Consider the following 139,065-nt stretch of genomic DNA (forward strand, 5'->3'; position numbering starts at 1 on the left):
GCCACCGGGGTGGCAGTGCCGGGACAATCCCCCATTGTCCTCGGTGTCACTGCGCAACCTTGCTCCCAGTCGGGAGGGGAGAACTGGCCAGGACCCCACGGCTTTCTGGTCCTCTTGGGGAGGAGATAAGCGCTGTGGGATTCGTGGGGGGAGCGTGGGTTTGGTGCGGGTGCCTTTTTGGCATTCAGGGCAGAAATGCTATGCCCAGATGGGATGTGCCCAGGCAGCCACGGTGCCCTGGGGTGCCAGAGCCCACGTCCTGGGGAAGGGCAGCAGCTTCCCTGGGGGCAGGCGGCACACAGCCAGGGCAGCAGCTTGTCCTGGCTTAGCTGGAGCCAAACTGGAGCCAGATGCTGGTGGGTGCAAATTCACCTGGCTGCCTGCCCCCAAAGCAGGCAGGAGAGCAGCTGGCTGAGCACCTCCAAACACAGCCCACCGGGAAACTGAGCCAACACTCCTGCATGTTAGAGCCCCAACGTGCAGAGGGAGCAGGTGCCCATGGCCTCACTGCTGAAAAAACCCAGCATTTAGGCACTCCAAGCAGCACACTGGCGTGTGTCCTCGCTTTCCCTGCCCACACACAGGTCCTGGAGGACAGAACCTATTACACAAGGGCTGTCATTTGTGGAACTTACACAGCTCCTTCCTATAAGCACATCTGCCTGCATAAAGGGGCGGCTGCAGCCCGAGCTGCCTGTGGGTGCCAGGCAAGGGACGAGTGCCCAGGGTGCCACCTGGAAGTCCAGAGTGCTTGGGTCCTGCTGTGCTGCCCCAAGCAGGGCCACCTTGCTGGATCTTCCCTGGGGTTTGTCTCTGTGGAGGTGCTGGGTTCCCCCCCATCTTCGAAGGCAAAATAAAGCTGCAGGCAGCCGGGCTGTGGTGGCAGTGGGGAGCCCATTAGCAGCTTGTTTGCCAGCTCCCACTGGCATTACGCTACATCACGCTCTATTTCCATCTGTTTGTCACGGGTCAGCATGGCTGGCTCGACTCAGCTCCTCACAGCCCCTGTGCCCCACCCTGCCACCGTCTCTGAGCACCCTTGGGTGGCCTCCTGTGAGGCTGCTTAGAGAGCTCTCTGGGAAGCTGCTGGGTTTGGCTCTCCAGCACTGCAATGGGTCATTTCTGGGGTTTTCCTTCAACCTGTTTCCCTCCTCCTGCTGGGTACCTTTCTCCTACTGCGCTTGTGCTCCTGAGCTGGGGACTCCAAGCAATCCTCGTCCTGGCAATCTCGTCCCACCTCACCTCTCTTCTCCTTAGGTTTACTCGAGTGCTGTGCCAGATGTCTCATCGGGGCACCCTTTGCTTCCTTGGTTGCCACTGGCCTGTGCTTCTTTGGGGTAGCGCTGTTTTGTGGCTGTGGGCACGAAGCCCTCACAGGCACCGAGCAGCTCATCGAGACCTACTTCTCCAAAAACTACCAGGACTATGAGTTTCTCATCGATGTGTAAGTACCCCGCTGCAGAGCATCACCCTCACAGCTTCATCCTGCTCTGTGCCAGGCTGAGGTGTCTGGCTGGGCTGGCCAGGGCCAGGCTCTCACCCGGGCACCAGGGAGACTCCAAGCTACCTTTGCCCATGGCTCTGTGGCAGGGTCTAAGTGGCCACTTGTTTTCATTTCACACCAGTTTTTATCTGACCCTTGCTAGGTGTCCTGGGTAGAGCTGGACCTCCGCACTGGGTAGGTATGGAGGATATGGGGGAATCAGTGGCAGCCTTGCTCACCACAGCTTTGCCCCATCTTGCTCTTCTTGTGGCTTCACCCTCTGTTTTGGTCCCCTTGGGACAGTGTGGGGAGGGAAAGTGGCAGCAGCCGGGCTGCCACACACTGGGCTGAGCTCTCCAGCACCGCCCTGGCACCTGAGCATCCCTGCCCCCTCCTCTCCCCCCACAGCATCCACGGTTTTCAGTACTTCATCTATGGCACAGCTGCCTTCTTCTTCCTCTATGGAGCCCTGCTGTTGGCCGAAGGTTTCTACACCACCGGCGCCGTCCGGCAAATCTTTGGGGACTACAGGACCACCATCTGCGGCAAGGGCCTCAGCGCAACGGTAACTGGGGGCCCGAAAGGGAGGGGAGCGCGAGGCCCCCAGCGAGCTCACTCGTGGCAGCGGGTGTGTCATTGTTTGGGAAAGTGGCTAGGACATCCTGACAAGGTGATCTTAACCGGGGTTTGGCACCCCTGCGCGCGCCCCAGCGGGTTCACCACGCTCGGTGTGGCCAAAGGGCAGGAGACTGTGGCCGTCCGGGTTTTGGGATATCCCAAAGGGAAGCACAGCCTGGCTGCCCTCCCCCAGGCCCGCCATGGTCCCTGGCGACCAAAGCAGCCCACATGGCTACGTGTAACAAAACTTCTTCATGTTTAAATGGAGGCAGGGAGAATCTGAGCGTCCCTGCAGTGCTGGCAGCTCGAAGCTCTATGGCACCCGGTACCCCTGGGGTCATCCTCTCTGCTGGGCTTGGGAACCATGACAAAGTGCTGGCAAAGGGGTCCTGTGGCCTGGGGGAGCAGAGGGGCATGGCTGTGGTTCCCTCAGGGGCTGGTTGGGGTGGCACCATGGAGGGAGGGCAGGAGAGCCATGTTGACATGCCAAGGCAGCTTTTGCAGCTGTCCTCCCGCAGAGACCAAACCCTGCTTGGCTGTGGGCACGGTTATCCCCCTCTCAAACGTGGCAGCCGTCCTGCTGCTGCTGGTCACCCCCACGTGCACACAGCTGGGTGTGAATCTGGGACTGGCACTGGCTCTGTGAGCTGCAGGAGCTCCCAGCTCGGGCTGCTGTCCTGTGCCGCCTGCCTGGGGACAGGCTGGGTCTGGCAGGCGGCGCAGAGCTGGGTGCAGGCAGCATCGCAGTCCCCCACCTGCCCCACGCCCTCCCCTGCCTGGGGAACCTCGCGCTCCCCTGTCCATGTCCTCGGCCACTTGGTAACCACGGCTCTGCCCGGGTTTGTCCTGCCCCTTGCAGTTTGTGGGCATTACCTACGTCCTGACCATCATCTGGCTCCTGGTGTTCGCCTGCTCTGCGGTGCCCGTCTACATCTATTTTAACACTTGGACCACCTGCCAGTCCATTGCCAACCCCACCAAGACCTCGGCCAGCATTGGCACCCTGTGTGCGGATGCCAGGATGTACGGTGAGTGCTGGGTTCACCACCCAGGAGCCAGGGCTCAGGGCAGAGGAGAGGGGATGGAGGACAGGGCCCAGGCACATTGGGCTGGGATAAAGCAGGGCAAGTGCTGAAGAGCCCCAAAATGCTGGGGTGTGTGTGACACGCATGGCTGCAGGAAGCTGAGCAAGGAAGTCAGCTGTCAGCCGTGCCCCGCTCACCTGGCTCCCACATCTCCACAGGTGTCCTGCCCTGGAATGCTTTCCCTGGCAAGGTGTGTGGCTCCAACCTGCTCTCCATCTGCAAGACCAGTGAGGTGAGTAACTCCTGCCACCCCACATGTGCTCCCCTCAGTGGATCACCTCAGCACTGGCCTCCCCAGGCAGCACATGAGACCCTGTGAGATCACCCTCCTCTTCCCTTGCAGTTCCAGATGACTTTCCACCTCTTCATCGCAGCCTTTGTGGGGGCAGCTGCCACGCTGGTCTCGCTGGTGAGTCAGTGCTCCCCCTGCCCAGCCGTTCTTCTCTGCCTGGCAAAGATGTGGGGGAAAAGGACAGCGAAGGTGGTGGGCATGGATGGGACAGAGCCTGTGCTCGTGTCATTTTCTGGCACGTAAGTGCAGATGGTGAATCCAGGCCATAAGGTAGAGGTGGCAGCAGGAGGGGATCTGGAGAGGCTTTAGGAGACCGCCAGGGAGAGATCCTGATGCCAATGCACTGAGCCCCCCGCCTTTCCCCGCCTCTCCTCTTGCTTTACACCAGTGACCCGGCACCGCGGTGTCCCGACGGTGCAGCGGGGCCGTGGGGCTCTGCAGGGCACTGCTCTGTTGGGGTGTGGGGCTGGGGGCTGCCCCCTCGCTCACTCTCTTCCCACCCACAGCTCACCTTCATCATTGCCGCCACCTACAACTTCGCAGTCCTCAAGCTGATGGGCCGAGGCACCAAGTTCTAGCCCGTGCGCGGCGGAGCCCAGCCAGACCAAACGCCCTTCTTTTGTCTAACCCCGAGGCTTTAACACTGCAGCCACCCGACACCAGGCCTCCTGCGTTAACTCTGCCTTCGCTGATGACTCCCCTCCTCTTCCTCCCTCGCATCCATTGTGCTGAGCATGACCAGGAAGGAGAGCTTCCCACCAGTGGACACCTCTTCATGCACTTTTCTCTCGTTGCTCATCCGTAACTGGTTCGCTCTAGAGCCAAGCCCATCAAAACCAGCCAGAGAAGAGGAGGGACTTATTCCAGTGTCCCAATGTTGCCTAGGGATGAGCAAAGGCCTTCAAGCCCCTGGGAGGAGGAAATCCATGTAGGTTGCTCCATGAGTAGCAAGAGGCTACCTAGAGAGAAAAGGAAGTTGGCCCAGTCCTGGTACCATTGCTAGAGACTCTCCTGGAGCTGTCTGCTGTCACCACCCATGGATGGAGAATAAGAGAAGGATTTTTTTTCCCTTAGCAGAGAAAGATGATTTTAACCTAAATTGCCTGCTGCAGCCACGGCAAAGGGAGTTCAGGGCAAGGATCTTCCCAGTGTGGAGAAGAGAGTGCTGACCCCAATGCTGATAAAGCCCTAACCCAGCTGCCCCTATTAAAGCCTAAAGGAGTTTGGTGTCTCTGTAGACAAGGGGGACTCTTGGCTTTACCTTCCAGGCAGCAGAGAGGCAGCAAATAGGTTTGACTGAGGAGGGGACATCTCTGCACCAAGCCCTGGGAGCGTAAAGCCAGAGCCATCCCTCCGTAGGCAGGGGATAACCCTCAGGACCGCGTGCCTTCTCCTGCCCTGCCAGTGCCCTTCACAATGGTGCTCTTCTCTGGGGTGACGTCTGCTTCTCTAACCTCCGCTGTGCTGGAGAGCTCGGCTCGCTTCTCACCCGTGTCAAATGTAACCGCCCCTCCTTCTGTCCCCCTCGTCCCCTCACTTTTTTTCCTGCAAGTCAGGACAACTGTCTTGTGCCTGCCGGGGTGGGAGGGACTGGCAGCATCTCGCTTCCAGGTGAAACCCGTGAAGAAAGAGAGGAGGGAAGGAAAGGTGGCGGTTTGGGGGTCACAGGGTGCAAACACAGCCCATCTCTGCAATCCAGACCCTTTCTGGTGCCAGTTTTTTCCCGTGGAGAGGGGTAGGGGGACAAGGGGTTGGGTGGAGACCTCTCCTCCATGACTGTTCTCCAGCTGGAGGAAAGCCCTCTGGCTGGGTAGCATGGGTCCAGCCAGACCTGCAGAAGTGCTGTTTCTAGTCCTCCCTGACAACTGGTGATTTGTTTTGCTCTCTCTGCCTCTCTTCTTAATGCTAATCTTTGTGTTTATTTATTGGAGAAACTACTTTCAGTGGCAGACTGTAGCTCCATCTTGCATGGATTTCTTTTCTTTTTTTGTGTCTGTATTATTGTTATATATATTTTTAAGTGCTGGTTTCAGCAGGGGCAAGGATAAGGAGGCAGATCTGCTGAGCAGTGCATTTGAAGGATCCTTGCCACCGGGAATGCTGAAATAGGTTGGCCAGGCTACCAACGCACACGGGATGGGGAAGGGGGGGAGATGCCAGGAGGGATGGCAGGGTGGGGAGAAACCAGTCAAGATCTGGAAATTCACATCAATGCTATCTCTCTTGGGGGTTTGCTGGGGTTTTTTTTCATATCCATTTAACAAAAAATAACCAGGTCCTCCTTCCCACCCTTGTCCCCAGACCCCACACACGCGCACACACACACACACACACACACACACACAAAGAGAGTTAATCGACTGAAAGTGTTTCCTTCATTTCTGATCTAGAATTTCAACTTGTTAACCAGCAATAAAAAGGAGCAAGTTTTTAAAGACTTATCTTACAGGATGTATTTTATAAAAATTAAAGAAAATACATTAAAATTAAGAACATTCTGAACAAGATGTACGTCTGCCTGTCCATTTGTTGTGCTGCTTTTCCCAACCCTGGACCCACCGACAAAAAAGAAAGGGGAGGCTGTCCAGGAAAGGGGAGGCTGCAGAGGAGAATGTCTCAGAGGAGCAGCACTTGCAGACCCATGTGTGGGCCAGCAGCCCCTGCAGGGCTCTGCCCACTCCAGCCACGAGGTTCATAACTCTGACTTCAAAATCATTGTTCCCAGCTGGGGGGCCCTTAAAACCTCTATTTTTCCTCCAGCCACCCTGAGGAAAGCTGGGGTCTTGTAGCAGCTGCTTGCTTGTGTTTGGTGGTGCTGCTGCCCTTTAACACTCAGCCCACGTGGTGACAGCCTCTGCTATGTCTCCTCATGTAGCACAACAAAACCACAACAAAACTAACAGGACAGCTCAAGCCAAGCTGGCTGGCACTAGGCAGCATGTGTGGGATGAACATGTCCAGAGCCATGCAGGGTGGGCGATTCTTTTTCTTGCAGAGAGCCCTGTGTGGAAAAGGACGGTCTTGCTTAAGCACACGGGCATGCTGGACTGTCCCAGAGCCCTACATGTCCTGTCTGTGGCTCTGTGGTGGCCACGTGCCATTTGCTGCAGGATCGTTAACAGTGTGCATGGAGGGCATCAGCTGCTGCCTTTCTGCCCCAGAAACCCTTAGGTGCATCTTTCCAGCAGCTGCTCAAAAATTATTGATTCAAATGTTGTTTCTCTTGGAAATCTCCCCAGTTGCTGTGCTTGGGGGCCTCCAGGGAGTGAGGCCACAGAGGGATACTCCCAGCCCTACGCTGCTCTTAGCAGATTTCAGGCACAGCCACATGCCCAGGAGTGGCAGGGTGGAACCATCACTGCTCTTCCTAAATGGGAGTCTAGCCCAAATCCCACTGCCCCCTCTCTTCCCTGGCTTCAGCCCCCTCCAAACAGGCAGCAAAGCTGCCCATGCACAATGGCCAGGGGAGGTTTAGCTCATGCACTGCTGCTGCCCCAGCTCAGTGGCACAGCTCGGCCTTGCCCTGGCTGACAGAAACCCCTGGGGCTGCAGCCAGCATCAAAAGGGCCTTTTGTTCCCTGCGTTCCCAGATGCCATCACCCTCCTCTCCCCATGCTGAAAGGGTCCTGTGTGTGCACAATCGGCCGCTGGGCAGCAGCGAGCTGGGGAACAAAACACCATCTCTTTCCCCTGGCAGAGACTGGTGCCCCCCCGGCCGGGGTGAGGGCTGGGGACAGCAAGTGCAAGGTGGTGTGTGAGAGCAGCCAGCAAGGCCAGGGTGCCGGGCAAGTCCGAGGGCCAAAGGACACATGTAGCCTCATCAGGTGTGCCCTTGGCCGCGTCCCGCTGTCACCCCAGCTGGGGACATGGGACCTGCCCTCACATCTCCTTTCCTGGGCACCCAGCGCCCTCCAGGAACTGGCTGAGAAAAGACAGGGAATAAGCTCAGCCTCGTACCAAACCGCATCTCTGTAAACTGGCCCATCAGGAGAGCTCCGAGCAGGGGAGCCGTTGCAATCACCTGTTTTCCCTTGTCTAGCAGCTAAAATGTGGCTGTACTTTGCTCCCACAAAGGCTGGACCAGAGAAAGGCACTCTGGAGCAAGTCCCATGGACTGGCTTGCTGGCAAGAAGGCGACTCCCATCCCTCCATCCCGTGCCCTGCCGCCCCGGGAGACGGCCCTGTGTGCCTTGGGGAGAGCAAAAGAGAGAGGAGAGGGTGGCGGCACCCAAGGGCGTTGGTGATGACCACGGTTCCCCAGCAAGGGCGAAGGGCCGCCGGGCTGATGCTGCTCCCGGCCGCCTCCGCATCCCCGGTGCTGCGGCTCCTCCCCGCGGCCGTCGGACGCAGCGCCGGCTCCTCGGGCAGCGAGGCAAGCGAGCCCCGGTTCCCCCCGCAGCCCCGGTCCCCGTCCCTGCGGCTGACGGTGCTCCTTCCCCGAGCCTCCGTAACTCAGAGAGCCCACCGGGACACACGAGAAACACCACCAAAGTCTCACTTCTCTTAGTACGGATTCGGACTCAGCCCTGGAAAGGCTGGGTAGGATGATGTGCTGGTTTCAGCTGGGGTAGAGCTCATTTTCTTCACAGTGGCTAGTACAGAGCTATGTTTTGGATAAGCCATGCTCGGCAAGCAGCGCTGCCTGCCAGGGCCAGGGCACGGTACTAGCACCCACCTGACCTGGCTAAAGTCCTCACCTGCACCCCATCAGGCAGCCAGCTGCTTTCTCTCCATCTCTGCACAGTCCAGTTCTGCCAGGAGGATGTGTGAAGAGGAGGAGGGAATAGCAACTGGAAAGTCACAGAATTATAGAATGGCCTGGGTTCAAAGGGACCTTAACAATCATCCAGGTCCAGCCCCCTGCCATGAGCAGGGACAGCTTCCACTAGACCAGGTTGCTGAGAGCTCCATTCAGCCTGGACCTGAACACTTCCAGGGATGGGGCATCCACAGCTTCTCCAAGCAACCTGTTCCAGGAGTCCTGTACCTGCACGTGGCCACGAGCAGCAGCCCCCAAAGGACTCCATGAAGCCACGAGGAAAGAGCTGCTGCACCAGCCAGGCAAGCACTGGGGCCAGGGGATATCTCTGTCCATTTCTGATTGCTTTTGCAGGAGCAATCACCTCAGCAGGTTATCCACCGTTTCACAGATTAGCCCAATCTCCCTGTCAAGGGACTCTGACTCACCTGTGGCCTTCAAACAACCACGGAGGAAGCTGCAATCACCTCCCACCTGGGCAGTGCGGAGTGTTCCTCAGTCCAGAGCACAACATGCCAGTGCCCCAGTGTCAGAGCTGCCCCCAAGCCCCTGTATGGAACTGGAGCCTGGAGTAGGGTTCAGAGGCTCCTAAAAAAGCATTTTTTAACTCATTATTCTTTCTGCTCAACCTCAAACCCTGCAACGCTCCAAGGCCAGAGCCATCTCCCGCCAGGCCGTGATGACTGTGTGTTTTCAGCTGCCTTTTGAAACGGCTGAAGTAAGATGTTGGAGGACCCCAGATATTCCAGCCCACATTTAAAATGCACGGTTTCCAAGGACTTTGGACCCTAAACTGCCTCCTGGAATCATGGATAGGGCAAACAGACCTGGGAGGAAAATAAACTAAAATGTTCTGCCAAAAGAAACAGCAGGCACAGGCTCTGCAAACACAGAGAAAGCCTCCCAAAATAAGCAGCCATCCTGGCAGGACAGCAAAACAGAACAGCTCCCATATGCTGATTTCCTTCTCGGCATCCTATGGAAATCATGCCTGGTTAAAACCCCCTGGAGCCTGAGGAACCAGTTCCAAGATCACCGGAAGAATTCACAGGAAAGTACCGGACTTGCTGCTGAGAACCCAGGCTGGGAATTTAAGCTGTAGTGACAGAAGGAAGCAATGTGCAATATTTCTGTTTGGAAACTGTTTTCTGATACTCTTGAAAAGACAAAACTGGTCACTGGATTCAGCTGCTGAGTTCTGATCCTTCAGCTCCTGGTCCAGGTAGGTACACAAAGGAATAATCAATCCCTCTGATCCCTTAGTGACTCCTCTCCACCAGATGCTGTAACTAACCAGTCCTCAGAAAGAACAAAAGCTGACTTGAACATTGATAAACTATGAAGGCAGCCACTTCCCAAACTCACTTGAATACATCCATGTTTTATTTGTTTAAATAAAGGTAGAATCTTGGTTTTACAATTCCAGTTCTGTAGCAATAGCAACAACCGCAGCAGCACGAGTGGACACAAGGAAGGGATGGCTGTTGGCACCAAACTTCCAACAGAGTTCAAAATCCTGGCTTATTTGGGAATTGTGCGTTTCATTTAAAATAAATTTAACAACTGAAATATATTATACTATACCTTTTTTAAAAAAACATGTAAGCCTAATATAATAGGGGGCTTTAATATTAAAAAAGTCAACGATACAATGTCTGTTAGAAATAAAAAGGTGCTGTGTAACACGTGCACAACGAGGCTCTTGAGCTTTAGCTACCAGCATTGACATGCACAGTGTGCTGCAAACAGCTGCACATGTGCCTCCTGCACCGTGGCATGCTGAATCTCTGCCCTCTTCCACAGGATGTGCCAGTCCTCACACAGATCCCAGGAGATCCATGGGGAAGTGGCAGTTTCACCTGCAGGGAGCTCCCTCAGCAGGCTCCCTGGCAGGGCCAGCCAGCACATGAGGGCTTGAGTCTGTTCTGACCCCGAGCCCATGTGCAAACCAGCTCTAGGAATGAGGCTGTTCAGTGATGGAAACTGGAACCACAGGTCACAGAGCCTGGGACCTTGAAGGAAATATCAAGCAGTATTAAAGAAGAAAAATCTAGAGGCCTCAGGAGGTCAGCCAGGTAAATAAACAGGAACAATAACATCCTGTAAAATCTTGCACCTACAGAGGCAGAACCTTAAGGGACCTGTTTTTCCAGAGGCTGCTAGAGCTGCCTGGATAGCATTCACTCCCCATGAACACAACTGTTCAGGCCTGTTTGGAAATCAGACCCCCCTAAAGCATTAATATTCCAGTGCCTTCCACACACAGTTGCCCTGCAGAGGACAAGATCTCCCTGGATTACCCCAGAGGAAATGGGGGAATGTTCATGCTCCGCATGCTCAGAGACTATGCTGTGATGGAGACAAGCTGCAGAGACTGCCCTGCTCTAAAGCACAGCTTAATGAAGGGCTGCTTGATTTGAGCTACAAGATTTACCATCCAGCAGCTGATCACAGTGGGAATCACACCCAGCAGCCAGTGGATACGTGCTCGAGGCAGGCTCCTACGTGCCTGTGGGCAAATGCTTGCACGGCACGAGGTTTGAATGGCAAAGACAGCAGTCAGCAAACTCATCCCTGCTACACAGACAGCCTGGGACTAACACCTAGCAGGGAGCAGGAGATGGGAGCAAAGCCTGGCATCCCTTCTAGAAGGTTCCTTGGGGCCCCCATGCCTATTTTTCAGCCATCTTGAACAGAGGAAGTGGTGCAGCTTTCTCCCCGCTGGACTGAACACAGCAGTCAGCTAACGGAGCAGACACTCATGACCAGTCTCTCATAGGAATTACAGATAAAACATCCTGGATTTCCCACGAGGGATCAAGGGCCAGGCCAATGGCATGGGTTAACTGTGTTCAGCAGACAGGTGCCTGACACAACAGGTGAATGGTGCCATGCTGCAGCATTCCCATGCCAGAGACACTGAAGGCATGGATCTGCCAGTTAACGAGGCACAGTGGCCACCAGTGCCAGACAGCAAGTGGGCTTAACAGCTGACCACACAGGAGTCCCCCAACCACCTGCACACCTAGGAGACAGCCCACCCACCCGCCATCTGGTCTGCTAGAGCACATCACCTGAACACAGTGATTACTTGTGACAGAAACCAGCTGAAGTTTCACACTCCAGATCTCCTGAGTAATCCTTTGACATGACCCAGTGAGTGTCCACATCAGTGTTTTTCACAGAGGGCTTCAAGGCTGAGCCTCCACAAGACACAAGGAAACATGTATTAAACAAGAAGCAGACAGTCTCTCCAAAAAATAACACTCACACAAGACAAAGTCAGAGGTGAGGAAAAACAGACCAGAAATAGGCAGCTATGAAGAAACAATGCTGTCACATTTGAACACAGGCCCATCTCTCCTTCATATGTCGCTTCAGGTCAGAGCTCTAACAATTCTCATCACAATTCAGCCTCAGGACACAATGCACTTATCCCAAACAACAGATACACACATCCCAGCCACTCCAATATTTGGCTTTCTCACAGTCATATGGGCCAGAGTCTTTACAACAGGTTTTGTTCAGTATGCTGAGTGGGATTTCCTTTGGCAGTATGGTCATGAGTGGGTCTAGTATTTTTTTTAATTCAGGACTAAAATACTTCAGTGTCTAGGATGCTCTCAGCTTTGCTCTGCAGGCAGTTCTTGGTACAGAACAAATCCCTATTGTCTTTAGTGAATTTAAAGGACTTTAACCCAGCCCTTCAAACCTGCTAAAACAGAGATAGAAGCAAGACTATGCTCACATGCTCTGTTAACAGCTCCCTCCTGCAGATACATGCTCTGTGCCTGAAAACTCCAGGCAGGATTCAGATGGTGAGGCTGCAGCTCCCCAGTGAGCAAACCACCTCTTGTCCTTGTGGCCACTCTTCTAAGAGTGCCCCAGGGCTGCCCAGGTGTGTTCCAATCCAGCCGCTGGCTCGAGAGTTCCTGAAGCAGAAGCCACTCTCAACAACAGGAAGACCCCGATTTGGAGCTGGAGTGCAGGTCAACGGTGTGGCCCAGCATGCAGTGCTCCAGCTGCTCCTCCACCGCCAGCACCTGTCTCACGGCTTCCTCAAAAGCCACTGTCACATTGGTGTCATCCTTGGCACTAGTCTCCAGGTACGGATAGTTACCGTTTTCCATGCACCAGGCCCGGGCCTCCTCTGTGCTCACCTGTCTCTCCAGTTTGTCTATCTTGTTGCCCAGGACTACAAATGGGAAGTGTTCAGGGTCCTTCACATCAGCGTAATAGATAAACTCCTTCTGCCAGTTACTGAGGTTCTCAAAGCTCTGCCGGTCATCCACGCTGAAGGTCAGCAGGCAGCAGTCTGCTCCCCGGTAAAAGGGGGTCCGCAGGCTCTTGAACCTCTCCTGTCCCGCAGTGTCCCAAATCTGGAGGGTCACAAAACGCCCGTCCACCTCCAGGTCTCGGTTCAAGAACTCCACCCCAATCGTGTGGAACGCCTGCGAGTCAAACTTGTTGGTGACGTACCGATTCATGAGGGAGCTCTTCCCAACTCCACCATCTCCGAGGAGAATGACCTTTAGGAGCAAGGACTTCCCACTCATTGCAGCAGGACGGAGGGGCGGGGTAGCAAGGCAATCTGCAGGGTTCAGAAATAGCACAAAACAGCCATTTGACTTGTGGGTTCTGCAGAAAGACACACAGAAGAACAGACTATGGTGTTTCCATCCCCATTTCTGAAGTTTCGTATATAGGAGGTGATATCTCTTTTTAGCGAGATCTTATTATCCTAATCTCTCTTACTAGAGAGTTTAGAACCAGGAACTGGACAAGCTTTCAGGCACTCAAGTCCTCCACCAGGTCCAAAATGGATACAGCAGGTGACCCCTTTTAAGTGCAAGGTGAAAACAACTGTTGAGAGTTTAGTATCAATTACACCACTTGTGGTGAAAACTCTTGTATCAGAAAGCTTGCTCAGTTTTTCCAAACACATCATCACTACTTAAACATCTCTCCGGGCCTGCATCCTGAGGCTATCACAGAAACAGCAAAATCACTGCCACCAGGCCTTCCTTTCCACTGTATCATCACCAGCTAAATAATTTCTCCCCTCTGACTTGCTCTACTGAAAGGATATAATAGATGTGCAGGTCTAATATCGATACAAGTCATTTGTCAAGCCAGTTCTTAATCACCCCGAGGATGCTGACTCACCTTGCCAGCGGAGCTGCACGTGATCTCCATGGCACAGAAGGGGTTTCCCAGGCACCCAGCTGCTCTTTGCTGGCAATGCCTGTCACAGCCCCGTTTGCTTGGGCTCAGCTGCAAGTTCACATTGCAAGAACCCAGACACCACAGGTTTCTTAGTCAGCACCCTCAAGGCCAAGTGCTGATGCATCCTACCCCTCCCAGGGACACTCTGCAGGCGAAGGTAAAGGCCTGACATGGAATAAGGTGTTTGTTTGGCTGTTGTACTGTACCTGCTCTGTCTCCAGGACTGTCCAGGGAACACCTTCCTCCAGTGTAACAGTCACTAAAAAACAAACATCAGTCATCAAGGTTACCAGAGCTGCCCTCGTTGTCTTTCAGTTTGTGATGTGGATCCAGGATGGAAGGACAACAGCAGAGCTCTAGGAACCTGCACACGCAGTACTGATAGCTGGAGTAAAACAGCAAGAACAAAGCACTGAGGAGTTTCCCTTGCCCTGAATGAAATGGAACACAGCCCATTTCTGGCCAGGGCAGAGGCAGTACAATGTGCATGCTGAACCCCAGATAAGAACAGAACAAAGCGAAGGAGCTCTGACATGAGTGCACAGGATGTGCACCCTGTGCCTCCCCTCAATCCAGGGGATGGTAACAACTGTGATCTGCTTGTCCTGCCTACTCACACACCCTGGAATCTGATTTGAGGATTGAACATGCACCTGAATCTGCTAATCAGGAGTGTAAGCCAGCTGGCAAGAGCCTGGTATGAAGAGATGGAGCTTGCTTACACCTGCTACCAACATTCCTGGGAAGGGTGTGGATGAGTAGTGCTGCTTGGTGATGACATCTCCAACCCATTGAAGCAGGATTTTGTGGCACTGCTCAGATCAGCACTCCTACTCCTTCCAGGCCAAACCCTGCTTTCTGCCTTAACCTCGAGGGGCCCTGTTCAATCTTGATTCTGCTCTTTTTGCAGCCCTTTCAAACAGAGCTTACAGCAAAGCCAAAAGCAGAAACTTCTGCTTTAAGTGAGTTTCTGCACTTTGTGCACAAAAGGCTCACAAATTTCACTTCCCTGGACAGAAACGCCTCAAACCAAGCACAGCTGAGCTAACCTGATGGGCTATTTGAGGAGCAGTGTGTGACCCAGTAGTTCTAAAGAAAAGACCAAAATGCAAATGTCAGAAGAGACAAACAGGAACTGCAGCACAGGTGCCCATGGCCCATGGCTCAAGGGAACTCTCGCCCCGTGAGCAGGAGAGCTGTTCAATACCCTTGTTCCTTTCCCAAACCTTCCTGAGGGATGTTTAAGACAGTCGCTGTCACCAAAGCCCCTCCTGGCACAGGCCATCAGCCCCGAGCAGAGTTTCTGTTTAGAAATGGTCAGTTAGCAAGTGATTCGTTTAAAAAATTACTAATAGGTTACATCGGGCTGCTCCAGGGCCTGCAGGTCAGCACGCTGTCGGCAGCCGTGACACAGCCGTGATACCGCTGGCCCCGTTGCGAGCTGTTCCGGAGGCTGAACCCCACCGCAGCAGGGCCGACCCGCTCTCGCAGGGCGCCAGCACCTGTGTGCAGGTACCAACAGAGGGGTGGGCACGCCGGGCCCGACTCCCCCCCGCTCCCCAGGCCCCGATTCGGCGGAGGCGAGACCCTCCGGCAGGTCCCCTCCCGCCCCACGGGAGCTGCCAAGGAGGTGCCCGCACCCGAGGAGCGGCACCCGCGAGGGGCCCCTCGCCAGGAGCCGGGGCCAAGGGGCGGCTCTTCAGCCCCCCCTCTGCGGGAGCCCGGGCCGGGGGCGGCGGCGCCGGACCCGCCCTTACCTCGCCCGCACCGCCCTCACCTCGCCCTCACCGCCCTCCGGCCGCTGCCGCCGCCGCCGCCCGGCCCGCGGGGCGCAGGTGCCGCTCAGCCTCGCGCCTGCGCCGCGCACGCGCCTCCCGCCGGCCGGCAGGGCCCGCCCTCGGCCGGCAGGACCCGCCCCGCAGCCCCTCACGGTCCCGCCGTCACTCGTCACTCGCCCCGCTGCGCCCTCGTTCCTGCTGTCGGTCCCGCGTGTTCCCGCTGTGCCTCCTCAGCCCCCTCACACTCCCTCCTCGTAGTCCCACCTGTGCCCCCTCGCTGTCCTCGAGATCCCGTCCCCTCAGTGTCCCCCTGTGCTCCGAGGCCCCTCACTGCCCGCCCTGTCGTTCCCCCAAACAGTCCGGCATGTCGCCCCGCAGCCCCCCACAGTACCCCCCGTCACTCCCCTCCACACTCGCTGCGTGTCCCCACTGTGCCCTGCAGCCCCGCACTGCTCGTCCCCGGCACTCCCCTCACAGTCCCCTCTGTCACTCCCCTCACAGTCCCCTCTGTCACTCTCCTCACAGTCCCGCCTGTGCCCCCTCACAGTCCCCTCTGTCACTCTCCTCACAGTCCCCTCTGTCACTCCCCTCACAGTCCCCTCTGTCACTCTCCTCACAGTCCCGCCTGTGCCCCCTCACAGTCCCCTCTGTCACTCTCCTCACAGTCCCCTCTGCACTCCCCTCACAGTTCCCGCATGTCCCCTGCCCCCCGCAGCCCCCTCAGTGCCAGGCCCTGTCACTCCCCGATCTCTCGTCTCCTCACAGTCGCCCATGTCGCACCGCAGCCCGTCACCGCCCTTCGCTGTCACTCCCCTCACAGTCCCCCCTGTGCCCCCTCGCTGCCTGCCCCTGTCACTCCTCTCATAGTCCCCCCGTCCCCACTTTGTCACTTCAGTGACAGCTGCCCGAAAGAGCAAGACTCCCCTACCCTCACAGTAGCCCACGGGCTCAGGATCAAGAATATCTTTAAGGAGGTTTCTGGGGAAGAACGGCTAATACGAACATTACAGAGAGTTGAAGGGGAAAATAGTGGCAAGGTCATGCCGGCCTCGCCCAGACAGTGAGGGCAGAGGGAGGGGAAAACCAGACCCCCAGATGGCTGCAGAGGGGTTTTGGGGAGCAGGAGGCACTTGTGTGTTCCCCTATGGTTGGCATCATCAACTCTTCTTCCTATTAGTGCCTGCTGCTCACTAAGATACACCTTTGAAAATTGGGGACACATCCCACTGAGGCTGCAACATGCCCTGGACACCTTCCCTGGGGTGGGGGGAACAGCAGGGACCCTTTGCATGGACGGCTGGGGCTTTTGGCCCTCTGGATCCTGCATCAGCTCCAGGGCTGAGTGGGTGCCACAAAAGTGCACCAATTTCCTTCTCCCCCTGGAAAAGCATGAGATGGGAGGAGGATTTAAATTAAGCCAGGGATTATATTAATACCGACCTCGGTGATCTGTCAGAAGAGATGGGGAACAAGGGAAGCCTAGGGGGGTGAGGAGGGGGTGGGCAGCACAAGGGCCCAAGGTCGAGGGTGTTGGCAGTCGGGGACCAGGGGAGCCTGGGGAAAATGGGGGAGCTCTGGGGGTTTGCATTTGGGGCACCATTGAAAACAGCAGCTCCAGGGCAGAAGCTCAGGATTGCTGCTGGTACCAGTGGCAGACCCAGCCAGCACCATCCGCTGGGAGATCCCTCCAAACCAGTCTAGGTCCCCATGGCAGCTCTGTCAGGACCGTGCATTGCTGGAGCGAGCCTCTGAGCATGGCACTCTTGCCCCTGCCAAGTTCCCTTTGCCTGGCAACCATTCAATCCTGTTATATGCCAGTATTTATTGATTAGGGATCTGATTTAGCATGTAAGGGGTGAGCCCTGATCCTGAACAAGAAAGAGCCACCACGTCAGATCCTGCCAAGGCAACAGGGGCATGGTGCTCTGCTGCAGCACTGTGTCATGCTCTGCCTTCCTGCACTGCCCTTGTCAGGCCTGGCAGACACCTAATCCTCAGGGGATGCTGCCTGCAGGGTTTAGGGAGGGCAGCACGTCCCTGCAGCTCAGCCAAAGACACTACATGGCCAGTGACCCCAGCTGACCGTGCTCATGGTGGAGGGGCCCCCATGTACCTCCAGGGTAATCCATGGGTGCTGGCAGCTGTTGGAGTTGCTTTCCCACCTGAGCAGGGATATGCCTGGTCTAGTTTGGCTACCAGTGGCTGTGCAGTCTGGTTGTCTTGCTGAGCTGGACAACAACCTGTTTGGCATCTGTGGTGGACACCAGGTATCCACCAAGCTGCTCTATCATTCTCCTTCTCAGCAGGATATGGCAGGGAGAAAGTAAGATGGAAAAAACTTGTGGGTCAATATAAAGGCAGATTAATAAAGCAAAAGCTGCATGCAGAAGCTAAGGAAAGGATTTATTCTCTACTTCCCATCAGCAGGTGATGTTCAGCTGCTTTCTGGGAAGTAGGGCTTAAGCATTCATAGTAGTTGCTGTGAAAGATGGTTGCCTTCTTGTGTCTCTACAGCAATTACATTGGCAGCTTCCTTGGGATTTCTTCCTCTTAACAGCTCTCTTCCCTCTCACGTCTCATACATGGGCTTCCAGCTTAAAGCTGGGTTCACCATCCCACTGCTTGTTGTGCTCCCGTGGTCAGCCAAGAGGAACCAGAGTGCACCACATGCACCTGGGGCTCACTCTCCCTCTGACCAGGGCAGGAGGGGACTGACTTGTCGGGGTGGCCCTGACAGCCAAGGCACTGGCTTCTAGGGATGAGGAAGGACAGATATTTCTTCAAAGTTCTGGAGCGAAGATGATGTGTTCTTCACAGATGGTGTTTCATATCTGGACAATACGTTGCTGCCAAGCTGTCAGAATGACACTGGGGCACTCTGAATCACCTTCCTCCACACAGTCGGTGTGCACAGGACACCCTCTGGATCTTTGGTGATGTCATCATTGTCCAGATCACTGTAGATGACCTCCAGCACCACTTAATTCTCTCAGGTGCTGGATACCTTCACCTGTGCTGGTCCACTTTCCTGAGTAGTTCACAAGATCTTCCCTGGATAGATATCTTGCCCTCACGCTTGAGAGGAGCTTCCTGCAGAGACTGTAAATTGCTGCCACAAACACCCGGTTGTTAATTAGTAGTTTTAAACAGCCCATGTAAGGGTGAGCAGGGACCTCATGAGCCTGCACAGTAATGCCACCCACATCAGTCCTGGGTAAGCAGAGGGAGATGTATTCCCTGATCCTCTCCACAAGGCAGCTCCCCCAGTGGAGCAAGGCCAGCAGCGCCTGGGCAAAGCACAGAGCTATGGTCTGTACCAGCATGTTCCCAAAGCCCAGCAAAGTAAAGAGATAAGTAATGCAGCCAACAAACACTGTGACCCAACAGGAGCTGCCTACTTAGTAACTACTATGACTAAAGCACACTTAGCACAAGTTAAGGAACGGGCTTATCTAGACATGACCTTGTGCTGGTGGGAACCCGCTGAGAGCAGCACTGTTGGGCAGGATGGGACCTTGCCTGTGGGTTCTGGGCACCAGGGGGATTTGTTTGGAGATGGGGACATGGCCCAGGAGCCATGTGCTGGGTGAGCAGTACCAGGGCTGCAGGAGCTGCACTGGGGCAGCAGGGCAGGGACTCTGCACGGTGCAGGGCTCCTTCAGCATGAGAGGTTTAACTCCCCTGGCTCAGCTGCATCCCTGCCCAGAGAGGCTGCAGCATGTGTGCGGCTATTTGGCTCTCACTGCCAGCTCTGGAAGTTATGGCAAACAACAGGAAGCCGGTGCCAAGGTGAGGAGCTCTGATCCAGCTTCGACCCCCTGCCAGCCTGTGGTCACACAATGCTGCCAGCACATGCCCCGATTAATTCATCACACGTCCCGTGCTGCAGCTGGGGCTTGGGCCTCTGCCTTTGTTCCAGCCCCGGTGCACGGCTCTGCAGCTGCTTCTCCAAGGCGTGTACCCGGCAGCAGCTCCAGCCCATGGCATCTGCTCTGAAGCACTTTCCAGCACAGGAACCTCCTGAGCAGTCCTGGCACCCGTAGCCTTGGCCACCCCCACTTGCCCTGAGCCTACAGCTCTGAGCAGTGATTGCCAGGTACCCCATCATCCATTTACCTCCCTAGGAAGGAGCTCCATAGCTGGAGCAAAGCTGGGGAAGACCCCATCATTCATCCTCCTCTACCCCACACAGCTCAACCTGCCCTAAAGAAGTGGCCTGGGTTGTTTTTTGTGAGCAGGTCTGAGGCAGCAGGGAGGGGGACATGCCTGGGCTGTGGAGCTGCCTCTCAGACACAGCACTGCAGGCAGGGGCTTGTCCCAGCCTCAGTGCAACCACAGACCTGGCAGTGGCTGAGCCACACACCACTGCCCTCACCTCCCTGCCCATCCCCAGCTCTTCCCCAGAACCCCTTGGCTGGTTTTTAGGGACATGTTAAATGACAAGGTGACAGAGCAGGTAGCACCGTAGGAGGCAGCACCAGACATAGTTCTGCCCTGACGTAGGTGCACAGACAGGATGGGCCTTCTGGAGACAGCACAAGGCATCTGTTGCAACATGCTTATCTGCTGCCCATAGCTCCGGAGCTGGTTCCTGGAAAACCACAGAGGAGTCTGTCAGGCACTGGCTTGCAGCCGGGGGGAGGGGAGTTCAGCCTGTGCTGCCACGGACTCTGCTCTGGGACCCACAGGAAAGGCACACGGCAGCAAGGACAGAGGAAGGGGACAGGGGGCACATGGTACCCTGGCTGTCACTTGGCAAGGAAAGCGTCTGGTCAGAGGGACAGCGAGAAGCTGCTCCTGCTGTGGCTCTGGAGGTGCCTCTACCCTGCTTGATGGTGATGCTGGGGGGAGTGGCAAAGGATCATGTTCCCAAGCTGACCTCCCAATTTGTACCCTGCCTCCCACCCACTGTGCCCACCTTGCACCCTGCACCATGCTGTGCCCAGTCTGGCCCCAGGTTCCCCGTGGGGAGCAGGACACTCCCATACACGTTCATCCAAGCAGGTTTGGGGCTGTCACACCACAGGATGCCAGCAGCACGGGCAGTGGGGCACACAGGCTTGGGGACAGCAGTGTCCGACATTGTCTTACAGGTGACACCCACCGAGGAAAGGCTTTGATTTTGTTTTTCCACCCCTCACATCATGAAGGTGCATGAGCAGTCTCAGGCACCCCCGGCAAACTCCTGCCTGCTGTGCCATGACTGGGGCACTGGGTACATCCCTGCTGCCATCACTGCCATGGATTCGAGCCCCCACCTTATTTCCCCCCCCCTCCACTTCCTGGGATGTCATACCCCAGCTGTTGCCTGTGGAGAGGAATAAATCGTGGAGAGGGGGCTATGCATTGGGAACAGGGGAACAAAATGGCTTTTCATGCCATAATCCTTTGTAATAAAACACCAGAGGCAAGAAAGATGATAAACAATGTCTCCTGTGTGAGCCAGCTGCTTCCTAAAATAAAGCGCTCCTCTGCTCCGTCAGCTGCCCCGGCTCGGGTGCAAGTGCGGGCGCTGCCGCAGACACCGGAGCCGCGTTCCCGCAGGAGCACATGCTGCCGCAGCCCCGGGCACGGCCCCTCGGGCCCGCGGGAATCTGCAGAATGCAACCGGGGGGGAGGCCCGAAGTGAGCTCTGAGTTCCGGCCGCGGTCAGGAGCGGGCTGGGAGCCCCCGCTGGGCTCGGCATCCGCGGCGCCGGCAGCGCGCAGGTCGCCCGGCCAAGGCACGCAGCCAGGCTGCTGCCACCTGCGCCTCGAGCCCGCGACAGCCCCGGCAAATGCGGGCAGCGCGGGGCTGCAGGGGGGCTCAGTGCGTGACTTCCCGGCTTTGTTTAGGGCCAGGTGCTGGCGGGAGCAGGAAGCTCTGCGTGCTCCCGGTTCATCACTACTCATGCTGAGCCCTCGCTGGCAGGGGATAAATAAGCTCCTGCTGGTAAACCTGACCTCCAGGGCGTTATTTCAAGAGCAGCAATAACTTTTGCGCTGCTGAGGAAGGTGTTGGGTTGTGCTGAGTGTGTGCAGCCCACAGGTCAGTTTGCCAGTGCAGGTGTCCAAAGGTTCCTGGCTTGCTGTGTGGGTGCCTTTGCACCCACTGGTCAGGGATGGTGGCTTTCCCTCCCCATGGCCATGGGGGTTCTCCAGCACAGTGCTGCTCCCCACCACAGGATGGGGACAGTTTGTCTATCCATCCTTCCCCTGTGTCACCAAGTGGCCCCATCACACAACTCTTGCACATCATGGTGGCCTACTATCAACTCCTTTGCCAAAGGACCGTGGTCACTAAACCATACAACACTTTCATTTCCCCACTATTGCTCCTTCCCTTCTTCTTTCCTCTTTTACAGCCACATGGTTTCCTCTTTAACTATCCCCATGCACGCATGCACAGATCCTCCCCAAGCACTCCCAACAGAGGTTTTCCCCTGCCAGCTCATGCTTGCTGCCCCTTGCTTCCCCTCTCAACCCCTGCCACCATGGGATGGTTTGAGCTCTGTGCTTGGCAATGTGTCCATGCAGGCAGCAGAGACCTGGCATGGAAAGGCCAACCCAAGCGACATAGAGGTGGTGATGTGTTTTCCCCAGGGATGCGGGGAGGTGGGGGTAGGCAGGATCCACCCACTGGGGAGCTGCAGCATCCACCTGTCTGTGCAGCCTGGCTTCACCTTATCCTGTTAGCTCTGGTGCCAAACACACACCTTCCAAGGGTGGTTTTCTTGGACCAGCTGCGGTTCAGGTTGAGGTTGGCAATTTCCTGCTGCTCAGGGGCTGTCACAGGCCTTGATCGCTGACACCTCTTGGCTCTCACCACTTTCTTCCACAGCTCTGAGGGCTGCTGGGTGACGAGAGGCAAAGGGAAAACCCCGGCTGTCAGAGTGCAAAAGCCTCCCTTGCCCTGGGTGAGTGGTGCTACAAACCAACGTGGTGCTGAGGGACATGAAGAAGGTGCCGCAGACTGGCAGGGAGCAGTGGGGCACAGGGGAGCCCAGTGCAGGGCCATGTACAGGCTGACTCAGGCACCTCCTGCCAGAAATGGGGTTGTTATGATCCTCCACACATGTGTGTGTTGGGCCAAATCCTCTCCTGTCTGAGTCAGAGGGGATGGAGCAGTGGCAGGGGCAGACACCCATCCCAGCCACAAGCCCTGATCTGAATTCACCTCATGCTGCTGGTCACCAGGTATTTTCCCAAATTCCTCCTGATGGTGACTCAGCCTTCTCCTCCCTCCTCTGCAGTGAGGCCACAGCTCACCATCTCACTGAGCATGGGAGGAAACCACCCAGAAGCAGTGGGATAGGCCCCAGATGGGAGAGGCACGGATTATATTCTCCTGGCATTGCCAAGAGGGGCTGACATGAGTAACTCACCTGGTACCCAGCGAGGGAAGGGTCATAGAGCCCTGCCCGGAAGGCCCAGCTCCTGGGATAGCATCTTCTGTGCGTGGGTGGTTGCTGGGGCAGCCCATGCTGCTGAAGCCACCACGTTTCTAGAGGACATCAGTCTGGCACGTGTCCTGGCCTCCCACACCACTGGCAGCTGTGTGCCAGGGTGAAAAGGGGAAGGTCTGGGATGGGGAGAGAAAGTGTTGATATAAAAAGCTTTTCTGTAATGGTTCTCCCCTTGCTGGCTCACACTCTGCTGGCAGCAGGGACATTTTGGACACTGGTTAGCAGAATAGGTAACCCTTTACCCTCAGTATTGAGGATAGGGCATTTAGGCAACTTGTTCTGGTACTTCCTGTGCACCATTCTGGCAGGAATGTGGTTGGGAAAAGCACCTGGACTGCCCTCATTTTAGGTGAACACAGCCACATTGGCCATAAAACACATGGAGATGTGTTTGCTGGGCAGCTGCTCCCAGCTCCAGCTGATGCCCCTGGGTCCAGGCTGGGACTGCCAGCCCCTGGGGTGGCTTCCTTGGGGCACAGACCTGGCTGTGCCAGCACTTAACCCCATGTCTGAATCTGTATCACTACATGCTTGGGTTGGCTGCAGTGAAAAAGCAACCCAAACCCATATGCATCAACACCCCTACAGCTCCCCAGGATGCATGGGGGTCCCATGGGCCGCTTCCACCGACTCAGGGTCAACGCTGGAGCGTCACCGGCTTCTGGCACCAGCCACCCTGCCATGTGGAGCAACCCAGAGCCCTGGTCCTGGCTGGCAAACCAGCTGGCTCTGTAGGATTGGGGTGCCCAGCACCCCTGGCAGGCTCTGTTGCCTGTGCGCAGAGCACAGGGTGAGGGGAAAGTTACTGTAAGCACAGCGATGCCAGGGAGGGGACACTCCTGCTGTGGCCTTGCAGACGTCCATGTGACTCAGGGAGAGATAAGTACCCTGGTGCTTTACCCTGGTGCTTTTCCATGCCGGCAGAGGGGCCCGTTGCAGCACGTAGCAGGGAGAGGCAGCGAGGCGGTGTCAGGAGGAGCCAAGGTGCTCTGGGCAGCGACTGGGACCTCCCTATCCCCAAAAGCAGCACTGAGGAGGGCAGATCAGCACTGCCTCTTTGTGTTTCCATCCCAAAAGCTTCACTTGGTTCAACTCAGGCTCTGAAGGATCCAGAAAGGGTTCAGGCTGGCTTTACCTGCCTGCCCCTGCTCCATGAGAAAAAACACCCCTGAGCAGGGACACATTGTCACCCTGACAAACCACCTGCCAAGTGGCACTGGGAAAAGATTCCCACATCCAGGACAGGGTTCTGTCCTGGGGACATCAGGATGCTGAAGGGGCACAGCCACCCTGGCATGTGCTGGGCTTCCCAATGCTCAGCCCAACATAGCAGCAGCCCCATCTGGGCCTCTGCCTTGCTCCCCACTGCCCTCACCCCACGGAAAACCCCACACACTGCCCCGACAGCGCACAAACACCAAATCTTACCTGCAGCTCTTTCAATTCTGCTTTTTAAGGGGTGGAGGCAAGGGCAACCACACAGGCAGTGTTATTTGCAGTCCTTGGCAGGCAGTGTGGGTGGAGGCAGCAGGCAGATAGGCACCATGTCCAGACTGGCACAACAGCCCCATGTTTGCTCCCAGCTGACCAGGCTCATTAGGAACACTGACCAAAACTGTTAGCTGGCAAGTTTTGGCTAATCTGCCTCCACCTCCTCCATAAGTGGCCTGGTCTGTTCAGTGGCCCTGCAGGCCAGGTGCAGGTGAGGAAATCCTGGCAGTAGCCAGGAAGCCTCAGCATAGACCTGGAGGCACTGTCAGAGCTCACCCACACTGTGCTGGTGGCCAACTGCAGGACCCAGGGATCTCCACCCCTGCAAGGCAGGACTGGGATCACCCCAGAGAGTATCCAAGGGATTTACTGCATTAGAACCCATCCTTACAGGGCTGCAAAAACCACCTTCAGTCAAGGGTAGGGGCAGAGGTTGGCTCAAGGGGAACAGAAGGGCACTGCCAGGCAGTGATGGGAGAACTGTGCTCCAAGAACTGGGTGGGCAGAGCTGGCCTGGCCAGCACAGCAGCAGGACCCAGGCCAGCATCTCCACTGCCAGCACCTCCAGCCATGCTGACAAGGCACCAGCTCAGCTCCACAAGGTTTTAGGCAGGGGATACCAAGGCAGGAGGCTCTGCCTTCACACGGGCAGCAAGGACTACATTAGCCTCTACTTTTAAGATACACCAAGAAACTGCAATGGTGGTGGAGCACAGTGGCCATGGTCACGCCAGCAATGCTCCCAGTTCCTCCAGGAACTGATCCCCAGGCAAAAACCAACCTGGATTCACCCTGCAGGGAACCATCCCACATCACCCTCTGAGCAATGCTGAACAACCAGCACTGCTGCAGCACCAGGCAGAGACCTCCCCACCCTCCAAGGCAAGCTACAGCCAGAACCTTTGCCAGTGAAGAAGCCATGAGCCATAGGTAGATCATTACAATTTTTTATTTTATAATAAACTTCTCATTTTTCCCCCAAGGAAGACAAAAAACTGTGAGTGAGGCTACAGAACACTGTCAGTGAAGAATATGCAAGACAGACCCAAGCCGGAGGTGAGGCCAGAAAGGTTCTCCACTCCCCCAGGCAGAAGGGGTCCATCCCCAGAAGCCTCCATGGCCCTTGCTCATCTCCCCACTGCATCAGAGCAAGATCAGTGCTGTCACAGGAGGCAGCTGGGCAGCAGAGATGGCATCAGGTCAGGCTACTGATGGACTGAGAGGACCACGCTTTGTCCCCCCACCTGCCAAAGCTGCCAGCAAAATGGGACAGTGTGTTAGGTGATACAGCTGTTTTCTATACATGTACGTGATGTAAATTTAAAAAAACCCACATGATTCATTTCAAAGCAAAATAATTGAGTAGTCGCTCTTCCTGCCAGGCAATCTCTCTCTAGGAAGACTTCACACATTCCTTCTCCTGCTCAATAGCTGCAAAAGAATAGAGGCCCATTAGTCTATAGTGCTTTTTCTTTTGTGGAAGCACCCACCGGAGAAGGTTTCAGAGGATTCACTCAGGCCCTGGTGCCCAGTTTTGTGATTTGACCCCAAATGGGGTGGTTTTACAGTCAAGTTAGAAAATGGCAAGCCACACGCGTGCGTGGCAGCAAGTCGGGCACCTGTCTGCGTCCGTCCGCAGGAAAGCGATGCCCTGAGGCATCAGTTTGGCGCAACAGCCCTCTCCGAGTGCCCATGCCCGCTCCCCCGGGCTGCACACACCTCTGCCCGTGGCTTTCTCGGGGCCACAGCCGTGCCGCCCCAAATTGCCCCTCTCCCCCGGATGCCTCGGCGGCGAGACCGGCCCCCGAGGGCACTGCCCCGCCGGTCGTGCCTCCCGCCCCGCCCCGCCAGCCCCCGGCCCCGCACTCACTCTCCTTGGAGGGCAGCGTGTTCTTCTCCTCCGTGTTGGTTTTCTTCAGCTTCTTCTTGTCGAATTTCTCCACCTCCGAGAGGTCTGGTTTGTCGCACATTTTGCCTGCGAGACCCCCGCCGCAGTCAGCCGAAGGATGGGGACGGGAAGACAAAGGCGGCCCCGGCCCCCCCCGGCCCCCGCCGCGGACAATAGCGCAGGGCGGGGCGCGCCGCCGCCCCGGGCACCGCGCCGCTCCCCGGGCCCGGCCAGCCGTGCGGGGCGGCTCCCCGGTGCCCGCACACGCCGGGGGAGCCCTCCCCGCATCAGGCAGCCATGTCCCCCCCGGGACCCGCCGCGCCCGCAGCCCCCACCCCGGGGCGCCCCGGCGAGTTCCTCCTCGCAGCAGCGCTGCGCGGGGTCCCCCCGCCTCCGCGGCCCAGCCCGTACCTGCGGCGCTGTGCGGTGCGATGTGCGGCGGATGCGGCGTGCGGCGGATGCGGTGCGCAATCGGTGCCGGTCCCGCTCCCTGCGTGTCCAGGTGAGTCTGGAGCGCGCGCCGCGCGGGGCGGAGCCTTTTATACCCCGGCCGCCGCCCAGCCCGCGCGCCCATTGGCTGTCCGCCCGCCGCGCCTGCCGGGAAGCGCGTGGCCCGCCAGGGGGCGGCCGCTGCCGCCGCGCCGCGCGACGGGGGCGCGAGCGGGACCGAGCGTGAGGGGCGTGAGGGAGACGGGGAGAGAGCGGACAACGGGGAAGGGAGAGGCCGAATGAGGGGGGCACCGGGGACACGGGTCACGCACCTCCTCACAACACACACGGACAGGGGCCGCACAGCCCCTCACTCGCGCGGGGACACAGCTCCTGCTGCCCCCACATACGGGCATGGTTCCCACTGCCCCTCCTGTGCGCACACGCGCCTAGGTGCCGGGTGTGAGGGGCAGCAGGCCGGCTCCCATGAGACCAGATGACTCCAAAGCCACTGTCCCAGCCCCACCCTCCCTCCCGCCAGCAGCAGGTTCCCTACAGCAACGGAGGCAGCTGTGGGCCGTGTGTGTGCCCAGGGATGCTCCCGCTGCTGAAGCAGAACCTGAATAAAGGAAGCCTTGGGCTAAACCCAGCGCCCTATTCTCACACCTGTGAGAGGTGCTTGGCCACTGTGGCCAGCTCATGTCTAGCCTGTCTTTGACCACAGCACTTCCTGGGGAGATCTGGTCACTAAAGAAGCAGCACGGGTGGGCAAGAACCTGACCAGACTCACAGGCTCTTGCTTGGCTGCAGCAAGCCTGGGGAGCAGCCCAAACTGTGCAAATGGGCTGGTGTGCAATTGGAAGAAACACCTTTGGTGGGAAAAAGCCAAGGGGCAGTGCAGGCAGCCTATCTGATCCCAGCAGGAAGGACAGTGGCAGTATGGGGGGCACCTGCATGCTGGCCACCAGAATAGAGAGGGGGTAGAGGGCCAGGAGGGTCCTGCAGGTGCTGAAGGGAATGAGGGGAAGGGGAGGAGGCAAAAGAAAAAGTATCCTGACTGCAGATGAGGCTTGCCAAAATCTTTCCGCAGACATCTTGGTGCCATGGTGAGCAGGAACCTGTTAGAGAGCACGAGGGGTAGCAGCTGTGCTGCAGCAGCTCTCACCTCCACCTCCTCCTGGCCTGCCAGCCTCTGGGTTTCGCTCAGGGCTTATTGGAGATTTTGCAGAGAAAATCCCCAGCAATCCGGAGGAAACACTTGCTTTGTTCTTTAACAAGACGACTGCCGTCTTGGCAGGCGGGACTGGTGCTATCCAGCGACAGCAGGTCATGGCCGGAGGTGGCCCTTTGCCACACGCCCTGAGGCACCTTCTCACTCCAGCCAGAATATGGGCTCTGAACTCAAGCAGCGCCAAGAGCTGGCAAATGCTGAAAAGGCAAAGGCCAAGATCTAAGGCCAGGTTGCTCCCCCGAGAGGAGTCGGGATAGCAAACAGCCTCCCATCCCTGTGCCTGGGGGAGGGAGGAAAAGGCTGCAGGCAAAGCTCCAGGCCAGGCTGCTCCCAGAGCAGCTCTGATTTGGTGGTGCAGCCCCCGGCAGGGCCAGGTTTGGAGAGTGCCACAGAGCCAGGAGCTGCAAGCCCAGGCAGGGCCACCTTCACGAGCATCCTTCAAACCCACCCTGCAGAGCCTGCATCATACAGCCCAGCCCCAGTGAGAAAAGGCTCATCTTTCCTGCACAGCCAGCAGGAACCAAAACATCCATGCAGTTTCAAAATGAATGCAGGAAATCCTTTTTGCCTTCATGCAAATAGTCAGACAAGTGTTTTACCATGTGTTTACTCTCTGGCTGTGCTCACCTTCCCCTCAGCTTCCCCCTTTGCTTGCCTGTTCTCCACATGCTTCTCTCCTTTGTGGATGCTGCAGTCTGACGTAGCTTTTGTCCCTGGCAGGCAGTGAGTGTGAAAGAACCCAATCCCCACCCTGCCTGTGCACAGCCCCTTGCCAGCACCAGCTGCACCCAAAAACCTGGTCACCATCCTCCCAGCCCCTCAGCAGAACCAGCTGCACCCGCCACAGGCAAGGCACAGCCCCTGGGCAATGTGTTGCATCTCCTAATGCTGCAACTCCCGGGTCTTTGTCTGGGCACAAAGCCACCACGGTGGCCACGCAGGCAGGGGAAGGGGAGCTCCCCCTTCCTCAAGCCACACAGGCACCACCATGCTCGCACAAACCACGGCCAGAGCACTTTAAAGCCAACCCTGTGCGCTGCCAGCAGGGGAGAGGTGGGGCTGCTGCCGGGGAGCTGCTAAAACCCATCTTGCACAAAGAACAAGAAAGGAGCTTATATCCCAGCAAGAGCTTTTCCCCCTGACAAATTAGCAAAGCCTCCCGTAACTGCACAACCAGCTTCTTTCTTACGTCTTTTGGCATTTCTGCTTTCAATAATTTATAACAAAAGAACTGAGACATCAACAGATAGGGAGAAAACAAAAACAGCCCTGACCTGAAATAGCACAGACTGACTGCCAGCCATTTTAGATGGGTTTTAAATCTCGCACAGAACAAGGCTGCCAAGGCTGATACAGCCTCCTTGATGGCCACTTCCAGGAATGCTTTATTCTCCTGTACAGGAAGGAGGCAGGAAGTTTTCTCTGATCAGACGTTTTTCTCAGCCTCCTGACCCATCTGCCTGCAGGGCACCACCATGACAGCTGCCAGGCTGAGCCATTCCACAGGGCCAGAGCACCTTCTCCCGTTTTTACCCCAGCCTCCTGTCACAACCCTTCACATCCATTAGGACAGGAGCAGAGAGCCCCAGGAAGGCAGCAACATACCGGGGCTGTTGTGCCTTACAGGGCTCATTCCTCCTGTGGATGTTGCTGCAGTTTACAGAAGGGCTTGCTAACACCATTTTCCCCTTGCCCAACACCAGCAAGACAAGGTGCTGCTTTCTTTAGATCACAGAAACACCAGCTCCAGGAGACCTCCTTGTATCAGTAAGGTAGGAGGGAGCTGCCAGCAAATTATTTTGAGATGTGTCTCATTTTGCTTTAAACAGTGGACACATCCTGCTACCTGCAAGGCACACCTGGTAAGCTCAGCTCCCACCCTGTGCATTAGTTTCAGGTACCCAGGCAGGTGAGCAGGGCTGATACAGGACTAGTGACTGATGTGTTCCTTGTTCCCGCTGAATTAACAGCGGGCAGCAGACAGGCACGAGATGGCTACTGGCACCAATACCACCATCCTCACACCTGCAGCCACACTCCTGTACCTGTGGCAGAGGGAGCTGCTGGAGCTCTGTCCTGCTCTTCCAGACCTCCAACTGCAGGAGCATAGCAAATGACTCTGTTGAGATTTTCTCCTGGTGAATAACTTGTTTTCTATAGTAGTAACTCAGGCAGCTGTGAGGAAAGCCTAAGGCACCCCACAGCTCACCTCCAGACTTCGGTAAAGACTCCATCCTTTCCTATCTGAAGGTTTCAGAGCAGAGTAACTTCACACAGGTATGAGAACAGTCCCAAGGAGGTATCTCCCATCCTTTCTAAGAGCTACAATGTCATACAGCATATTAAGCCTGTGCCCTCTCCCAACCGGAACCCCTGGTTCTATTAAAGTAACTAAGAAAACATTGTATACACTAATAGCAATGGTCTCCTGTGTACAAATGGCTGTGAAGCTCTGCTCTGTTTTGCTGCCAGAGAGGGTGAAATCTGCTACATCATCCTGACAAGACCCACAGCACCCACCCTGCTATTTGGGGGAAAAAACTCCCATTTTTTCCACTTACTCACTGGCCAGTACTGCAAGACATTTTAACAGATGGATGACAATTGTGATCCTCAGCAAATGTCTGCCTGAGGCCATGGTCATGTTCAGTCTAGACCTGGAAGTCTATTTGTAATACCAAAGACCTTTCTCTAGACCTGCCATCTCATCCTTCTGACTTCATTTCCCATCTGCCACACAAAATGAGAAAGAATCAGGGTTTAGTCAGAACAAGTGCTTCTCAGGACATAATCTTGCTGTCTCTGATCATCAGCTTTGTGCAAGACACTTACAAATTCTTCATTTGTACTTGTTAAAATATTCAAGCTTCCCCCACCTGAACATTATGTGAACAAATCTGCTCAGATACATAAGTGAACAGTACAAGAGAAGCTGCACTACCACCTCTGACAATTAAGTCCAGGAAATCAAATATGCACAAAAGCAATTGCTCAGTGCTTGGTCCCACGCTTTTCTTTCCATGCAATGTGAGCAGAGCCAAGCTGAACCTCACAGCTGGCCACACGCACAAGGGTTAAACCAGATGACCTTCCAAGGCCCCTTCCAAACAAAATTACTTCATGATCTGCCCTTAAAATGACCCAACTCGGAAGATTCATGTCACTTAAGATATTTAGAAGCACTTACAGGCAGAGGCCGTGGTTTTTAAATAAAAGTTTAATTCCTTCATCAGGTCTTAACTTTAAACACAAATGCTGCTGAAAATCCTCCCAGTGCTGCTCTGATGTCCTGGCTTTTGGCTCTCAGAGCAGCAGCAGGATGGCAGCAGGGGCTCCCATACAGGAGGTGGGATCACAGACTCTCAGGAGAGCTCAGTGCAGGATGCAAAGCAAAGAAGCAAGAGATGCACAGTTTCCAGACAAACATCAATTCTTATACAAAAAGAAAAGCTCTACACTAATAGAAGTGTTAACGTTGCCACAGGACAGGAGTTTAGGAAGGGAGAGAAGTCTTCAGTAAAAGGCACAGCTAAAGAAGTACTTCCCTAGATTTTAACCACATCTTTCAGTTAGTTCCACTTACACCCCAGCCCCTCAAAGTCATGCTGGTTACTCTAGAAAGTAATTTCAAGTTCCTTCTTTTCCCTTTTTCCCTTCCTCCAGCTCAAAAACAAATAAAAGAGGAGTGCTTATTAAAAAAAAAAAACAAACAAAAAAACCAACCCAAAAACCAAAACAAAACCAGAACAAAACAGTTTGGTCTATAAACCATAAGAGTTCAAGAGAGACTTAGCAGTTTACCTTACGATTGTCTGGTACATTTTCTAAGTATTCAAGTTTCAGATGATACTTCTTACATCCAAGAGCCTCAGCCAGCTCTAGTTTTGGTATTTTTTTCAGGCACTTTGTGGCCTGTCAGGTTGGTGTTAGATCTGCTGTTTTCCCTGTACTATGGATCACCAGCCTCTTCAACCCATTGCCATAAACACTCCTGAGACGCATCAGACCCACTCCAAGGGTTCCTTCAGGTTTTGTTGTCCTGCAACCTGCCATGCTCCTTAGCTTAAGGTATTTTGCAAGAAGCAATGCTTTCAAGGAAAGGCAGACAATTGAGCAGGACAAATGATGTGTCAGTAACTTATAGGATAACAGGACTGTTAACAGGCAATGAATGAGAGGCTAAGCCAGCTGGACACAAAGCTGTTGTGTTTCAGGTCACCCCAGCATCTGAGCAGGCACTTGCTAGATGCAACAATCCTGCTGCTGTTGGATAAAGAGGCTCTGTTTACTACTGTACTGGTAAAAAAAAAAAAGGGTCAGGGGGTTGCACAGCAGGTCAAGGTGCAGCTGCAGTACATGACAGCAGTCCTCTAGTTAGCTAGCAAGGCTAACAGGAAGCTGTGAAATTGAGAAGCTGGTTTTAGCCTGCACTAAGAAACCAAAGCACACAACCATCCCAAGTTCCCTACGTCAAAGAGTTTTTGGAAAACAACACTTGCCCAGGATGCACCTTCCTCCCTAAGCTAACACAGCACTGCACAGACGCTGCGCTCATCCTCACTTTGCTGTGTAGCACACTAAAGGGCATTTAATTTCATCAACAATTACAAGGAATTCAAGTTTGCAAGCTACACTGATCTCCTTTCATGGGAGGAAGTCGTAGCGGAACCACCTCCTAGGTGTCCCCTAGGGCTTCACCAAGGGTCAAGCCTGGCCAAGACACAAGCCTTCCCCACCACTCTCCAAGGGCTCTGTCAGGTACAGAGTGGTAAGACAGCCAGCAGTCTCTTGGGCTCTTGCTGTAGATCCAGATCAACATGTCCTAGAGAGCTCTACTTCCCAAACAATTTAGGGTGTGCATGCCAGATCATCTAACCCTGCCCACAGACAAACCCTCTCCCTCCCCCCCTCAAAATAATTGTGGCAATTAGCCATGTGTCAGTCCTGCTCTCCACAGACCTGCAGAATTGAGTCAGTGCTACTGATCAGCTCCATGCACAGGGTGCTGGTGGAGTTGGCTGTTACAGAGAAGAGCTTTCCCCCTCCAGCCTCCCAGTGTTGGGAACAGAGCCAGTAAGCCTGACTTAAGCAGGAGCTGTGGAGAACTGCACTGGAACAAGCAGAGTCTTCTACTGAACTTTACAACAAGCTGAACAACTTTTGGTTTTAAAAAAAAAAGCCATACAAGCAGCAGCTGACATCTGTTGTTATAAAGGGACATGGCTGAATAGGTAGGAAACGGATTCCCCATTATGAGTCCTCCTGATGGCCTCCGCAAGGATCATTGAGATGTCAATCACCTGGAAGGGAAGAAAGATGCATCAGTGCCATTGAGAAAAGGCATCAAGCTTGAAAGACTGCCTGGGAAGTCAGGGAGAACCTAAAGAATAAACTCATCACCCACATTTGTAACATGCCAGATGCAGACAAATTACTTCTACACAGGATTAGGATTTAATTACATATAAGCCTGAAGATACTCTACAAATAGCACTACAAATACTGTAGTTGGTCTGTCAGAGTTACGGTCTACCATCGCCTTGCTTTGCTCAGACTCCCTAGGCTCAGCCTGTTTACCACACAACTCGTATTCACTTTGTGCAGAGAAGTTAGGGCAGTCTAGATCAAGATGAAATCACTTCCCTTGAGCCAAGAGGTTTTACCACTGCTGCCAGCAGCCTGAGAGATGAAGCTGCTGTGCTGCAGCTCAGCTCCCAGACGCTGTGCTGGCTCCATCTGGTGGGGTCACACAGGTACCAGGAGGGAAAGTCAAGTCTCAGCCAAATCCAGCTCTGAATCCCCACAGCTAAAGCACTTCAATATATGTAGTCTAGTAAGAACCACCATATTCATGCTGCATTAAGGAAACCAAGTGAAAGCGATACTTAATATTTTTTATCTTCTGGTTAAGTTCTCTGAAGGGAAGAAAAAAACAACAAGCTGCAGAGTAAAGCCTGTGACTTGTGACAAATCCTTTAGCTCTGTGCTCCTCAACATCAAACATCAGTGTGTAAAAGTGAGGTATTTAAGGAGAGCCTGGAAAACTGCTCCACTGCAATCTTTGGCTACAGCTATTTACACAGAGGTTGCCAGTTTAACATTTTTGCCTACACCAGCTGCAGTGTGGAGCTTGGAAACAACGTAAAGCACCAGACATGTTTTAGATGTTGCAGGAGTATCATCCAGATACTGAAAGAAATACAACCCAACAGCAGCTTGAAATCAGCTTATAACATATTTCCAAAAGCAGCTTAAAATTGACGGCAGCTTCAATCAGCTCAGCTTCCCTTTCACCAGCAGCCCAGTAGTGAGGAAGCTTCTACACTCACACCACAGTACTGGTTGAGTCTGAGTAGTGCCAGAACTTCTCCAAATGCCTGTGTCCTAGGTATTTGTGCTGTGAAGCCAAGGCCCACCTGGAATTAAATCTGGCCAAGGATGTCAGGGAAAACAAGAATGTTTTCCTCTTGTTATTGATGTATTTGGAAAAATCTAATAATAATGTGGGCCTGTTACTAAAGGGAAGGGGGACCCTGGTGACCAAGGATGCAGAGAAAGCAGTTAGTGAGCACCTTCTTTGTATCAGTCTGCACTGACAAACAGGAGACATGGGTAAGGGAATGTTGGAAGGAGAACTTTTCCTTAGTCAAGGAGGATTGGGTTAGAGGACACTTGGAAAGACTTGATACCCACAAGTCCATGGGCCCTGACAGGATACATCCGTGAGTACTGAGAGAGCTGGCAGACATTACAGCCAGGCACTCATGATCAACTTTGAAAGGTTCTGGAGATCAGCAAAGGTGCCTGAGGACTGGAAGAAAGCAAAGCCAACCCAGAATTACTGGCCAGACAGCCTCACCCCAATCCCTCAAAAGGTGATGGAGCACTGTTCTGGAAGCCATCTCTATGCACGTGGATGACACGAACATGATCAGGAAGAGTCAGCATGGACTCACCAAAGGTAAATCAGGCTTGAACCAACCTAATCACCTTCTATGATGAAGCAACTGCCTGGATGGGCGAGGGGGGAGCCATGGATATTGTTGAGTTCAGCAAGGTTTTTGACACTGTCTCTTGTGAAATCCTCACAGGCAAACTCAAGAAGAGTACACTGGATGAGCGGATTGACAACTGGCTGAACAGCAGCTTCTGGGACTCATGATCAGCTTTTAGCTTTCATATGGATGGCAAAGGCTGGGCATGAAGTGACAGATATACAACAAAGCTGTCAGCACCAGCATCAGAAGTCCCTGTCTACCTCTGTTTCAGCATTGCACATCATCAGCACATCACTCCTCCAAAGGGCACACATCCAACTACTTGCCTACATTGTAGCCCCATTAAATCAGACACCTGATCTAGGTAAAACAAGCCCTGAAAAAAAAGATCTTTTAGTGAACTGTTTGAGACAGTGTGGAACAGAAGCCGTTTTATATCAGTGTAACACATCTGTTACCCCTCAGCAATAGGGCCAAGAGAACTAGCAAACACTGATGGCAGTACCAACAGAACCACAGTTGGCACTACACAGTATTTATTGTGGGGTTTTCCCCCCCAACAGGTGCACAGACGAGGCTACTGCCCACCAGGTGTGACAGAAAATAGATGCTCACCTGGATTTTAGGGCACTGCTTCATCTTGTCCTCCTGGGGTATTGTGTTTGTGACTACAACTGCCTCAAAACAGGCATTGTTGATCCGGGAAATTGCTGGCCCAGAAAAGATCCCATGAGTTAAGATGGCATAAACTTTGGTGGCTCCAGCTGACACAAGCCTGCAAGGGAGTAGTAAAGGAGAAGGATGAGTAATTCTCAGCAAGTATTAAGCTGACGTTAGTGTAGGGCACATGGTAAGAATGACAGGACACACCACCATGTGCTTACGGGACAGGCTACCTTTGATTCCCCCCTCTATTGACTTGGGGGAAGAAAACAGTTTTACAGGTCCCATGAAATCCACCACAGGCAAAGCACACACTGAAAAAACCCCTTTGTTCTTAGCTCTGGAATATTTGGACCAGATCATACAAATCACCTCCTGTAATTTTTGCCTACACAAGGCAGCAGATATTTAATAGTGTGTTAATACTTGAATACTGTATTTAATACAGTATGAAATATTTAATATGCAATATTAAATATTATAGCTAATATTTGTCGCTAATAATAATTGTAGCTAATATTTAATACTGTATTTCATAGTTAACAGTCTCACATATATTGGTGTTTCTAGTGTAAAGGGCATGAACAATATCAAAGTTTGCAAAGCTTATTTCTAATACAAAATCAGCTGATGGACCAGACAACACTTAGTTCTACCTGGCATGGTCAGTGACAGTCCATTTTCAACAGAGACATTTTTCAAATTAAAAAAAAAGACAACCATGGTCTTCTGCCTATTCCCACTGCAAGAACTTTAACTGGGTTTTCTTCCTTTATTTTGTATGACACGAATAATCAAGAAACTGCAGGAGACCTTGTGAAACTCAACATGCAAATAATCTGCTTAACTCATTCCACAGTGTTCAGTACGAGCAGGTTCCTGAATTAGGAAGGCAGCAGTCAGCCCCACTCACTTGTCTGCAGCGTGGCAGATGGTGCCACACGTGTCTGCCATGTCATCTACCAGGATGGCCACTCTGTCCTTGACGTCCCCCACCAGCACCATGCGATCGACCTCGTTGGCCTTCTTGCGCTCCTTGTGAATGAGGGCAAAGTCTACATTCAACCGATCTGCAATGGAGGTCACTCTGAAGAGAGAACAGTTTCCAAACAACACTTAACTCCACACAGCAGCTTCCATCAAAGCTCTTTCAATATCAAGCACACTGCACTAAGAGGAGCTGTCACCACATCAGCTACTGCTCCCAAGCAATTAATAAAAGGCACTCTGCCACCTTAGTTTCCCTTCAAGCAGCTAAACTGCAATCTCTGATCTAATCTCTCTCAGTGACAGCATATAGATCTCATCTTTCATCATGACCACTGTAAACTAGGTTGCATTTAAGATAAACAAACCTTAACCAGCAAGGTCAGCAAACCTGAAGTGATCCAAACACTTGGACAGTTGTCATCTTTGTAACACTACACTGGAAAGGCTTAAGTAGTGCTATGACAGGGCTCTACTTTCACTCTTGTAAGCACTCAATCATCATGCACACAAGTGCTGGCACAGATTATGGCAGGATTACACATCCAGCAAATGCAAATACACCACCTCAAATTTATTTCCACTCAAGTGACTGCAGAACAACCTTACTAGAGGGATCTTAACTTTATATATTGATACTGATGAGTAATAGAGTTTAAAAGCATTAAGAGTGGAAGGAATAAAACACACATGCCCCCAGGAAATTCTGCACTTTAGATAAGCAAACTCTTAGCCCCACTAGATCAGACTTATCATCCTGGGGGTCCTACACAAGACTATTAAACTAAACTGAAGTATTTAGCTTTGCATATCTCCATAAAATACTGCACCAGCCAAGATCGACACATTTCAGTATAAGAGGCTTTTGAGCAGATTTTTTCATGAGTCAGATTATATCTGGCTGGTTTGTTATTTCATATACTGTGTTATGCAACCAGCCACAGAAATAGCTAAATATACAGAAGGTCCTGCCCAACACACAGACCACAGCAAAGCTACAGAAGACATACAGTGACTACAGTGTGTCTCTTGGCTGCTTGTAACACACCACTTAAAACATTCTGAGGCACACGAATCAGATCAGCACACACCAACATTTTGGTGTGATGGTCCTCAATTAAAGAGCACATCTGTGTCCCTTTACTGTCCACATGTAGCCCTCAGACAGAAGCATCAAGGAACAGCCTAGTTTCTCCTAAAAAGCACCTGAGAACACTCTGAACTGCCCAAAAACTGGTATGTCTGTCGGCAGGGAGATGGGAGATTGTCAGGCTTTCAAAATAGAAACGTGCTATAACATATGCTGCATATAGAACCATCTATCTTCCTCACTCTCAGGGAAGATGAAGAGCAGCAGCAGACTTAAATCACAGCTAGATAGTCAAATCCAGAGTAATAAAGTAAGAAAATGCCTCAACAGATTAAGCTTAATTCTGCAAAGAAAGCAGCCTGGATAAGAATGTATCATTAATCAGCAGCAGTAACCTTTCCTTAGCATAAGGGTGTAAGCTACACTATTTCCTCCTTCAACTGGCATAAATACTCCTGTACAAATTGGTTTAGTCCACGAGATGTAGCTGTTGTGCAATTCCTACCTATGCAGCTGTGATTCCAGAAGCTATTTAATCCTCCATGCAGCCCAAGAAACCTTCTAAACACTCCCTAGGAAGAATATCTGACCACTCTTCACCAGCTGTCCCAGACTGTCTGAGAGAAGGCAGACTAGCAGAAAGAACATGTTTTAAAAATAGGGTCTCAAGTATTCTTAGGAACCAAAGTAGACACAGAAGCAGCATCCCAAGCTACCTGTCTGACAGCTCACCTCTTGGCTCCACCAGCATCTGGTGAAACAATGGTGCAGTTCTTCCACTCTGGAATATTCTCTTTGATCCATTTCAGTACAGCAGGCTCGGCATATAAATTATCAACAGGGATATCAAAAAAACCCTGCAAGGAAGACAACAGGAACAGATGTAACTGAAAGTCACACTCCAGAAACAATTGCAAGAAGCCTTCTATATGATCAGGCATGCAGTCATCACCTTTCCACAGCTTTCAGCTTTCCTTTTTACTTCCCTTGATGTAAGGGCAGTAGTCTTTGGGATACACAGAATAGTAATGTAAGAAGTCTTCAGAGCCAGAAATAGTTCAGCAGCATAAAATAACACTTTACATCTAACACCTCCACAAAATGAAACTAGTTCTGTCCTAAGGGGTGCAGAAAGCCTGCATCAAATGCACTCATTTCCAGAGCAGCTGGCTGCTTGTTTACAGTCAGTCTTTAAAGCTCATTACCCAAACTGTTCCCATCTACAAAATAGGCTTGAGCAACATCTGTCTTTAAACTAAGGCAGCTGGTTCCATAACTTTACAGTGACCCTGCAGACTTCTCCAGGCAAACCTCAAAGGTCACTGAATGCCCGAAGCTAACCCTGGAGTAGCAAGCAGGAGAGTGGAGGGCAGCTACTTTTGAGGAATGCTTCAAGGTACAGGGATAACAGACCCTTCTAGCCTTCATTCCGATGCTGGAAGCACGTATGCACAAATGATCCCATTAAATCTCACCGCTGCTGCTGCAAGGTCAGCCCCATGGCACTCATCAACTCCAAGCTCTTAAGGAAGAGGGGGACCCCCTTGGGCTCAGTTATTTCATGCTCTTTCTGAGACTCCTCTCAGCTGTGCCCCCATAGGTTTTTTTTTTTTTTCATCTGAGACAGTATTTCTGGGCAAATCATACTGAAGTGTGAATGACTGCACTTCCAACTGTCACAATGACAGCCAGCCACCAGGCAGTAGCTACCTTACCCTTTGCAACAATACAAGAGACAGTCTTCCCTCTGTCACACCCCTCTCAGTTGCACTGAGTTGGGTTTCTTGGTCTTGAGCACTTGCTCAAGGTGGACACAAACAAAACCAAATACAGCTTGCAGCCCCTCCTCTCCCTGGCAAATACTCTTGCCATTTTTCTTACACAGCCCAGGTCAAGACTTAAGTTGCTCTGCGAGATATTCTGTTCATAAGCCAACAAAGTCTATGAATGACTTTCAATTCACCACCAGCACAGCAGAGAACCAAACCCAGCTTATCTGAGAGGGTGGCACTGAATGGATACAAGTGGGATTGCCCGTCTTGCCAGAGGCAAGCTATCAGATCATCGTCCTGGTCAGCTAAACCCACAAAAGCAGCTGTGCCAGGACACCCGAGGGCAGAACTAACTGCTCACTTCTCCAAGACAACACACTAAGTATCAGAAATCTCCACTCAGAATTTAAGGACACTCCCTGCCTCACATTCCTCAAAGGTCTAGTGAAGAATACACAGTGGCACTGTGTGGCAACAAAGCTGTAGTGATCATTTCCTAGTTCATTTACGTAAGACTCAATACACTCAGTCTGATCATGAACAACTATACTTTCATTTACAGGTTAACCTGTTATCCACCTCCCCATCCGGTCCCAAATTCCCCAGTCTTGATCACTGCTGTGCCTCAAAAAAGCAGATGACTGGAAAGCTTGTAAAGCAGTCAAAAGGCTCAGAGTGGAAGCGGTTAAATCCTTTCCTGATTTCTGCTCCTACCTGAATCTGAGATGCATGCAGGTCCATGGTGATTATATGATCTGCACCTGCCACAGAGAGCATGTTTGCAACCAACTTGGCAGAGATTGGAGCTCGACTCTAGTACAGGAAAAAAAAGACAGTATAAGACAAGTTCAACTCCTTCATCAAGATGTCAGCCTTCTGCTTCCAGGCAGTGATTCACAAGCAGTTACTAAAAGGAGCACTCATTAACATTGCATCTTTGCATCAGCTAGTGATTAGACTTTAGTATATTTTCATGAAGAACTAGATCTTTATGAAAAGATCATTTTGCAGTCCAGTATCCTGAAGTTTAAAGAACTGAAAAGAAGTTGCATATGCAGAGGAGGCAACAAAACTGCATTTAAATCTTCTCCAGCAGTCAGGACTTTCAAGGTGTGTATTTAACTTCCCTGTAGAAACCTATACCCCATGCCTTACCTTGTCCTTTTTGTCCTGCCGAGCGTACGGGAAGCAGGGGATGACAGCTGTGACTCTGCTGGCTGAGGCAATCTTACAGGCATTTATCATGATGAGGAGCTCCATCAGATTGTCATTGATCTCCCCACAGCCGCTCTGCACAATGTAGACATCCTCCCCACGAACACTCTCGCCTATTTCCACGCTGGAAACAGATGAGAACAGAGTTGTAGCCAAACACAAATTATAGCACAGCCATCACCCGTGCCTGCAGAGCAACCAAGGCACTGCACTCCCAAGGGTCTGTGGGTGACAGTGCCACATAATCAAGGCTGTTGAGCAGGAACACTGTTGTTTATTTGCTCAGTGGCTATTTTACAGCGCTCACTGATCAGATTTAATGGTCCAGCCAGTAAAGCTAAAAGCACTCAGCCTGTACTCTCGATCTCAATGCAAGCTGAGCATGTAAACACCCCAGAGCAGGCCCTGTTCCCCTGGACTCACAAGCACAGCTACCTCTAAAAGCAGCAGTGTACAAAGGAGCAAGGACCACAGCCAATTACCAGACAGAGTGGTGTCAAACTGCTACCAAAGCAACACCACAGCCAGTTATCAGATTGAGAGTCATAACAGCCATTCACTGGCTCCAGCAGAGAAGCACTCCAGCACTTCACTCTGGAAAGGCTTTTGGGGTTAATTTCCTCCTGGATGCAATGCACACTAATCCCTGAATACAAGCCAAAGGTCCTGTTTGCCAGCAGCAAAATGCCAGCTCCAGTGCACGTATGGAGACACCTGCACCAGAAACGGTGGAAAAGAAACCACTTCACTTGTATAAGCCCTCAGGGTAAGTTCTGATTTTATTATTTCCTTCTCTGACCTTTCTGATCTCTTCTTCCAACTTTTTTTGATGACTGTTATCTATTTATAGCCTTACTGCTCAACATCCATCAGCGAGCTGCTGTCATCTTTACTGCACACTGACTTACAGGATGCATCCATCTCTCATGGAGAGTTTCAGTCAATGAGAACTCTCTGCTGGGTAAGTGTCTGATTAACAGCAGTTAGCCCCCAAGTGTCATCTCCAATATTCGGGTGATTTAAGACATTTATGGTACAAAAATGGCTATGAATTATTCTGTTAAAACAGTCTTACTCTTTCGGGGAAGCACCTGGTGTCAGTTTATTGGGGTAAATAAGATGTCTTTTAAGTCTTCAAGTCAAATTACTGACTGACATAGGAACCTGCCAGCCAGCCAACTAGATGGGTAAGAGCAGTTAATAAAGAACAATGGGAACAGTGCAAGGGCTGTAAATCAAACGGAACTTTTTTTAACTCCTTTACAACTCTTCGTACTACCACTGAGGTTTTACAATCAATGCCCCTGCAAGAGAAACATGATATTGTACGTCACACGTACATCCTGGATTTTCGTGGAAAAAAAAAATTACTGTTTGCAAAAGGAGTGGGTTGAAGCAACCAAGGTTCTTCATATTATACTCTGTGGTGTATACACGGTTAGTGTACTCACTAAAACAAGCTTCAGGAGCCCTGAACAACTTTAAATCTCCTTTTTAACTTTACGTAGGATGGCAGCAAGATTTTTAAAGCACAGATACATAACACAAGGCAAATGTTAGGTTTCAGAGCTTGAGCGAAACAGACTGCGTGACTGCAAATGCGTCGTGGGATGCACGGAGGTGTGAGCCTCTTCTCTTTCCTCAAGAATTCTATCAATACTTTTTAAGACTCTGAAAGTCTTCAGAGTAGCTTAAAGATACCAGCTACATACTAAGCACAAAAATATCAAGCTTCAAGCCATCACGGTTTAGCTCTAGGCAGGAAAAAGCCCAATCAGTGTATGTGTAACTCCGAGAGGTGCCATCCCATCAGCTCGCGTCTTTGGGGTGGAAGAGGTAAGCTCCAGGTGGGGAATTCCACCGCTCCAACACTTGCCACAGCGGCCAGGTCACACAAATCCTCCAAGTTCAGGAAGCCCGCGTGCGGGGGAAGCCCCAAACGCGGCGGTGGGAGCCCGCGCGGGGCCGGCGCCTTGCGGCGGGGGCCGCTGGAGACACGGCCCGGGCCGCACATGGCTCCCGGGGCGTACCGCGGCCCGGCGGAGCCCCGCACCGATACCCGGCTCTGCCCGCGGGGGCCGTGCGCGATGCACCCGAGGGCTCTGGGCCAGCAGGGGCCCGGCGGGAGCGCTCCGGGGGTGTCTCTGAGCGCGGCTCCGCTGCTGGGCCCGACCGCACGGCCCCCGAACTACAACCCCCATCAACCCCCGCGCGGAGGCCGCGCCGTGCCCAGCACCGCAGCGCCGCGCGGCCCGCCGGGAGCTATAGTGCGGCCGCGCCCCGCCCCGACTCACCATGTCTCCTGGTTGCTGAACTTCTTGGTGACCACCTTGCCCAGCTCCAGGCCCAGACGGTCGGCGATCTTCTGGGACAGGTCCTGGTGTGAGCTCCCGCTGAAGATCTTGATGTTGGGCATGGCGGCGGCTGCGGCAGCGGCGCCCTTTTTCCCCTCCTCCTCGTCGCTCCGCCACGCAGTGCCCGCGGCTGCCGCGCGGGGACCCGCCCGCCTCCTGCGAGGACGCGGCACGGTGGGTACAGGTCACGCCAGTCACCCCTACGCCGCCATCTTACCCGTTCCCGCCTGCCGCACCAACCCTTTATAGCCTCTCTGCCCGAGGACACGCCCCCGCTCGCTTCCCATTGGCTCCGCCGCTGCAGGGGGCGGGGTCCCGCTCGCCCGCACAGCAGTGGTGGGCGTGGCTTGGGGCACCGCCCTCTCCTTGAGGGCGAGGGAAGGTGCGCGCGGCCGCCCGCTGGGGGCGGGGCCTAGCGCAGGAGGTGGCCTGCGATTGGTCCCTGCCTGGCAGCCTGGGCTGCGATTGGCCAGGACGGCCTCGGCCGGAGCGCGCGACCGGCCCTGCCCCACGTGGCCGCGGCGGCGGCAGCCGCCCCCCGGCGGCCATGATGGCTGCCAGCGCACCGGGGGGAAGGCGGCGGGCAATGGCCGCGCTGCCGCCTCAGAGCGCCGCGCCCGCGCCCCCCGCCCGCCTCTCACCGCCGGACCCGCCGGCTGCGAGCCCCGCGGCGCCGCGGCGTTTGTTACCTCAGCATGCCGGCGTGCCCGCGCCCGCCGCGTCCGTCCCCCGCCGCCCTGCGCGGCGCTGCGCTGAGCTGGCGTCACCCGGCGGCCCCGTGTGAGGCGGTACCGGGTGACACCGGGTGGCACCGGGCCCGCTGCGGCACCGCCGTGCCCCGGGACGGGCCGTGCGGGCAGCGCTGCGGAGGCCCCGGCCGTGCCCTTCAAAGGTTGTTTTGGTTTTGGATCCGCGCTGCAACCCGCGTGGGGGCTGTTTTAACAGGGCGATTCACTTCTGAGGGGTTCTTAGGTTTATAGTTGGGATTTTTGTACCCAATTCCATACCAAATTATATATTGATACATATACATAGATACATATACAGATGTGTGTGTATATATTTATCTGTCTTACATATATATGTAACTAACTGTAGACTAATACCAAATTAGTCTTCTGTGACCTGTCAGCTATATGTTACTGCATTATGCCCATTAATTTATCTTTAGCGAAAATAAGCATAGTGCTTAAGGGTTTTTAACCTTTAAACCTGGATTGTTAACCTTTAAACCTGTATATCATTGAATCGTAGAATATCCTGGGTTGGAAGGGAATCACAAGGGTTGTCAAAGTCCCGCCTCCTGGCCCTGCACAGGACACCCCCAAAAATCCCGCCAATGTGATTTTTATAGTGGTTTATTCTCGTTCTAAATTTCTGATCCAGTCTCTATTCATTGTTAATAGGCCAATATAGTCCTGTCCTTTTTTAAGGACTTAATTACCTGAAATTACTCTTCACTATTTTGAAGGAAATGATACTCAAATTTTAGCTTGTATGTATGTATTATTATAAACCCTTCAAAAAAAGGCCCTGTGGTTCAACACAGAAAATGCAGGAATTGATAATTGCTCACGTTTCTGTGTTTCTGTCAGACACACAACAACCAGCAAGTCCAGTGTAATGATGACACCAAGTCAGTGACTCTGCACTCCCTGTCTGTGCTTGTTATTTTCCCCACACAGTGAAGGAGGAAGATTGACACATATATATAAATATACAAAAGAAATATAGAAAATAAGCCACAGCCAGCTTCTTGAGAGTTTTCATGCAGTTGTGTAATTCCTATTCTTGTTATCTGACTGACTGAGAGACAGTAAACTTCTGCAGTGAATTTGACATTGATTTGCTTCGAGTCCTTGAGAATTCAACCGGAAGAAATCATCCTCAATCAAGGGGGGGGCTGGCCATGTTTTCTTTATTTCACCTTACAACTGTCCTGGCCCCAGATGCTGCTGCCATTATCCCCAAGGACCCATAAATTAATGACTACAAAACCATACTTTGAGGAAGTTTTTCTATAACAGTTTGTACAGTGTCATTAAACTTGGGATTCATCTGGATTAAAATAGATGCTGATTCCCATACTTTGGGAACTGGAATATCAGTATATGGTAATTTTGATTATTTTCTGGTGTAGCTGTAGCAGTTGTGAGATGCTGTGGCACACAACAAATCCAGGCAATGAGGAAGGAAGAATAAAGCCCTTCTAATTTGTTGCTAATCATTGCTCATCTTAACAAACAAAATTAATCTTAGCCGTGAAGAAAACTTCACTGGTGGGTGGCTACCTGATGGTTCAAGTGATGGGATTTATGGATACCTCCCAAATATCCAGCAGCCACATTCTTGCCCCAAATCCACATCACTGCAGCCATTCACCACTGACTCCTGGACTTTGGTCTGGGGCACACCTTGGTTTTGAAGTATTTGCTTCACTCTTGTTTTAAATTCCATTTTTTTCTCCCCCATTCTTGAATACAGAATGAGAGTCCTCTGTTCCCCAACATCCCAGGCTCCCCTCAGTTTATTTGTGAAGCAGGCACTGGGATCCTGAGCCTGAAGGCAGCTGAGGGTGTATTTAAACATGCAAATTATGCCTCTCATTGATGAGCCCTTCCTGGCTTTCCCTACCCAGGGCTTTGGAAGTAGCTTTCCTATCAGGTTCTTCCTGGCATCACAGAGATGCGACTTGCAGGAGTGAAAAATCTGACAAAAAAAAAAAAAAAAAAAAAAAAAAGGAATTAATTCCTGAATCCTAAAACCAGGAACGGGCAACCTGTTACGTGTAAAATCAAAGCTATTTTTTCCCCTTTCTGAGCTGGCGGCCAGGTGTGTTTTCACACCCACCTGCTTCCCTCAGTCTTTCAGCCTTTGTAGATTAGACAGCGCTTTGTTCCTGAGGACAAAAGTCCACCTCCACTAACGACTCACAAAGCTCTTGGAACAGGATAACCTCAGGGATTTGATTAAGGAGAAGCTCTTAATGCACCAAAGTCTAAGTTAAACAAAGCCAAAAACTCGCTCAGGAGGTTCCTCAGCCACAGCTTGTCTACGAGCAGTTTGCTTTGCCATGCAGGGACAAGGAGAAGCAGCTTTGAAGAGTGAGAGGTTTATCTGGTTCTTGGGATGAAAGGAGACTGTGTGGTTGCATCCATTGAAAACCAAACTCGCACTGGCTTGGAAGTCAGATTTTCTGTCAAAGGATGCTCAGGGAAATGATCACAGATCATGAAAGTGCATTGGAGTATCTGAACTCCTGTGTGGATGCCCTTATTCAGAATTAAAGCACCTCATTCCAGCTGGCTTGCTTCATTCTGAAAGCAAAATGCAATAAATTGAATTACTTACTTTCAATCTAAAGAATTTTATTTAATTTTCCTTTTGTTTACAGTACGGACAAGCACAAGCTGGCCTGGACAAGCGGAAAGGACAAGCTCATAGCCTGAGGTGCTGTGTTCCCTCAAGTTCTGTAAACTGAATTAAATTACCGTCCAACTGAGAACCTGAAAACACACAAACAGCAAAAAAATCGTTTTTACTTACCTGATTCTAAGGAGATGCAATTAATCAGAAATACCTTCGTGTGTCGCAAGATGGGAATGCATTTTCCAGGAAGTTTTAAGCAGCACATTAATAGCATCGAATTTCATGGCCATGTCAATCAAGACAAGTAGCCCATGTTCCCCTCTTGGCACTTTCCTGCATACAATTGCCACTCAATTACCACCAGCCATTAATCAAGAGCACATTTTCATGCAAAAAGCCGGTGGCTGAGGGCTGTTATTTCTTTCTGTTGCCTTGTGACTTCAATGCTTCACAGCCGATTCTGTTAATGAATGGCACTCGATGGAAATAACACCGGGCTCTGCCCTTTTGCCTTGGTGGCTGAAAGTCGGAGCCGGAGAAGAGTGGAGGTCAAAAAAAGGTAATGAAAAGTAGAGGCAGAGATAGGGTGGGAGGATGGATAGGAAAGTAGAGGCTGAGAACAAAATTAATGCCAAAAAAGTTTGGAAGGCTGAGAAATAGAGGCCAAAAAGGGGTGAGACACCGGCATGAGGGCAGAAGAAGAGGCTGGCGGAGAGGGGGAAAGTGTTTAGGAATGGTGCCCACCCTTAGCACTGTAAATATTACCAGAGTTGCACAGGACATCGCTGGACCACACCCACCAAGGAAAAGCACACCATTTGTCAGGAAAAGGCGAAAACGCTGGGAAATAAATGGTACTGTCAAATCTCCACTAGACAACAATACAGACGTAGAGATCTGAGAGATCGTTTTTAAAGGATGCTGACTGGTTCCCTTTGTGCTCCTGATCTTTCCACTCGGCGTTTTTACTGTGCCTTTCTAAGGAGCCCAGGTAAAAGTTTGAGGACTTAGCTGTCTTGCTTTAGGAAGAGGTGAATATTCATTAGATTTAGGAGTATTTCCCAGGTGCTTTTTGAAAGTGGGATTTAGTAAAGCATTGTAAAATGTCCTGACCTGGTGCATGTTCCCAGCCCTTTCATCTTCTCACCAGCCCTTGGTATGGGCAACAAACCTTAGAGGGGCAGCACTGGAATTTCTGCCACTTCGGGCATGGTGTGTTTGCTTTTTAATAACTTTAATATTCCCGCTGCAGAAAGCCCCCTCCATCCATTCTGTATGTGGGGGACAAGTGACAGCAAGGGGCACCCTCTCAGCCAGCCTGGGAGGCTGTGCAGCAGCTGGAGTGGGATGAGGTGTCTGCTCATGCCCTGACATGGAATTACATGGCCTGACACAAAAACCTTTGGAAAAATTTCCTATCAAGTGTACAGGCTGTTTTCATGTATATTAGATATGTTTGGGTACTGTAAATAGGCTGAGATACCTGTGTTTCCAGGCAGACTTCTCCTATGTCCACATAAAGCCATAGGTGTCCTGCCCAGCCCCACTGTGACTGGCCATGTGAGGAATTTGTTAGGATATTTCACACAGGAATCCAGACACTGTGCTTTAAATGAGGATAAAATTTAGACATTACTCATTTCCATTTGACTGTCAGCTCCCTTGGGCATGATGAAAGCAGCAGTGGGTCCCAGCTATTCAGCTCACTCTGCTGTTGTATCTGGGGCTCCTGCAAGTCCTGTGTAGTGTTGCCAAGACCTTGGAGAGGATGTAAATCCCGACAGGAGAATGCATCTGCTCCGCCATGGGGATTAGAGTTCAAAGTGCTCTCAACCACGGTGCCCAGTTGTTGTCTCCAGCTGACAGTGACCAGCAAAGTCCATGGAGACACAAAACCTATCTTGGGACTGCTGCTTGAGGCCTGCTGATTTTCCAGCCTCTGCCTTTGACACTTTAACCCCTGACAGCCAGGTAGTGAGGTTAAACCTCAGCTGGCAAAGCAGCACCACACAGCTGAACAGATAAAGCAAAAGCTGCACAAGCAAGCAAAGCAAAACAAGGATTTCATACCCTGCCTCCCATGGCAGGCAGGTGCTCCAGGAAGGCAGGGCTCCATCATGTGGAACAGTGACTTGGGAAGACAAACTCAGAATGTCTTCCCTTCCTCCTTCTCCCCAGCTTCATGTGCTGAGGGTGGTGCTGTATGGTCTGGGATATCCCTGGGCTCAGCTGGGCTCAGCTGTCCTGGCTGTGTCCCCCCCCAGCTCCTTGTGCCCCCCAACCTCCTCACGGGTGAGGGTGAGGAGCAGGAAAGGCCCTGGCTGTGTGTAATCCCTGCTCAGAGATAACTCAAACATCCCTGTGTTATCAGCCCTGTTTCCAGCACAGAGCCAAAACCCAGCCCCACAGCAGCTGCTGTGAAGGAAATTAACTCTACCCCAGCCAAAACCAGCACACCAGGTCTTCTGTTGGTTTCCTGAGCATTAGAGGGACCAGCAGAGGCCCAAATTCTGTTCCTTTCCTATCCATCATCACTGATAGAGCCTTTGTGAGAACTCCATGAGAGGAGATTAAGGGAGGGAGTTGACTATGGGGGTGCAGGGACATCAGATGCCCAGGAGTGCATGCTGTGGCTGAGCCATGCTCCTGGGAGCTGGGCAGGTCCTGGAGGAAATCTGCACCGGCTGTGAGGCTACAGCAAAACGTGGGGTGAAGGCAGTGTGAGAAGGGCAGGTACTGTTGGTGCTGCTCTGAGAAGGTGCTGAAGGGCAGCAAACACAACCTGCCACTCTCAGACAGATTGCTCTGGTGGGAGGGGATGCAGAAAAATTGGTTTATCTTTGTGCAGACACACCTGGAAACAACACAGCATTTAGACTTGCTTTGACTTCCTGGGGCACAGTGGCTTTGAAGTGAGGAACTGCTGATGCTAAATGAGAACCAGGCAGTCTGTGGGGAGATAAACTAGATGGGCAGTGAAATGGAAACTAGATTTGGGGGGGAAAAACCACTTTTAATTCTCTCTGCTGTGTTACTGAGGTGCAGTTTTTTGAAATATCCGTGATTCAGAACCATTAACAAGAATGTTTTACCTGGACTATTTCCTTGAGAGTATTTACAAGTCCCCAATAAGTTCAGGGAGTGCACCTAAGAGACGAGTACAGCAACATCATCCTTCGGGGTATGCACCAGTCCAGCTGCTCTGTTCACATAGGGACATTTGGCTGCTCCTGGATAATATCCCTGTACAAATAACAACATTCTGATGTTGTGCTTCTTGCCCTCTAGATGGTACTAAGCACCGAGTCTGAAATCACTGATTAAACCGCCTGCTTTCAATAACATTTTTGGGCTCTGGGGGTTGTTATCAAACCTCTTGGCTTTTCCATGTTTTTGATCCATATCCAGCTTTATAAATAGGTGGGTTTTGTCCCATTCAGTGTCATCGTTAGTTCAGCATGGGAAATGGTGTGATGAAGATTAAAATAACGAGCCTGGAGGCATAGAGAATGTGTGTGAGTCTCAAGTGCTGCCGCCTTTGCTTTAGACAACACATTCAACCCCCGTACAGAGAATGACCCAGTTCCTATAGGGTTTTTTTTTTTGTGTTGGATCCTTATTAGACTTGGTTTTTATAATTCCTGCAGGCTTTGGGATGTATAGAGAGAACACACATCAACTCCTTCCTCCCTGATAAACAGAGAGCAGTTCGTGGTGCCAGGCAAAAAGGTGTACATTGGATATCATCTGTAGCTAGGAAATTGTTTGCCTGGCTCAGATTTCTCCCCAGGTGTGGCATTCTGCTTTGCTGGGCTTTCCCCTGCAGACACGCCTGCCCACAGGGCAGCAAAACCATCAGGCAACTGATGGCAGGTCCACACTGTCACCTCTTCCCAGGCAGGAGAGCCAGGGAAAGGCTTGGGTGAAAACACAGACTGGAGCTGGTTAGTGGGTGCTCACCTTGGCTCAGCTGAAAGGGATCAGGCAGGGCTTTGTTAAAGCACCCCTTTCTCCCCAGCTTTAGGGCAGGAGGGTGTCCCAGCGTGGCCACAGTGCCAGCGCTGAAGGGGTGACTGCTCCTGCCTTCCCCTTCTGGGGGAGAATTAAGCCAAAACAACCATTAACAAAACAAAAGTGACCTTGGCAAGTCAAACAGTTCGTTTCAAACCTGTGTGAGATAATCTGCATTTCCACAGCAACAAAAATAGGTTTTGCTTACAAACAGTGTCTTGTACATCTAAGAATAGCTACATTTCCACAGAGTTCTTTAAAAAAGACACAAATGCTAGTTTGGATATTAAGATTAATATATTTAATCTTTCTTGTTTGTAAAACAAGACATAAATTTGCGTATAGATATAATTTATATATTTTTTTATTTATATATACTATATACAGACAATAAAAAAATTTTCCTCTGTATTAGACTGAGAGATTTATGGAGGAATGATATAGGCATAACGGGGAGCTTTGAAGAAACTCAGAGTTTCGTAGTAGGTAATTCTTAGGGAAAAGGAAAACACGTCTCCCTGTCAGCCTTCAGCACTGTAACAGGCCTTGCCCACCATGGACTGAAGTTCCAATTGGCTCTTCCATTGGATATTTGCTACATGGTTCTTGAAATCCCACAGCAGGATCCTCTGTGCCTTGCTGACAGCCACGGCCCCAGTCCAGGACTGCCATGGGCCAGGGGAGGTTATTGCACTCCAAGGATGCGCACATTAAAAGCACATTTGTGCATTTCCATAGCTCCTATGGAAGAACAAGACATTTCCAATGTGCATATTTATCAAAAATAATAGAGATGGGAAGCGACTGCTTGCACGGAGATCCCTGATCATCCCCAGGGGCTGGGGCGAGCTGGCTGCGTTGGACAACTGCCCTCGCTCCCGTGAGGCCGAAGCTGTGACCTCCTGCCCAGCTGGAGGGGGTGTGACGGGGACAGGCACCGGGATCCCGGCAGGATGTGAAGTGCAGTGGGTGGCAGAGGGAGGGCAATGCAATGTGTGACCTTGCATTTCTCTCCTTGCTCTGTTTTGGAGGGCAGGTGGCTGCAGGGAAACACCAGTTAAGGCCGTCTCATTGATTGCGTCTATTACCAGACTGGGAGGAGGAGGGGAACACAAATAGGAATAATTTTACCGTTCACCTAGAAATTAAAAAAATAACCAAACCCCAAAACAATCAAAAAATCCCCAACTCCAAGTAAATAACCACCTCACAGAATTAAATAATGCTTCTTATGGCAGTCAGCCTGGTGAGGACAGAAAAAGAACCCCAACACCCTGGCAAGGAGGACAGCCCCTGCCTGGCTCACAGTCAGAGCTGATCTGGGGCTCCTCTCTGATGGTCACAGTGAGAGGAAATAGGAGAAGGTTTGGGCTGAGCCTTGGGGGCATGAACCTGACCTCTGAAGAATGGTGTGAAAGTGGTCTCCCCATAGCTGCTAGCCCAGCTTCTGGCTCGCAGTGGTCAAAGATCAACCAATCTGGGTTCCTTGCAGGGTCTCTAGCATGGATTCAGCCATCCAGAAGGGGAACATAGAATTATTTAGGTTGGAAAAGATCTCTAAGATTATTGAGTCCAACCATTCCCCCAGCACTGCCAAGCCCACCACTAAACCATGTCCCCAAATGCCACAACTAAATGGCTTTTAAACACCTCCAGGGATGGTGACTCCACCACTTCCCTGAGCAGCCTGTTCCAAAGCCTGACCACCTGCAGTGAAGAAATTTTTCTTACATCCAATCTAAACCTCCCCTGGCACAACTTGAAGCCTTTTCCTCTCATCCTGTTACCTGGGGGAAGAGACCAATCCCCACCTGGCTGCACCCTCCTGTCAGGGAGTTATAGAGTGCTAAGGTCCCTTGAGCCTCCTTTTCTCCAGGCTGAGCCCCCCCAGCTCCTCAGCTGCTCCCCATCAGACATGCTCCGGACTCTTCCCCAGCTCCATTCCCTTCTCTGGACACGCTCCAGCCCCTCAATGTCTTTCTTGTCATGAGGGGCCCAGAGCTGGACACAGGATTTGAGGAGTGGCCTCACCAGTGCCCAGTCAGGGGGACGGTCACTGTCCTGGTGCTGCTGGTCACACCATGGCTGGGACAGGCCAGGTGCCACTGGCCCCTTGCCCACCTTGACCAGCACCCCCAGGGCCTTTCCCACTGGACACTTTCCAGCCCCTCTGCCCCAGCCTGGAGCTGCAGGGGGTTGTTGTGACCCAGGGGCAGGACTCGGCACTTGGCCTGGTTGACCCTCGTACAACTGGCCTCAGCCCATGGACCCAGCCTGTCCAGATCCCTCTGCAGAGCCTTCCTGCTGTCCAGCAGATCAACACCCCCACCCAAACTGGTGTCATCTGCACTCTGACTGAGGGTGCCCTCGAAAGATACTAAACAGGACTAGCCCCAGTACTGAGGAACACCACTGGTGATGGCCCCAGCTGGATTTAACTCCATTCCCCACCACTCTCTGGGCCCGTCCATCCATCCAGTTTCTCCAGGAGAATGCTGTGGGACACAGTGTCAAAGGCTTTACTAAAGTCTAGGCAGACAAGATCCCCAGCCTTTCCTTCACCCACTGAATCACCCTTGTCACAGAAGGAGACCAGGCTGGTGAAGCAGCACCTGCCTTTCCCCTGTGCTGGCTGGGCCTGATCCCCTTGTCCTGTATGTGTGATGGCACTCAAGATCATCTGCTCCATGACTTTCTCGGCACCAAGGTCAGACTGACAGGCCTGCAGTTCCCTGGATCCTCCCTGCCTGCAGGCATTAAGCCCTTGCCTTTGGCAAAGGCAGTGCCTGTGCTCAGGACTAGAGCACTGGTGCCTAAGAAGAGAGAGTAGGGCCCAGTAGGGTGCCCTAGCTCTGTCTCAGGATTATGGCAACCTGCCCATGCTAGGACTACTTCCCAAGCCCTAGCATAGCAGCTGCACCCCAGAGATCCCTTCTGCTGCTAATTACGTTGTGTTTGTGGGCCAGGGAGATCCTGGAGGCAGAAGAGTTGTTTACGTGGCAAGACACAGGTTTGGCTCCAGACTGCCCAAGAGAAGCCAGGAGATCTCAGCTCAGCTCCTGGTAGCTCACTGGCCCACCACAAACTGTGCCAAAGGTCTTTGCACGAGCGAGGCCCAGAACCCCATGGAACCAAACTAGTGTGGAGGTGGGGTGCCTGTGCCCCCCAAGTACCATCACCAACAAGCCAGAGTGGGAGAACAAGCAGAGAAGCTGCTTGAGCCCCTTGACCAGCTGATTGCACAGCTTTAGGCCACGGATTCACCCTTCAAACCCATCACCAACACAACCATCCGTTCTGCAGAGATCAAAGAGCGTCTTGGCTACCGCAAACCCCAGTAAACGTGGGCCTGCAGACATCGCATCCTCACCAGACCTGTGAGATTTGAGAGCATGGCAGGGCACACACTGGCTTGTTGGTCTTCACAGCTGGCTTTACTTATTGATCAACGTCTTTAGGGAGCGTGTGAGAGTGCTCATGACAGTGGCGACCGTGGCTGACTGGCGGGCGAGCTGCTCCACAGTCTGCTGGTGGCTCAGCATCCTGGCCGTGGACTCCTCAGCAGCCTTCAGGAGGAAGGTGTAGTTTCTCACCACCTCCTCCACCTTCGTCAGCAGCTCTTGGCGCTGGGACTCCGAGCGCACGACGTACACCAGCCTCACAAAGGTCTCGATGAGGCTGCTTAGCACCTGGAAGCTGCTCGTGATGGCGGAGAGCATGTGGGTGGGACTCTTGTCGACGGCGGCCACGCGGCGGCAGGACGCCCGGAACTCCTTGAACTTGAGGGCCAGCTCCTGCTTGTACTCAGCCAGCTGGGAGATGTAGGGTTTGCAGTCCCGGACCTCAGGGCTCAGCACACACTGCCTCAGGATGGTCAGGAGCTCGTTGGTGTCCAGCTGCACTTGCAGAAACCCATTGGGGAAGCTGTAGGCATGGCCTCGAAGGGTGTTGATCTTTGCCAAGCTCCCCTCAAAACTGGAGGTCCTTAAATCTATTTCCTGGGTCTGGCTTTCATTGGGACTGCTGCAGGCTGTTGCGTCTAGGACCTGAAGAGTCCTGCTCATGACTGGGACCATCTGATTGTCCAGCTTCATTCCCGGGAGTATCTGCATGGGGATGGAATAGGACAGCTCATCCTTCTCACTCCCATCATCTGCAACATCGCATTTTCTGTAGTAGAAGCAGTACCGGATGGAGCAGCACTTCTCATCCTCCATGTCTTCATCCCGCAGCTCAGCAGGACTTGGGTACATCTCCTCCTGGACAGAGAACACTGCTGGACCCTTGTGGTTCTTTTTGTCCTGTGCTATCTGGACATAGGAGGGGTCAGCCACTCCAGCGGCTTCCTGGATTTTGCTCTTCAGAACAGGACAGAGGATGCTGGGCTCAGGCTCTTTCTGGGGACCTTTCTGCTTGGTTGTGTAGATGTTCTGGTAGATGTCAGAGGACAAGGATGTCCTATCAGTCTTATCTATTTCACTGACACTGTAGCGACGCAAGAGCTTCCTGTAGTGGGGTGCACCCATGCACTCCCCTCGGGAGGTGCACGTTGCCAAACAGGACATGCCGTTCTCTGGATCTGACCGGTAGTCTCTGGACTCTAAACTTGTGGATCGTATCCGTTTGCCTTTGGAAGGGCTGCTCATGCTTGTCAGCCTAATGGCTTCTACCTGCTTCTGGTCATCTGCAACTTTATCCCTGCCTCGCCTCTCCAGTTCTGGCATCACCAGCTGGTTGGGGGGTGGCCTCATTCCCCTGCAAATCCGCTTGCAGTCACAGCTGCGCCTTTGCTCCCTGGACATCCCTGGGACTTTTTGTACGGGACTGCTCCTCAGCTGGCAGCTGCAGCGCCCAGGGGCAGGGGGGTGCAGATATTCCTGTGGCGGGAGGTCACCTTTGCTCTTTGGCTTGAGCAGCTCTTCAAGGAATTCCAGCTCATACTGCTTCACCTTCTGCAGCTGGGCCTGCCGCTCGTCCGTCTCCTTCTTCAGACGGGTGGGAAATGTTGCAGAGAACAGGTTCCTAAGCCTGAAGGGAGCTTTTGGGGCTTTGGGTTTAGCTGGGACATCAGCATCTTGTTGGGTCACCTCCAGGACTTTTTCTACTTTTTTGGAAGGCACAGTGCTAATCTGCAGGCTCTCGGATCTGGGCATCAGCTGGATTGGCCCTTTGGCTTCCTCACTGGTGCTCCTGAAAGTGCTACCAGGTGCTGGAGGGTGCACATTGCTGCTCTCAGCTTTTAAGATTTTGGCCGAGCTTTCCTGTTGTATTTTCTGTCCTTGGTTTGAAGGAGCTGTGTGTTTCTGCAAGACGAGGCTTGTGGCTTCCCCACCTGCCTTCTGACCTGTCTCTCCACTTGCAGCTTTTCCTGGAGCATCTCTACTCACTTTTTGCTGGTAGCTTTTAGAGGCAAAAGTCTTACTGGACATAATTTCCTCACCTGCTGAGGTGAGGTGGAACGCTTCAGCCTGACTGCCAGGAGCTTCTTTAGGACTTGGAGAAACTTCACAGTGCTGCTGCGGAGAGAGCTGCTGCTGCTGCTGACAGTTGCATAATGTCTCTGCAGTTTGTGGACCTCCTTTATGTGTCAAAGGCTTGCTGCTGGCTGGTGCACAGCTGCTGGTACCATTCATGTTCTGGTCTTCTTTTAAGGCTGATACCACTTGGGGAGCTGAGGCTTTTGCATTTGCCACCTGCTGCAGAGCAGCTGAAACGATGGCTGGAGTTACACCGCTTTTCTGATCCAGGAGGAGCTTGGAGCTCGGCTGCACGTCTTTGGGCATCTTCTCTTGCAGATCCTGTGTCTGCTCCTTGCTTGGGGCTGCTGTGGCATGCAGAGATACCTCAAAGGAAGCTTTTGTGTGACCTGCACCTTTGCACTCAGAGCTTGGCACTGAAGCCCCCTTGCTCTGCTCACTCAGCTGGGGGGTCAGCCCTGGCTGGGCAGCTGAGGTGCAGCTCCGCTCCCCGTGCTGCTGCTCCTGTTTGCTCTTGCAGTTGGTAAGGCTGGGACTTTGGGTAGAGAAGGCTGCCTTCAGTGAAGGGCTCGGGTCCTGGCGGCTCAGGGGGTGGGGTGAGGTGAGAACAGCCTGGGCAGCGCAGCTCTGGATTCGGAAAGGCAAGTCCTTCCTGGCCAGGAGGTTTTCTTTGTTGATGTGTTGAGTGAGGAAGTAGGCTGCGTTCTGATGCTGCTTCATAGCAGAGACCATCTCTGAGACATCAGTCAGCTCTGAGGAGTTCGTTTCGTGGCCAGAGTCCAAGGATGACTCAGGAGTGATGGCAGCCAGGACAATAAGACCTGAGGAGGGACACAAAGAAAACCCCACAACAACCCTCACACCACAGTGCTGTGTGGAGGAGAGGGAAGCTCCTTGCAGCAGGAGGGTCCCAGGAATGCAGGGCACATTGGAGAAACTTCTGTGACTTCTCACAACTAAGAGTTAAGGCTTGTAAGGGAGATCACTTGTCAGCATTGAGCTGGCTTGATAGCTCAATTCAGCAAGAGCTTCTGGCCCAGGAAAAGATCCTGTGAAGCTTTCCATTGTTGGTGGTAGCAGAGCTATAGGGACGTGTCTGGCACAGGAAGGAAAACTGGGCAACAGGTACTCTGCCATAGTGAGTAGGGCAACCAAGGAGGGAAGAGGGACAAAGGACAGTGCTGCCAGCAGGCTGGTCCCAGAGTCACCCATCTGGCAGCTGGTTTGCCTTGTGAAGGGCTCACACACTGCAAAACCTGGGTGGGAACCTGCAAAGACTGATGGCCAAAGGCCCCAGCACAGTGGGGTCACAGTGGGGAGGAACTCATGCTCACAGTACTGGTTTGTTAGTGACTCGCCCCAGCATCGTGGCATGCGGACTGTGGCAGATATGGGATAACCACGAGACTCCCTCAGCCACTGTCAGGGAGAGGAGTCCCACCTCAGCTTCTTAGAAATCTTCTGAGCAGCAACTTGGCTGCTCCTGCTAGAGCCTGTTGCCACAACATAGTTTTTACCAGAAGCTGCTTCACAGTCACTTACAGGATGGGAGGAGACTAAAGGGAAGGATGTACAATAGGAAAGAAAGCCTATAGGGAAAAAAGGGAGTCACAGCCACTGAAATACCTGCTGTCTGCTGTGGTGGGGGATGTGGACAATCCTCTGAAGCAGCCAGGGCTTCCAGCGCTTGCAGGGTGGACACCAGGGCATCATCCAGCTCTTGGGCATGGTCTCGGACCGTCCGTGGCTGCACGTTGTCAATCAGCGTGACCGGGATCTCGTCGTAGAGGATGCCACAGAGCTGCCGGCCCTGCTCCTGGCTCTGGGCAGCTGCCCGGCGCTTGGGGTCATCCTCGTCGGAGCTGTTGTCTCGGAAGCCAGGAGGGGGGGCGGCGATGGCGGGGAGCAGGGACGTTGTCTCGTCTTCTTCCTCGTCGTTCCCGGGAGGGGGAAGCGACATCAAGTCCACCATGTTGTCGCGGGTGCTGCCAGGCTTGCCCGCCGTGCCCGAGGCCAGCCGGCTCTTGATCTTGGCCTGGCAGGACTCGCAGTAGAAGTGGGAGGTGTCGCTGCGCAGGTGGGTGTCGATGGTGTGTGCCCTGGCCCTGCTCGCCTGCCTGTCTTGCTCAAGGCCATCCGGGTCGTACTCCTTGGCGGCCCCATTGTAGCCTTGGCCAGAGCTTTTGGAAGTGGGGTCAGATTTGGTCCTGGGACGAGTTTCCTCAAAAAAAATCAGGTTTTCATTGATATCCGTCCCGTTCTCTCTTTCCTTCCTCTGCTCTCGCATGTGCAGGTAGCAGAAGCGGATGAGCTCCGAGTCCGAAGCCCTGGTGGCCGAAGCGCCGGCTGCTCCGGTGACAGTGGCAGAGCCACCCACCAGCCCATTCTCTTTCTTTCCCATGTGCCCTGCTGTGGCAGGCCGGTGGAAGTTGTGTGCGTTGATGTAATCTAAACCAAAACCACAACAGGTACGTTAGCAGCAGCACCCGGATGAAGGGAAAACAGCCTGGGGAAGCTCCTGCTCAGCCTGGAGAAGCACCCGTGTGCTCTCTGCCCTCCAGCCCTCAGCATGCTGGACTGCAGTGGGACACCCGTGTTCCCTGCAGCACAGTCAGGCCACGTGGCTGGTCCTTTGGAAAACCTGCTGGGCCTGTCTGCCAGGAATGAGCATAGGAGAAATGTCCTGCACCACGAAAGGGGTTGGAAGGGATGTTTAAAGGCCATTTGGTCCAATCCCCCTGCAGTGAGCAGGGACATCTTCAACTAGATCAGGTTGCTCAGAGTCCTGTCCAACATACAAGGAAACCTTGAATATTTCCAGGGGTGGGAGCCTGTGCCGATACCTCACCACCCTCATCATAAAACCCTTCCTCCTTGTATCTAATCTGAATCTTTCAATTTAAAACCATTCAATTTAAAACCATTGCCCCTTGTCCTACAGCTACAAGCCCTATTAAAAAGCCTCCCTAGAGCCCTCTCTTCTCAAGACTAAAACCTCCAACTCTCTCACCTAGGAGAGGTGCTCCAGCTCTCTGATCATCTTCATGGCCTCCTCTGGACTCACTCCAACAGGTCCATGTCCTTCCTGTGCTGGGGACCCCAGAGCTGGAGGCAGCACTGCAGGTGGGGTCTCTCCAGGGTGGAGCAGAGGGGCAGAATCCCCTCCCTCCCCTGCTGCCCACAGGGCTTTTGCTGCAGCCCAGGACACACTTGGCTTTCTGGGCTGTGAGTGCACATGGCTGGCTCATGTCCAGCCTCTCCTCCACCAGCACCCCCAAGTCCTTCTCTGCAGGGCTGCTCTCCAGCTGTTCATCCCCCATCCTGGATTGGTACTGGGGTTGCCCTGCCCTGGGTGCAGCAGCTTGTACTTGGCCTTGTTGAACCTCGTGGGATTCCCATGGGCCGCTGCTCAAGCTTGTCCAGGTCCCTCTGGATGTCACTCTGTCCCTCAGTGTAGGAACCCAGAGTGCCAAGAATATTTCTCTGCCTGTTTTTAAGGGTTCTTACCCCCCCTGAACAACACTGTTTTAGCCTCCAACCTTGGAAAAAATTACCAACGATCAGACAAGAACTAGAAAATACGGTGGTGTGAATTAGGGGATAGACTACTATGTAAGATTGTCACAGGGTGAAAAATTCAGAGGTTTTGGGCTTCTCTATGTAGTAAATAGGTAAGAGTAAAAAATATCAAAATGGAGGATTGTTGTTGTTCTCTAGACCTTCTCCTTCTTCTACTACTCCATGTTCTGCAGTAGAAGTAGTTTGGAATGATTGGATAGAGAATTCCACAGTTCCTGCCCGTGTTACTGAATAATTGGTAGGAAAGTGAAAATAATGTACATTTTTAGTAGCTATTGGTTAAAATATCTTTAAAAGGCTGCGTAAATCTTGATAGAGAGCCTTCACTCCTGCTCTTCTGTGCTCTGTGCTGTACCTGGGTCACGCTAGTGGCTCTGTTCCTCTGATAAGACTTAATAAACAACTATCTAGAAGCATTGAAACTCAAGGAAAAGTCTCGGTTTATCTTTGAAACTCCTTGCAAGGACTTTTAGGAAATTCTCTCCCATCAGGAGAGACTTGATTTATGGCACGGTTCAGTGTCACCTCAGGCATTTCAACTGCACAACTCAGCCTGGTATCATCCGAAAACTTGTTGAGGCTGCTCTCGATCCGCTGTGTCCTTGATGAAGATGTTAAACAATCCTGGTCCCAGGACAGGCCCCTGAGCTTGATCCCTCTGCTGGGGGCAGAGCCAGAGCAGGGCTGGCCAGCCCAGCTGACACTGAGACACAGGGATGTGGGTGCTGCATCAGTGATCCACCAGCTGTATCCAGAGGGCAGCAGGAGCAAGGACCTCCAGCCTCAGCCTGCCAGCTCACACGTTACATGGCAAGAAGGAATTGCCATTTTTGGGTAATGTTAGCCACACCAAGCAGTGTTCTTCAGGAGACTACTAAAAGTGAAGCAATATTGCTGTTTGGGGAGACATCCATGGTAGTTTGGCTGTGTTCAAGTGACAGACACCCCCCAGCCCCTTGTCCCTCGCTGCCCATGATCCATCCATGTGTTATTTCTCTCTGGCTGACAGCTATTGGATCGGACAAGAGCCTGTTAAGCATCTCCCAGTGACAGCCTCCCCTTGTTCCCTTGTGCAAGGAAAGTGGCTGAAATACTGCTTGGATTTCTGGCCAGTGGTCCATCCCTCAGGAGGGGCATCTGTCTGCATTGTGGGTTGGATCGTGCAGCTGTGCTAAGAGTGGCTGCCAGGGGATGCAGGTTCTGCCTTACCAAGGATAAATTAAGTCAAATAAATCCTAATTAAATTCATTAGCTCAACAAATTGGACAATTTGTCTCCCCAAACACATGTTTGTATTATACTGTTCATCACCTGCAATGCTAAAATCCCAATAAAAACAAAATCTCTTTCATTCCTGGCCATGGCAGCGCTCAGAAATGACAGCTGTGTGAGGGACCACAAGGCTGCCCAAGCTGGGCATGTGTGGGCTGTAGCAGGGTGGCAAGGGCTGAGGCAGAGGCTTGCTGGCTGCCCACACCAAGCCAAGGCCTGCTGCTGAATGGGGCCAAACCCCTAAAATCCAAAATCCAGCTGCTGGACGCTCTGGGAGAAAACTTCCTGACAAGGAGCTGAGAGAGCAACTAAGGGCACAGAGCTGCTGATGGCTGATGGTGGGAGTGGGGAGAAGAAGGGACAGGGAGGTGAATTGCCTGTGTAGCTCCAGCATGGCACAATGGAGGGCAAAGCTCTGGCATATGGCTCTGCAGGGAAATGCAGAGGGAGATGGATCTAACTGACAACATTCGGACGGCGTGTGCATTTCTAAAAATGTCTGCTGTTCAGCAGGAGGCTCTAATGGGCCTCAGGGAAGATGGATGTGCTCCTCTTCTAGGTAAAAGCATGGGCCAAGGCTGCATTTCACATTTAAAATTCTGGCACAGTCTGCCTGCAGCCTGGGAAGCCTGGGCTAACTTAATTCATCCCAGTGGGGCTTTCTCCAGCAAGGATGTGCTAATGATCAGCAGTCGCTGCTCCCTGTGATCCGCCCAGCTCCTGACAGCTCAGCCTGCAACCCTGTGGAGACCAGAACTGGGAGCAGACTGTTTTCTCAATACACTCTAAATTCACTCCTTCTGAAGGGTGCCCGAGCGGCTGGGCTGAGTGCACTGGGCCTGCAGGAAACTGCTCCACTCCACTGGTCACAGAGGTTTTCATTGCACCCAGGAGGACAGACAGGCCATCCAGAGAGGGGCTGGCACAAATCCATTGCTCCACTGCTGTCCTACCCACACTGTAACTCACACTCACTCCTGCCCCTGCAGAGCTACATTGGTTTCATCAGATGTCAAGAACAGGGCAAGACCTACAATCCCTTTTTTTGGTAGAGGTTTGGACCACGGCCCTGAAGCAAAATCTCAGGAAAAAAATTCTGGCTATTGTCACAGTAGCTGGAGTGTGGGAAAACACCACTTGCACATGCTGAGACATCCCCTGAGGGGCCAGGAACTGTGGGTGCTGCCGGCCTCCTTCCAAGCCCCTGGGTATGGGATGCTCTCCACTTCTCTGACTCCCCACAGCCCCATGTGTCCCTGTAGCCCATGTCGGGGTGACACAGCCACGGAAGGACCACTCTGATGACAGTCAAACCAGTTAAGTTGCAAACACGCTCTGCTGACAGCAAAGTGTGATGAAATACATTTCCACAGGGCACCCAGGGCAGAGCGCAGCGACAGCTGTCAGTCAGAGGCACAGGGGGAGAAGGGAGAGCAAACTGCTCATACTTACACCAAAATCACCTGCCCAGCCTTTCCTGGATTCACTGAGGCTGCTGCAGATGCTTTCCTGATCCCTCTTGTGAGTGCGTCCTCCCACATGTGCCAAATCCACGTTCGGGTGCATTCCTCAAAGGCAGCAAGTGCTTTCCCAAGGACCCTGCGAGCTCTCTGCACTCCTCCCACCTCCCCAAGCCAGGCCCATCTTGAGAAGGGAGCTTTAACACTGCCAGCTAAACTGTGGACTTGTCACAGCTCTCTGGAGCTGCAGTGTCACTTGGGAGGTCTGGGAATGACCTTCCAGAGGTGGCTGGGTTGGTATTTTGCCCATCTCCAGTCACTGAGCCTGTATTTTATATTTCCCTATACAAAATATATTGGATGTGAACACCTGCATGGAACAGCAGCATGTAGCTCATGGTTGGCTCTTGTTTGAAATCACTCTTGAGAATCATTGCTCTTTTTGGAAGTTGACTCACACCTGCAATCCATCCTCAAGGAACAGCATTGGTGCCTGTTGGGATGGAAGCTCCTGCTGTGTCCAGACCAGCCTTCTGCTCCCTGAAAAGCCGGGACAGCAAAGTTGCCTTCCTGATTTAGGAAATCAGCAGAGCAGCCACACTCACAGGGCTGCCTGTGAGGCTCAGAGCCCCAGGACAGAGGCAGCAGTGTCCAGAGGCAGCAGGAATGCACTCCCCTGAGTTCACACACTCACTCATGTCGGTCTCTGGAGCGGGATGCCAGCCAGGGAATGTGTGCTGCATCCCTGCAGCAGTGCACAGGCTGTTCTGTGAGGGCCCAGCGCTCGGCTGGCAGCTTTTTGTCTTCTCAAACAAGGCCTCGGGGAGCTGCCACAACAACACTTGCGGTGAGGGTTTAGGGCCTGAACTGATACCACAAGTCATTTTGGCTGATCCAAAATGAGGACCTCTCTCCCTGCTCCTTGCTTTCTGGTTAAAGAGGGAGTCTGCTGCTTCTCAGGGTGAATGGGAGCAGAGGGGAGACGTCAGAGAAACCCTTCACCTTCCTAATGCTGCAGAGCCCTGAGCGGAGGGAGGGGAGGGAGGCTGGGGAAGGGGCTGGCACAGAAAGCAGAGGCTGAAACGTACCTGCCTTGATAATCTGAGGTGGGGGCGGCTGGCTGGGGGCCCTGGACAGGATCATCTTCTTGGAGTCCACCAGGAGACGGCAGTAGCCTGCGATGAGGCAGGCGAAGTTGGTGGCTTCAGGCCACTCCATCAGCAACACCAGCGGCTGGAAGGCAAGAGAGGTAAAGCTCGTGAGGGCTGCTGGCTCAGCTGATGGGGACCAGAGCTCCACGGGGGCTGCACTGGGCCCTGCACTGGTGGAACTGGTGAGCTGCTGGCACTCCCAGCACGCCCACATGAAAAACCAGCCAGGTGCACAGCCTTGCACAGGAGAGTGCCTGGCTGCACCTGTGATTGCTGCTTGCTGACTGCCCCAAGGATGAGGGAAGAGCTGCAGCCCTGCCAGGCACAGGCTGCGCATGGCAGGGCCCCACACAACATCCTTCTGATCCTTTGTCTGCACGTCAGGGCTCTGAGCCCACCTGCAAGCACCTGTTCAACCATCAGGGCCTCGGGAGGACCGCAGGGAGTTTGGGGAGTCTCCAGCTGCCAGAATCCTTCTTTCATTGCAGGCACCGTGTCTCCCTCCCGTAAATGAAAACATTTGCTTCCAGCAAGATGCCAAAGGGACCAAACCCCATCGCAGGTTCCCCCAGCTACCACTCTGAGACTGTGGATCTTATTTAAACCTAACCCTTTGGAAAATTAAATTTGTGCTTAGGAGCAGATGGTGCCTTCCCTTTTAGGAGAGCATTTATTTGCATGCTAAAAAAGATCTTTGCTTTAAAGAGAGATAAAACTCAGACATGGTCTGTGTGACACATATAACCTCACAGCACAATCTAGCACCAGACAGTGCAACTCTCAGTTCCCACATTGTCCCAAGGAGAAGGTTAGCTAGCTCAGGGAAGCTGTTGGGGTGGGATTCACTCTTACCCACCCAGTGAGGTCCTGTGCACTGCTAGGACCAGGCGGGGCAGAGCAGCACAGCTCAGCTGAGAGGTCCATGCTTGGTCTGAGCCCCCAGCACTGCTCAAGACAGACCCATGAGATGGAAAAAGAATTGACAGTGCCTTCAATAGTTATGGCAAAGGCAGCTCCTCCTCACCTACCCCTTGCACAAAGCACCTCTACCTAAAGGACCTTTGTACCTCGCTACAGGGTGTATCTGAGCCAACTGGGGGATGCTGACCTGCTGCTGTCTCGGGCTGCCTGTCCTGCCACGCTCAGCCTCTTGCACACTGAGAGCCCTCCAGGACTCAGGAGAACTCATTTACCACATTCAGGGAACACCAAGGCTGTTTAAAAAAACCACGTAAGCCTACACAGTGTGGAAAGCATTAAAGCTATTTTGGTTTTCTTGTTTTATAACCACAAGAGGTTCCTGGTACCCACTGGCCAGTTTTGTGCTCTGCTTAATATTTGCTGTTGTAAGCCACCAAGCCAATTCTGGCAAAGGAAGGCCCAGCTTAGGCTAGAGTGTCATGCTCTGGACCATACAAGACACTTGGGTGTGAAGCCATCAGCCCTGGGCAGAGCTGCACGCGATCCCCAAGCCATACCAGCCCCTGGCAGGGGCAGATTTCTCCCAGGGCCAGGGTAAAGAAGTTCCCTCTTTGGCTGCTGTTCAGTAAGATAAAGGAAAAGAAATAAGTTGATGTGGAAGAGAAATAGCCTGACAAGTGAACGTCCTCTGCTGAGAGGCTCTGCCCCTGCCCACTTGACAAGGCTCCTTCTGCATCTTGGAAAATAAACCTGAGATGACACAGATCAAAGGGGAAGTGTCAAGCCAGAAAGAGAGAGGAGTGAAGAGATTCTCAACACAGCTCGAAGGAGGCAGGCATGCAGTGGGGAGGGGGGTGACATCTCTTAGCCCAGCTCCAGTCTTGACATAAGTGATGAAAGGAAACCATGTATTCTGTGTATGAAGCGTCCTTAAAACAAGGGCCTTCTACACAGGGCTAAGCCCTCCTGGGTTTTTCAAGCCATCTGTTGAATGAGGACATTTTTGTGCATTTTCCCTGCTCTGTTCTGCAGGGTTTGCAGTGTCAGCAGCAAACCCCAAAGAGAGGTAATGGCTGATAAACACCCGCTGCTGGGAGATCAAACCAAGAGGCCAAGGTGGGCTGAGAATCCCCTTCCAGAAGGGAAACTAGGGGACAGTTTCCACCATGTGTGAATCCCACCAAGGCAGAGTGGCACAGGGTTGTGAACCTTCACTGCCTCCCTGTCAGCGCTCACCGTGCAGTCCTCAGGGCAGCCCCAGTGGCCCAGATGGGGACCAGCATCTCCAAGACCCATTTCTATCTTTGCTCAGCTACCTCTGCCTCAGGATGCTCCCATCCATCCATCCAGAGATGGGACTGGAGGTTCTTGCTGGCAAGAGGCAGCCCCTGGTTCAGTCCTGAAGGGTGACAGGACTGAGATACAAGAACCCTGACTGATGTTTCTCGACTACAAATGAAACACCAGGGTGCTGTGAGCTCCCCACCAGGTCTCTGAGCCTCCAGAATGGCTTCCAGCAATAGATGCATGGCAGGCTGGGGTTAACTGTGGCATTTTGCTCTGAAAAAGAGGAATCTTAAACCTGATTAATATTACAGCTTAGAGAAGATTACCCTGATATACTGACAGGGAAGCTGTGTGAGAGTTCTTCAATTGTCAAGCGTTCAAATATTGTTATTAGGGATTAAATCACTTCAGGTGCAGCTTGGAGCCATCCACTCGTGCTGTCAGCAGCACTCTGGTGATCTCCCCATGGCCTGGGAGCCCACAGTGCCATGGGGCTCTGTCCTGCTCATAGATTATGAGCTGTGATTGTGAGCAAAGCTGCTGCACTCAGGCTGTGCATCTCCCTTGCCCTTGGAGGCTTCTCTGCTGTGCACTAACAGAGGTCTGGCACAGGATCTGAGCCTTTCCCACATGGGATTACAAGACTGACTCTCCCTCTTCCACTCCACTGGGTAGTTTTACTGAGATTGCAACAGCTCAGCTGCCTTTGAGATGTCCACCCTGCTGCCACATTCCCCTGAAAGTGGCCAGCTGATCTGAAAGTGATTTATGGGTTCAAGAGGCAAAGAGACAACATGATTGCAGCAGCCCTGTTCTGTTGGGAAATCGTTCCACAAAGAGGAGGTATCGGGGTGGCAGCTAACGGAGGTGTTATTTTTAGGCACTGGCAACCTTGGTCACCCTGTTCCATGTGGGCAAGGCAAATGAGATGGTGTGGAGACAGCCAGGCATGGGCGAGCTGAGCAAATAATGACTTTGCGAAGAGGTGCATGAAACATTTCCAACTCATGGTGCTGAGGGATGGCAAATTCAGGGCGGCTTTGCACGGAGCTGCTCTAAATAAGAACAACTCATGACTGCAGCCTGAGCTTTGGGCTTCCTTGCAACACCCATGGCTTCTGGCAAATGGGATTCACCTCCTTTTCCCTGGAAACATCCTGCAAGTGGCAATGAGGGCTCGTGCCTGTGGTCAGGAGTGGCCTGCTCCCCACAGGGCTGGGGCTCATTGCGACATCCCTGTGTCTCCCTGCAGTTTTTCCAACTCGCTGCTCAATCTCAACCCAACCTGACAAAAAGAGCATGAATCTTCCCAAGTTTTCTAAACCCAGTGGTGCAGTAGGGCAGAGACTCCCGTGGGCAGCCAGAAGGCAGGGAGGGATGCAGCAGGGGCAAAAGCAGTGCTGTTCCTCCAAGCCCTGCTGCCTGCCCTGGCAGCTCTGTGGCCACAAGGTGCAGAACCCTCTTTCCCAGCTGCTAATCAGGAGATGATGTTGATCACTGGTGGGGAACAAGTTATCAACCTGGATAACCCCTGGCTGTCCTCCCACCACATGCCTCTGGCCTGTCTTATGCCCACCAGGCCATCCTCTTCCTCATTCTCACGGGCACATTCTTGCTGCTACAGCACCTTGGTGGCCTCCAGGGCTCTGCTTCCTTGGGAGGGCAAAGCAGAAATGCCTGTCTGTGTTCTGTCAGGGCAGCAGCACCATTCCCAGGGGGATGCCCAGGTAAAGGTTCATCTCTGATCTGTAATGTGCCAACATGTAAAGAAGCAATTTTTAACAAGGATGCTCTTTCTACATCTAAATGTGTAATATTAGCCTGAAGTTATTGGTGGTTTGATCTTTCACTCATAACGGTTTCCTAGATTTTCTAACCCTCAAGAGGAAAGGCCACCTTTTCATTCAAAGTTTCCTGCTTGGCAACCAGTCTCTCTGGAAAGTAAAACAAAATACATTTACACCGGATAGAAGAAATGACTTTTGCATTTGCTTATTAATGATAAAGTGATTTTTCTATTATGCCCTGCCTTTAAATCAGACCTCAGTGTCCTTCTGGAGGGTATCTTCTTGTTCAGACAAAGGTCTGGAGGAAATTTGCTGGCCAGGGTTATGCTAGATGATTTTAACAGTCCTCATATTGAAATTAATTTATGACCCAATCTATTCATACTACAACCTCTAAGCTTATATGCATTTCCTTTTAATCTCCCCCCTTTATCATGTACTTTGGGTCTTACCCTGCTTCCTTTAATGCGGTGCAGCAAAAAGATGGGAGATGAATTTACATAATTTATGTTCCTTGGTTTACTTGAGGTGCACTGCCAAGTTTTTATTTAATAATACAGGCACCCGGGCCTAACGAGGCAGCAGTCAATTTTTCACTTCTACATTGACCTTTCCTTCTCTCCGCTTAAGCATCATTAACTCAGCTCTATCAATACCAGGCTGCTTGTGACTAGCACCACTGTTTCCCACTAGTTGATCAATAAGGGCCTTGCCTTGGTTAGACCTGCAGGTCTCTCCTTCCTTAGAGGGCTGCTTTTTTTGGTTGGGTTTGGGGTTTCTTCTCCTCTTTTTCCTTTTTAAAATATTTTAACTTTTTTTTTTTTTTTTTTTTTTAATGAACAAATAAAATTCGGCTCTGCAGGCTTGGAAACTCATCCTCTGCACATGTTGTCTGCCTCTCAGGTTCTGGCTGGCTGCTGTCCTGGGTGCCTGCAGGCAGCGCTTTGGGTGGCACTGGAGAGGGGAAGTGCTTTGCTTTGCACCCCAGTGCTTTGCTTGGCATCCCATTCCCTCGCTTTACATCCCATTCCCTCGCTTTACATCCCACTGCAAGCAGGGATCTGCCTCTGTCCCTCCCACCCAGGTACTGAGCCAAAGGAATTCTCCATCCCTCCCTCTCTCCCATGAGATGACAGCGTTTCAGAATGGCTTAATGCAAATAAAGGTTAATTTGGTATAAGGAAACCAGAGCCTGTGGGCCCATCGTCACTCCCAAGACTCGCTCTTCCTGTAGGAGAAATCTCAGGGGCTTCAGTCAGTGCTTGCAGGAGCAGGAGGAATGTCAGCCTCGCCTGCCCTTGTGACTTTGATGGGGCTCCCCATTGTTTTCAGACTAGAATTTGGCAAATCCGCATGGGGCCCTGGCCTCAGCACCACGGCACATCCCTGCCACGATCAGCTCAGGGGAGCACAGCCAGGCTTGGGGCTGGCTCCAGCAGGCAAGGCTCAGAGGGGTCACCATCCCATCACCCGTGAGAGGAAGGGGCTCCTTGGCTCCTTCCTTGGGGAGAGGAGAGGGCTGAGCCTCAGCTGTGCATGGTGTGCATTTTTTCCTTGGCAGGCTGGCAGCACGCCGGGGGCCCTGGGACACCAACATCAGCGCCCAGATTCCAGGCACAGCAGCAGCCAGGGACCTTTCTGAATTAATTTTCCCTTTGCTTTCCTCTGTCAAGTCTTGATCTCGGCTTAAGCGCCGGCTGGCTGCAGGCACTGCTGGGAGACCAAAGGCAATTAGCCCGATGCCTTTGACTGAATTGCGGCTGGCAAGCAGCCAGCGCCGTGGGCTCCTGCCCGGCAGAGGGACAGGGCACAGCCTGGGACAGCTCCTCTGTCCAGGCTCAGGTGATGCGGCTGTCCCGCAAGCGTTCTTCTTTCATTCGCATTCAGAGTGCTTCGGCAGCCTTTTCTTCCAATGTCAAGGCTGTTAATAACAAAAAGCCCAGGGGTGTGCAGCTGTGTAAATCAGAAAGGAGAAATGCTCCATTGGAAAAGGCATTTCGGGAAGAACTAACCCTTGGCTCCTGGGGGAGCTGCGGAGCCGCAGAGCCAGGGGAGCCTGGAGCTGAGCAGCTCCCCCCACACCTCCTGCACTGGGGAACCCGGGGGAGCAGTCACCTCCCTGTGCCACATCGGGGCTGCCAGGCTTGTCCAGGTGCCAGGCAGGAGATGCTGACATTGTCCTTCCTGGGATACTGGGAGGTAGAAGAGGACTTTGCAGTGCTGCGCTGGGGAGGAAGGGAGATGCACGCCTGAAGCTCGATTCTCTGAATGCTCAGAAGCATTGGCCACTCTCAAATGCTGGTGCCAGCAGGAGGGGGAAGCCCCTGGGAGATGCAGGGCCCCCAAACCTGGTGAGCTGCACTTAAAGCATAAAGATCACAGGAAACACCTTGTGCCACCTCCCTGCCCCCAGCAAATCTATGAGCTCCAGAATCAGTGCCCCAACATGAGGAGGAAGAATGGAGAAGCAACAGCCCCAGCAGAAAGGAGACTTTGTCAGGTGAGAATGACCACCAAAACCTGCAGAATGACCACCTGCACCACTGCAGTGCAGCTGGGGACATGTGGTCCTGCCCCCAGCCGTGGGCTGGGAACTTTCTCAGCATTCCCAAGCAAAACCGCCTCACTCCCTCGGTGACTGTTGAGACAAAACCTGCTCCTGTCCTCCCAGAAGCTCTCACAGACCTTGCAGGGAACAAAAATCCTTGGAACCAGCAGCAAAAGCCTGGAGGTTTTTGTTCTTCTGTCCCGAGGTTGTGCAGCTCCTCTATGAGGGGTTCTGTCAGCATTTGCCCTGCTCTTGCCACACTCAGAGTGGCAAAAAGCTAAAGAAGGCAAAGCAGAGCTATGAGCCCTGGGTTTGCATCCCAAATGGGCTGTTTTAAACAGAAATTGAAGCCCAGGATGGAAAAGCTCCAAAACAAACCAGTTAAATACCTAGTGAATAATTCATAAGACAAACAGTATTTATTTTCCGCCTGAAATAAATGCAAATGGTTTACGATCTCCTCAAGCCTGTTTGTTACCTGAAGATCTCCCCCAGCTCCTTCCTGGCAGGTGAGTCTGGGCTGTGGCTGCAGGTCAGCAGCAGATAAGGATGTCTGGACTGTGCTGGCTGCTTTGGTCAGGGTGTTCAGACCTCCCAGCCCAGGGTTGCTCCATGACCTGACCCCTTTTTTAACCCATCACTTTAACTAAACTTGGAAATTCAAGATGGTCTTTCTGCACAAACCCCTAAACCATCACTGACCATCTGTGTTTCCACAGTAACTCCGCACGTACCTCCTACAGATTCAGGCTGGGAGCTGCCCCAGCACCAGCATCCCATGACAGCAGCAGTGCCAGGCACCAGGGTGAAATAGCCCGGGGGAACATCCCCTCCTACACTGCAGCCCATGGAGCTCTGACAGGCTCCCAAGGGTGACTTGGATTTGACAGGTCCCCAGAGCAGTCAGGACACCACTTTGAGCCCTCTAATGGTTTGCAGCTCACAGCAGAAACAGATTGATTTGCAATCTAGGGCTTTAGCCAGTGAAACGTTCAGTGCAATAGAATAATTGCAGAGAGCAGATTAGCACTGTGAGGTAATGATCTCTTTGACTGCTTTTCTTAGCCTGCCTCATCCATCGCTGTCCTGCGTAGGATTAGCATATGCCTCATTTTGGAGCAGACATTCTGGCTTTAAAACCCAGCCCTCTGGATAATGGCTAAATGAAGACAGGTAACAACAGCCTCTGCCCTGGCATGGTGCTGTTGAGCCTGCTGAGATCCACAAATGGGGTGCTTGCTCCACTCCAGGCAGGCAAAGGGGCTTGTGGTGGCCAGAGGCAGCTGCCTGGAATTTCTCATGGAGATAAAGCCATCGTGCATGCAGATGTGCTCGCAGGAAGTATGTGAGCTGGCTTACTCCAGTGAGCTGGCTCTTCTCCAGCATTTGGGGGGCTGGATAGCAGGGTCACAGGAGAAAGTCTACCCCTGCAGCAGGAAAGGGCTGCTGGTGCTACGGAGTGGATTTGTGCTGCGGAGAATGGCTGTGGGGAGCAGCACTGCAGGATCTGTGGACAAGCTGCGTGGGAATTGCCACCTAATTTAGAGCAGATGGATGCCAGCATCACCTAAGCCTCCAGAGCATCTGTCCCTCCTGTGGCTGGGGGGAACAGTGCCCTCTTCCACGCCAGGGAGAGGACAGCAGCACCCCAAGAGCTCAGTGCCATGAAGCTAGGTGACAGTGGGGACAGCCATGCTCAGAGCACTCACAGTGAGCCACGAGCAGTAACAAGGTCATGACCAGCCTATTATTAATGCATTAATATGGTGATTTTATACATACAAATCCAAGGGGCGTGGGCAGCAGGAGGAACCAGCAGGGTTACTCATGGTGCAGGCAATATCCCTTGGTTATTCCTGCTCTGTAAGGAGTAAATCGCTGGATTCCTGGACAGCCCAGGCAGCTGGAGGGGCAAGGAGGGCTTCCACCTGCCCAGGCTGCAGAAGGGGAAGGTGAGGGCTTTGGAGGGTTGGGACAGGCACAGCAGAACACCAAGGCTTTAACTGACCTCGGTGGGATGCAGAAAAGGGAATGTTAAAAATGTTACAGTTGACCAAATACCCACTGAATGATGAATGCAAAAAAAGGGCTTCATCGATGAGGCTGTTGGAGGGGAGAGCTGAAGCAGAGGGGATGAGGATTAGCACGGCTCTGGCAGAGGCTACTGGGGTGTTACTGCAGGTTAGCAGAGCTACAGGACCAGGCACAGCAGCAGCAGGAAAACAGACTTGGAGCAGTTAATGAGCCTGGTGGGAGAACGTGCTAAAATCCACCGGGACAGGAGGCAGCAGGAGAATCCTAAACAAATCCACCATGGCTACATCTGTGAGACTACGACTGAAACAGAGCAAGGAAAGGATTGCAGGGAGGGCTGAGGCTTAGAGACCTTACAGGAGATGAGAAAACACAGAGACAGCTGGCAAAGCAGCTCAGCTCCATCAGTCTCACAGGAAAAAGGGATGAATGCAGGGGCAGGAAAGCTGACCCACAGCCAAAGGCTCAGAGAGCTTGTGCAGATACACCCGTGTGGCTCCACTGTGCCAGACAGTCTGCCAAGTACTGCTCCTGACTAATTTACCCAAACTCAATCCTAACTCTGTCCTGTTGAATTCAAAGTGGGAGGAGAGGAGGCTTGGCATTTTATCTGTGAGATCTCTGCCTCCCAGCTGTCCTTCCCCATGGGGCAGGGGAGAGCTGGCTGCAGGGACAAAGTGACAGCGAGGATGCCCTGGAGCAAGCACACAGCTACCTGCCTTTGAGTCTGCCAGGGACATGTCCCAGCTTGTTAAAAACTTGAGCAAAGGCCAGTGCAAGATGTCCTTAGGATCCTGTGGCTGCTGGGCCAGGCACCAAAGAAGTAAATAAAGATCTTACTGTACTGCTGACAGTTTTCCTGGAGGGTTTGGGACCCATGAGGGGTGAGGAGGAGTGGCAGGGCCTGACCATGGGATTGACTATCAGAACCAGCACTACACCACACAACAACCAGCAGGGGATGTGGGATGATAACACACAGGGCTCAGGAGGGCGTGTATGCCAAGGAGTGCCTCCAAAGCGTCCTGCTACCTGCCTGGCCTGTGTCACCCCCATCTGCCCTGAGGACCCTGCTTGAATGATTAGATAGGTGTTTGGGTCATGGCCAGAATGCCACCATGCCTGCCCTGTGGCCCTCAGCAGCAATCCTGCCTGTGTGGAACAAGGAGTCAGACCAGCAGGGGAGATGCTGCAGTGCCAGCGTGAGAGGGGCTTCGGAGTCTCTAGGAATCCCCAAGCAGATTCTCCAACACACACTCATGACATGAATCCCCTCAAAGACTGGCCCCAAACCCCCAACCTCATCTCCACCCCTCTCTCCGGTGTCTGCCTCCACGGCACCCATGCCTACCTTGGCATCCAGGATGCTTGTCTCCACCCGGGCCACCCCCTGGTTCTCCCTGAACAGCTGGATCTTGCTGACCTTGCTGAACTCTGACAGCACCGTGGTGAGGTTGGTCTTCAGGTCGATGACGTGGCTGATGCCGTGCCGGGGTCCCACCAGCAGGGTGGTGGCTGGCTGCTTCTCGTCCTGGTGGCACAGGCACATGGAGAGAGAGAAGACAAGGGTGAACAAACACACCCCGGGGCTGCAAAGGCTGCACCCGGCTCTCTCCATGGAGCCCAGCCTCAATGCTGGCAGCTTGGTCAGGTCCAGGATGGCTTTTGCAGAGCAGTAGGTAAGGCTGGTGCCATCAACCTGCCTCCCTGGGCCCCTGTGCAGAGCTGGGAGTGGTGTGCAGGATGCCAAGGCTATTTAAAAGGAAAGCTCTGAACTGACTGTTCACATGAAATATTCAGGCTCACTGGTGTCACTACACTAACGAAAGAGCATGTTACAAACCTGTCTGATCTCACATTGCCTCCGAGAGGAGGAAGCAAAGGAGGGAGTGAATGTATTTCAGGAAAGAAGAAGGACCAAAGCCTTGACTGGAAATTGGGATGTTTCTTGCTCTGGTCTAAAAGGATGCTTCAAGCCAGGAGTGGAGGAGAAGAGGAGCTGGGCAGACCATCACAGAAGATAATAAGGGAATACTTTTACCACTTCAGCACAGTTCAGCTCACAGGCTGGGTCACAGGCATTGCTTTGGTGTCAGAGATTAAAAAAAATGCTGTTACTCAGTGTCAGGAGCAGGCTCTGACTGCTCTGCCATGGCACCAACCAGGCACCACGAGGTTGTGCCTGCACTGATCTCCTGCAGGCAGCCCTTAGAGCTGTGAGGTGAGGGGGCAGAGCAGACCGAAGGCTGCCAGAGATGGAACCCAGTAGGCAAAGCATGGGAAGCCAGGGAAGTGCTGAGACCATGAGCAGGGGTAAAGGGAAGGATGGCAGAGAGGTGACACCTACATGGGGACCCCTGGATGGGAGGTGGAGTGAGAGGGATGAAGGGGTGAGCCAGGCAGTGGGGAGCCTTTGTGGGTCCTGTTTGGGCTGGTGGCTTTCCTCCTGCTGTGCAGAAAGTGAGGTGGCTTGGGTGAGCAGTGGAGATGGAGGGTCAGTGTGGCAGTGATCAGGCTGGACCACCTGTGACAGAGGCAGCAAGCCCAGCCAGGGCTCTGTGGGCAAGCGGGAACACGGTGGCATTTGCCAGGAGTGGCCCTCCTTTGGGACAGATGGCAGGATGTCCCAGGGCACGATGGATTACAAACACATGCCTGAAACTACTCCAACTTCTCTGAGCAGGTCATCTCGTTGCCCACCAGGCTGGCAAGAACAGAGCAGATCCTGACCCTGCAGAGCTGAAAATCCGACCTACTGACAGCAGAGGCTCCAAAGGCTTTTCTGGGTGGGCTTGGAGCTCATCAGGGCAGAGCAAGAGACTGAGGGAAGTCATTTCTGTGGGAGCCACATGCCCCCTGGCTCCCCCCCAGCACACACTCAGGAGCAGGCACCTCCCAGCCCAGCCTGAATTACCGTACCAGTCCCACTGTGTTGAAGAGAACCCCAGCAAAGGTCGGCAGCTCGTTCAGGATCCTCAGGTACTGCAGCTTTGCCTGGGCTGTGGAGACCTGACAAAACACATCACAGGGGTGATCACCGTGAGCACAGGGGGAAGAGCTGCAAGAGGCTGGGGTGGACGTGGGGGCTCTCAAGTAGGGGTGCACAGCAAGCTCTCAGACAGCTCTGGGTGTGGGCTGTGCTGGCAGCGAGTCTGAGTCGTGAGTGAGGGGGATCTCCACTCCCCTGCCATCCTGGGCAGCTGCTGGGAGGTAACTCAGAGCAGAGGAACAGCCAGGAAGGAGCCCCAGTGCTTGATGTATAATTCCCCTGAGATGTACAACCTTCCCTCACTCCCTGTGAAGGCTGCAGGGACCAAGGCAGTGGCTCAGCAGCCGCCTCCAGAGCTTTCCGAGCCCAGAAGCAGAGATAACAATGAACTGATGTGTGCCACTTCAGCCGAGCTTCAGCTGATCTCAGCCCTGATCCTCGCTGCACTCCCTGCAATCCAGATCAGTTCTTGAAAGCAGATTCAGGAGAGAGAGTGTCTACTTGGCTCCCTGGGATTGATCTCCCATCCCAGGGGATTTAATGACAAGAGTTCTCGAGCAGCTGGGGGCAACAGGCTGGTGTGGAGGGCAGGCTGCTGAACAGGGGCTGCGTGGGCTGGGCTCACCTTGGTGCCGCCAGGCTGGTGCTGGTGGGCTTTGAGCTGCTGCGAGAGGGATTTCCGGAGGCTCTTCTCTTTGATGAGCTGCAGGAGCGAGGGCGGCAGGAAGGGCTCCAGGCCCCACTCCTTCCTGTGGGGAGGGAAGCCTGCATGAGCTGCCAGGTCGGAGACACTGCTAGCGGGCAGAGAGGGACAGAAAACTGTCCCAGAGCATCCTCCTGCCGTCAGAGGGAGCTGGAGCCACACCAGCACTTCCTTGGTGCCACAGCCGGAGCAGCAGCAGCCCCCAGCCAAGGGTCCCCAAGGGGATGGGACCCCGGGCTGGTGTCACAGCTCCCCAGCATCAGGGTGGGGAACAGCAGTGCCAGGCTCTGCAGCAGATCCCAGCTCCCACTCACCCTCACAGGAAGCTTAGGGGATCCAGGGCAAATTCCCAAATCTCTTTTGTGGTCCTCCCGGGGTGACCCCTCCCTCTTCCTCCCTGTGCCGACTGGGCAAGGCAAACCCACACACGTGGGCTGGGTATGGGTTCAGGTCCCCCAGGAGCCGCGGGAGGGCTGAGCCAGGGCTGCACAGCTTGGTGACAGGCTGAGCTTACACAGCCACAGAGCCTTCTCCTTGCCTTGGATGCAGGCGGAAAATCAGCCGGGGTTCCCATGGAAATGATCCTGGGCTCACAGCAAATGTCCCCAGCCCTGGCTGCTGCATGCAGGTGGGTGTCAGTGTGAGAGGGTCTTACAGAACCCCAGGGGCTGCGTGGCACTGCTGCCAAGCCCCTGAGCCACTGCCCAGCCCAGGGCATCTCATGCTCCGCACCCCAAAATGCTGCTGGGAGCAGCCCAGGGGCGCAGGGGCACAAGGAAGGGACACAAGGGAGGGCTGTGCTGAAGCCTGGGGACAGGGAGGAGGACTCACTCCACATTCTTGAGGGAGACCTTCTGGCTGGGGCGGGTGGCTGAGACAGTGATGTAGATGTGGAGGGCAGCCAGCCCCAGCAGCATCTCTGGCTTGGGGTCTGTGCCGAAGCGCTCTCTGATCACATCGTTGCGGCTCTGCGGGAGGGAGAAGAGGCGTCCTCAGACAGCCACAGGGACAGGGCACTGCCACCTGAGGGGTGCCTCCACAGGACCCAGCCTTGGCAGACATGTGGGCCACGAGCACCACCAGCTCCCAGCGCCCTACCTGGATGTACAGGTACTCGAAAGCTGCAGGATCCTGGCGCAGCAGCTCCACTGGGTCCTTGGGGAAGAAGCTCACACGGAAGAGGCATCTCATGCCGTGGTAGTGTGTTCTTTGCACAACCTGTGGCAGGAGCAGAGGGGAGCAGTGAGCCCAGGAACCATTGGCTGCAGGGCTGGACACCCCCTGTCCTCTCTTCTGGGGTGATATTTGATTTCTCTCCTCCACGCATCACCTTTCATCCCGGGAACATCCCAGCCTTCCTTGGTGTGAAGCTTTGCCTGGTGCTGTAGGATTTATGCCACTCAGCCTAATGTTTGCTCCATGATCCCCATTTTATCCCTGGTTCTGTGCAGCACCACCTTCCTGGATCTCCCAGCCAAGGATGCTCGTGAGTGCTGTCTGCAGCTGCCCAGGCTGGAGCACAGAGCAGCTCCATGGTGCTGTCAGTGTGCAATGGGTAAAACCCTGATTGTTTCCCTCTTTGGCCACCCTTTTCACCCCTGAGCCTGCAGGACCATGCCAGAGGCAAGGAGAGGCTGTGCCACCCCACAGCACAACCCCAGCCAAGCCCCACACTGGGGGAGGAGGAGGCTCTCTGTGCCCAGCCCCTCACCACGGCCATCCCAACACCCTCCCACACCCCACAGCTTACGTGGGCCAGCGGCTGCTTGTCCTGGAGCAGCAGGAAGCGGTGGCTCTGCTCCGGGCTGGAATACTCCAGGACCAGGGCAAAGTGTTCGATGTGTCTCAGGGACAGGCGGTCCTGCAATGTCACCATCACGTCCTGCAAACACCACGGACAGGCTTGGGTGCGAGGCACTGGCTGCTTCCTGAGGGAGAGCTGGGACCTCACTGAGAGCCCACCTCTCCCTGGCAACCAGGGCAGTGCTGGGATGAGGCCCAGCAGTGCTGAGAGGAGCCACGGGATGGTACCCAGTGACCTTGCAGTGGGAGGTGGCCAGCAGCCAGACCCCCAGCGCCTCGGGTAACACCGTGGCGGTGCCGAGGGGGGCTGCAGGGAGCTGGCCCTCACAGGGGGACTCACAGGAGCATCCACGCTGGCTGGAGGGCAGGCTCAGAGCAAGGAGAGAAGTCAGGAGAAGGGAGAGAGCCAGCAAACCCCGATCCCTGCCAGCTGCAAAGCGTGCTGCCTGGGGAGGCAGACGGGCCATCCATCATGCCAGAGCGGCTCGCAGCCAGCCCAGGGCTGCTGCGGTGTTCGTGCACGGGAAGCAGGAGAGGAAAAATGGATTGGGCAGGTGGGAGGAGAGGAGTGCCACGGTGCCTTGGGGGGAGTGCAGGGGCTCACCTTCACAGTGGTTCGGCCATCGAACGTGAAGGATTTGATCTGCCCGTTCTCCAGGAAAACCTTCAGCACGTTGGGAATGAGGAGGAGAGCTTCTTTCTTCAACATGTCCTGGCATGTGGGGCCAGCAAAGGGGGAGGTGAGGAGGGTGGGGGGCACGGAGAGATGGAGGGAAGGTGGGCAGAGAGAATGAGTGTCAGTGATGGAGCACTCGTGGCATCCTCTGCTGCTCTGGGCTTTTGTGCTAAGAGGCACATTTCCCCTGAAAACCCAGCATTCTGTTGAGCCATCAAGAAGCACAGAGCTCAGGCAATCCAAAGCTGCCTGACAGATTCACCTCCTCAGCTCCCAGCAGCTGCAGCAGGAACAGAGCATCCTGCTCTGTCCAGCACATCCCAGTGCCCATGCCTGGCAGCCTGTCCCGCTCCCCAGCTGGTGTCCCAGAGGGGAGGTATGGCTGGGGTGGCTCAGAGCTGATCCCCCTTTCCTGACCCTTACCCCGAACCTATCCCCCCTCAACCCTGCACATCCCCTCAGCAGGAAGTTGGGGAGAAGGCTGATTTTATTTAGTGAGAAGCATTTCAATCAGATAATTACCTAATTGATTTTGCTTAAAAATAGAACGTGCTAGAAGTGCTTTACAGGGTTTTTTTCTCAATTTTGTTTTGTTGTTAATAAAACCTTTCTGCAATTAAGAGATAAAAGCACTGGGCTGGAACTCTTCAGCTTCCACAGCCATGCAGCTGTGCCCTGGTCACCCTGCCCCACATACAAGCACTCCAAAGCCTTTGGCATCGGGCTGGAAGCCACAGACCTTCCTTAGGGCAGGCACTGGCATTGCCTGGATGCCTCCCCTGGGTGCCCAGGGGGACTCAGTTGAGACCAGGTTTCTAAGGCCAGTTTTTGGGGCTCCATCAGAGGGACAGGGGAGGATCACAGAAAGTCTCCCCAGCAGTGACCCAACACATTGACTGTGCCCAAGGGCATCTGCCCTGTGGGGCTGCCCAGGCCAGACATCTGCTCTCACCTGCAGAGCCCAAAGCAGGGAAGAGGAGCCCTGTGGGCCCCAACCACCTCACACCCCATGGCCCTGGGGACACATCAGGGGAGTGAAGCATGGAGGAAGGCAGGGCAGGACTTACTGGGTCTGTCTCGCCGACTGTCACCTGCTCTGAAAATCGGACTTTGGCCGGGTTGGACCTTAGCTTCGCCTTCTTGGCTGCGCTGATGAAAGCAGATTTGGGAGACTGGAAAGAGAGCACTGGGTAAATCACCTGCCTGCCCTCAGAGCTGTGGTGTGGGGAAAGCCAGACATGGGGCCCAGAGGAAACCCCTCTGGAGCCAGCGTGATGATGGGGAGCGGGCAGCAAACCACGAAATGGGGAGGGTGGCAAGCAAATCCCCTTGGCTGTGGTTACACAGCGCTGAAGGCAGGGCCAGAATGATGAGCAGCAGCCCCTGAAGTCACACCAGCAGCATCAGTGTGACAGGGAGGCTGCACCCCAGTGAGGATCTGTGCCTGGCACCGCTGTGCAGGCTGAGCTGCAGCAGATGTCAGCCAGGTCTTGCTTGGAGGCACTGGCACCGGTTGGATGGGAGAGATGAACCCCTTGGATGTGGGTTTGCAGCCACAGGGAGATGGCAGGACCCCGGGCATCCCTGCAGGATGTTCTGGTGGCAGTGCCTGCACACACTCCAGCACGGAGACAGTCGTGCCACAGAGCTGCATGTGTCTGAGGGTGCCAGCACCAGCTGAGCCGCCTGTCCTGGCTGGCGGCCGTCCCAGGCCAGGAGGAAAAAAGCTTTTTTTGGAGCGTGGCAGCGCTGGGTGGGGGCATCTCCTTCCCAGAGATGAGGAGAGCACAGGGGAGCTCTCACACTTCTCTCCTTCCCCGACATCAAAGGACTCGGCAAAGCACAAACGGTGCCTCTGGAGTGAGAGTTCACTCTGCCCCAGGGCCACGGGCACCGAGCCCCAGTGCACCAGCAGCACCTCCAGCCCTCCTGCAGCCCGGCCTTCCCAGGTCCCCAGGGACTCCCGAGCCAGCAGCTGCCCCTCCCTGCCACGTCTGGCACGATGGGTTACTCCATCAGACACATGTGATGCCCTCAGCAAACCGCATGGCTTTGGGGGTATTTTGCCTCCCTCCCTCCTGGTGACAAGGACAGGGAGACGGCTGCACGCCCACTGACCCCGAGGGGCTGGGGCAGCTCTCAGAGCCGACAGCTTGGAAGAGCCTTGGGGTGGTGGGACAGGGGTCACAAATCAGTTGAGCTGCCTGAGTGGTCTCCTGGGGTCTCCAGGGACCCTGCCTCGGTCTCCAAAAGGCCTTTTCACCCCTGTCCTGGCCCCCCTGGAGCTGGCCATAGCCCTGCCAGTCTCACCTGGTGGGTGTGCAGGACCGTGAGGATGATGAAGTCCTTGGCCTTCCTGTGACAGAAAGGAGAGATGAAGATGGATGGGACCTTATGGTGATGGACCTCAACACGTGCAACTGGCTACTGAGAGCACATCCCACCCTTCCCAGCCCAGTGGTGGCCGGGACCTTTGTGGGCTCCTTGGGGTGCTTGACAACACGGCTGTGGATACTTTCCCACTTCTTGGCCAGCTGGGAATGGCTGTGGCACTTGCTCCAAGGCGCTTCCCCTGCTCAGGCTGAGAATTCCCCACCCCAGCAGTGACCACTGGTGACATGGGTGTGCACTGACACCCCAAGGCTTTGGTACGGGCACAGCAGCCTGCCATGAGCCCCTCCCCAGAGGCGATGAGGGACAAGTGTTGTCCTCACCTGACAAGCTCGATGACTCTCTCTCTGGGGGCTTCACTCACATCCTCATCGTTGATGGCCAAGATCTGGTCTCCTGGCAGGAGTTTATCCTCAGAGGGGCCGCCTGCCAGGAGAGAGGGTCAGGGCCAACCCAGGCATCCCGGAGCTGTGGGGTGGAGGGGAAGCAGGAGGGTCCCAAGCACCCCCAAAGCATTTGCCCACGTACGTGGCTGTAGAGGACACCCTGCAGGCCCACCAGAGGGGACAGGAGAGGACAGGAGCCCAGGGAGGGGTCCCACCAGGGGGAAGTGCCACTGCATTTCCCGGCACGCTGCAGCTGTGTCCAGGAGCACCCCCACACCCTACCTGCTGCCACTGACCGCACCACCACTGGCCTCTCGCTGCCAGCCACAAAGCCGAATCCGTAGAGGGGGTGGCGCTGGACCGTCACCTGTCGGAGCGTGTCCGAAGGCAGCTGCCCACATTCCATATCATCGCCACCGCGCTCCTCCGGCATCACATGGCTGCGCTGGAATCACAGGGACAGGCTGTAATGCACCCCACCACGCAGCCCTGACCGTCACACTGAGCCCTCGGGGTCCTGGAGGGCAGCCCCACTCTCCCTGCAGCGCTCCCAGCACTCCCAGTCCTCTCCTGGGACAGGCACGGCCCCGTCCTCCCGTTCAGAGCGATGCTGCTCAGTGCCTGTCCCTGCCACAGCACCAGCAGCTCAGGCAGGGGGACATCCATGGAGATGCCACACAAGGGTAAATCACCCCATCCTCTCCCAGCACCTCGCTGTCCCATCCCTGCCCCAGCACTGCACTTCATTAGATGGGAGATCTGTGTGGGATGAATTACTGGTGGTGTGGCTCTGGCCATTCCCTGAGGGATGGCACCGCCGTGAGGGTCAGGGGAGACCCTCAGCAGCCCTGGCACAGCCAGAGAGCTCTCTCTGCTGTTCTGCAGGGCTTTAACAGCAAACTCAAGCGCTGGCTTATTCGTGCTGTGTAGCACAGCTGAACAACATCAGAGATGAGTGAAAACAAGTTTAGCCAGTCTAAAAACTGGGATTAAGGCAGGCTCAGCTGTGCTAGTACAACCAAATCTCCACCATCAGCCCAGGGACTCCTTGGAGTCGAGGCAACCAGAAAATGCGGAGATCCAGCCCAGGGCAAGGTCGTGTCAAAGCTGCCCTTGGCATCCCAGAGCAATGCCAGCCATGGCTCCAGGCTGCTGGGCAGGGCTGTGAGCCTGCTTTGGGGGAGCAATCCCAGCAGCACGGGATGGCCATGGAGCACAGCACAGATGGCAGCACACACAGCCCAGCCAGAAAAGCAAAGTGGTGAATGTGCTGTTGTTTCTGTGCTGCTCATTGCTTGTTCCTGTCCAGACTATTTAGTCTCTTTAAAAGAGATCCTTCCCGGCCTTTTGACAACACACTAATTGTTCCATCTCTTATCAGTTTAGGATTTGATGCATCATCCATCTAATGCTATCTGTCTGCATTTCTGACATCCCCACCTGCTCCCAGTGCCACTTTTGTCACCTGCTGCAGAGCCAAGAGGGACAGCACGTGGGGCTGGAAGAGGACAGGAGCTCCTGGCAGCTCCACACCAGCACACACAGCTTGGGGCTTGAGGACATCACTGTGCTGAGCCTGATCCCCAGGTAACCACCCAAAATCCTCTAAAGGAGGATGCCATGTCTGCCATGGGAGCCAGGAGAGCTCTGAGCACCAGGTGAGTCTGCCCAGGGTCAGGGATACAGCGCTGGCCATGGGTGAGCTGCGTTCTGTGGTGATGGGATGTCACCACAGCCAGGTGACCCATTCCCAGAGCCCAGCTGGATGGGTGCTCGTGGCTTTCCCCTCCCTCACGCAGCAGCACATGGCTGGAGAAGAAAACAGCGAGGCCTGGGGAAGGGAACTGGTGAGGAGCAGAAGGGTCTGGGCACCTCTTTGAGCACAGGAATGCCGCACCCACCAGTGCTCCCAGCAGGAGCACAGCCAGCTCCATCACCAGGAGAATGCAGCTGCAGGGAAGCACAGGCGAGACCATCTCCCCAGCGACTGTCTCTGCGCCGCCTCATTAGCTGCTCTGCTACTCTCATGGGCATTTAAAAGAACAACAGTAACAACTACAACAAAAGGAATCACACGACTCAACCAATTTTCTCAAACAAACGTTATCCAAGGCCACTGTGTGCAGCTGAAAAGGCGGCTGAATGCAGCACTGCGTCTCCACACGCCCGGCACGGCCAGGGAGAACGCGGAGACAGAGCTGGCCGCCACGAGACAGCAGTCACCGAGCTGCTGGCTTCCCAGGGGACACTCCTATTTCATCGCACCCCTGCTGCCCACAGCCATTCCAGCCCCCCCCATCCACGAGCCCCCGCAGCAGATGAACGCGAGGATGCCTCAGAGATGGGGCTGAGCTCAGTGCGATGGCTCTGGGGAAACAGAGGCAGGGGTTTGCTCACCAAGTCACAGCAAAGTGGATGGCGAGTCCCAGACCAGAGCTGCCCAGTCAGGGCTGGTGCGTGCCCAGATCAGTCCTTCTGTGTGCAGTCTGGGAGTCGGGGTCACCCTCACTCCTCCCCACGGAACCCGCGGCTGAGCCACAGCCGGTGACCGCCCAGGGACCAGGGACAGCAGCCCAATTACCATCAGAATTGGTTGGCCGGGAAATCTCGGCAGCTTTAACAGACAAAAGGAAAAGAAAGCACACCTCACTTCAGCCACAACCAGCCTGCCATCCAGCGTCAAAGGGAAGAGGGGAATAAAGAGATGGATACTGACAATAAAAACTCCTTTACCGGGCTCTTAAGCTGCTCCTCTCCTGATAAGACTTGGACGCTGCAGAAGCATTACCAGGAAATTAAATAAAAGAGGACGAGTGTCCTCGTAAGCAGGACTTATCCACTGCTGGAGCAGCAGTAATATGCTCAGCAGCAGGTACAACATGCCTTCTCCACGCTGAGGCTCTGAACATCCTTCCTGCGGCAGCTCTCCCATGCCAGGCTTGGGGAATAACGTGTGCTCACCCTGGACCAGAGCGAGAGGTCAGAGAAAACCAGCAGCAGTGCGGGGTAAGGTAACTCTCTCCCTAACTCTGGTAATTGGCTGCACCCCAGGAGCCATCACTTCCCTGGAGCCTGATTCTTTTGCGTTTTTTCTTTTAATTTCTGGGCAGAGAGGTGCGCTGGGCTGCAAAGCTCTCACAGCAGGGAGCTGAGGCTGTGAAACAACCCCTGGAGCTCAGCAGCTCCGTGCCATCAACAGCACCCAAACCCAGCCTCACCCTGGGGCCACAGTGCTCGGGGAACACCCACCACCCCCTTGGTGGGCACAGAGCAGCACTGACCCCATCCCACTGCAGGGAGCAGATGGCTGTTTATGTCCATGTCCCCACCCTGCCTGCTGCCCACCCTTAGCCCCAGAGCCTGCTCTGCATCCCCTCGGGGACCACCATGGCACAATGCCACCGAGGCACAAAGTCACTGGAAAACAGCTCAGCACAAAGTGAAAAGACTCATCAGGAGAAACCCCTCTGTGCCCAGCAGCAGCAGGAGCCCACCACAGACATATCCCTGTGGGAGCACCTGGCTCTTCACGGCATCTCAACTGACATGGCAAGAAGATATCCCACTGCTGAGGCTTGGACACTCATCTGCTGCCCTCAGAGCTGCCACTGATCTGGTCACACTCTGCCACCCAAGGTAAGAGAGACATCAGCTCTGTCCAGTCACTGCCCATCATGATACACTGCCAAGGGATGTGCCTTCAGCTTGCTGAGCACCTTCAGACCACCCTGCCATGGAGCACCGCTGAACACGGAGCCTCATCCCCCCCAAACAAACAAAGGCAGAACAGGATCTGCTCCATAAGCTGATGCATACATTTTTAATTTCCTACTGCAATAAATCTCTGCTCCCTCTGAGGACTGATTTTCTGCCTTTGCTCTTAATGCTGACTGGCCATCTGCCACCAAAACAAACCAGTACCACCTGCCTGGGAGGAATGATGGTCTCCATCTACCCAGGACACTCACACCATTTCCAACTGCCTTTAAACAGTGTGGCACCAGGTGAAAACACTTTCTGCAGCTGAAGATGGGCTCACAGCTCAGCTCCAGGATGGGGAGTGGGTATGGGAAGGTCTTGCCCCTTCTGCAGAGGGGCAGTTTGCAGGGGTGGGTGCCAGCTCTCCTCCCACTTCGTCTGCTGCCGTGAACAACCCAAGAACAAACAGAGCCCGTGGATTCCTGCCTCTCCTACTGCAAAACCATGCCCGGCTCCTCCATCTGCCAGGCTGCAGTTGGTGAACGGCTTGTGAGGCATGTGGGATCCTGAGCACGTGTGGCAGCGGCAGGAAACGCCGGGGAACGGGCCAAGAAGTGTTTTTATGGGGAGCATATGGCAGCTTCAGCCTCACACCCCGGTCTCCATCTCAGATGGAGCCGTGGAGCTGCCAGGGCGCGTGGGGACCAACACCGGGGACAAAAGCAGAGCAGGCAAAGCTGGCTGGCACGGGACCCACCACGACGTGCATCTCTGCTCCATCAGCCCTGCATCTGCACCCAGCAGGCATCTGGTCACCTTGGAAGATGCTATTTGGCCCAGGTTTATGTGTCAGACATCTCCAGCACAGGCAAACAGATGCTGTACTTCCAGAGCGCTGAGGAGCTGCTCGGTCACACGGAGCCTGACAGCCTGGGAAGGCTGCCCCTGCCCTGGTAGTGTTTAACAGCTGACTGAAGCGAGGAAAGCTGGACTGAGGGGTGCCAGCCTGGCTGAGACCAACACTAAAGGCAGCAGAATAACCCTGGCCTTCATGGGCGAAGTCCTTCATGGACCCAGCCTGGAGAATGCAGCCTGCACATGGCTCTGCCATATGGCCCACGACTTCACCCCCTGTGCTCCAGCTTGGATTTGCTGTCAATATTGGGAAGCAGTTTAAAATCAGCAGAGCTCCTCAAAGGGGTTAGCTCTGCTGCTGGTGCTGGCTCTGTCCTGAGCTGGCAGGCGAGGCAGGAATGCTGCTGGTACAAAGGTGGGGTGCCAGATGGCACCCGTTTGAGGGCCCAAATACCCCTGGCTTTCAGTGCAGGGACAAGCAGACAGTGAGCAGTGTCCAGCAGAGCTGCTGGAGAAGCTCATGAGTGGCCAAAGGCAGCTGTAAATAACGAAGCAGCAGCCGCAGCCTGGCTCCGGGCAGCAGCTGCAGCCTTCTGCTGCTCAGCCTGCAGCTTTTTAAATGGTCCTGGCATCTCACCTAGAGATAAACACAGGCAGAGGGGCCAGGAGGGTTGGAGGCTAGCTGGAAATCCAGCACCTGTTATATCCTGGGGGTGGCAGAGACAGGCTTATTGCCCCCTTGGCCAGCTCAACAAGGTGCTGGGGGGCAAGAGGGGCCCAAAAATTCTCAAAGTAATGATGCCTATTGCAGAAAATACAGTGTAAGCATGGCTAGCAAAGACCCTGTGTGTCACCACAATCTCCAGCCATGCTCAGGTCACCAGGAAAAACAGCTTCTGCACAGGGAGAGACTGTCCTGGAACAAGCCCTGTGAGACACGGCCAGATGCACCACGGAGAATCTGAAGCTCAGCCTGCATGCCACCTTCCACACAAAAACACTCACAGACATTGCCTTCCCCAGCTAAGACTTGGGATGTCCAGGCTAGAAAGCAGAAGAGGGACCATGACGGTCCCTGAAACCAGCCTGACACTGGGCAGGGGGCTGGCACTGCATGAGAACTGGGAGGCACCTGTGGAACGAGGTTTGATGCATGGGAAAGGCAGTGCTTTGCACACAGGAGCCAGCTAATCCCAGGAGCTCCCTGCCACAGGATGCTGGGGAGGCTGGAAATTCAATTGGGTTTGAAAAGCAATTTGCAGCTACTAAAGCCAGAGGCCTCCACAGTTCCCGTGCTATAGCTTGCCAGATCTTGGGAGAATTTAAACCAAGAGTCATCTGATCAATGTGCAGCAGGAGAGAGGACCTGAGCCCACCTTGCTGGCACAGTTCATGTACGTGGGCTGCCCGAGGTGCCCATGAGTGTGGCAGAGATGGGACCCCAGTTGCACGTGCCTGAGTGTGCCACTGGATGCCTTCAGGAGGTCCTCGGGTTCCAGGGCAATCACTCAGCACCTGCAGGAGTGAAGGATGCTGAGTGTGAGACGATGACAACCTCCAGGTTGTTCACTCACACAGCCTGGCCATGCCTGCACAAACTGGGGACAGGCTGGGGTGCTGTGGAACCTGTCTGAATGCCCCCTGAAGACAGCAGGTTCCCTCACTGGTGCAGGTTTTCACCACGTTACAAACACCATTCTCCTCCAACTTGTTTTATGCTATTACAAACACCATCCTCCTCCACCAAATTGTTTGAACCAGGGGCTCCCACTCAGGTAAAAATTTTCTCCTCTAATCTTCCCTACGATTTTTGGCTGTTTAAAGGATTTTTGATCTCCCCAGCTGGAGAAAAGGATCAAAGCAAAATCCTTTAGCAACAGGATCAGGCCCAGAAGGCTCGTGCTCCTGACTCACCCAGCAGCAAGGAAAGGATCACGGGGCTGCCGGCAAAACTGAGAGAGCCTGAGCTAGAGAAGAGGGACTTGAGACAGGCAGGGCTTCCCTTGCAGGGCTCTAACAAATCTGCTTGCAGTGAGAGAGGGGTGTGAAGAGGAAAGCTTGTCTCCTCTCGGGCATTGAGAGCATGCCCTGAGCACGGGCTGCAAAGCCACACCACGGGACAGTTCTTTTAGGTTATCTTTCTTTACATTTGGGATGTCCAAGCAGCTGGGCACTAATCTAGGGCCTGGGAGATTTTCCAGCCCCTCCTCTGCCACCATCTGCTCTGGTGACCATGGGTAGGTTACCTTGGTCCTCTCTTCTATGGTGCTCCACTGGTGCCAGCAAGGCAGGAGCCCCCCCTTGCCCAGCTGGGCAAGACTCAGAGGGATTTTTGCCTTTGTGAGGACTACAGAAATACAATAAACAGACAGTCAACACTGGGATAAAATGAGATGAACACATAAGAGGATTAATCAGAGATAAGGAGCAACAGAATAAGATTTGCAGCATTTTTCTCCGTTATTTGTGCGATGCTCAGCTGCATGATGGGGGCTTGGAGTGATACCAGTTCCCCACCACAGCCTGGCCACTCTCAGCCTGCCTGTTACTGCTACAGTTTTAACTCAGGAAACCTCTGTGTTTTACTAACTTTGTTTTCTGGCGGCACTGGAGGCAAACACCCCTGGCCCCGTGGGGAGGAGGGGGATTACACCAGTCCCAGGTGCTCCTGCACCTCTCATGCTGTCAGCTTGAGCCCCCAGGTGCACACAGCGTGTCCCCAGAGCCTCGTGTTCCTCAGGGACAGGGTCTGGCTGCTGCATGGCACAGCAGCTCCTCTCCAGCAGCAGGAGAATGGCTCCCCCCACACCTGCGTGGGCACCAGGCACCCGAGGCCCACCTTGCTCCAGCAGGTTCGCAGGAGGAGAAATTTATTGCTGCATATAAAGTTCAGGGGGGAGTTAAATAAGGCAGGAGATTTACACATCCTTTACATTCCATTAGCAAGCAGGCACAGCCTGCATCCCCTCCCAGGCATCAGTGAGGAAGATTCAGGGAGGCCGTCAGCCCTCCTCTCCCCCAGCTGGCAGAGAGGATTGAAAATCCAATCAAGCACTTTCCTCTGGGCCTTCAGGAATCCCAGGACTTTCACTGTGGATTTATAGGGAGCAATTTCCTCAGTGGATGGCTTGGACTCCTATCTCCACCCAGCACAGCACAGAGCAGGGCAGGGAAGGGACCTGAGGGAAGGAATGGCAGAGGAGGCAGGACAGCAGGAGAGATAACAGCATCCCCAGCCCAGACGGCTGCGTGACAGCCCCTGGGTGCAGAGGGAGCGTGAGCTGGACTCAAAGCTCACCCAGCAGCTCCAGCAACCCACAGCCCTGCCAGCCCATCCAGGGAGAGAGCAGGTGGCAAACAGTAGAGCACTTCTGGCAGTACAATATTGGTGAGAGGGTCCCCCAAGCTGTGACAGAACTGGCTCACCAGCTCGCCTGCATGGCAGCAGGGACGGTCCCATCAAGCCCCCAATACTGTCACCAGCCTTGACAAAAGCTGTGCAGGAACCTGCTTATGGGAGGTGACAAACACAGCCTCACAGAGTCCCCCTCCACCCCTGCATTTTCTAGGCTCCCTCCCTGTGCTCCGGGGCTTAGTAAAGCTCTTGAGCTGATGCAAGATAAAGGCAAAAAACATTAAAAAGAGAAAATGCACAGGAGCAGAGGAGCCTTTGCGTGTGACACCTCCAGCCTGGGGCTGCTGGCCTTTCTAGCAGAGAGGCTTAGTTGATACCTCTTTATAATCTCTTCATAATCAGCTGCCAGCTCAGCTGCCTGTGCCAGGGTGCCCCTGGGGGTGCAGGGCGAGGAGGGGACTCTGCAAACTGCAGCGTGCAGTGCTCATGAGCGCGGTGTATTTCCCAGGTATATAAATTTAGAGGCACACCTGCCCACGTGGGCTCTGTTTTCAACACGTGGGTGTACAAATGTTGCATCGAAGAAGCAGCAGCAGCCGCCTTGGAAGACGGCACCTGTTTGTGTACAGCCCCATGACTCCTCACCCACAGGGTACCACAGGGTGCTCACCTGGGGAAATGCTGCAGGAATAGAACCACAGAATGGCCTGGGTTGGAAGGGACCTCAAAGCTCATCCATTTCCAACCCCCCTGCCATGGGCAGGGACACCTTCCACCAGACCAGGTTGCTCAGCGCTCCCTCCAGCCTTGCCTTGGACACTTCCATGGATGGGGCAGCCAGAGCTTCTCTGGGCAGCCTGTGCCAGGGCCTCCCCAACCTCACAGGGCAGAATTATTTCCTAGTATCTAATCTAAACCTACTGTCTCTCAGTTTGAAAGAGACTTGGGGACACAGAGCTGCTCCTAGCACAGCATGATCTGACTGGCGTGCTCCAGGGTCCCTATGGGATGCACGCACACATTGTCCCCAGGGGAAAGCCCAAGGGAAAACTCCATGCTGGTCCCCCCCTACCCCAACTCCCACGCAGCACCCAAGGTCACACTCACCCAGGCTGTGGCAGAAGAAGGGGCTGCCAGCACAGCCCTTTGGTCCCTGGGGTACCAGGTGGGACCAGAGCACCAACAAGAGCAAGGTGCTCGTTCCCCACGTGCAGTGTGGGTGCCCACAGCTTTGCTTTGCCCACATCCCTGCTCTGCAGGGCTGCCGCACTGCACTCACCACGGCACTTTCAAAGCACCTGTAATGGAGACAAACACCCTGACAGGTTTCTAAACAAGGCCCAATCACTTATAAACATTGGTGCCGTGAGTTTGCCTCCCCTGCCAGGAGAGGGGGAGCAGCAGTTCAGGCTGGTGCTGGCACCAGAGTGACCACTGGCCACGTCCTGTGTGCACTCCCAGGAGATGCTGCTGAAGGCACAGCAGTGCTGGCGAGCGCTGCACACGGAGCGTCAACGCAGCAGACCTCAGCACTCCTGCTGCATAGGGATCTGATGATTTTCTGAGTTCCTGCTGTAGTAATGAGCTTAATCAGCCCATGCAAATCAGTTTCCATTTGAAACCAGCCTTATCTAATGGAACCCACTCAGTATTTGCCTCCTGGAGTTTTCACACAGGCTGATCTTCCCCCTTTCAGGTGTGAAAGGCAATTGGGGCAGGGAATGGTTTCACCTGCCCCAGCACCAGATGCAGCTTGGAGCTCAGTGGCAATATCTCAGCTTCATTTCTCACATTCTCATCGTTTCTGGAAACAAAGGGGGTTAGGCTCTGAAAACCCCTCTCCTGAGGCAATGGATTATGTCCTTAGATCACTGCAGCCATTCAGAGGAGCATTTGGATAATGGAATTTACACAATTTAGCCCCTGGTGTCCGTGGGTTCAGCAGGAGAGCCCCTCCACCACGGCCTATTTTGAATAAGCAAATCAACCACGCACAGGGAGATTCATTTTGTAAAGTGCAAGTGGAAAAAGCAATGCCAGTTCCCATCCATTCCTGGCTGACATTTTATTTAACAGGTTATTCATTTGCCCCAGCGTCCTCAGCAGCAGCAGCAACAACCACTCCTGCAACCTCCCATAACTCACACTGCCAGTTCCTTTCCCGGTTGCCTCCTCCTACTCCCGGAGGTAATTAGCAACTATGAAGGTGTTACACAGCAACCCACCCCATGCTGTTTGATGCCACAGCCCCAGTGCTGGCTCCAGGAGCCCCTGGACAGCACCATGTCCTCCAGCACCAAATGATACCCCAAAGAGACCCCAAAACTCATCCTTCAGGCTTGATCCTTCCAGGGATGCAGAAGCCCGAGCCCTCTTCAAACCTTTGGGACAGAGGCCCCCTGAACTCCTGAGAGAGCCTGGGCTGGAGCTGACCATCAGACTGGTCAGTGCTGCACAGACCTTCCCCAGCTCTGTGGACCCTGGACCAGGTGTTGGTGCTGGACCCCAAGGTGTGCACAATGCCACCAGCAAGTGAAACCCCCGGGGGCACACACAGGTCTGCCCCAAGCCCCTGCCCACACCCAGGACCCCTCTTGCCCATCCTACTTCTTTTCTGTTCCTCTCCAGAGCCCTGCTATGGAGCTCTGGCTGATCCACCAGGCTGGACTCGGTGTCTCAGCCCCAGCCAAGGCAGAGACAGAGAGCAGGTCTTGGAGACTGTGCTCACGATGCTCCCTGACAAGGCTCAGGCAGGGCAGATGCTAAGCCTAAACGAGCTTTGCCAAGGGGGAAAAGCCCTCTGGCAGAAGGAGGATGTCTGGAAGGGTGTCTGAGCCCTGCAGAGAAGGGGACAGGGCTGCAAGGAGCTGCCTCTGGAAAGGGAGTGTGGGCTTGGAGCAGCCAGCTGCTCTGGGAAACCACAACCAGCATGGCTCTGCTCACCAACTGCACTGCACTCCTCTTTTTTTGTTTTTTCTTGCTCTCTTTTTCTCCAATTTATCTTTTTGACACGTTCAATGATGCTTCTGCAGACTGAAAACAATAGAGACAGAGTTTCAGCCAAGGCAATTTCAGAGCTGAATCAAAGCTAAAATAACCTAGACACAGAGCAGCTGAGCAGACATAGCTCAGTGAGGGGGGACAGAGCAGTGCAGGTGCCCTGTCCCTCTCTGCAGCTCCCACAGCCCGGCTGGCAGAGAGGACAGCAAGTCCCACTCAGGAGCTGTGTGTCTCGATCTCCCACTTGCCTGACACCCCTTTCTGGCCCTGGTGGCATCATTTCCCCCCCTCCCAAAGATCCAAGTCCCCATCCCAGTGCAAAGCCAACCCTGGCAGCTGCAGCTGAGTGCATACCTGCTTGCCCGGCACACTGGCTCCGTGCTTTGCACAGCAAGCACCAGTGTTTGCTGTCCTGACCTTACAGCCCTGCAGAGCTTCCAGGTAGATTTTAATTTTTTTTTCCCCCTACAAGTACTACTCTGCTGCTACGTGAAGGAGGTGGGAGGGAGGGACGGACAGACACACAATTGTGGAGAGAGGGAGGATGAGCCGATTCTGCCAAGTGAATATTGCAACTGGACTCGTAACGAGGAACAAGACACAATCCTCAGCATGACTCAGCCTGGAAACACATGCTGCTTCCCAGTCCCACTGCCAGGACTGGCATGTTCCCACTGCTCATCCCACAAGGAAGCAGCCCATGGCTGCCACCCCAGCACTCGCCCCACATACATTTCACAGCCAGGGCAGGTAAAGCCCGGCAGCTCCTGGTACCTGGACAGGCTGATCATGCCAAAAGGCAGCCAGGCAAAACAGGGGCTGATGCTGTGCAGGGCAAGCTGTGCGTGGCTGACACGCTGCTTGGTCTCTTGCAGACCTCCTGAAAGCAGCTGTCAGAGCCTGTCTGGTTCCAGCTCCCTGCCTCTCCAGACACACAGGTAATTCTGCTCCACTGTGCATGTGCCACCTTTGTTTCTCTCTGAGAGAGAAAGGGTTTCAGCGCTGTGAGCCTCAATATTCTTGAAGAGCATCAAAAGCAGCAGGCAAAGCAGAGAAATGGGATCACAAGCATCCCTCAGGGCTGGTCCATGAGGGCACCTTATGCCCCAGAATTCCTGCCATGGGGACAGTTGTCCATACAGGACACTGTGCACAACCTGGGTGAAGTTCAGGGGGCTGGGAAAGGCAGCATGGTGTCCTTCTGCTCCTGCACTTTACTTGTGAATTGCCACATCCAGCTCCAGGTTTAACTGTGGGGCTGGCAGCAGCTGCCTCAAGCACCTTCCCTGGGCCCCACATGAGCATCCCCAAGGAGTCAGTGGCTATCCCAGTCCCAAAGAGCCTGTGCCATCCCCTTGGCTCCCCAGCCAAGGCACTGTGAGCACCACACACTGTGGCAGCCATAGCTTGCCTGGGGTGGTGTGAAACCCCTGGCTGGGGCTGGCAGGCAATGCTCTGCTCATGCCAGAATCTTCTAAGGGAAATGCTCGGCATCACCTCCTTGGATTAGGGGGATGTTAGACCTCCCCCTCCTCTCTGCCCTCGCTCCAGCTGGCTCCATCTCTCTGGAGAATACATCCCAGTGCCAAGTGACATGGACTTGATCATCTTCTGAGGACATGCAAATAAAACCAGAGCCCTTCTCCCTCCTCACACACGTTCCCCGCGCCGCCTGTTTACAGTGAACGCCGTGGCGCGGCAGCCAGAGTGACAGCTCTGAAGATGACATGTCAGCTCTGGCTGTCCCGGGAGGACGTGTCAAACTGTCACACGGCATTATCTGCAACACATTCCTGCACAACACCCTGCAACCCACGCTGCCACAGGGCTGTGGCACCCCTGCTATGCCAGCACTCGGAGCCTGGGGTGTGGGAGCGCTGCCTCCACTCCATCACCTCCCTGGGCAGTCCCCTGGCCAAGGGGTGCCTGCCAGCCACTGCTTTTTGTCACCTGGCCCCTTGCACATCTTCTCCTGCAGCAGGACACTGCTGCCATGGGTTTGCAGACCATGACAGGCTGATGGGATCAGGCTGAAACAACCACCTGGCTGCCACTCAAGCACCAGGAGCCCGGGCAGGCACGGGGGGAAGGATGGAGATGGAGGTACCGTGTTACAGCCCCAGCCCACCTCACACCCACACCGTGACAGCCCTCCAGGAACCATCTGGTGGTGGCATGGAGAGCTTGGCATGGGGCAAGACACTCCTCATGGGGCAAGACACTGGTGGGGCTGTCTGAGTCCCGTGGGACACAGCCCTGCTCCCCATCACCATCCCCTCCCTTGCCACATTGTACCAGCCCTGGCCTGTGCCCTCGAGCTGCTGGAGAGTGAAGCAAACAGATCTGCCTACAGCACCACTGCTTTGCCTTCACCAAGAGACCCAAGCAAATCAATTTGGGGGCAGGTTGAACCCTCTGCAGGGCACTGGTAGAGCCTCAGAGGAGAGGTGGCCCAGTTAGCACAGCAGCAGCAGCTCTCTAACCCACCCTGCGTGTTCACAGCACCACGTTCACATCCAGAGAGCATCGCAGAGCCAGGACCGACACCGCTCCCCATCTGCACCACCGCCCGTGGTCCCCACAGCTGTCACCTTGGCACTTCTGGAGAATGACAATTCGTAGTCGCTGGTGGCAACACATCAGATGACTTTGTCCTGTGTCACAAGAAGTGGCAGAGAGAGCTGAACTTGGCCTCAGAGCTCGCTGCCCCTTCCTTCGCCGGCTCAGATCGATGCCTGGCTCTGGGCAGCTGTGAGGCTGGGGTTAAGCTGCTTGGGCACCAGCTGGGTTGTACATAACACAAGAGGCAGCTGCAGTTCCTGTAAGACCAGGCCAGGAACGCCTCTATGTGACACTCTTAGTTTGGCCAACAGCACCAAAACCACCTCCCAGGGATGTGGACAAGGAGCCACCAGCCCTTGCTGCCTCCTCGTCAAGCTCCAGGCACAGCTTCTCCCATTTTCTACTTCACTGTTCAGGTTAAAATCCTTCTGTTAGCCTATAAAAAAGGTAATTAAAACGATAACAACATCAATCAAATGCTCTCAGCAGATGAGCCAGTTGGTCCTTCATTCCTCCTGGCTGCCAGCAGCTCATTGTCATGGGTGGACAGGAGCTGCAAGCTCCATCCTGGGGCCAGGATGGACATCCATCTGGGAAAGCTGGGGGGCTCGTGGGGCAAGAGTGGGAAGGATTTCAGCTCCCACCTTGGGATGCTCTGGCACCCTCGCAGCACTCAGCTTGCTGGCAAGGAGCTGCATGGGTGCTGTGGAGGAAGGAGAGCTCATGGACTCCCCCTGCTCAACCACAAAACCAATTATCCTTGTGGCAATTAAAAGGGAGGAGAGACAAAGCCCTCTGACCAAGAGCATCTGCAAATCCTGACGCCAGTGCCAGGGGCTGAGGAAGGAGGAGCAGATCTCCCAGAGCCATGGCTCTGTGCCAGCCTGTGCACACACAGGGGATGGATTACCCAGCAGCATTTTGGTAATGACAGGTTGTACCACAAATCTGCAGGACAGAGATGAGATGCTCCCAAGTCTCTGGTCACCTTTTTACAGCCCCATCAGTCCTGCTGCTGCAGACAGAGTGGTCAGGATATATTGGAAGCTACAGGCAATACAAAGCTCAGGGTCTTGGGGCAGTTTCCAAATAATGCCTGGGTCCACTGAGGCACAGACACGGTGTAGGTGATGGAGATGTGCTTCCCACTCCCCTCAGAGCTGTCCTGGGGGCATCACTTACACCCTGTGCAGGACAGGGAGATAGAGACTTCTCTGCTCCTTCATGGACAGGCAGGAGCAGGGCTCTGCAGTCAAATCACACAGGGGCTGAGAGAGCCACAGGTGTCATACCTGGCCTCTGCTCTCCATGGCAAGCAGGTGATTCCTGGGAAAGCAGCCTGTGCTGGAGCCTGGGTGACAAAGTGCTGCCTCATCAGCAGAGGGGCCTGCAGGAGCTGTGCTCAGCACACCTGGTGCTCAAGCCATTTCCACGAGGCCCCTCTGCTGAACAGGCGCCAGGTGAATGAGCGAGTGATGAGACACTGCCAGCTCAAACGTCCCCACGTGCCGCTGGCGGGATGGCAGCACGATTCCTCCTGACCGCACGCCTCAGCCCTGCTTTATTGGTCCTGTAAAACCCACACACGCCAGCATCCCTGCTGACACCTCATTTGCAGGAGTACTGCCGGGGGCAGGTAAACACAGGCAAGTCATCAGTATCAGCATCAGCAGAGAGTATCTAACTAGGATCTTCCCCTGCCTGAACAGGTAGCAAAGGGAAGGTGTTTCCTCAAAAAGATCTCCTCTGAAGAGCTGAAACAAAGCAAATCCCAGCGTCTTCCTCGTACAGAGCCAAGGGATGGGAGCTGAGACTGGAGCATCCAGCTTCTCTCCCACAGCCTTTCCTCCTTCCTGGAGGAACCCACAGCTCTGGAAAGGCCCCCACTCCCTGGGGAATGCTCTCTTCCCTCCGCCAGTTCAGGCCTTGTTCCCCTTTGGAACGAGAGGATTCTGACTGAGGAAAGCACCTTTTCAAAGAAAAAATAAAAATCAAAACCCAGCATTTTATTGCTGTTACACATCAGTGGGGCACGCACTGTGCTTTGCTGGCTGTGATTATACAGACCCTCGTGTGAACCCCCATAGCTAACGGGGTGGGGATGCAGCTCCCAAGGTCTCTTCCCTGTGTCCCCACCCCGGGCAGGACCAGGTGTCTGCTGCCTTCTCAGAAATGTCTCTCTCATCAGCAGGGTTACAGCAGGAACAGACCCAGGGCTCACTGGCTCAAGTTCTCTGTACAGCAGGTGAAAAGAGGAGTCTCATGAGAGCAGCTCAAAGGTGATGCGGCAGCAGCCAGAAGAATCACCAGCTGCTCCATGCACAGAATACAATTCCCATTAAAGGGGAAAAAAAGCGCAAAGCACAAAAACCAACCAAGCACTGAAGTGCTTCAAAGCATCCTCTACCTCACCAGAAGGAAGGACCCTTGGCACAGGCTCTCTGACACCGAGACCCCAAGCCTGGGAGAAGCTCCAGTGCAGCCTCCCTGCTTCCCACTACCCACCCTGCTCGTGAGATGGCCTGGGGGGGCTGCAATGAGAAAGATCCACGGGGTCTGGGGTGTCTGTGGAGTCTCTGAGGCGAAGTGTTGGGTGCAAAGCAGTTTGAAGCCTTCCCTACCCCTGGAAGGAATTGAAGGGGGTCTGCAGGGTGTGGGGCAAAGACTGCTGACACGTCCCAGCACCCCAGGCTGGATTGTCTGGGAAGAGGGCATGGACTCCATCGTATCTGAGCCCACACTGGCAGCCCCAGACCACTTCTGTGGTGAGAAGGAGCCACAAGGAGTTGTTAATTTGGCATTCTGCTAATGGCAAAGGGAATTAAGGGCTTCCCAGAGAGGCCAGCTCTGGGACCTGGATTTAGCAGCATCGTTCCCTTGGGGATTGCAAAGACAATGTAAATTCCCAGTGGATTAAACTTGAAGAGGATACCCAACTAGCAGGGAGAGAGGAGAGGCCAGCACCATAGGAGGGATGGTAATTACACAATTACCTGCCAGCCTTTTAGGACGATGAAATTTTATATAGATAAATAGAGACTTAATACAGCTGGGGAAACAGTCAGTGCTGGGGCAGGAGCAGCCTCTGCTATCTGGCTGATGGCAGCACACAAGCAAGGCAAGAGAGGAGCTGGGTTTGCACAGCAGAGCCATCCTGGGAATGATGGGGGGACAGGGGGACCAAGGACAGATGCAGAGAAGGAAGCAGGGATGGCTCGGCGAGCACTGAGATCAGTGCTGCAAGGAGCCTCAGCCCCTGCTTAGCAGTCAGGTCAGGCAGCACCAACGCTGCCCAGGCGCAGGAACAGGACACGCTGTTTTTCCTCTTGCAGTCAGGGAGCACAGGGATGGGTTAACCTTTGCACCACGGCCCGGGCTGGTTCCTGCATCGCTGCCTGTCCCAGACCCACAGGCACCCCAGCACCTGTGGACGGCACACCTGGGCTTTTGCAAGAGCAAGGCAGAAGTGTTGAAGAGCAGAAGAGGAGGAATGGCAGCAAACCTGAGAGCCAGCCTGCAAGCCTGCAGAGAGCTGGCTGCCTGCCTCTCCTCCAGGGCTGGGGATGGCTGAGCCCTCAGAGCTGGGCATTTCCCTTGCTCGCTGCCACATCCCAGCCGGCTAGCAGCCGCCCTCCTCACGGCCTTTCCAGCCTTTGCCAGTGCTGGGAAACACCAGGCTTTGCTGCTTTTTGTTCCAGTGCAGGCTGCTTCCCGGCTCTCCTGGGCAGGGAGGGACCGCACACCCTGCCCAGCCCCGAGGTCGGGGTCCCGGGGTCCCCATTCCAGCCGCTGCCATGGGGAGACATCTCCTGGGTTCCTTGGAAACGCTGCCGAGTGGGAGCTGCCACTCAGGGAGTGAGTCATGCTGCCGGGCGGGCGAGGGTGGCTTGCTGGCACGCCAGGCACTGGCTACCACTCGCCCCCCGAGAGCTGCAGTGACAGTGACACGGGGCACAGAGCCAGGGTCTCCCCACGGAGCGGCATCTCCTGCAGCTGGATGACAGCCCCACGCCTCCCACCCTGCTCCACCGGGCTGGTAGCTGCTAAAGCACTGCAAAGCATTCCCAAAGGCTGCTTTTCCATGCCATGCAATCAGGGAGAGAAGGAGCAGCCCTGGGAAGGCAGCTCCTGCAGAGATGGAGACCCTGTGTCCCACTGCACTGAGGCAGCTCCTCCCTCCCAGCTCAGAGACTTTGGGACTAAGGGGAAACTGAGGCACAGGGGGAGGAAGGGACTTGCAGCAGATCGCTGATGGTGCAGAAGCCCAGAGGCAAAAGACTCTTCTGATCCTCCTCATCCTGGGGGAGGCATCCCCCAAACCACAGGGGAGCAGCCCAGCCATTCCCCTTTGGAAACCACCTCCCTGCCTGGCCTCAAAGATAGCACAAGCTCCTCAAAACCCGATGGGATGATAAGCACCTCTTCTGAAAGGGAGCAATTACCACAAAATACTGATTATGCAAATACCTTGGTTACCAAAATGATGTTCCCTGAATTCTGAGTAGGAAAGAAAAGAGCTGTGGAGAAAATTTGTTTAGCCAAGAGCTGCATCACGTCTATTTAAAATGCTGAGAGGTGGAGAGGGACCTCCCTGGACAAAGGGGCTTTAGGAGACCACCACAGCCTGGTGACCATCACACCAGGGACAGAGATGGGGCATGGCATTTCCCTTTCCTCCCAAAGCACTTCAGAAACATTACTATCACTGCCCTTGCAAGAACGAGGAAACTGAGGCACAGAAGCAGAAGGCACTTGGCCAATGCGACCCAGAGCGCAGAGAAGAGGTTGAGGTGCTGCAAAGAACAGAGCAGGGTATCCCACTGCTTCCCAGTGCCCCACACTCACTGCACTGGGGTGGGACAGGTCAGGCTTCCCAGAGCTGGCTTTGTGTGGAGCAGAAGTGTGGAGAGAGGCAACAACAGAGAATGGCACTGGGGGCAAAAACCTCTGTAGAACACTCAGAATGGGTTGGGACAGCAGCAGCCACAAGGCTGGTTAGGGTAGGGCTCAAGGGGAACCCCCTGAGTGTCATTTCAACAGGCAGCAACTGTCCTGCCTCAGCACATCCTCCCTGGGATGGGGACAACAGCATTCCCCAGGCCTGGCATCACTGGCTTGAGAGGAGCAGGGCTCAGGGTGCCACTCTGCACAGCCCTGGCTGTGCTCTGCTGCTCTGGGCTTCTCCCAGCCTTATCCACTGCCATGATGGGTCAGTTTTGCAGCCCCAAGGCCTTGAGTGGACTGCACAGCTGGTGCCAGAGCCACAGGGGTGAACGTGGCTGCCCCACGGCTGAGAGCAGAGCAGGCCACAAGCGTGGTGCCATCCTTGGTGGTGGCAGAGGACCCCAGCATGCAAGGCAGCTTTGGAAGGATCAAGCAGTGACTTGGAAGGGTGGAGGGTAGCACACACGAGACCAGAGCCATCAGGCAGCACAGCAGGGGTGGCACCATTTCACACCTGGCCTCCACCTTTTCCTCAGCGCAAGGCGGGGGTAAGAGTGGCAGCTGATAACCATAACCACAGTGCTTCCCGGTGTGGGAACAGCTGCTTCTCACCATGCTGCTGGAGCCACCTGCCCCTCACAGGGGTCTGAGCTGCCAGCACACCATCCCTGCCCTTAGCAGCCGCTCTCCGTGTCTCGCTGACGTCGCACGGGGAGGAAGGAGAACTCGTGACGCAGTAAATGCCAGCAGAGCCAGCCGTGCGACGCCGCTTCCTATCCTCGTGGAGCAGAGAGGCCGTAAGTCAGCGGGAATGCTCTCTGCGCTGATGCCAGGCAGATTTATGATAGCACAGGCACTGCTGTGCTGTCCCAGCAGCCCCTCCTGCAGCCTGTGGCAGGAGCCAGTCCCCAGGGAGAGTGTCTCCATGGGCAGCACCCTGCCACTGGTCACCCACCGGTGGGAGGTGACACCCAGCACTTATATCCAGTATTCCAGGGCAGGTGGGGACCCATGTTTTGCCCTGCTGGAGCACCAGAGGAGATGCTGGACTGCAGCAGACAGACAGCCCATCTTCTCCTGACGGCCTGGCTGTCCCAGCACGTGGGATCCTGTGCTGCAAGGCAACCCTGCATCCTCCCAGTCCTGCAGGATGACCCTGTCCTCCCTCCTCTTGGCACAACCCTTCTTTGGGCACCTTCCCAGCTCAGCCTGTTTGCAAACAGCCTTGTGCAGCTCTGGCACACATAGGCAGTATCAAATACAGTCTGGTGGCATCACTTGCCCAGGAGTTATGTGCCCTGTGTAGATGGCCATCCTGGGGGCTCTGGTAGCAGGTGAGAGCTCAGCCCAAACCAGAACACAGAAGAGCTGCCAAGTCACCTGTTTTCCATTTCCAGGGTGAAATGCCTGCCTGAGGACCAGGACTTCACCCATTTGGACCATGACAGCTGTTTTCTCTTGAAATCCATCTCTGGATTTAAGTGCCCCAATGGTACATCCAGGAGTTTATTCCCATGTACAGGGAGAGATGGATCTCCTCCCCAGGTACCCCCAAGCCCCTGCCCGGCTGCCCAGGCAGCTCTTCTCTTCCACAGAAAGCTGTTCATGGCCTCTGCACTCCTGCAAGGCCAGTAATTGCTCACAACGATATATGTGTTGGATTTGCTGTTGCTCAGCAAAAAAACAATTCCTCCTTATCTCCCTTCCCATCCTGAGCTCACACTACCTCAGGAGAGACAGAAAGTTAAATTCACAGACAAAGTAAGAAAAGCCAGATGCCTCCTGCTTGTAGAACCACAGCAAACAGCACAGGCACTTCGCAGCTCCCCTGTGACACCAGTAATCCTGCCTGCTACCAACACAACTCCTGACTTCTCCCAGTTAGCTCTAATCTCCTACTCCTCCCCAAAATCAAGCATCCCGTGCTCTGATAGGGGCAAGGGGCTTGCCCAACCAACAGGACTAACCTCACTTTCTACCCACTTCGCATGGAACAAGCCTGGCCTCCACTGCTACACTGTGCTGGGGACCAAGTGACCACGTGGGACAGCCTGGTCTCTCCTCTCTCCCATCCAACACCCCACAGGCTGCTCCACCACCTTCCTTCCCCCCAAAATCCCAGCCCTGCTGCTGTGACAACCCCTGCATCCAAACGTAAGGATGAATCCAAGGAGTTGCCAAGCCTTTATCTTAACACAGAACCTTACCCAGGTGGCAGATCCACTCAGCATGGCTGGTGCTGTGAGAGCAGGACACTGCTCCTGCACGCTGCCACTGCACAGCTGCACACCAGAGACTGCTTCTGGAGGACTGTGCAGACCTGTCTGGTGGCTGGAGGTCCAGCCTCCAGCGTGGACACAGTGGACTTGTTCCCAGCTGTCTGTCACACTCCAGACACACTCACTCTGCCAAGGAAAGGGCTTAGCTCTGGGTGTCAAAGCTCAAATCCTGATGAGCCCTGCCATGGTGTCTCTCCTCCCTTGGGCTCAGGTTTCTGAGAGTCCAGAAACCTCGGCAGGAGCCCTGATGGCCTCTTCCCTGACATCAGCTGGCTGCAGGGAGCTGTCCCTGCACTCCTCTCCATGCTTTTGCTGATGGGGATGAAGGCAGACATCCTGCTTGCCTCCTCCTATGACCACACAGCTTTCTGCACCTGAACCCCTCAGCTGCCCACACACCACCCATCTCCCCAGGCCAGATGAGCAGAGCACTCGCCGCAGGCTGTGGCACAGCCGAGCAATGCTGGGGAACAGATCTGCTCAGAGAAGGTGCCAAAGCTGGATGGAGGCTTGAGACACAAGCTCTTTGGGACAGGGACTGCACCTTTTGCCTCCTCCACATCTGCCCCAGCAACCAGCTGAAGAACTGGCAGGACAGCAGTGCCCTGCATCCCATCGCAGCATCACTGACGGCAGGAGGATATTGGGGACACCACACCGGCTGCCCTTCCCACATCTCTTAGCTTTCCTCCTTTCCATAACTCCCATTAATATTACAAGCCTCTAGCAGGAGTCTTTTCAGACCGGCAGCCTCTGAGTTGCTTGGAAACTGTTTGCTGCAGCGACCGGCAGCTGCCGCCGGGAGGGCTCAATGCCAGCCCTCTTCGCAGGGCTGCCACCACGGAACCTGGTGGAACAGCCACGCTCCCTTCCCTGGCATGTGCCAGGAGCCAGAGGAAGCAGGGATGAGCTGGGAGCAGCTTTGACACGCGCCAGGGATGAGAGAGCTCAGAAAGGCTCGAGGGCTGCGAGGCTTGGTTTAGGACTTGGAGATCCCACAGCTAAGGCTTCAAAACGTTCCCAGCCCGAGGGTAAGGGCGAGTTTCCAGAACAACATTCATGAAAAAACGTGCTCAGCCTCACAAGATTTATTTGGCCAAATCTGGATGTTGAATTCAATCATAAAGGAGTGAGAGAGAGGATTTTGCTTTACGGTCAAAGTATTGGTGTGGGCTTAATGGTGAAGTCACTGAGACCTCCATAATACTCTACGAATAATCAGGTATCTCTTCCAATTTATAGCATACCATAAAGTGCTGCTACAGTTTTGGAGACTGTACTTTTTTTTATACTATAGCAATGACAAAAAGCATATTTTACTGCAGGAATGGCAGTGTGAGTCTATTTATCCATCGGCCAGGATTCTGTGGTATACTTCCCTCTCTAATGGCTGTACAAACATACATACATCCCAGATTTATACCCAGATTTTCCATACTTTGCTTTGAAATTTGCATAATATGCGAAAATTTCTATATAAAATGGAGAAGAGCATGGAGCCTCTCCTGCCAAATCCAGCCGCTGGAATTCAGCGCTTCTCCGTCTCGCACCGCTCGTGTTTCCCCACAGTGACAGTGCTCCAGGGATTCTGGAACTGCCTTGGGGATCCCACCTTTTAGCTCAGCACTCCCAGGGAGAAGGAAAGCTGAAGGGGAGGTGGATGAGAACCCCAGGGCCAGCTCAGTAAAGGAATCCCCAAGAGAAAAAATGTGAGGGGAGCAGGTTCTGCCAGTGCTGCTGAAAGGCATCTCCAACACCATCCCACCTGACAGCTTCCTCCATCGCCCCAGTGAAGCACTGCCTTTTCTTCTTGAAAAAATATTGTGGAATTAGAAGTCTGATTGATATGAATATGTAACGATGCTGCTTTATTAATAGCAGCTGCATTATCAGTTTGCTCCCTGCTATTGGCAGGAGATCTGGGACAATATGTGGTTTGAAAACTAAAGAGAAATGCAACCCGCAAAGGCAGCAGCAGAGAGATAATTTCATTCCTTTTCCTGTGGAGCTGGTCAGGGTGACATGGATGCATCGCATCGCTCTTCCTGCCTGGTCACGGGAGCAGGCACTGGGATGGCTTCACAGTGTGCATGGTCCTGAACACACCCACAGCCATCTGCAGAAGGATTTGCATTCAGTGCCCCCAGCACAGGCAGGAGACACCCCTCCAAGCCACGGACCACCACAGCCAGCTTTAACCTCTGCAAATTGAGGTCACTTGGTAGAGAGCATCACGCAAATCTCCCTGGCACGGGTAATAAACTCCCTTCGCAGTTTGCTTGCCTTACTCCCCCCATCACCACCCTGGAGGCTTAAATGAAAACAAGATTACAAAGGAGATTAGATTGGACATATATCTGGTGTGCTATTTTAGCTGTAAATTATGCCAGCTTCATAAAACCCCAACTGTTCTTTCCCGAGATCCCTGCATAGATTGGCTGGCTAAGATCAAGCAACCGGCGCTCGCTGCGGGCAGGCATTGTCTAGAAAAACACTGAGAGGGTCCAAACAGGAGCAAGATCTCAGACTGCTACATATACACACACATTTATATGCATGGACACACAGCAGTGACACCCAAGAACTTCCCGTGCCCACTGATCAGCTCAACACTGACACACACAAAGGTCTTACAAGTCCCTGCCTGCCAGGCTTCGGCGAGCCGACCCCACGGATCATCTGAGCTGTTTCAGCTGCCTGTGACAATGCAGCTGATGCTTTCCTCGGCCTTAGCTAATCCCAGGAGAGAGCAGAGCATCAGGAAGCACGGTCCAAAGCAAGGCTGGACGCCAGGTATGGGACATGGGGCCGTGCTCTGTCACAGAGTGAGTGTGAGTTAGCACACGTGGCCAGGCAAGCAAGGCTGGCTGCTGTGGCAGCCCCGGGCAAGGCTGGGCAACGGGGCTCTGCAGCACCAATGCAAAACTGCCACAGCCCAAACTTTGCTACAGCAAACCTGGCAGGAGGTTTTGCAATTCCTCTCACGAGCATCACTGCACCTTGGCTGAGCTCCACGACCCTGGAGGACAGAGCAGCCAGGGCTCCCAGCACACCGAGCCGCTCCAGGGAGAGTAGTGTGCTGCACAAAAGGAGGGACACAGCTCTGTTCACACTCAGCTCCAGCCCCTGGCTCTCTCTTGTCTCTCCCCACATGAGGGGCTGGCTCCACGCTATGGAGGCACGTGCAGTGCCTTGGCAACTCAAGCTTTGAGCAGCGAGCCACAACCTGGCTACTGCAAGCACCCTGCCACCTCCGAGGGACAAGAGCCACTCTGAGTCCTGAGGGGATGAAGCCAGTGAAGCCCCACAGCCCATGGGAGCTCTCCTGCACCCACTGCCCATTACCTGGAGGGAGACAGCTCGAGAGCAGCAGCACACTTTGCCTTTCCCGAGCAGGCATGGCAGTGAGCTGTCCTCCCTGCCACACTCCCATGGCTCCACCTGCTTGGAGCTCAGCCAGGTCCCACCACAGTCCCCACATGTGTCAGCTCACAGCCTGCACCACCAGACACAAGGACACAAGGCAAGGCCCTCCCTGGCAGGACGGGTCCAGCCTGTCTCATCCATCCTCCTCTCCAAACAGTCTACAGCAGACTGAGTTTTGCACATCTATCCCAAGTCTCCCACGTGAAGAATCCCTGCAGGGTCAGTGACCTTTGAGGAGACCACGCAATTTGTGGGCAGACATCTGCACATCTTCTCCGAAGGCAGAGTGCAGAGGCCTCCCAGCAAACGCAGAGGCAAAGCAAGCTGGCAGAGGTCCTGCATCAGTGTCACGTGTTAGGAAGAAAGGGACACATGTTCAAGTGTGGTCAAGGCAGCACAGTAGTGCTGGTCAGATGTGAAAGGCCCATAATCAAAGACCCCAGGGTGCCTCACCTTGCTCTCCAGTGGAGAGCTGCATCTGCCTCACATGGAGACACACGTGTGTCCCCACCTGCAACAAGCCATCTCTGCACGTTCCTCTGTGCCATTCACCACCAGCACCTGGCACAAGACTCGCCTGTGTGTGTGTATGTATCTATTGATACAAAACCAGGCTTCCTGGGCAATCAATAATGCTATTTAAGAGGTAAGTCTTGCTATTGACTGGCTGTTGAGCCCAGCTCCTGCTTAATTTAAAAGAGAGGGAGAATGGCGAGGGAGCTCGGAAGCGTTCCCAACATCACCAGGCATCCGTGTGCGTGCTCAGGCTGTGCAGGCAGGGATGGGGGGGTCAGGGATGGAGGTATGGCATGGCAGAAGCACAGTGAATTTTACACAGTGGAGGATCTGTGCACTCCTGGGAGACAAAAGGCCCATCTGTGAATGCGTGTGAGCACTCGCAGTACTGAGCAGAAATTAAAACTGGGCATGGCGCTCCCTCAGTCTGGCTGTGGCTGAACCAGGTTTGAGGCTCTTCAACCATCCTGCACCCAGCCATGGTGTTCTGGTCATCACTTCAAGTGGCATGAAAGAGCTTCTTGACTGCCAAGTCCTCAGAGATGGCTCCTGGCCATCATGTCCCTGTCCTGGCTGCAGAAGTCTCTGCTCAGGTACATGTAGGGCCTTCCCCAGCCCTCTCCTGGCTCTCCATTTTCAGGGAAGACAAGTCCCACCATAACAGGTGAGAGCAGAGGATGAGCAGAGCTCACTCAGCCTCACAGGAGAAGGCTGTGAAGCAGCCATCCCTCTCTTCCCTGTGGGGGACAGCCACCCCTTACAAGGATTAAAATTCAGCCAGATCAGAGATTTCCAGCCCTCCAAGGTGCATGGAGCTGAACACACCCCCAGAAGGAGCCACAGAAGAAGAAAAACTCTGTTTTAGGTGGATCAAGTGGAAAAAGGTGTGTCCTTCAACAAGCCAGAGGCAGCTTCCAGCCCCCAAAGCCACCACTTAGATGAGCTGCACGGCTTGATGGTGCCATTTTTCCTTGCACATTCCAAAGTGCTTCTCCCTGGCTGATGTGGATCCATGTCTCTGTCCCCTACTTTCAAAGCTGGAGCAACCCATCGGTGCTGTGAGTGGGGAGGAGCACACCCAAACAAGCCCTGCTCTGTCAGGGAGCCAAAGGCCCCGTTACATCAGCTCATCACCCTCTTCCCTTTGCAGGCTCCAAGACATCACCCAGGGATGTCCTGGGAGAGGAGGATGGCATCGAAAAGCATCTCAGCCCTGGGAGATGTGGGCTGTTTCTGCCCCACGGTGCGAGAGATGGGAGCAGCCTTGCTGCCCCAGTGATGACGTGGGGACCCGTTCTCAGCCCATGATCTCAGCCTTGTTCCAGCCAGTCTGGATGCTCCTCAAGGCAGCACCCAACTTGATCTTTATCTAAAAGATATCTTTATCTTTTTTTCACTATAAAACCATGGAGCCTGAGTGCTGGAGCTTCCCTGGAAAAGGACACAGAACTCATGGGTATGAATCAGGAGAGAGGCTCGCTACTGATTTCAGTGTGATGGAGGAAGGACCAGTGCTAAGGCAAAGCTGAGGACTTGAGGATTTGTCCTTCAGTGTCAGGGTGCAGCCACCAAGCAAACGATAAAAACATCTTCCTGCTATCCTGGGGCTGTGACTGGAGGTAAAATCCCAGCTCTGCAGATCCACGGGCAAGTCCCGGAGCTCTACTCAGCCCCAGCATTGCAGGTCAGCTCCCAGGAGCTCAGGTGGTGAACATGAAGGTGGCTGGTGCAAACAGCATCTTCTCTCCTGACTTCTTCCCACTCGAGGACTTTTCCTGTGCTAGACAGGGCTCTGCGCTTTTCAGTTCCAGTTCAAAGCTCCAACCGGCCTGCTCTAAGGCAGAAATGAGCTCCAAGGCTCACTGCTGTTAACTGTAAGCATGTGGCTGCCCTCCTGCCTTAGGAAGATTGAGGCCAACAGGTCCCTTGTGCTCCCTAGTACATGTTGTGGCACCTCTTCCCTTCTGCAGCCTTATCCCCAGCACTGCACCCCTTGGCTTACAGAGAGGCACCAGGCCTGAGCCCACTTCAGTTGCATCCCCACTGTGCTCCCCATACCTGCCCCTGTGCAAAGAGGACGTGGGTTTGTGTCTGCTCCACGGGTCCATCCTCAACAAGTGATCTCAATTCCCTTGAGCTGATCAAGCTTCCTGGGCAGCCGAGTGAGCTGCTGGGCAGCCAGCAGCACTGGTCCCCGGGGACAGGATTGGGGACTTCACACCAGGACAAGCCACAGCAGCTTGTCAGCTGGCAGGGACAGCCCTCGGTGCCAGCAGTGCTGAAGCCCTGGGAAGGGGCAGACATGCTCCAGCTGTGGGATGCTGGTGGCTCAGTGCTATCCGTGGCGGAGCACTCAACCAGCAGTGCCCTGTGCCCCCCACCATGGGTCGGTCTTGCAGCAATGCTGAAGTTGTGGCTTGCAAGTGGAGCTGCAGCACAGTGGCTGTTGCCATGCCAATCCAGTGGCCAGCTGGCACCTTGAACTGTCAAACCAGGAGAGCAGCCACGGTATCAACCCATGCCAGGGAGTCCCAAGGGGCTGATTTCCCCCACGGGCTCCTGCAGCAGCATCACAGAGCCTGAGGAGCTCAGCTGCTCTCAGCACCAGGCACTCCTCGATGCTCCCACCACTCCACAGCCCTGCACTGTCACAGCCCGGCTCCAGCCAGAAGCTGTTTACACACACGAGCAATGGCTGGTCCCCGCTGTCCTGGTGGCTGTGAGGTGACAGCCACAGTGGAAGGAGACAGCAGCATGGCAGCAAACGCCAGAGAAAGTTCAGCATCATGGGGGTCCTCAGAGAGCAGGAGGCTGGAGGCTCAGCCACACGCTGGTGCTCTAAGGCACAGGGACAGGGCACTGCCTGGGCAGGAAATGACCACAGGGGATGTGGGAGCCAAAAAAACCCCAACTTGTTATGAAAAATAAAAAAAGGATGCTGTTTTTCTTGCTGCTCAGGTGCAGCATGAACTCCTCACTGCAGGACGACATGGATGCCAGCAGCTCACGGATGGGTATGGAGGGCTGCTAAACTTGGGGAGCATCCTGCCAGGGTCTGTGCCCAGATCAGAGGCAGTGCCAGCCCTCCCCTGCACTCAGCACCTTCCTCCTCCCAAAGAGGGGCCATGGGCTCAGCCTCCCTTGGGCTTGACCCAGAACCACTCTGCCCTCCAGGCAATCTCATGCCAGCAGAGGTTCTCACACACCAGAACACACAACCCAGCCCACCCTGGTGCAAACCAGCTTTTCTCTCGTCGACCTTTCCATTGTAGACATGGGGAAACTGAGGCACTGGAAGGCTGAAGGTGGCACACAGCCCACTGGTTGTCATCATAGAAGAGAAAGGTGAGAATGTTTTCAAACTGCACTTCCTCAAAAGCAAGCCACGTCCCTCTACCAGTACTGCTGCCGACAAGGAGGAAAACTCATCCCATCCAAATTGCTCTAAAATAGGAAAATGAGGGAAAAAAACCAAACCCAAACAAGCCTCAAGCCAGAAGCCAAGTGCCTTCGTCTCTGTTCTTTCAGCTCAATCAGGCACGCTTCATGATGGCAACTGCCATGATACCAGACTAGTAGCAAGAACATTGTCACCCAGGAGCATGCCAAGGTGACCTGAGGGGGAAGTGGCAGAGCTCCCTGCCCCGAGCCCCACTTTCTCTGCTCAGCCTTGCCCTGCCCAGGGCCCCGCGATTGGGAAAGCCATCTCAAGTGCGTGCGGTGCTCAGCCGCACCGATCCGACCCAGATCACGCGAGCCGCTCCAGCCAGATTCCTCCTCCCGTGCATCTCGGCGCGTACCTCCCGCGGATGCACCGCTACCGAGACAGCGACAGGGAGACGGGGCAGCGGCACGGCCAGGAACGGGGTACCCCATCACCACCCCGGCACCAGCAGAAGGCCACAGGCACATCTCCAGCTGACCCTGCGTGCTGAGCTCCCAGCGGAGGACGAGACAGAGCTCTGCTCCAGCTCCTCCACGCCAGCGATGGCTTTCTGGGCACCCCGCGCCCGGGGAGCTGGGCATCCCTTGTAACACGCCGCGGGAGAAGCGGAGCGGCCGGGCACCGGGACGCGAGGAGGCGCCGGGGAGGGGGCGGCAGGCGCCCGCCTCTCGCAGTCCCCTTGGTCCCGCCGGAGCATCCCGGGGCAGCCGGCGAAACTCCCCGTGCGGCGCGCAGGACCGACGGGTGTCCCCGCCCCGAGCCCGCGGCACCGCGGCGGGCAGCGCTCGCCCCCGGCAAGGGCTCACCTGGGCTCCGCCGCCGCCGCTCCCTCAGGAAGCCCCGCGGGTGAGGCGGGCGGCGCGGCGGGCGGGCAGGGCAGGGCTCCCGCAGCCCCCCGCCGCCGCCGCCCCCATGGCCCGCCGCCCTCAGCGCTCGGACGGGGCCCGCCGCCGCTGCTGCCGCCGCCCCGCAGCGCCCGCCCCCGCCATGCCGGCCCGGCCCGGCCCGGCCCGCTGCTCCCGTGCCCGCGGCGGCGGCGAGCGCGGTGCGCGGCTCTGCGGGGCGAGGGCGGGCGGCGGCTCGGCGGGGCGGGGCGGGACGCGGGGCGGGCGGAGGCGGGCGGACCCCCCCTGGCCGGGGGCTGCGGAGCCCTCCCGCCCCCGCCCGCCCCGCCCGGGACCGGCGGGCATCTCCCCCGAGTCCCTGCGGGGTGCGCACGGACGGGCGCTCTCGGTGGCTACCGGAGGGCCGGGATTTCGGCAGCGGTCATCGGAGGAGCCCCTCGCCCACCTCCTCGCGCCCCGTCCCCAGCCGCAGCATCTCTGCCGTGTCTCCCGCCGGGTGTCCTCGCTCCAGCCCCGCGGCGTTGGAGGCGGCCCGGCGGGCAGGCACCGCAAACCCCCGCACCTCCCGCGCCCCTTCCCGGCAGCCGGGTGCCTCCCCCAGCCTGCCCGGGCGCCCGCCTGCCGCGGCAGGGGCTCCTTCCCCGAGCAGCCGCCAGTTTCGGGCCGCCACTGGCCTGCCCTGCAAGCCCCTCTGCCTGTGGCACTTCTCCTTGAATGCCGCTTGCCATGTTGTCATCGCTAAACGTCATGAAACCTTTCTGCAGTGCTTCATTAGCTTTTTTGTTAATTACCTTTAGACATCATATATGATGTGCAAACCTTGTCACCATACTCCTCATGCCCTTTTCCAAAGGCATGGGATTGTCTGCCCGCCCGTCCATAGGTAACTCCATGGTAACCACCCTCCCAGTCTTGGCGGGGAAAAAAAATAAACAAAACCTCTTAAGGAAACTACATTATCAATGCATGAAAGGAGGCTTGTGTGCATTTCTTACAAATAGATTGAGAAGCAAGGGCTGGGAGTTAGGTTACCATGGAATTGGGGAATTCAAGTACACTATTAGCTGGCTAACGTACTCAAGAAGGAATAATAGATTTGCAAACCACGAATTCCTCCTTTGAAAATATGACTGACTTCCATCATATGACTTGCCACATCTTCCCATTCTATTCTTTATCAGAGCTTCAAGCAACTCATTTGCTCTGTACAGAAGTTGGATATAGTTTCCTGGCTCTAAGCTTTTACAGAAATTGCAGTCACAATTGCTGCCTCCTGACTCTATGATCTCAGTGCTCATCCCAGGAGCAGGGCACCCAGCCCCATTGGTAGTTTAGTAACTCCATGCTGCTCCTCCTCGAGAGCTTGTAAGGAAATCCTGCCTAGTCCTGGCAATCTCTTGCTCTCCATCTCATCAGTATTTTCCAAAAGCATTTTCTGACATTTCGGTTTAGGAGAGTTCTTTAGATTTATCTGCTATAGGAAAGGGCAGAGTATGTGAATTTTCCAACATCGTCCATGGCAGATCCTGTTGTAAAGGGATTCATTTAAGTTTTATGTGATGCCCTTATGTCAGAGCTTTTTGCAGCCACAGAAACACAAGAATCTAGCACAGCACTGGCTGCCTTTCTTCTAAATGACCTTGGCATAGTCTTCAATACATGTTATGATTTTAGCATGTCACACCTTAAAACTTGTCTCATCCCAAATTTATATCCTCTCTTGTTTTCCCTGTTTGACACAGCACGCACCTTTGAAGGTTGTCTGTTGACATCTAATTGTCTCCTTTACATGTCTATCTTAAACCTGTTTGCATTTTTTGGCCCTTTACAGATACAACTATAAAATTTAAAAGAGTATTCCCAGAATGAAGATTGGGAAGATATAGCAAAGCTTAAATGGTTTTCTAGATTTCAATGTCAGAACTTATTCCACAAAATAAAACATCCCTCTCTCTAAATGTCTGTACATGAAGACATCCCCCACAAAACATAACTTGTTCCCTGTGGAGTTTGAGGATTTGTTCATTTGTGCCCAACTGCTTATATACACCTGTTAGATTTTCTTTCTTTGTGTTTGGATGCTGGTATAAAGCCTGCTTAAAGGCAAGAGGCAAGTGCCTCTGAGCAGCAGTATCATCTGCGAGAGTTTTACTCTTTCAGCTGCGTTTTTGGCAAAGTTTCCTTATTTTTGCATAGCTTATTTGCCAGACAACTGTTGTGCAGTTGGTGTTGGGTGAGAGTTGGGAAGCAGTGGGAAACTGTAACATGAGCAACTTGCTCCTTATCCTGTGCACTTCCTGCGAGGGAAACACAAATTGACTTCTTTTCCTTGGGCACCTGAATCATTCCTCTGTGGTTATATGTTGCCCTCTTCAAATGTTTTAAGACTCCCTCCCTGGTACAGTTAATTCAGAGACCGTCCACTGGCATCTCCTAATCTCACAGTGCCATCACCACACACCGCCTTCCCATGGGTGCCCTGCCCTTTGCTGCGTGTCCCCAGCTCCGTGCCGCAGGATGGGACAAAGACTGCTGGGTTTGCACTGCAGCACTTGCCACTCTTCCACGCTGCTGCTCCGTGCTGGATGAGCCCTTAGGGAGTCAGCGGCTTTATTGCCTTCCCCCCAGGGACTCTTGCTGTCCGCGTTGACAAGGTGAGAGTTTCACTGCAGCACTGGGAGAACCTCAGATGACACTCTGCAGGGGCTTTTGATAGTCAGAAAGAGCAGCAGAATGGAGGTGAGACCAAGACAACAAATGTACACCACAGAGCTCATGGCAAGCAAGAAACAAACTTCCATGGGGCTCCTGTTCTCTGAAGAAATGAGTAACAGCAGTCATGGCTGCCCCAGTGCTGGAGGCTCGGGTAAAGGAAGAGGACACCAGCATGTGGCAGAGGTATCACGGAGCCAGTCAATGGGCACAGCCACGGATCAAAACAGTGATGCCGGTGGTACCAGTTGTAGCTGTAAGAACACCTGCCCTGGTACAACCCTCGCTGCCCCAGGAACAGCACCCAGGGGGGAGCAGATGAGGGGAGAAGGTGGGGAGCACGGGTATCACACTTGTGTAAGGTGGACTGATGAGAAGGGGATCTGTGCACACCTGGGTTTTCTTTCCTCCACAAGAAAAGCAGAGCAGACCCCTCCTACTCTGTCCCTCGCTCCAAGTCAGAGGGAGTAGGAGAAATCACGACTACCTGATGCCTGCTTGGCAGTTGTCATGAAACAAGGCTGGCAGCTGCCAAGCCAGATCCCTGTCGCCTGGGAAGAGCTGCACTGTCATGACGGGGCAGGACTGGCACACACCGCAGACCCAGCCCTACCTGCACAAGGCTGAAGAGTCCTCAGATTCCAAACCATACGAGGAGCTTCTTCCTCAGGACAGAAATGAGCTGCAAGACCTCTCAGTTGGGTTTGGGGACCGACATTTAACCCCAGCAGTGCCAGGAGCTGCAGCAGGGAGGAAATTCACGTCTAGTCCCAGCTCAGTGTGAAAGTCAGCACGCTGTTGGGGTGGTGGTTCAGAGTTCCTCCTGCTGGGTGTTGAGGGAAGGCTGTTGTGGAGTAAACATCCCATTAAGTCAAGAAAAAAAACAAGAAGAGCTTGCAAAGCCCCGTGGGGTGGGAGGCAAACAGCTCTATCAATGCTTGAGAGCGAGCAGTTTATATAATCAACAGGCTCACCAGCTGGGAGGAGAGCAGCAGCACGAGGGAGCAGAGCTGGGAGCAGCAGGAAACCATTGCCTTTTCCAAAGGGTTTGTCACCAGCGGGCAGGACAGGCTGGCACCTGCAATTATTTCGGAGGACTGTGGAGATCATAGAATATCCTGAATTGGAAGGGACCCACGAGGATTGTCGAAGTCCACCTTGACAAATACCAAGGAAGGTCGTTCCTCTGTGATTTGCCTCATACTTCAGATGTTTTCCCCACCAAGGAAGGCGGGAAAAAGTGTTTCTGTCTCCCACTTGGGTGCTGATATTCAAGAAACCTGTTGGATATCAACTTTGGAAATCTCAGATTTAAACAGGTATTGGGTGTCACCCCAAAGCTGAGGGCAGGCCGGGTGGGGGGCAAACATGCACAGGCACCAAGGGAAGTCAGGCTGAGAGTATAAGCTCCCAAAGCCAGGAACCCTCCCAGCCCAAAGCCCTGGGGCTCCAAGCCCAGTCCCTGCAGGGATGCAGCACCCAGGGAACAGCTACCCTGGAACTGCTGTGGGTGCTGATCCACCTGGAGGTCCCAGCAGGATGAGGCTGGGTGCGGGAGAGGTGGTGGATACTGGTTGTCTGTTCTGGCTGCAGCAGCAGAGAAGTGCCAGGGCTGGCTGGGGAGACAAAAGCTCTCTAGATAGAGAGTAGATATGTCCATCTGCACAAATCTGCTGGAGCTGCCAGTCATCTCACCCAGCCCCTTCCAAAAGCCAGCAGCAACGGGGAGCGGCGCTGGGAAGCCAAATGCCTTTGCTAATTGGACCTGTTACCATGTTTGCTTGTTTGTTTGGGTGGTTTTTTTTTTTTTTTTGTGGTTTCCCTTCCAGGCTGTGGTGGGAGCCTGGGCTCAGAATCACAGAATGGTTTGAGTTGCAAGGGACCTTAAAAACCATCTTGCTCCAGCCTATGCCAGGGCTTCACCACCCTTACAATAGAGAGTTTCTTCCTGATGTCTAATCTAACCTTCTTTCATCTTACAGCCTTTACCCCTTGTCCTATCACTTCAGGCCCTTGTTCAAAGCCCCTTTCCAGCTCTCTTGGAGCCCCTTTAGGCACTGGAAGGGGCTCTAGGGTCTCCTTGGAACCTTCCCTTCTCCAGGCTGGACTCTTCCATCTCTCTCAGTGTGTCCTTATAGGATCATCTGGGCCCTGCCAGGTGCTCTAACCCATGCTGGGATCCAAGACGTGGAGGGCAATGAGTTCAATAATCTTGAAGAGTAAATTTTTTGCCCATCCCATTCCTTGTGCCACTGACAACATTCAAGGAATGAAGGTCATTTCTCCAGCAAAGCTTGCTTCAGACCAGGTGCTTCCTTGGCCCAGGACAGGCACTGACCTCTGTTCTCTCTCTCATGGGGCTTGGATTTTCTGGTGCTACTGATTGTGCTAAAAGGAGTTACAGGAGTTTCTCCCCTCCTCACTCCTCCTGCTCTCTCTCCCAGCTGTTCAACTAGTGGTAAAACAGAAGCTGCTGGATCTTGAGGAGAGAATAAATAGCTTCAATTCAGCCATGGAAAGGAGGTGGAGGCATTTGCCAGAGAGCATTTGACAGCTTGGGGAGAGCAGGCAGAGCTGGCTCTGGAGGAGCTGTGGTAATTAGGATCTGTGTTTGCACTCACTCTTTCATTCAGCACCAGAGGTTGCCATATGGAGAGCAGCCCTGTCACTCCAACATCACAGGGCCCTACAGCTCACACCCATCTCCCAGGATGCTGCTGCCCCAGCATCTCCACACGGCTGCCTGCTGGGAGCACCGTGGCACCCCTGTCCTTGTCTGCTGCACCCTGGCACACCCCCAGGGCACCCCTGGGGCCCAGCTGTGCTCCTCCTGCACCGCCTCAGGTCCGACAGGAGCGAGGCTGGAGCTGAGTTACCACAGCGCCACGCTGCTCCTTCAGCAGCGATTTCCTGCACCACGGCAGGATTGATTCATTCCCCTTCTCCTGCACCCTGTCACTGGCAGAGCCGGCAGTGAAATTACACCTTCTGCTCCACGCCCCCGCATCCCTTACTGTCTCCTGGACAAACTCCACTGCCTGGTGTTATTTTTAGCTCCTGGGAACTCTGATCTTTTTCTTAATGGGACACGTGTACTATGAAACGTGCACAGGCAGATCGCTCCAGCTGCAGGCTCGCGTGAGGAGCTGCCAGGCTATCTCCCACCTTTCCAGGCATGGGGAGGGAGCACTGGGACCCATCCCAGCCAGCAGCCCTGGCAGGGACCAGGATGGCATTGCTTTTGCCCCATGGCTCCCTTTACACAGGGTTGTAGCCCCAGCTGTGTCTCCACACTGCTGGCCATGCCCAGCGTTTTCCTACAGGGTCGGTTACCTGCCATGGGATAGAGAGGGGTGGAACCAGTCTGGTCCCTCCTGGAGGCTGGGGAGGCCATATGCAGCAGAGAGGTGCTACAGAGACACTGCTTTGGGGTTTCAGAAACCCCTTGAGGCATAGCCAGGCTGAGATGCAACCCCAGCCCATTGTGGGTAAGCTGAGGCCCAGGACAAGACTGCTGTTTAATAATGCTGATTAACAGTGCTGGAGCAGCCACGAGCCAGCCATCGAGCTCCTGCAGCACCATGAGGGCTCTCCCCTCCAGAAATGGAGCAGCAGTTCCTCTTTTCCTACTCGGGGTAAACCAGGGCTACAGGAAGATTTGGGTTTCTTACACCTGGTGCTGCTGGAGTGCTTCAACATGCCCGGGAACAGAGCATCTCCCTGGAAGTCTCTGGATGCTGAGCCGTGCCAGTGGAGGGTGGGGGGGAGAAAGGAATACACAAATCAGCCTATTTTTTGAAGTACCTAAATTAGGAGGTGGGAGTCTAATTTTAGGCACCTGGTGTTGCCCTTCAGAGCGGTGAGTTAAGGACTACAAGTCCTTCAGTGAGCATTGCCCCTTTCCTGATGCTGCCTGTGTCTCTGGGGCTGGGGCAGCCTCCTGCTGAGATCAGCCCTCGCTGCCAGCCTGGCCCATTGCAGGGGCACTGGAGCTGCTCAGATATGCTGTAATGGACCCCATAAACCCTAAACAAGGACTTTACAGCCTGTTTTGCAACTGAGCCTGGCTGTGACTCAGCAGCAGGGGGAACCGAGGGCTATAACCACCCGATGCTGACAGCACATTCACTCTGTCGAGCATCTCTCTGGGGCTGGAGGCACCTCCAGCTGAGCTGTATCATGGTGCTGCTGCAGCAGAGCCAAGCACACCTCGTTAATGCTAATGAATTAAGTATCCCAACACCCAGCGAGGAGAGGAAAGCTGAGCTGCTGCCGTGCTGGGGATGAAACCAGCACACAGAAATACTGAAGTGAGAGAGGGAGATAGCAGGAGTGGAGATCTCCATCACCCTCTGCATCCCAGCCAGGACAGCTGCAGCTCTGGCTCCATGCCACTTGTGGCAGGTCAGGCCCCTCCCATGTTTTATGTGCCTCCACAATCCTCTGGAAGCAGATTTGCTGCCTGTAACCCAGCAAAATGCCAGACCTCCTACTGCTGAAAGAGTCCTTCACCTTGTCCTGTCCCACAGGACAACCCCAGGGACACCTGTGGCCACCTCAGCACCCCAGGCAGCACAAGGAGCTTGGATATCATCTCTGGCAAGGCAGAAAGATAAATGGGGACCAGAGCACTGAGCTGGCAGATTGCTATTTGACAATTGCCCCTTGGAGGACACCTCCGCTGCAGCTCTGCCAGCCTGCTGCTCTCGTTCAAGACTTTCCAATCATTGTAATAGAGTGAAACTTTATTTACTGCCCTCATCTGGCTTCCCAACGTGGCCATGGGCACACAGCAGGCGTCCTTCCCTCTGTACTAACAAGAGCCTTAATGGCTCTTCTGCCACAGCACAAATCAACCCCCAATCAATGTGGGCTCTGGGGGAAGGCTGGAAGTGGGGTCAGGAGCAGAACCGGGGAGAGGGAAGGCAGGAGTGGTGAAGGGTCTGGCTGGTACCCACAGGTGAGGGTCTGGCCCTGAGCAGGGGACAGGGAGCTGGGCAGGGTGGCCACAGGGTTGAAATGCTGGGATGTGATGGCACATTCATCCGCGTGTTAAATGGTTCAGCTGGGAATGAAGGGCAACTGGCACACACCAGCAGGGATGGGGAGATGGGGACACTGCCCCATGCTGAGCGTGCACAGACTCACTGCACATGAGATCATCACTGGCTGTTGCTTTGGGGAAGGCTGGGGCACAGCACTGTGACCATGCCAGGCACTTGGGAAGCCTTGGGATGTGCTCTGTGTCTCAAGGACATGCTGGGACAGAGTGGCTCCCTGTGGCTGGGAAATGCTGACTGGGCAGGACCTCACCACCAGGCAGATGCCAGGAGGGTGGGCAACATGACAGGCAGCACTGCCTGCACCCAGCCCCAAGGACTTTCTCCTAAAATGGGACTCGTCAAAGCCTCTTTTTCCAGGAGATGTGGATGGAACTGCAGCAGGGGCAAAACTGGGAAGTTGCACTCTCCCATCCATGCTCTGGTCCCATGTGGGGCCACAATAATGAGATGGAAGAGTGGAGGTGCCAAGAGGCACCTGTGTGTCACCACAGCGCATCCCACCGGAGCTGCCCACTGGGGTGGAAACACCGTGTCTTGCAAGAGCATCTCAAGACTGCTGATTTCCTCTGAGGAGCTTCTTGGCCCAAATCTCTAGAGTGTTAGAAATGCTAGAACATTTCCCTAATCAGCAGCTCCATCAGCACAGGGGACGCCAGCTCCCCATCGGTTCTGTTTGACGCAGTCTCTCACTTGCCGTGCACTAACCGAGGCTCCACCGAGAGCTTCACCAGAAGAGAAACTTCCCAACAGGATTCCGGGTAGAAATATCCGTGCAGAGAAACGCTGATGCCCCTGTCAGAAGCAGCACCTCTTGGCTCAGCTGTTTTGGCACAGGACAAAACTGCTCCAGAGAGGATTAGCAGTGGTGCTCAGAGAGCAGAGATGCCCCTGTCGCCAACCCCCCAGGAGGGGACCCCCAGCCCAACCCCGTCTGTCTCTGCTGGGGTTATTGATTTGCCAAGGCTCATCCTAGAGATCCAGGATTCGAATGCAGAGCTGTCTTTGCGGGTTGTCATGGTGATGGGAAGTGCGGCCACCTCCCTTTGCTGTCCCCGTGGTGGGACAAGACAGTGCCCAGGCAGCAGATCCCCCTTGGGGGAGGTTTGGGACTCGTTGTGCCTCCTGGGACACACCTCTGGGGTGCATCCCCCATCCTCTGTCCCAGCACCAGACACAAGCCAGGGCTCAGTGCAGGCTGGCCTTGCTGGAGCTGGAGCTGGAGCTGAGAGGGAAGGAGACGCTGGGGTGAGCCATGTGGTTTCTCTCCATTTCCCTTTGTTTCCTTTCCATACTTTTCTCCTTTCTTGCCCTTCCCAGGCCTGTGGCTGGACCAGCTCCTCTCCCATCCGATGTGCATCAGTGGTGGCAGGAGGAGAGTGGGCTTTGCAGAGCTGTGGAGGGGGCCCGGGAAGATAAATTGCTCTCATGCACCAGAGACTGATTTTGCTCTCCAGCCAGCTAACACAGATGGTTTCCTCCAGGATTCCCCCCTCCTCGTGTGCCCCAAAATGCAGACACGTCCTGGCCAGGTATGATCAGAAGAATGGATCCCAGCCTTTGCATTTCATGGGTGGTCTAGAGGGAGTCTGACCTGTGCAGCTGCCCTGGGAGGGGCGTCCCGATGCCACAGGGCTGGAGATGCCCTGGCAAAGCAGGGAGTGCAGATCCTCATTCCGCCTGCAGGAATGGGCAGGGACAACACACAGCCCGAGATGACATCCTCCTCCTCTTCCTGGGCTGCAGTAGCACGGTGCATCCCCTTCTGCTGGGAGGGGACGCTGCTCCCGGCAGGGATGAATTATTCGGCAATGGTCACTCCTCCTGCTTGCCTTGCTCCAGGTGGGTGGAGCTCCACACGTGCCTGAGCTGCAGCCGGGGACGTAATCAGGGGAAATGGGAAAAGCACTTGGATGGATGGATGGATGGATGGGTGGGTGGATGGATGGATGGGTGGGTGGATGGATGGGTGGATGGATGGATGGATGGATGGATGGGTGGGTGGATGGATGGGTGGATGGATGGATGCGTGGATGGATGGTTGGATGGATGGATGGATGGGCGGGTGGATGGATGGGTGCATGGATGGGTGGGTGGATGGATGCGTGGATGGATGGATGGATGGATGCATGGGTGGATGCATGGGTGGATGCATGGGTGGATGGATGGGTGGGTGGATGGATGGGTGGATGGATGGATGGATGCGTGGATGGATGGGTGGATGGATGGGTGGATGGGCAGATGGGTGGATGGATGGATGGATGGATGGATGGATGGATGGATGGATGGATGCGTGGATGGATGGGTGGATGGGTGGATGGGCAGATGGGTGGATGGATGCGTGGATGGATGGGTGGATGGGCAGATGGGTGGATGGATGGGTGGATGGATGGATGGATGGAGCTGATGCGGATCGCTCCTGTAAGGACAGAGCAGCAGGCCAGCGCAGGCCTGGGTCACACCTGGAGCCCAGCCTGGTGTCACTGTGGGAGGTGTGTGTGCCTGGCTGGGGCACAGGGATGACACCAATGCCACCAGGGAGCCCCCCCTGCTCGGGCTGTCCTTGCCTTGATTTTGCCTTTCCCCACACTCAGCCTTTTCCCCCTCTGGCCTGTGCTACCCTGCTTGGGGTGAACTGTAAGCTCAGTGGCCCTGTGTCTGCTCCATGTCTTCTCATCTCTGGACCCTCTCTGCTCCCTCCCCTGCCACACAAATCCCTTTGAGACCCCGTGACCAAGTGTAAGTGGCCAAGGTGCCATCACCCTGCAGAAGCCGTACTGCAAAAAAGGGCAAAAAAGGTTTGGGCTCTGCAGCACTCTCCCAGGCTGTGTGAGAAATGCTTTCACAGTTGTTGAAGATTCAATGCAAACTAGTCACTGAAGGCCAAAGGCTCTTGTGACAAAATAAAAAGAGAAAGCTTTTCTGAAAGCAAGAGCTGGTTCATACTGACAGAGATGGCCATCTATTTAGGAAAGCTTAAAACCTCAGGAACCACCACGTCTGTTGCATCTAGCTGGGTTATAAGCTCTGCTGTAACCTGTCTCTCCAGTGAAAATAACACATTTACAGCAGTCTCCTTAGTCTTGGTGTCTAAACAACCATAAATCCACAGGCAAAGGAAGTGTGGTGGTGAAATCAGACACGAAATCAGCCCCAGAGTCAGCACGGAAGGGAGCAGGAGCCAGCAGCACCCTGCTCCTGGGACAGGCGGCAACCAAATCCTCCCCAAGCAAACCAGAGCCTGTCCATGGCCTCCCTGACTTTAATCTACATTGCAATGAATTAAACATGTTTTAATATCAAAAATGAAAGATCAAGGATCAGCAGTAATAAATCCTCCACACTCATTTTCCCTATTAAGCCGGTGTGTACCCAGGGCAAGTGCGATAATTAGAGTCACGCGGTGATTTATTGGGAGGAAGGAACCGAAGGCATTCAGATATTGGCATTCTCAGTCTTGGCACGTGTTTATGCCCCAGTTCCCTGCCTGCATGATAAATCCCTCTGTGTTGGAGGGCCTGGGGGTGGAAGAGCTGGTGGCAGCAGGATTGTGGGTCTGGGGTGTGCAGGGAGCCTCAAGTCTTGGGTGCTCCTGCCAGTGTGGGCACCCAACAGGATGTGGGCTGAAAGAAAGGTTGTGCTGGGGTCAGAGTGGCCTTTGCCTGTCCCAGGAGGATTTTAGCTGTGTAACCCTGTAGTGGTTTGGTTTGAAATATCTATTACTTATTTTCCTTCTGTGAGATAAGAATTAGGAGGAAGCAAAGCAGGCCCAAAACTTAAAAGAATTTAAAGAAGTTTATTGACAGACCTAAAAGAAAGGGAAAAACATTCAGACCAAACCTTCAGAACACTTCTCTTCCCCCCACCTTTCTCCCTTCTCCCACTGACAATGTAAAAGACAACCCTTGAGATTTTCAGTCAGTTTACCACCTCTATAATAACCTTTTTCAGTCCACTTAGGGAGAGGAGCCTCTCTTGCTCATGCTATGGAGACACCTCCACAAGAAGTTCTCTCATGGGTTCAGTACCACAGCGAGACAGCCGCCCGCGTTGGTTCTCTGCTCACATGTGAGAGTCCCTTCCCTCACCTTACAGCTTTCCCCAGAACTGCTTTCGAGGGTCCAATCTTGAGCTACTGGGGTACCGTTTTTAAGGATGAGCTGTTCAGAAGCAAAGGTTCTCTTCACCTATCTCTGGGAGCATCTTCATCTCTAGGAACAGCGGTCTTCTTCCTCCCTGGGAGCAAGGGTCCTCATCACTTTCATCTCTCTCTGTTCAAGCTTCTCATCAAATCCCAGCTGCTTCAGCATTTGCTTGTTTCAGCCCAGGTACTTTTGCTCAGAATTGCAGTTTGAATGCTCCACCCCCCATGATTTCATAAAATTACAACGGGTACTCTGACGTATCATAGTCCGTCACCAGAGCTTTACAACAGAATTTCAGCTTCTAGCCTTGAAGCATCTCCTCTTTCTCCTCTCTCGGCATTTCAGCTCTTCCTTCTTCACTGACTTTGGTGTCTTTACGGTGTTTTCTTCACGTGCCTTCACATTTCCTCTTCCTCTGACTCGGGAGAGGATTGGTGTCCGCAGGCTTCATCTGTTCTGGGGAATCTTACAGCACTAAGAGAGTTAATCTCACCTTGGCCTTGCAGCTGGAATTTGCCTTTTGCTGTTGGTCACCTGATCTCCGCCTCGCTTCGGTGTACCATTTTATTTCCACCACCACTGGTGTAGTGGTATCATGCAAGATTCCCATTTATTTCACCACCCAGGAAAGCCCCTCCACTGAGCTGGCTCTGGCAGGAGAGGCCCGAGCTCCTTCAAGCACCTCTGGCACAAGCGGTCATGAGCGTTTCGGGGTTTTCACCTTTCTGCCCCTTGCTCAAGCACTTTCGGCACAGGGACTCCCACCCTGGGCTGAGCATGTCACTGTCCCCAGCATCATCCCCAGCCCTAGGAGTGGAGCATTTTTCTGGGCCATTTCCCAGGCTGTGGCTCCAGCACAGCAGGGCCAGCAGTTGGCACCTGCATTTCAGGCTCGAGGGAGCCATGGTTACACACGGATATTTCTATTCCCAGCAGTCCTTTTTGGAGTTGCTTTTAACTTTGTCCTGTCTTTTCACCTTTTTGGATAGGAGGTGGCATTTTTTTCTCAGCATGGGTGTGAGTTCTTGTGGGCGCTTTGAAGGCTGGAGAGGTCTCTTCTTGGTGGGGAAATGCAGCTGCAGGCTTTGCTCCCCAGCTATTCCAGCCCAGCAGCAGTGGGGTTGTGGAGTGTGATGGGTGTTCCTTGGGTGCTGGGGGCGCTTTTTCTCCTGAAAACCTGGAGATTCCCCAGCAGCTGGGTGAGGCTGTGGGTTTGAAAGCATGCACAGGGTGAGGGGATCTTCAGCTGGGCTTGCAAATATCTGGAAGCTTCATGCCAAGGATTCCACAGCTTAGGGGCTGCCCCATCTCTTGGCAGCCAGAAACCGCATGTGAAAGGCTTCATAGATGCCACTGAAATTTCCCTAGGAGGGTCAATCCTGTCTGGAAATTCACCCTTGCATGTAGAGACTTCAGACAATCTTTTTCCTTACCCTAAGAAATAATCCATGGACACCCCGGCTCTGCGGATCACAAGCAGAAGCCCTTGCCCTGAGGGAAGTGGAGGATTTTGCCTCCTGTTAACATGGGAAAAGGGGGAACTCAGAGGCTATTCAAAGGCTTCGAAAACATTCATTCAATCTACATTAAAAATGCCTCAGGCTCATGCAGGCTGTCACTGCCCCAAGGGGATCAGCACTTCTGATGGCCCAGTCCCACCAGCAAAAAACGCTGCTGGTTCTGATTGTCTCAGAATGTTTGTTTGTTCCTCCAGGCCTCAGCCTCCAAAATCACCGGACTGCACAAGGAATTGAAGTTTTAATGGATTCTTCAAGGATTCAATTCCAAGATCTCATAAACACCCAGTGAGGCTTGGGGATACGCACCTAGAAGCAGAGGATGAGAATCCAAGAGCTGGTGTTTAAAAGTGAATTAATCTGGGATTTCAAGTCAATCCTGCTATATTTAAAAGCCTCATTCCTTAGGGAACACTGCCACAAAAGCACTCTGTTCTCAGTGTTGGTGCTGGCACACAGTGTGACACCCTTGGAGGGGACCAGCGCTGGCCCCACTACCAGCAGCAAGGACACAAACCTGCTCTAAGCAACAAATCTTCCCAGGGGATGGGGGCTACAGCTTCCCCTGACATGGCAATGAAGGATAATAACTTGGCACAATTCCTGCCGAGGGTGAATCACTTCAAAAGTTCCTGGGGAAAAGTACAATTTAGACAAAATGTTCCCAAGTCTCCTCAAGACCCCACAGGGGAAAGGCAGAACAACCCATCCTCTGGAGCCTTGCTGCTGGAGCACCTGAAGCTGGATGGTGTCAGGTCCTAAACAAACTCGAGGAGATTTTCTCCCTTGCTTGAAACAGTAGCATCCATAAAGAAGGTGCAGAGAAGCTTTTTGGACAGTGCCTGTGAGGATGTCCTGGCTGCTGCTCAGAGCAGGGAGATGCTTTCCCTGCCCTCAGAGGATGGAGCTGGGAGAAACCTCCCATGGCTGCCCAGTGGAAGAGAACAGGCTTCTTCCAGATTTAAAAATCCTCATGAATTCCCATGACTCCAGGAGCTGGGGCTTACTTCAGCTGCTGGATATCACAAGACTGAGGTTTCCAAGGTGGGCACAGCTCTTAAATACCTTGCCATGAAATCCCAGTCTCCTTCAGCTTGTTGTGGTAGATCCAGGGCACCTGGCACTTCTAGGAGCCCAAAGGACAGCCCTGCAGCAGCACAGAGAAAGAAGAGGAATACCTATTTTTAGCCACAGATCATTTGGATTTTTCCTCTTTTGCAGAGATGGGCAGAAAGCAATGAGAACAGTCTATGGCATTGAACTCCCCACCTAACACTTGAAGTGCTTGCCATCAAAACAGAAACTTATCTGAGATCTTAAGGGAAATGGATGGGATTGGGCCTGTCTTTCCAGCATGGAGCAGAGCTGGCTGGGGATGGCAGGGAAGGGGCTGGGCTGCTGCACTTGGAGCAGCTGCCACATTTGGCTGGGAGCATCTCTCTGTGCCTGTTGACACGCTAAAATGAATAGAGATGCCTTTTGATGTTGCCTTTGAATTGCTACTCTCTCTTCCTTCTTGTCCCCAGGGTATTTTATTGGACTTCATAATAAAGCTGGAGGGGGGGGCAGAAGGGGGAAAGTTCTTTGAGCTTATTGTAAATGAGCAGAATTTTATCATCCCTCTGCTCCCATTTTAGATTTACCCTGTAATCTTATTTACAAGCTGAATACCAAGTGCTGGAGTAATCAGTAGGTGATCAATAACCAAGAGAGGCTCCTTGAGCTGCAACCATTTAAAGTCAATCTGTTCCCTCGCATGCAGGTGTGGAAGTTGTTTTTTGGGAAGAAAGGTGCCACTGGGAGAGCCCAGCGTGGTCCCCTTTGTGCAGATTGAACCCGAGGTCTGACAAGCCCCAGCCCTCCTCCTATGAGCCACCAGCTTGGCCATGAACTGAATCCTCAGCACAAGCCATGGTTTGGGGGTGGGATGAAGTTAAACCTTTCCCTGCCTTGAAGCAGGGCAGGTGGACCATGACCAACACTTCTGCTCCGACTCAGCCCAGTGTAAACCAGGTACAATCCTCCCAAAACAGTGATGTGCTTCTGCTTAGAGAGGTGGGACCAGCTGGTGGATCCACAGGAAGTTTGGGCTGAGGAACACATCAGCCCCTGTCTGCTGCTAATTAGCACAACTGCCCTCCCTGGGAACACTAACCTTTTTATTTCTTACTGCCCTCTCTTTTGCATTCAGCTTTGTCTTTCGTTTACCCGAAGATGCTGGCAACCCCAGTGCACTTTTAATTCAAAATAAAGAAATATATCTGAGTTTTACGAAGGGCTGCAGGGAGGGAAGAGAGAGGGCTTGCCGTCTTTTTGTTACTCTGTAGTCCAGACGTGGCAAAAATCAAGTGGCTAAATTCAGATGTTACCTCTTGTGTGACCACCCTGAGCAGAGGGGAGCAGGACATGGACACTTGCCCAAGCTGCCTGCTCACTGCCTCCCTCTCCCAGCTCCCACACTGGCTGGGAAAGTGCCTGCTGAGTCCCAGCCTGTTGCTGCCTCACTCTCCTCTCGCTGCCTCCTCCTTACTCAGCAGTAGCATCTCCCCCAGCCCATCCATCACCGCGGATTAGCCATTAGCACCGTCACCCGTTCGCGGGGCTGCAGCAACGATGGGTTGTGTTAGCATTCCAGCCACCACAATGAACGGCCTGACATCGAAACCCTTTTGGATCACAGGGAGAAGCCAATCAATTATTTCACTCCCCTGCCTGCTGCCAGCACCCAGGCTGGAGCATGCTCTGATCCCTTAATGGCGTTTTGAAACACCGTCAAGAGAGTGGTGCATTTCATTTCGCCGTGTGCATGGCCAGTGCCAGAAGCGCGTTATCATAAACCCCCTCGGTGGGACAGGCTGTCCCCTGATGCTGCCTGCTGTCTGCACCCCTCCTGCTTCCACCCAGGGATGCACAACCCGCCTCCCCCGCAGCCACCTCCTGCCACGGGAAGCACTGCAGGTAGCCCAGCCTCCCAGGCAGGCAGAGGAAAGGGGAGAAATTGTGTGCAGTAAGGAAAAAAAGCCTTAATTGGAGTGTCCTGTCTCTCAATTCACTTAAAGCCATCAAGTTCCCAGCAGCAGCGTGGCTCTTGCTCACTTCCCTTCTCTCACGTACAAATATAGCACGATAATTAGATGAGGGCTCTTTGCCCTCTCGTTGGCATCTCATCCTGCACGGAGCAGGGTCAGGCAGCCGGCACGGCATGTGGTGCTGGGCAGAGCATCCTCTGAGCACACTGCCGCAGCCCCAAACACCCCTCCCTCCTGCGGAACGGGGTGACAGGGCTTCAGTCGCTCCCCAGCTCCCAGGAGACAGCACACGGCCGGGCTTGGCAGTGGGGAAAGCGTCCTGGCTGCTGGATGCAGGTCACTCTGGACCAAAAGGATCCTCCGATGGCACCGCACCTTGTTTAAAGCACCGTGCCCTCCAAACACTGTCTCCACAGACAGTTGTCCCAAAGCCGTGGTCAGTGGGGTGGGATGAGTGGAAGGACAATTTCCCCGCCTGCTGCCCCAGTTTCTGCAGTGCTGGTGAGAGCACAGCTCTTGCTGGCGGAGCCAGTGCTCGCTGAAGGCAACTTCTTGCAGCAGTTTTTATTCCTGGGGCTGCCTGTAAAAGGAAACAACAGGCTGGGGAATGCTGAGGCGGCTCCCAGTTCCCTTCAGCTTGCATTAAACCCAAGTTATTTCAGGACAAACAATCCCATCTCCTGGTTTACGACATTTATGACACTCGTGTTCAGAAGTCTCAAGCCCTTCGGGATCCAGAGCAGACACTCTGTCCCCTCACTGAGCTCTGTTTCCATCCCCCAGGAAAGAGAAGCAGAGCTCCTCTCACATAGTCAGGGGACTCTCAGCTGCTCTCTCCTCTGCATGGTGGCTGTGTGAGCTTTAATGACTTTGTACATGCTTAGAAGACTTTTTCACTCTATAATGATGATCAAAGTGAAGGAATTGCCAAAACTGAGCTGAACATCAAGGCAAGCAGTATGGGGCCTGATGTCCTCCTGGATATCACATCCCAACTCCGCTGCAGCAGTGGGGCTGGAGAGAGCACTGAAATCCTCCTGTGAACAGCAGGATTGCAGGGCTTTTCTCTGTGCAGGCATGGAGAAGCAGCCTGAATGGAAGGCAACAGCTAAATATAAACTCTGATTTAAAAGATAAGTGATGGTAAGTGGTTTCATTGTTTGGGAGCAAGGATCTCCAAACCATTCACTGGAAAAGGCTCAACCAGCCTCAGCAGAGCCAGTAATTAAAGGTAACTATAGCCCAAAGCAGCCACAGCACAAATAAAGCAAGGAATGAAAATTGCACTCCTGTGGTGAGCTGACCTAGGTTGGATGCCAGTTGCCCACCAAGCTGCTCTATTCCTCCCCTCCTCAGCAGGAGAGGGAATGGGATGTGATGGGAGGAGAAAATAAGATGGAAAACCACTCATGGGTCAAGATGACGGCAGTTTAATAGAGCCAAAGGCTCACACCAGCACCAGCTGAACAACACAGCAGCCTCCTAAAGATCTGTGTGCCCAGGGAGCTCATCCCCTGGCCATCCCAAGCACCAATGGCAGGACACTGCCCAGCTGCCACCAGCCTACCTACTGGCACCCCCAGAGGTGAGGGAGGGCAATCCCCAGCTCCCTGTCCAAGAGGGAAAGCCATAATCTTAATCGCACTCAGCCTTATCAGGTTTTGGAGCGGGCTGCAGTATTCAAACGAGGTGAACAGAGATTTAAGAGGCAGCAGGAGGCCTCTTGAAGAGGATGAAAGGAATCATCTACAGCTGAGGGAGGAAGGGAGAGGAAAGCTCTGGCTCTGTGAGCTGGCCAGGCACTCCCAGCTCAGGGCAGGCTGTACACGTGCTCCATGTGCCAGGGCCCCAAGGCTTGACACAAGCAGAGCACATCCACCTGAACTCCTTTCAAAGCTGATCTGCCACCCTGTCCACCAGTCAGGAGTCCACACAGGTTCTGAGGTACTTTAGTGAGGAGGACTGTCCCTTGTTACTCCTCTTCAGAACATCCAGTGACCTTTATTTGAAAGCCAGCCACCTTTGCCATAGCTCCTTGTCCAGGGTGAGGGACACCTCATGGGTTGCAGCAGGAACACATCCCCAAGCGTGTGGGACCTCAGCACTCACAAAACTGAGCTCTCCAGACCTCTCTGCCAGCCCTTTTCTGCAGAAGGTAGCAGCGTTGTGCCAGGGAAAGTGAGGTTGCAGCACCTCTCCTGTGGAGACAGGCTGAGAGAATTGGGATCGTTCAGCCTGGAGAAGGCTCCAGGGAGACCTTAGAGCCCCTTCCAGTATCTAAAGGAGCTCCAGGAGAGCTGGAGAGGGACTTTTAACAAGTACATTGAGTGATAGGAAAGGGGGAATGGCTTTAAACTGACAGAGGGCAGGTTTAGATTAGACATAAGGAAAAAATGGTTTACAATGAGGGTGGTGAGGCCCTGGCACAGGTTGTCCAGAGAAGCTGGGACTGCCCCATCCCTGGAAATGTTCAAGGCCAAGCTGGACAGGTTGGAGCAATCTGGGATAGTGGAAGGTGTCCCTGCCCATGGCAGGGGGTTGGAATGAGACAGTCTTTAAAATCTCTTCCAACTCAAACCATTCTATGATTTTATGCACAAGCCTCGAGCTTCCTTGAGCCTGTGGGGCTTTGCAACCCAATTCCCTGTTTTCTCAGCCATGGTTTGCCTCCTCTCCCTTCCCTGCACTAAAGCTGTACCCTGACATCAGCAAAACTAAGTACCTGTCCAGGAGAGGAAAGCAAGATTGATTTGACTCCAAATGCTGCCAAATGCATAAAGCCAACACACTGGGAAAAGTAAGGCAGGCAATTTCATCCTAGTTGCCTTCAGCAACAATGACATTAGGTGTTATTTGATACAAGAGAAGAGCCAATATATCCAGACTGAAGGGCAATTATTTAAACCTGTGTATTTAGAGGGTCTGGATGCTGTTTAGAACAGGAGCACTGGAAACAGCTTCTGACTTGGGGATTGTGTGGGCCCAACACTCTTCTTGATGGCTTCACCCTAGTCCAGACTTCGCATTTAAAGAAAACTTGGGGCAAAGTTTCTAAAAGCAATGTTGTCCCGATTCTTCTCCACCATCCATAACCATCAGCTGGATCAGCACTAAAAGTCAAGTGCCAAAAATTTTTGCCAACCCTGTATTTCCAGCTAGGAGCACAGGAAGAACCCTGCTCACCTCGCTGAGCACAAGCTCTGGAGCCCCAGCCTAATAACGTAAATGTCAGTGGCTGAACCTCCAGCCAGCCTTTGTCTCTGGCACAGGAATGCATTGCTGGGGCTGTGAAATATTAAATGAGGTGTTAGAGTCAAAAGAACAAAATTACACATCCGAAGGCTGCTTTCCAATGCCCCCCAGGCTTGGCTCCGGCCGCCTGTGACGTAAACAGGTATGGATTTATGGCCAACCCACCCCAGCAGGGCCACCAGAGCTGGCAGGGGAACAGGGGAGCACTCCTGCACATCCACACCCCTCAGCCTGAGGTCTGAGGGCTGCCAGGGCCCTGGTGATGCTCTTCCTTCCCATTTCAAACAGGAGGCTGTCAGGATTCAGAGCTCCCCACAGAGCCCAAGACAGAGTAGGATAATGGATGAAGGTTTCTCAGTGCCAGGCTACTGCTTTTCCCATAAATCCACTGCATTTTGCCACAGGAGCAGGCAGGAAGCCTCAGCAGGAGGCTGCCACGGGTGCTTGTGAAAAGCCCCAGTCAGTGCCTTGGTACCTCTGCTGGCACTGAAGCAGCTTTGCAAGATTGAGCTTCACAGACCTTAGAGATCTGCCAGAAGTGAAATGAAGAGACATCCTAGAGAGCAGACAGGCAAACAGGGCAGGTACAGAGGGCAGAGATGCTCAGATACTGCAGGCATGGAAATCCAATTCCTTGTTTCGTTGGAAAATGCAGGGCTTTGATGATAATGCTGATGAGGTGACGTCTCAAACTGGGATGAAGCTGCAGGCTGGAGATGCAGGAAGGCACACACGGGCATGGAGAGGATTGACAGAGGCCCTGGAGAATGCAGGAATGAACACGGGAAAGAACCTGGGAAACTCAAACCACCAGTGCCACACAATGGGCTGAATGCATCCTGAGCAGCAAACTGAGAGCTCTGCAGCTACACCAGCGAGATGAGGCACCCAGGATATTGGGAGCAGCCCTGGGGATCACTCAGTTTCTGAGGCTTTTTAGGAGCTGTTTTCACAATTCTCTGCAGTTATTCTGTAGGATGTTCAGCCACCACTCTGCCTTACAGAGGCTCATCCTTTGCTCTTGGTACAACCTCTCCATTTGTTTGAGAGTGAATTCAGAGTTGTGAATCATACAGCCATCAGGAGGGCAGGACTCCTGGCACGTCCATGCCAAGTATTCCAGCCTCAAATGGCTCAGACCTCAGCCGGAAGGTCTGATGGAGGCAGTGCTCACCAAGGCTGGGTGAGATCTGGTACCCTGCAAAGAAAACCCCCTCTCCTTCAGAAGGGGAGGGATGTTTGCAAAGTGGGACTGAGGAATGACAGCCACAGCAGGTCCTGCCACCTTCAAACTCCACCACGGCAGGCAGGATCAAAGTGCCAATATCTCTACAATGTTAACAAAGCACATGAGATTTTTGCTAATGTGTGCAAAAAATATTTAAAGAATGACTCTGTTACCACTTAATCCCCTACATCTGTATTTAACCACGATCCCTTGATACTTCCGGACCCTAGGACAGAGCATTTTACCACAAGCTGCCACAAAATTGCCATTGCACACCCAGATTCTGACCTCTACTTCCTCTCCTATGCCCCACTGGGTCAATAAAACCAATGCGATAAAACCATGCAGCACAGGTGAGCGTGAGGGACAGGTGCAGTGGGGCAAAGCGACAAAAGGATTCCTTGGGATCACCAGCCACCAAGGACTGAGGAAGCACTGTCCCAGCAACTTGAACCCCACAGGATTCCATGAGTGTTTCCAGCAAGAAAAGGTCCATCTGATACACTGTACTAGTTTGAGAACAAACCAGTGGGAGGCATCAAGTCAGAATAACAATTTAATGGAGAAATTAAAGAAAAGAAAAAACGAAAAGAAAACACTGTTTCAAACTGACAGAGTCAGTCAGGGTGGTGGTAGCAGTCTGGTAGAATGGTGGCTGCAGTCCTCCTGAAGTGGTGATCCTGTAGTAAAGGGGTCTGCTCTTCCTCAGAAAGTCCAGTGGTAGCTGTGTAGCTCCTGTCCTCTGGAAATCCAGTGGAAAGGTTGTCTCTGGTGTTCAGAGTCTCAGATTATATCCATGGGGATGCTTGGTTCCTCCCTCTGGGTGGAGCATCTCACAATGGGTTAATGAGTCATGAGGCCAAGTGTTGATTAGGCTCATTAACAGAAGATAGTCCGGAGGGAGTTATCTGGGAGTCATGTGGCAGGACAATGATGGGCCATTAACAGAAAGATAGTCTGGGGGGAGGAGGCAAGGAAACACTGCCCCACCTGGTTTCAACAGCTCCTGAGGATGGTAATAGAATACACTGCAACCCAGGACATAACACGGCCCCAAGAAACCCCATGACACCAGAGACATCCCCACCCTGGAGATCTTTGCCTTGCATGCTTCTGTCTCTTAGAAGGGTGATGCGTCCACCTGCAAATGTCAGGAACTTCTGCTCCCAGAGCTGCAAGGGCAGCAGCTTTAAGGCAAGGGAAGGATTTCCAAAGCGCAGCACACACATCAAGTACAAAGGCCAGGGCTGTCTGTGGCAGTCAGAGCTCTGGGCTGCTGCAGAACAGAGGCGTTACAGCCTGAGCTCTGCTTGCAGGAGAAGAGCCTGTGGGTGAAAAGCTCCTTCTGAGATAGGCAGGGCTATTTCCAGTGCACCTGTCACAGCTCCAAACTGATGCTGCATCAACCAGGGCAGCTCATATGGCTGAAGGGAGGGGAAGATTTGAGCACCCTTTCTAATAACAGTGTGCCCCATGAGTCAAGGGCTCTGGATGATGTTAAGAGTGAGGAAGACCCAATGATGGGTTGGATTAGCTGTTCTCCAGAGGTCCCTTCCTACCCTAACAATTCTGTGATTTGGTGATAGTGGCAGGATATTGGGATAGGAATCAGAAATGAACTCCAAGCAGTTTTTCTGTTTGTCCAGGTGAATTCCTCAGAAGAACTGGAGAACTTCACACTGCGGCCCCACCTCAGCCCCTCTGTGTGGACTGTAAGCAGCCCTTAGCAACTGTATCACTGTCTATATATTGTCTTAATCACAGGCTCATGTTGTGCAACTGCTCCTTTTGATTTCTGCCAGGCATCTTTAGGACTGATTCCTTCACTTACAAAACCCCCACAAGTATTTTTGTCACTAACTCTTCACACAAAATTATTTCTGCATAAATAGGATTCTGTTCTCTGCTTACAAGTATTGTGCATGGAAACCCTTTGACTGGAGAAAAGAGGGTCCCTGCAGCCTTGACAGCTCTCCTTGAACTTGAGAGCACCATTTCTGAACAGTGCCAGACTTTCCTCAGCCTAACTCAGTCTGAGTGAGTAAAACCAGTTCTTCCCTGTGTGGCCAGATGCTGCATTATGATGCTAGCCCAGAGAGAAAGCAAGCAGCTTAGACTGTACTGATAGAAGTCCTAATGGAATAATTAAACTCAAATAATTCAATTAACACAGCAATTGAGTAATTGCATTTGGAGCATGGCTGTAATTGAGCAATATTTGTATTGTCCCAGCCATGAGGATAGGCACAGTCGCCTTTCAGCAGGCAGAAGGAGATAGATGGTGCTAATAAAGGGCAGAAGATGGATGTGAGGTCACCAGATTAAGTGTGCTTCCTATTTTTGGCTAGAGGAGGAAGTCAAGCCACTGTGATCCTGTTGCCTTTAAAAGCCTAAGTAACAGAAATACAAGAGACTGCAGGACTGCAGGAGTCTGCTTTACCATTAATTACTTTTTACTGAAAGCTCCCAGCCTGCTTGGCATTGCATCAGCAAGAGGGCAGCCGTGACCCTGCCCACAGAGCCTCTTATCTTAATCGAGTTCAGACAGCAGCGGCAAGTGGTGAGTTGAGACCTGGGGAGCAATGTCTGCTTCCCTTGGCAACCTGAACGAGCCTGCAGAGCGTCAGGCCAGGAGTCAGCAGACGAGATCTCAGTAAGATAAAACTGAGACAGGAAAATAAACCAGCGATTTTGGGCTGCCTCACTCATGCTGGGTGTAGCTGCATCCTGAGATTCCACAGGACTGAGGGCAGGAGGGGGCTCTGGGTCAGCGAAGAGGGCAGGTGAATTACCACCCCTGACACCCCCTTGCACCGCAGCCCAGCTCTGAGGAGTGTCCACAGTGGCTGCTCCACTATGCACTACCTCTTCTTTCCCTAAAAAGCAGCAGCAGTATTGCAGCAGGTGAAAAAGCCATCAGGAATCCATTTACCTGTGAGTACAGGGGCTTCAGGTGCTGCATGTGGATCTTTCCTTTGAGGCTTGGGCTGATGATCAGCCTTGGGGGACACAGGCATTTGGGCGTTCAAGGGTTAGCCTCTAGCCAAACACCAGCTCTAGCTCACAGCTTGCCAATATTTGGAGATGGGGGGGGTCTTTCCTAGGAACTCAACTTTATCTGGTAGCCTCAGGTGCTGGGAATGGAAAAGTGAACAGCTGGGTTAACCTCTTCCAGTCTGAGAAGTCACTACAAGCATTATGTCAATCTTCTCCACCTACTCTGAGCTGAGCTCTTGGCAGCTCTGTTAGAGTACCACAAATCTCTCTTCCTTCCCCAGAGCAATTTCAGGTTTGGGGTTTTTTTTTTAAATGTTTTTTTTTTTTATTTCCAACTCCCAGAGCTTTCTAAGCAATTTAAACTTGTTTGGCAGATTTTATTTTTTTTAAGAAAGAGGCAGCTGATGCTAGTATGCTGTTTGAAGCTCCTCTCCCCTCCCACTCTCAGCAACATCTGAGCTTGGTGGTTAATTACTGAGACCTCTCCGCCTCTGTCAGTGTTAGCTGGAATGATGGGTTTACACCATGCATATCAACAAGCATCTAGATGGAAAATAAACCTACTGATGCTTCCACTGTTGGGGAAACAAGTGTGCTGATTCAGGCATCTCAATCCATGTGGATGACAGGCACCTCCTGCTCTGCAACAGAGCTCTGATCACTGAGGTCCGTGTTAGATCCTATGTGCACAGTGGGACAGATCCATAAAAACCAGGCTTGGGTAACTCAGCTCCTTGCTCTCATTTGAGAGAGGTTGCTCATACATGCAAAATTGACTCGGTTTAACTTTTCCCAGGCAGAAAAAGCACGGGACCCTTTCCATGTGGGAGAGGGCTGATAACTCCCCAGCTTCTTCTTGAGCCTGTGCCTTAGGAGGGACACAATCCTAAGCCACAGCACTGAGCTGTGGCTCCTTTTCCTTGAAGGAGCGTGGCAATGCAGTACGAGAGGGGACGAACACGTCCTTGTGACGGGAAAGCCGCGTGCTGGTGACGAGTCTGGTCTGACTCATGGCCCAAGAGATGCTGTGATATTCCACCACTGGCCTGCTCTGTCCACCTGCTCTGAGCACTGAGGCAGAGCTTTAGCATTCAAGTCCATATTTACTGTAGGACCTCATTTTCCCACTACAAGAGCAATCCCAAATCAAGGAGAAGAGGTGACCTTGCTCCCTACAGCAGCTCATTGTCTGGTTAAGATCTTGCACACAAACTCATTCCCAGCTCTTTCATTGTTTCTACAGTTGGGTTCAGGCTCTGTGTGCTCTGGTTTTAATCAGGTGTTCGGCATCAGGCCCATCTCCAGTTCAGTCCCTTCCACTGAGTACCAAAACATTCCTCTTCCAGGTGACAAATTCCATGGAAAATACTCTACATTACCCAGGTGGTACTTTCCCCCCCCCGCCCCTTTGGTAGGGCATATAAGCAATTTTCTTTCTCTTTTGTTCCATATCACACTTTCTCCTGTTTCTGTCCTGTACCCTGTTCTATTACCCAGCTTTGTACCAAGAAATACTACATAAACTTGTATATAAGCAGCATTTAAGCTGGGCCATGATTCTTCCAAGTAGAACAATTTCAACAGAAAGGAATTTAGCTTGAAAAATTCTGCCCAAGACCTGCCCTTATCATCCTGATGCTGCACTGCACAGCTTTCGTTAACTTACAAATGAATTCCTGTTGTGTCTCATGGCTTCTTTCAGATGTTATTATTCCAGCTCTCCTGGACATGAACAATTCTCTTCATTTAAGAAAGTAGCCTGCGATGCTGCTTGGCTGTGGTTTGGGGAGGGGCAACAACATTGGAAAACACATTTTATTCAAGAAAATAAAAATATTAGTTCCAAATAGAACCAGAGATGCAATTTAAATAAACTCACTGAGCATAAACTTGGGAACTCGTGATGCAAGAGAACAGAAATGGTGTTTTCTATAACTTCAGCTCTTCTCTTCATTCAGCATCTGTATCACAGCAAGCAGTTAATCACCTTCTGCTCTCTTATTCAAGCACTGGTTCAGGACAACCTTGCAGGATCTTTCCAGATGGTGACACCCTTCTCTTCACCCGAGGGATGCCCTATCCCTGGTCTGAAGGTAGCACCTGGCTCCAGAATAAGAACAATTCTAATTCCCTCATTTATCTATTTACCTACTGATCTTCGAGCAAAAGCTTGTGGTGTTTTTTTTGTTTGTTTTTGTGGGTGGGTTTTTTGTTTGGTTTTTTTTTTTAGTTTGTTTTTTTAATAAACATGGGCTGCTCTAAATAGGGAAAAGGATGGAGGCAAGCATGCATATGCATGTAGGCCTAAAACTAGATGTGACATCCCTGTTCCAGGTCAGGCAACAGCAATCTGTCACCCAGGCACTGCACACACTAACTCTGCTTACCCAGAAATAGGTGCTGCAAGGACAACACAGAGACTCAGGCTGTTGGGAGCATTTGAGAGGGTTCATGAACTCCCAACACCAACTCCCCTTTCATTTGCTGTTGATAAAAGTAATTGCAAAAGGGCCACCTTAGTCTGACCCCCAGAGTGAGACAAGGTTCCCAGCTCAATAAATCTGTGTGACCCAAGCACTCAGGCCCTCTTGGAAACCTCATAGCTATTCTAGGCACAGTCCCCGTCCCACAGCTTCTTTTGGCACAGGATTTTCAGTGCTGGTGACATTCTAACAAAGGTATCTCATCAGCCCTAAGCTCAGGGCACAGGATTTTCAGTGCTGGTGACATTCGAACAAAGGTATCTCATCAGCCCTAAGCTCAGGGCAGTTGTCTGCTCTGACCTTCACCTTCAAAACAGCGTTTTTAAAGAAATTTTGGTAATGTTTTTCTTCTCCCACTTGTGCTTTTGCCCAATCCACATCACTCCCACCATCTAGTTTGCCTTAAACACAGACCCAGCTCCCCTAGTTCCTCACCATTTAACTCTTCCTGGAGGGATTCCTCTGGGTCCCTTAGGCTCAGCTCAGGTGAGAAAAGGCATAGCTGACTACTCCAGATGAAGTCAATCCCTCATTCCCCTCTATATACTTGCCAGCTTGCCACAGTGTCCCCCCCAAGAGCTGCTTTGGGGATATAACTACAGGAATCTGGGTCAGAAGATCCTATCACCAGGGGTCCCAGTCACAGAAACCCCCAGGGGTGGTAAAATCTCATTACTTGGGCACCTGTGAGGGGTGGGACCCACCCAGAACTCACAGTGTCATTAAACTCAAGTATTGGTGCTTACATTTGTACAGCTCCTCACCTGCTACTGTTTGGCAAATGCCTGCCTTGCCCACATCACCTGATGAGTTAACAAAACCAGCTGTGTCCATCTCCATTCCTATCCTGCTCCTTTTTACACAGCTTTCCAACATGAAAAGAGTTTTCTAGAAGAGGTGTGTGGCTCTTTTTCTCTCTGCTCAGCAGCTGCAGGAGACAGGTTGCCAAACAGAACCAGAGAATTGTTTCAGTAAATACAACCTAGCAGTCTTGGCAGAGTTTGCTGGGTTGTGATACCATCAAGTTAAAATGACATGGATTAAAAAAAAGTATTGTTCAGCAACAGAAGTGAGTTTCCAGCTGCTGGGATCCACAAAGGAGACACCCAATTAAAGAGAGATGGTCTCTAAGGATTGTAGGTGGACAGTATCTGCTACCGTTCTGGCAACTTCGTATGATCTTCTCTTCAGAAATGAGTGTGTGGAGGCAGAGAAAAAAGATGAAAGGGAGGCCTTGAGATGAGAAAGCCACAAATGATCAAAGGTTCCTATGGATTGAGAGAAATACTCCAAAACCAAAGGCATTCCTGTGTTGCCTGTGTCACTGTTGCCCTGGAGTGGATTTCAAAAACTTCTTTAATTATTCATCTGGGATGTGGGGACACACATCAGGAAGCAGATAGAAACTTTTCAGGCCTTGGGGAAGGCTGAAATTCTGAATGAGTCTGACTTTTGCTGAATTGGTTCATGCCTTCATAACCAGATTCCACTGGGGCTGTGTGGGACTGGCTGCATTTGAAGCAAAGGCTCAAGAGGCCTCTCAATTCTGTCAACACTCCTCACACAGCCTGCAGCATCTGCTGCTTTTGTGTCATGGTCCTTCACTAAAAGCGCCTTAACACGCTCCAGGTTCTGCCCGTGGTGCTCGTGCTTGTGTCCCCTTCCCACCCACACAGACAGGACACACCTCAAGGAAGGACAAAGCTCTTCACCCAGCACTGATCTGAGCGAGGGGAGATGAATCACACACTTCACCCACATTAGGCACATCCAACAAGGGTCAGATATGTCAACTGCAACCTGCCAGGAGGCTCTGGTGAGAAATGTCCTAATGTGAGAACAATCAGGAGATAAAGCACTTAGGAAAGGAGAGAAGAGATCAGAGTCCCCTGAAAAGAGCACAGAACAAACAATTGTGAGGCAAAAGGAAAAACAGGAATGCTGCTCACCATCATCTGATGAATTCATCACAATCTGAAAGGGAATTCTGCCTGAAGGAGAAAACAGAATGAAGAAAGACACAAAGAGAGCAAAGAGAGACACCAAGAGACAAATCATCTCCTGTTTGTGAAGATTACAGGAGAAAAATAAACCAGCCCCCAGCATATTCCAGGCACCTTCCCTGGAGCCAGGACCACGAGCAGACAACAATGACTGTCTGCCTGTGGCAGCAGTTCCTGAAGGGGATCCCAGAGGACAAGGAGGAATCCAAGCTGCAGGTGCTGCAGAACAGAGGGTAAAAGTCTACACCGACACCAGCAGGTTGAAAAGGAGCTGCTCCAGCATGAGGGAGACAGATCTGTCTGTACACGTAGATACAGCTTAGTCATTCTAGATAAACTTTATCTGGAGGGAAGCATATACTGATAAAGCAGTGTTTCACACAGTGCAAGAAGTACACACAAAGTTTGGATACACACTTTAAACTGAACAGCAGAAAAATGAAGTAGTCTTTTAAGACAAATAGAAGGGCTCTATGATGATATCAACAGCAGACCTAGAGGCAGATGACAATGAGAGCCTGCAGGCTTAAGGGAAAAATCTAAATTTAAGTTCTTGCACTGTCTCAGGTGTTCACATGGAACAACTCTTCTGGGTCTTCTCTTCCTCAAGCTATAGAACGAGGCAAGTATCTTGGCCCCAGGGCAGTAAGTAGACAAAGGGAAATATGAAGAGAGGTAAAATTCAGAGAGTGAGCTGGGCCATGTATGTTAGCACACCACCACAGTTCTGAGAGAAGGCAGGAACAAGTCAAAATGGGGATGGTGGCTCTGCAACCACAACTGGAGGACAGAATGTGCAAACAAGGTGAGATGAGAACCTGCAGTTTATTGGGATACTACTGTAAACAAGCCTCTACCTCATTTCCACATCTACAGTACCCTCTACTGAACTGCAATACATTTAATCAGGCTGCTTCTTATGGGAACCAAATAAAGCTCAATGATGCTTAATGGCTGGGGCTTAATGGCTGGCTTGTTTAACTGGGCTCATAATTTTGATTAATTAAGATGCTTGCAGGTGCTGGAGTGGCACTTCGGCAACAGCACTGATGTTCAGAGGCAAAGG

The 139,065-nt window shown here is 53.5% G+C and overlaps 5 protein-coding genes and 1 long non-coding RNA gene across 14 annotated transcripts in view; 2 read left to right on the top strand and 4 right to left on the bottom strand.

Annotated features, from left to right (window-relative positions):
• Window positions 1-5,985, top strand: part of PLP1 (proteolipid protein 1) — a 7,064-nt gene extending 1,079 nt beyond the window's left edge. The window contains exons 2-7 of one of the 2 annotated variants that reach the window (XM_032124129.1): window positions 1,258-1,444; window positions 1,892-2,048; window positions 2,961-3,129; window positions 3,345-3,418; window positions 3,530-3,595; window positions 3,985-5,985. In XM_032124129.1, the coding sequence (XP_031980020.1) occupies window positions 1,258-1,444; window positions 1,892-2,048; window positions 2,961-3,129; window positions 3,345-3,418; window positions 3,530-3,595; window positions 3,985-4,056 (725 nt within the window). In that variant the 3' untranslated portion in view covers window positions 4,057-5,985. Of the gene's footprint in view, window positions 1-1,257; window positions 1,445-1,891; window positions 2,154-2,960; window positions 3,130-3,344; window positions 3,419-3,529; window positions 3,596-3,984 lie in introns of both variants that reach the window. The other variant, XM_032124128.1, reaches the window with a different exon arrangement.
• A 3,613-nt stretch (window positions 5,986-9,598) lies between these two features.
• On the bottom strand, window positions 9,599-15,288 carry RAB9B (RAB9B, member RAS oncogene family). 6 transcript variants are annotated; one of them, XM_032124151.1, is made up of 3 exons: window positions 15,252-15,288; window positions 13,670-13,722; window positions 9,599-12,875 (listed from the first exon to the last, which is right to left on the bottom strand). In XM_032124151.1, exon 3 carries the CDS (start codon window positions 12,791-12,793, stop codon window positions 12,188-12,190), a length of 606 nt encoding a protein of 201 aa, XP_031980042.1. In that variant the 5' UTR covers window positions 12,794-12,875; window positions 13,670-13,722; window positions 15,252-15,288; the 3' UTR covers window positions 9,599-12,187. The 6 variants fall into 6 exon arrangements, with proteins under 6 accessions (XP_031980042.1, XP_031980040.1, XP_031980038.1 ...); XM_032124149.1 differs by having other exon boundaries at window positions 9,599-12,828; window positions 15,252-15,282; XM_032124147.1 differs by having other exon boundaries at window positions 9,599-12,828; window positions 15,241-15,274.
• Window positions 15,289-25,107: 9,819 nt separating this feature from the next.
• TMSB15B (thymosin beta 15B) lies at window positions 25,108-26,607 on the bottom strand. Its single transcript, XM_032124153.1, has 3 exons — window positions 26,476-26,607; window positions 26,047-26,151; window positions 25,108-25,607 (listed from the first exon to the last, which is right to left on the bottom strand). Exons 2-3 carry the CDS (start codon window positions 26,144-26,146, stop codon window positions 25,570-25,572), a joined length of 138 nt encoding a protein of 45 aa, XP_031980044.1. The 5' UTR covers window positions 26,147-26,151; window positions 26,476-26,607; the 3' UTR covers window positions 25,108-25,569.
• A 4,316-nt stretch (window positions 26,608-30,923) lies between these two features.
• Window positions 30,924-43,035, bottom strand: PRPS1 (phosphoribosyl pyrophosphate synthetase 1). Its single transcript, XM_032124137.1, has 7 exons — window positions 42,744-43,035; window positions 40,390-40,573; window positions 39,949-40,047; window positions 38,195-38,319; window positions 36,299-36,472; window positions 35,338-35,497; window positions 30,924-33,024 (listed from the first exon to the last, which is right to left on the bottom strand). Exons 1-7 carry the CDS (start codon window positions 42,863-42,865, stop codon window positions 32,932-32,934), a joined length of 957 nt encoding a protein of 318 aa, XP_031980028.1. The 5' UTR covers window positions 42,866-43,035; the 3' UTR covers window positions 30,924-32,931.
• Window positions 43,036-43,447: 412 nt separating this feature from the next.
• LOC116451038 lies at window positions 43,448-58,040 on the top strand. The gene is made up of 3 exons (XR_004243066.1): window positions 43,448-43,695; window positions 46,198-46,731; window positions 57,954-58,040. It is a non-coding gene; the product is annotated as an uncharacterized LOC116451038 (long non-coding RNA).
• On the bottom strand, window positions 53,132-109,617 carry FRMPD3 (FERM and PDZ domain containing 3). Of its 3 annotated transcripts, XM_032124117.1 has the most exons (15): window positions 109,535-109,617; window positions 80,930-81,092; window positions 80,585-80,687; window positions 80,181-80,226; window positions 78,938-79,042; window positions 77,799-77,906; window positions 77,142-77,273; window positions 76,490-76,609; window positions 76,223-76,359; window positions 75,314-75,437; window positions 74,619-74,708; window positions 73,051-73,230; window positions 63,060-63,204; window positions 57,287-58,108; window positions 53,132-56,481 (listed from the first exon to the last, which is right to left on the bottom strand). In XM_032124117.1, the coding sequence occupies exons 2-15, from the start codon at window positions 81,078-81,080 to the stop codon at window positions 53,618-53,620; spliced, it is 5,127 nt and encodes a 1,708-aa protein (XP_031980008.1). In that variant the 5' UTR covers window positions 81,081-81,092; window positions 109,535-109,617; the 3' UTR covers window positions 53,132-53,617. The 3 variants fall into 3 exon arrangements, with proteins under 3 accessions (XP_031980008.1, XP_031980009.1, XP_031980006.1); XM_032124118.1 differs by lacking the exon at window positions 80,585-80,687; XM_032124115.1 differs by lacking the exon at window positions 109,535-109,617 and having other exon boundaries at window positions 80,930-89,284.
• Window positions 109,618-139,065: the final 29,448 nt, after the last annotated feature.

The sequence above is a fragment of the Corvus moneduloides genome, chromosome 14, assembly GCF_009650955.1.
Source record: "Corvus moneduloides isolate bCorMon1 chromosome 14, bCorMon1.pri, whole genome shotgun sequence".
NCBI classification, from domain to species: domain Eukaryota; kingdom Metazoa; phylum Chordata; class Aves; order Passeriformes; family Corvidae; genus Corvus; species Corvus moneduloides.

Coding starts and splice junctions, on each gene's coding strand:
- TMSB15B (XM_032124153.1), bottom strand. CDS start 26,146: ATGTGCGACAAACCAGACCTCTCGGAGGTGGAGAAATTCGACAAGAAG. Junction 25,608..26,046: donor CACGCTGCCCTCCAAGGAGA/GTGAGTGCGGGG, acceptor ATTCTTTTGCAG/CTATTGAGCAGGAGAAGGAA.
- RAB9B (XM_032124151.1), bottom strand. CDS start 12,793: ATGAGTGGGAAGTCCTTGCTCCTAAAGGTCATTCTCCTCGGAGATGGT.
- FRMPD3 (XM_032124117.1), bottom strand. CDS start 81,080: ATGCCGGAGGAGCGCGGTGGCGATGATATGGAATGTGGGCAGCTGCCT. Junction 77,274..77,798: donor ATGGCCGAACCACTGTGAAG/GTGAGCCCCTGC, acceptor TGGTGTTTGCAG/GACGTGATGGTGACATTGCA. Junction 56,482..57,286: donor CCCACCACAGCAGACAGCAG/GTATTTCAGTGG, acceptor GTCCCTCCTCAG/GTCTTATTGTCCTGGCTGCC.
- PRPS1 (XM_032124137.1), bottom strand. CDS start 42,865: ATGCCCAACATCAAGATCTTCAGCGGGAGCTCACACCAGGACCTGTCC. Junction 38,320..39,948: donor TGCATGCATCTCAGATTCAG/GTAGGAGCAGAA, acceptor TCTTCCTTGCAG/GGTTTTTTTGATATCCCTGT. Junction 33,025..35,337: donor AGCAGTGCCCTAAAATCCAG/GTGAGCATCTAT, acceptor CTTCCCTTCCAG/GTGATTGACATCTCAATGAT.